Source organism: Miniopterus natalensis, chromosome 9 (assembly GCF_054644295.1).
Source record: "Miniopterus natalensis isolate mMinNat1 chromosome 9, mMinNat1.hap1, whole genome shotgun sequence".
Classification (NCBI taxonomy): domain Eukaryota; kingdom Metazoa; phylum Chordata; class Mammalia; order Chiroptera; family Miniopteridae; genus Miniopterus; species Miniopterus natalensis.
The window spans coordinates 78,268,520-78,405,627 of NC_142089.1; the positions used below are offsets into that span (position 1 = coordinate 78,268,520).

At 42.2% G+C, this 137,108-nt stretch overlaps 1 protein-coding gene, 1 non-coding gene and 2 pseudogenes across 2 annotated transcripts; 2 read left to right on the top strand and 2 right to left on the bottom strand.

Moving 5' to 3' along the window:
- Nucleotides 1-4,437: 4,437 nt before the first annotated feature.
- LOC148092515 (U6 spliceosomal RNA) lies at nucleotides 4,438-4,541 on the bottom strand. The gene has a single exon (XR_015715141.1). It is a non-coding gene; the product is annotated as a U6 spliceosomal RNA (small nuclear RNA).
- A 28,522-nt stretch (nucleotides 4,542-33,063) lies between these two features.
- EIF2AK3 (eukaryotic translation initiation factor 2 alpha kinase 3) lies at nucleotides 33,064-105,693 on the bottom strand. Its single transcript, XM_087820687.1, has 17 exons — nucleotides 105,348-105,693; nucleotides 92,397-92,526; nucleotides 71,709-71,903; nucleotides 69,626-69,756; nucleotides 67,269-67,500; nucleotides 65,926-66,088; nucleotides 64,808-64,948; nucleotides 63,828-63,950; nucleotides 62,307-62,536; nucleotides 61,859-61,971; nucleotides 58,843-58,965; nucleotides 55,800-55,949; nucleotides 48,733-49,510; nucleotides 46,691-46,858; nucleotides 41,856-41,957; nucleotides 35,517-35,579; nucleotides 33,064-34,241 (listed from the first exon to the last, which is right to left on the bottom strand). The coding sequence occupies exons 1-17, from the start codon at nucleotides 105,650-105,652 to the stop codon at nucleotides 34,035-34,037; spliced, it is 3,354 nt and encodes a 1,117-aa protein (XP_087676813.1). The 5' UTR covers nucleotides 105,653-105,693; the 3' UTR covers nucleotides 33,064-34,034.
- A 10,556-nt stretch (nucleotides 105,694-116,249) lies between these two features.
- LOC148092516 (eukaryotic translation initiation factor 4B-like) lies at nucleotides 116,250-123,328 on the top strand (annotated as a pseudogene).
- Nucleotides 123,329-130,748: 7,420 nt separating this feature from the next.
- On the top strand, nucleotides 130,749-132,008 carry LOC107528700 (ethanolaminephosphotransferase 1 pseudogene; annotated as a pseudogene).
- The last annotated feature ends 5,100 nt before the right edge of the window (nucleotides 132,009-137,108 follow it).

Consider the following 137,108-nt stretch of genomic DNA (forward strand, 5'->3'; position numbering starts at 1 on the left):
GGCCATCTCTGGGGGGAAGACTGGCCGCGGGGGCTGGGGAGGGGCAGGCGGGGGTCAGGGTACCACGGAGGGAAATACTCGACTGTTTTGACCAAGCAACATGCCAGAATGTGTGCATTAATTCTGAAAATTTGAACACTGTATCTACCTTCTACTTATATGCGGTACCTAGAGTAGTGAAACCCGGAGACAGGAAGGGGAAGGGCGGCTGCCCAGGGCCGGGAGGAGCGGGACGGCGGTGACGGCTGCCCCACAGTGTGAATTCACTTAGCGCCACTGAACTAGGGACTGAAAACGGTTGAAATAATGCATGTTATGTGTATATCTTACCAATTATATTTATGCACGTGTAGGACATAAACCTAGAAACTGTAAATTTTAAAATGGATACACTGCCTACATAATAATAAAAACTTCTGCATAGGAACCACCACCATAAACAAAATCAAAAGGCAAAGAAGAAACTGGAAAATATTCCCAACACAAACGGCAAAGGCATCTGACTCCCTTACACACCCAGAAGGAAAAGCCCGACAGTGCAGGCAGAGAATTTTAAATTCAGTCCCTGGCTGATTTAGGGCATAATTGTTTAATACGCAGGTGCCAGGCACGAACCTAACTGCTGGGGATACAGCAACAATAAAAACAGCACAAGGAGATTCCATACCAGTCGGGGAAAATAATAGTAAACTAACTAGGAAAGCACACAATCCGGTGGAAAGTAACAGTGACCTGGAGGAAAGTAAAACAGTCTCGGAGGGCAGGAGAGCGGGGACAGGCGTCGACGAAACAGCTTCGTCAGAGCAGGTCCCGCGGAGAAGGTCGCATTTAAGCAAATCCCTGAAGAGGGGAGAGATCTTCTCAAAGGGATGAGTGGGGCCTAATGACCAGGCAAAGCCTTGGGGGATGGGCCTGGGAGGCTGTCAGGGCAGCGGGGTAAAGTCAAGAAGGTCAGGGGGTGGGGGCAGCTGCAGGATGGCCGTGGACTGGCGAGCCTTTGCAAAGCTCCGAGTCTTACTCCAAACCACACGAGACCCATAGAAAAGCAATGAGTCAAGGGATGACATCACCTGATTTCTTTTTTTTAAATCCTCACTGGAGGATATTTTTCCCATTGCTTTTCAAAAAGAGTGAAAGGAAGAGAGAGGAGAGACATCAATGTGAGAGGGACACACAGACTGGTTGCCACCCACACGAGTTCCAATCCTGCAACCAAGGTATGTGCCCTTGGCTGGGATGGGAACCGGGACCGACCCTGCAACCAAGGTACATGCCCTTGGCTGGGATGGGAACCGGGACCCTTCAGTCCGCAGGCTGACGCTCTAACCACTGCGCAAACAGGCCGGGGCCTGCTTTCTATTTTTAAAGAAAGCCTTTGACCACATGGTTAGAGACAGGCCAAGAGGGCACAGGGCAAAGCAGACAAGTGGATGCGGGTGACCTGGTGGGAGTCTGTGGAGCCCTGGCCGAGCTCTGCAGGCCTGGCAGCGGAGCCGGGAGAAGCGCTGGCTTTGGGGTGGGGTTCCCCGCATACGGTGGGGAGCGCGTGGGGAAGACCTGCCGAGGCACCGGTGGCTCGTACATGGGGAAGGCCAGCTGCTCTCCATCCGGCTGGAGTGATGACACTCAGAATGGGTTTGGGGAGGATCGGGTTAGCTTTGCAAACGTTAAGCTGGAGACATGTCTAGGACGGGCATGTGCCGGTGTGTGAAGGCAGCTGGCTGCACGGGGGGTCAGGAGAGAGGCTGGGCCGGGGGGACAGAAACTCGACGGTTAACAGCCTGTGGGTACTATCGAAACCCAGGAGACCTGACCCCATCACCAAGGCGTGGAAGTGGTCCAAGGACAGCCGTCTAGGGCAGGACGAGATTGGGAAGCCAGGGGAACGGATGAGCTGAGGTAAGAGGAAAACCAGGGGAGGTCTGGAAACCAGTTTCAGCCGGAGGGGTCAGGGAGGAGGGCGCCTTCGGGGTGAGCAGGGTCAGACACCCCCCGGCCAGGAAGCACAAAGACTGGGGCTCACCCCTGGAAGCAGCACCTGGTTCCCAGGGACCCGGCAAGGAGCCGGGGGGACCTGGGGGAGGTGAGAGGGCAGGGGAATGAGACAGAAGAAACGAAAACACTGAGTATGAATAACTGTTGATAAGCTTTTCGGTAAAGCAGGCGCATAAAAATGGACAAGGGACCCCCAGCCAGTGTGGCTCCGTTGGCTGAGCGTCATCACAGGCACCAAGAGGTCACGGGTTTGATTCCTGTCCAGGGCACACGCCCAGGTTTCGGGTTTGCTCTCCAGTAGGGGGCGTGCGGGAGGCAGCTGATCGATGTTTCTCTCTCACTGATGTTTCTCTCTCTCTCCCTCTCCTTCTCTAATAATCAGTAAAAACTTTTAAAAAATAATTTTTAAAAAATGGGCAAAAGTGTGGAAAGTTCACAAAAAAGAAATATCTGTGGCTTTTAAACCTGCGGGAAGCCGCTGAGCTTCACAATCAAGTGTGCATTTGGACAGAGGGGCCCAGTTCACATCCTCGGCGAGGGGTATTGGAAGCTGGGACTACGCTGCCCCGAGCGCAGAGACGCCGCCAGCAGCCACCGCCCCCAGCACTTCATTAGTGGAGCCTCTGTCTGTGAAAACGGGGCTGCATTTCCGCCCAGTGACTGTATTCCTGGGCTCTGTCCCACGGGATGCAGGCGGGTACTCAGTGGCCACGTGCAGGCGTCTTCGCCGCATTCTTATGAGTAACAGCAAAGTCCTGGAAGAAGTCCAGTGTCCATCACGGTGCAGCCAAAAGTGGAACAAAGCCACTGTGGGCACAGACGCGGCCTAAGTGTGCAGACTAGTGAGCAACGGAAGCAACGCTCACCCTCTCTCCTCGCTCACTGCGGGAAGGGGCCCCCACGGACCCCCTGGACGGGTCTGGGGTTCCTGGGAGCACACACCAGGGGTGACCTGCTGGGGGACTGAGGGTCAAAAGTGGGAAGCACATTTTGTTTCGTATCCTTTGCACTGTTCAAAATTCTAACCACAAATACATACTGTTAAATTTAAAATAAAAACGTATACGGTGGGGTCACACCATGGAGAGCTGGGGGGGGCTTTCAGGTCATCTGACCCAGGGGTTCCTGCCAGGACTGATGTGCAGGTTTTACCTCTGTGCCCAGTCTGGAGAGTGGACGACAACCCCCAGGCCACTCTGAGAAGGGGCAGGAGGCTGCAGTGGGCACTGCGCATGGCGACCCTCAAGTCCTGGGAGAGACCGAGGGCCTCACAGGTGCCACATGCTGTCCTGGGGCTGTTTTCCCCACAGTGAAGAGACAGCAAGATCTGAGGGGGTTTCCCTGCTGAAAGAAAGGACAGCTGATGAAATGACATAATAGCTCAAATTAACTATTTTATGGAAAATAATGCTCTCAATGACCCTATGAAAACAAGCACATTGCTGTCCCCCTTTTATATGAGAAATAGGCACAGGAAACTCACACAGCTAGTAAGTGGTTGAGCTGGGATTTGAACAACAGCGATCTGTCCCTTAAAACTAGAAATACAATTTTTAAAACAGGATTCAGACTGGCCCGCATGGGAGTGCACCTCTGGTGGTCCTCTTGAGGCCCAGACAGCAGGTGCGAGACTCCTGGCAAGCACAGGCCATCTGATGGAGAAACATACTATTTTATTTAATTATCCTAATAGCTAGACGAGATGGGTTATAATCATTCTCTATGAAGAAACTGAGGTACAGAGAGGTTAAAGCAACCTGCTAAAGGTCACCTTGCTAGTAAGTGATGGAGCCAGGATTTGAATTCGGGCTCGAGAGTCTATGTTTTCAATCACTATACTATGCTACGTCTTTCAAACAAAATAAAAACAAACAAAAAAGTATGTCTGTTTTAAGTCATTTACATCGAGTACATTCTAAAAATTTGTAAATATTTATACTTCTGGAAACAAATTCAGTAAGTTGCTTTCTACCCAGTCTGTTCTTTTTCCCTGAGACAGTAACAAGAATATAAAACATCAGTTATTTATTTATTGATACACTAACATCTTCACATTAGATGTTCAAAAAAGTAAACACGCATTGTTTATTTATTTATTAAATATATCTTTTTATTGATCTCAGAGAGAGGAAAGGAGAGGGAGAGAGAGAGATAGAGACATCAATGATGAGAGAGTCATTGATCAAGCCCGCAACTGGGCATGTGCCCTGACAGGGAATCGAACCCTGATCGCCTGGATCCTAAGTCGATGCTCAACCGCTGAGCCATGCCCGGCCGGGCAACATGCATTGTTTAAAATAATTACAATGTATAGTAAGTACCTTCACCAGACATGTGACGGCCATTTAGAAATATGCACAGAAGAAAAGCATATCACAATAAAAATATGTGCATACCTACCAAGAGATCCTAATTATTATTTTTAAACAAACAAACAAACAAACAGACATGGACTGCTTCAGGAATCTGCGTGTCATCCTTGTGCAGGGGCCACGCTAATCTCTGGATCGCTCCAATTCCAGTCCATGTGCTGCCGAAGTGAGCACACTAATTATATTTTAAAAAAGAAACTGCGGCATTCAACAGCTACAGCAGATGTGACGCACGGTGCCATCAAAGAGCTCTGAGAGTAACTGCACACCTGTTTCCCCTGTCCTGTCAAGTCTCCACCACCGTGCAGCACTGTGTGGGCCGTCTTTAGGTAGGAGCTCCTAATTTACCGATTACTCTTCGTTCTAAGTAGCCATTGAAACGGAATCTATTTAAAAGACAAATTGACAAAAAAAACATTGCTACAGCCCTGGCCCTGGGGCTCAGTCTGCTGGAGCACATCCCTTACACCAAAAGGTTGTGAGTTCAATCCCCAGTCAGGGTGCATAGGAGAGGCAACCGATTGATGTTTCTCTCTCTCTCCCTTCCTCTCTCTCTCAGATCAATAAAAACATAACCTCAGGTAAGGATTAAAAAGAGACAAATGTTGCTATGTTTTAAAGAAATTCTATATCAGTCTTTAAAAGAAAAAAAAAATGTTTTTAATGGATGCTTTTTAAGAAAAATAAAAAGAATGGAAGAAAGATTTTATTTTTTTGCACACACCCTTCCCTGCCCATTCTCCCCACCCACTGCCCCCCTGGAATTGACAAGTGAATGATTTCATAAAAGACTGGTTCCTTTGTTCTGGAGTGACCCGCAACAGACGACCCCCAGAGTTTGTGTTTGGATTTTGGAGCCTTTATTAGCTGGCCAGCGGCTACAGTTGCGGCGTCTCACCCACGTAAGAGCCGAGCTGCAGCCCCGACCCTCAGTTCTTCTCTCACTTTATGCTCAGGAACCACAAAGGCACTGTGGTAAAGGGGTTGCCAATAATTTGTCAGGCTGTCAGCTTTGGGTACAGGAAACAAGGGGGGACCTTTTGCAACACAAAAGGAGCGATTTAAACACAATGTCTTACAATGAGTAATGGGGTGATGCTTGGCCAGAGTGTGACTGGTTTGTTCTTTCTATGGGAACTCGGGGGGGGGGGGGGGGGGGGGGGGGGCATTATTGGGCCGGCTTGTCAGGCCTTGTCCTGTACAGTAGGGGTCTTGCTCTACCTGTACTGTTAGTTCCTTAGGGATATTCTTCTGGCCATGGTGGCCAGAACGCCTTCTGTTTTTATTTTTATTTCTTAAAGGAAACACAATCTAGCTTCCACTTATTTTATTAAATATTTTTATTGATTTTAGAGAGAAGAAGGGAGAGGGGGAGAGAGAGATAGAAACATCAGTGAAGAAAGGGTCACTGATCGGCTGCCTCCTGCACGCCCCCAACTGGGGATCGAGCCCGCAACCCGGGCACGTGCCCTGACTGGGAATTGAACCGCAATCTCTTGGATCCTAGGTCGATGCTCAACCGCTGAGCCACGCCGGCTGGTCTCTTTCAGTTTTTAAATTTCCCCAAAATACACTGCACCCTTTAAAACCCACAGTATACCCAGGCTAACTACCCAAGGCAGAAAGCTGCGTTCTCAACTGCAAATTATGCCCAATCTGTGTGTCTGAGCGATGACGGCACCTCACAAAACACTGCATCTCCTAATTAGGAAGTACCCACCTACTTTAAAACCTTTCCTGTTTGCAACAACCCAGTATCTCTTTTCCATATCTTACCTTACCTTTTTACAGACCTAGATTGCCGGGGTGAGTGGGTCTTGAGCAGTGGCCTGTGCAGACTCTCTAAGGTCCCTTTCCTGGGCCACTGGGTGCAGCGCATGTAAGCAGACGCCTTCCAGTGCAGCGCCGCTCAGCACACACGACTGCTGCGGGGAGAACAGTTTACACTGGACTTCGATGCATCGAGCGTCATTCAATGCTGACGGCTAAGGGCTGGGCCGCTCTGCAGGTCTAGAGAAATAGTATCAGAATCTGAAGCTGGAATAACGGGAAAGCTGGTTAATAATATGAACTATAAACACACACGCGCGCACACACTGCTAGTATTTATAAGAAATTACAACTAGAGAAACAACAATGTTTAATATACTTGCTCCTGGACTTGACACTTTGGGGGCTGGATCGAGGTGACAATTAGACCACCAGTGGTCTTAGGAAGTCAGTATTCTCCACACTAGCGATGAGCAATCTTTAATCTCTAACTCCTCGATCAAGGGATTTCAGGTAGGATATTAAAAAAAAATCAAAACAAAAGGTTTTATCAAACCCAATGGGAAATATGAAGAGTCTGAAACCTGAATAACCATCTTTGCTGAATAGGAGAATGTACACAGGGAACCAGCACTGCCTTTTGCCATTAAAACACTGATGCCTAAGAAACAGCAGCCTGGAGAGTTTCCAGTTAGATTATGTGCAGCTGCCCTCAAGGCCTTGGGTTTCTCACTATTGTCTTATCTCTCATAGTACATGAGTTAATGTTGTACAATAAATATAAAACCTGAATGATTTCAATAGCCAAAGCTCTATAACAGGAATAGCAGTTTTAACACCTATATAAAGAACACATTAAATATATTAAAATCAAGTCTGTGCCTATTGCTCACTTTAATCACTGTCTCGGGGGAAACTTCATCTGGAACCCAAAGCTTAGCTGTCTTTTTTCCTAGAAGCTGAACAAAAATTAAGGACTTGACATTGAATATGAATTCTCACGTTTAATTAACATTCAGGAAATGGATGAAATTGTTGTTTTCTGTAGTGACCTCGATTATATTTTACTACAGTACCTTACGCAGCTCCATTCCTCCAGGCAAACCGGCACATCCCGCCAGCGCCACACAGCGTCTCGCCTCCTCTCCGCAGGCTCTTTCTGGGCAGAAGGAGGACTGACGAATCTCTCACATGCACTCTCATGAACAGCCTGCTTTGAGAATGATTCCATTACTTAAGGTAGCTGACAAAGTCTAGGATAAAAATAAACGGGGCCAAAAAGTGTAGATTTCAAATAAGGGGCAAGGCACAAAAAACCTTGGGCAGGGGAAATAGACAGGTTTGCAGTGGAAGGTAAGTACAGGAAACAGGGTTAATACCTTCCTAAGTCCCAGCAAAGTGGAAACACACACCCCCAGTTACAGGGCTTGAAAACAGGGGTCCCAAAGAAGCCCAGAACCATCAAAGTCTTCTGAAAAACGCAAAATATACAGTAAAAAATTCACAGAGCTAGGGGGCCTACAATTCCACGCAAGCACCAAAAGAAAACCTGCCAGAAAAGTTGTGTGTTTTTAGCACAATCACAGAACACTCCTGAAGTGATAACCTGCAGCTACCGAGAGATGTAAATTCACAGTGGCAACCAGGAAGCTAAATCAAGGTGACAAAAGAGCTGAACCCAGTGTTGGAAGGCTGGAGACCCCATTTTTACCCCCAGCAACATGTGTGAGTTCCAGAGGCCGCCCAGGAAACAGAAATAAAATCACATTCAGGGGATGCCCTGGCAACAGGACAGGTTCCTCCAACACCCAGAAGGCGGGCTCCCCAAGGCACGGGGCTGGGGCCTCCGGAGCTGCAGAGGCCGCTCCTCAGCGGGACGAGCCCCCGAGTGTGAGAAACGAGAGGGGTCAGAACAGAAACATTCTGCTGCAGCTTCCCAACGGAGGTGCCACACGGTCCCGAAAGCTTCCAGGGGCAACCCGCCGCAAGGGGATTAAGAATCAGATCAACTTCAGGTTTCTCAGCTGCAAGACTAGATTTAAAGAACAAACAGCACAGCGTTGTAACTTTCCTGCAGTCAGGCGACTTAAAACACAGAATTCAGGTGTTCGAGAATGAGGGGGAGGGAATATTACCTTAAATAAGACCAACAGACTGTCAGAAGGGTTCAAAAATAATAAAATAAAACCCAACAGATGCAACCAAACCCATGACAGAAAATTTTAAAATACTGGATCGGAAAATATATCCCTCAGGATAAAAAGCCTTCAATAGGATATGAATTTAAACGAAATGTTGATGTAAGCAGGATCTCCATGTACTGTTGTAAAAATCTTACGCCCCAATAAAATATAAAACCAGTGAACATTTATACAGCTAGAATAATATCAAAATAAACCAGAACAAAAATAGTTTTTGCAAAAAGATAAGAAAGCTCCTCATCGCATCAAAAGGCTGTTGCTGTTCTGTTAACAGCTTTAAAATTATGGAATAGTTCAGAACATACAGAGGAACAAACAGCGACTGTGTCTCCCTCAGAAATGTCAGCGTTTGCTGTATTAACTTGAGATTTTAAAAACAGGAAATAAATCGCGGAGCCGGTTGGAACGCCCCGCACGGCCTCTCCCGCCTCGGGGGCGCCCCCCCCCCCCCGTGGGCATCGCGGTCGCGCCCCCGCCTCTGCCAACGCGGCTCTGCCCGTAATGCACGTGACGTTTGGTCCTGCGTCTCGAAATTTCACGGAAATGGTCTCGTTTGCACTCAGCGAGGTCGAACTCATTTTGTTTCTATTTTCTGCTCATTTTCTTTGCTGCTCTCCCCGCCTCCTCTCCCGCTCAGCGGGCTCCTTGCCTGGTCTCCCCGGGCCCCGCCGCGGCTTTGGGGTTCGCACCCCTCCCCGCTGTCCCCGGGCCCCGCCGCGGCTTTGGGGTTCGCACCCCTCCCCGCTGTCCCCGGGCCCCGCCGCGGGATTGGGGTTCGCACCCCTCCCCGCTGTCCCAGCTCCGCTCCTCTCCGGGGCTCCGCCGCGAAGCTGGGGCTCGGGGCCCTTCCTCCCGTTGCCGGTTACCGTCACTTCGTCACCGGCTCTCCTCTGCCCGACCAGCTAGCCAGGTCTTACCCTTCACTCTCACACCCTGTCCGCTCCGCGCTGCTTGTCTCACGACGTCCTCGGGGGAGTTTTCCCACGGAGACGGTCGTGAAGCGAGTCTTTCCAGCCACAGTCGCCCGGGGGCGCTTCGGGCTCCGGGGAAATCCTCCGGCCAGGCGGGGGGGCGGGTGCGAATCAGTTTATCCTGGGGGGCACCCTGCTTGGAGCCTCCCGATGCCCCCCCCAGCCCCAGCGCTGCAGCCGCCCCGCCCCCCCGCGGGAGGACAGTTACCCTCCCCGCGCCCCGCGGGTCCCCCTCCCAGCCCGCGGGAGGGCCCGTCTCCCTCCCCCACCCCGCGGGTACCCCACCCCGCCCCGCCCGCGGGAGCACCCGTCTCCCTCCCCGCGCCCCGCGGTCACCCGTCCTGCCCCGTCCCGCCCGCGGGAGCACCCATCTCCCTCCCCCACCCCGCGGTCACCCGTCCTGCCCCGCCCGCGGGAGCACCCGTCTCCCTCCCCCGCCCCGCGGTCACCCGTCCTGCCCCGTCCTGTGCGCGCCGAGCCCGGGCCCCGCGCGCCGCCTCCCCGCGCCCCTCCGGCACCTCCCTGCGCGGCGGCGTCCTTGGGCTGCGTTACCCGCGCAGCGCTGAGGGAATGAAGGTCCGTGTTGGCCGAAAGCTTTACTTTTCCTACAGAAGGTGTTTGAACCCACTTGTTTTCTCGGCTTTTTATTTGCTTTTTCGCGGTGCCTGCGGGACTGCGCGCGCCGTTCTCCGAAGGGAGGGGGGGCGCGTGAAAAGCTGGTGGGAAAGCCCCCGGGGACCGCCGGCCCCGACCTGGCTCTGGGGGTGGGACGCGCTGAGCCTGGGAAAACCTTTCATTCCGGCGCTTCGTCTTCGCTGTCAGACTCCGCAGACGCGCGGGTCCCGAGTCCTGGACACGCCCGCGTTCTCGCCTCGCCCCTTTGCGCGCGGGGCGGTGTCCCGCGGCCGCGCCGTAACCTGCGGGCTCGTGGCCGCGTGGGGCGGGGCCCCCGGCTGCAGAACTAACCCCCGCGGGCGCCTCTGTGGGCTGGCGCTTTGTTTCCTTCGCGGCGACTTGCGAGCGAAGGCGCAGCGCGCGGGGTTTGAGTCCCTAAGACACGACTCAGCTCTGCGCGCTCCTTGTGCGGCTCCCGGGCGCCGGCAGGTTCTCGAGTCCAGTTGCTGAGCGTCTTCGCCGGCGTTTCGCGTTGTCAGTCTTATTTTAGCCATTCTCGGGCCTGTGGTTTTAACTGGCCTTCTCCTGATGGCGAATGAGACTGAGCATCATTCTGTGCGCCTCTTGTTACATTATTTTCTTTTATGAAGTGTGTTTAAGTTTTAAACTCATTTTTTAAAATTTTTATTTTTTGTTGATTTGTAGTAGTGCTGTATGTATACTGGATCTTTTATAAAGTAAAAATTTAAGCATTTTTAATGGAACTTTAAAGCAAAGTTTATTATTAGCTAAATAATAGAGAAATGATTTCTTATAACTACCTAAAATATACTTCAGATGTGATTTTTAATTCTGACAGTTATTTTGAATGTTTTTGTTGACAAAAATGTCCAAACCTGTAGAGAATTGTTAGTTTACCTGAGCCAAACATATGCCAGGCAGCAAGATCTCAAGTGCTCAAGAGAATAACACTTTTGCAGTTTCTTTTATGCAAAGAAATTTCCTTAAAATTAAGGAGGAATACATGGAGGTGGGAGAAAGCAACTCAGGGATTGGATTACAGGCTAGTTAACAAGATTATGTGTTATCTTGGGGGTTAATACCCGCCCAGGGGTATTACTTATGTATTTCCAAGGTGTGTTAACCTAGCGGGGCAAGAAGAATGGCCAGGGCTGGCTTTAAACCTGTCACCGAGGAAGTTACAGGCCTGGGCGTGACTACCCACCTGACCTGCCCAGCTAGGAATTTATGATCACCTCGCGCTGTGGGGTTACTTTCCGTAGAACGTTTTGGTCCACATTTTGCTTTACCAAGACAGTCAAGTCATCCCTAGGGACTGATTCCAGGACAGCCCCACCCCCACCCCGTGGACATCAAAATCTGAGGCTGTTCAAGATCCTTATTATAAAATAGTGTTGTATCTACGTATAATTATATATGCCAATCCTCTCATATACTTTAAATCATCTACTATGTAAATTCTATGTAAGTGGTTTTAGAAATAAGGACCGGAAAAAACAACGTGCCTGCTCAGCACAGAAGCAACCATTGTAGGCTAATTACAAAGGATACGTCAGCAACAAGGCAGGTTTTTTTTCAAATATATATAATGATTTTTTATTGATTTCAAGGAAAGAGAGTCATTGATCGGCTGCCTCCTGCATGTCCCCCACTGGGGATCGAGCCCAACACCCAAGCAGGTGCCCCGACCGGAAGTCGAACCCTGACCTCCTGGTTCAAATATATATATATTTTATTGTTGACACTGTTACAGATGTCCCTGTTTTCCAGCCCTTCGCCCACCTCCACCAGCCCCCACCCCGCCACCCTTCCCCTGGCTTCACGGCACCGTCGCCTGGGTCGCAGGCTGTGCGTCTATGCTCTTTGGCTAATCTCTTCACCTTTTGACTGGTGGCTGGTTGAACGCCCAGATGCACTCGTGTATATGGAGGGCCCACCATATATAATTCATTTTCCGTGAAACATGTTATTTTGTATAATTTCCCAGTGTTCGGACTCTGGGCATATTTTAATTTTTGTAGTTGGCTGAAAGCTCTGAAAAATCTAGGACCTAACCTCTCTTTATGCAAATTTTCAACCACCCCTCAGGTGTTTTTGGTTGCAGTCTTCAGCCCGCCTTGCTGGGAGCTTGGTGCCTTGCATTTCCAAATGCTGTCAGGGTTCTTCTACCCTGGAAGCGAGCTTGTTTATAGTTGTTCTCCTCTTTTAAATTTCATCTTTTCCCTCTTTCCTCTGGCATTTACCAGTCATCCATCTGTCAAAATTTTGTTGAAAATCTCTTTTGCTATAATCTCTTCTCTTGCTACTTGTCCCATTTAAAAGACATTCTCTCAGGGTCTCAAGAGTGAGCTGAGAGAGGGGCAAGATCGCTGCAGACTAGCTGGAGGCTGCAAGCTCTTGCTCCCAGCCAGGGACCCGATTTGCAGCTAAATTACAGTGCGATCAACTTGAAAAACCGAATGAAGTGCAGCTGATCTGAAATATTCTATTTAGGGAGCACTGAAGAAGCCACGCGGAGACTGGTCGGAGGAGTGGAGTCACAGAAAGGGAGCAGGTGAGGCGGTGAGGGGCTGGAGTGATATGGGCTGCAGAGCTCCCTCCCTCTGGGAGTGAGGGGTCTCAACCGCATGCAGGAATCCCAAACCCAGAGCAGCATACACTAAAAGAAGATCCCCCACAGCATTGGGCAGGGGGAACCAGGAGATTCTGTTTGCCTGGGAGACTCGGACCACAACCTCCCCGTGAAGGAGCTCTCCTGTTGTTAGCAGCCCCAGCTGAGAAGTTCACTCTGGGCTCCGACTGCTGGAGAGGCTGCACTGTCTTGTTTGGGTCTAGGGGAGGGGTCTGGGGAATGCACCCAGCAGTGACTTTGTGGGACCCTTTACTTTTCTGAAAGGCACTGGGCAGAGCCCCAGTCAGTGACTAAACTGTTTGGCTTGGGAAAAGGGGGAAGGTTTCTCCCACATTGAGCACATGGTTGGAAGCCCGCCCCCACCTGTGGAGCCCCTGGCCTGCTTGTCCTGCTGGGTTGGTGGCATGGAGGAGTGGAGCAGTTCTGAGATTTTTGTCCCTCACTGCAGAGTTCAGAACCAAAGCAGACCTGGGAATTTCAATCCCCATGCTGCCAAGACCAGATGCTCAGAAAAATTGGAGTCCTGAGTGAGGTTGATTTTATTCCCAATCCTGCTTGGTTTGGTGGCACGAGGGTGCTGATGTGACACTGAGCTGGGATTTTTTTACTGTATCCCCCAGGGAGGCTTCTGTCGAGACAGACAGGCAAGTGCTGAGCTCTGTGACTGCATTGTGGGGAGGCTGATCCAAGCTTTCTGCAAGTTCCACTAGGCAGCCCGAGAAGGAGAGGTAGAGCCCTTCCCCACCTACTGCAGGCTGTGAACACCACCCCTAACAAGAGACAGTTTGGTCCAGCTCTATTAAGTTCTGGATACCACTGCTAGGTGCAGTTCTGTAGGGGATGGCAGAACAGCTCAGAGCAGGACATTCAAAGTGTGAGACACTCAGAGGCTATTGTTTGGGACCAAGAAGAAGTGCTTAGCCCCCTCCCGCAGACTGGGCCAGCAATATTCTCATCCAGAGACTCTTTTGATCAATACCACTAAGCCCAGGCCAGCTGAAACTGCTCCAGCAGAGGAGACAGCAGGCTGTACCCAACTTGAACCTGCAGCAGGCCCCCTTAGGGGGAACAAGAGTTGAAGTCTCTGGTAGAGACTGAGGAGTTTGTCTTTGAAGCAGAGACTAATTTCCCCTCTTTGAGTGTCTGACTACATAATCTCTAAGCTGAGGGCCCACTAGCATTAGCTTGGCTGGTCTGGGTTCACCCTACAGACTCTCTTCAGAAGGCTCTGGAGGAAGATGATACAACCTTGGGGTGAAGTGGGGTAGAGTAACTGATAGGTGGAGGCTGACCTCAGGGAGCCTCAGTCTGATCGCAGATCTGCTCTAAGCTGAAAGAAGCCAACCCATTTATACAGATTAGTCCTGCCCATGTGCATACAGGTCTAATAAACGCAGACACAAACAGTGAACAGAGTGGTAACTACACACAGGTAGCCCAAGACCAGTTACACACAATATCCAACAGTGACCTGCATCTGAAACCCACCCAAAAGGACCCAGAACCAACACAACTAGTGGTGGGCCTCAGACCACACCAGAACTCGACCCAACTAGACACACAAATGGCATACTCAAAGGTGGGATCCCAGCAAGCTTCAGATCCTGCTGGGAACAACCCCGCCTTGGGGGGCAGCCCTTACACAGCATCTCATCCATGGTCATAAAAGTTTACCTCTATAGACATGCAGCCTAAAGAGTTAATGATTGTGCCACTGTGCCCATCAAGTCACCTTGAGACTGTACCTGCACAGCAGTCTGCATGCCATGGTTGGGGTTGAGCCTCATAGGCAGCCTAAGAGTGAATCTCACTCACAAACCAGCCATCAGCAATCAAGGCCCAATTACAACAGGAAGGCCCAAAAACCTTACACAATCACCAAGCTCAAGAGATCTAGGAAACTGCACCACTCGGTCCCACAGGACAACTATAACAGAAGGCCACCTGACCAAGACTGGGAGTTATAGTAGTCCCATCTAATACATAGAAACAAACATGAAGAGACAGCCAAAATGGGGAGACAAAGAAACAGACCTCAAATGAAAGAACAGGAGGAATCTTTAGAAAAAGAGCTAAATGAAATGGAGGCAAGCAATTTATCAGATAGTGAGTTCAAAGTAATAGTTACAAGGATGCCGAAGGAACTTAGAACAATAGCATGAAGAAGGATACAGAAACCATGAAAAAGAATCAGTCAGAAATGAAGAATGCCATGTCGAAATGCAGAATATACTGTAAGGAATAGACAGTAAGCTGGACAAAGCTGAAAAGTCAGTGAATTAGAAGACAGGGTAGAAAAAAATTAATTAGGGCAGCAAAAAGAAAAAATAATTAAAAAGCAGGATAGCCATAGCCAGTTTGGCTTAGTGGTTAGAGTGTCAGCCCATGCAGATGGAAGGGTCCTGGCTTTGATTCTGGCAAAGGGCATGTACCATGGTTGCAGGCTTGATCCTGGGCCCCAGTGAGGGTATGTGCAGGAGGCAACCAGTCAATGTGTATCTCTCACATTGATGTTTCTCTTCCTCTATCTCTCTCTCTCTCTCCCTCCCTCTCTCCCTCCCTCCTCCCTTCCACTTTCTCCGAGAAGCAATGGGAAAAATATCCTTGGGTGAGGATTTGAGAAAAAAAAAGCAGGAAGATCATTTAAGGGAACTTTTGGAACAACATGAAATGTAACAACATCCACATCATAGGGGTACGGCAAGGAGAAGAACACAAGCAAGGGACGGAGAACCTGTTTGAAGAAAGAATGAGAGAAAACTTCCCTAACCTGGTGAAGGAAAATGCCACACAAGTTCAGGAAGCACAGAGAGTCCCAAACAAGATACACAGAAAGAGACCCATGCCAAGACACGTCATCATTAAAGTGGCCAAGATTAAAGGCAAAAAGAAAATCTTTTTTTTTTTAAGCCTCATCCCAGGATATTTTTTTACATTGCTTTTCAGAGAGAGTGGGAGGGGTGGGAGGGGAGAGAGGGGGGAAGGAACTTTGACGTAAGGGAGACCCATCAATTGGTTGCCTTCTGTGCTTGCCCCCACTGGGGCCAGGGATTGAGCTTGCAACAGAGGCATGTTCCCTTGGCTGAAATTGAACCTGGGACCCTTCAGTACTTGGGCTGGTGCTCTAACCACTGAGCAAAACCGGCCAGAGCAACAAAGAGAAAATCTTAAAGGCAGCAAGAGAAAAAAAAGTCAGCTGATCTCGCTCAATCCAGCAAGGCTGTCATTTAAAATCAAAGGCAAAATACAGAGCTTCCCAGACAAAAAAAGACTACAGGAGTTCATTATCACCAAGCCAGTATTACAAGAAATGTTGAAGGAACTGCTTTAAGAAGAGAAAATAGAGGACGAGAGGAACACAGGCATAAAGAAAAAAACAAGTACCTATCAATAATAACCTTAAATGTAAATGGGTAGCCTAATGGATTCAATGTTCCAATCAAAAGGCATAGGGTAGCCGAATGGATTAAAAAGCATGATCCATATATATGCTGTCTATAAAGGACCTACCTCAGAACAAAAGATACACACAGGCTGAAAGTGAAGGGATAGAAAAAATATTCCATGCAAATGGAGATGGAAAAAAAGCTGGGGTAGCAATACTTATATCTGACAAAATAGACTCCAAAACAAAGGCCATAAAAGAGACAAAGAAGGTCACTACATAACACTAAAGGGGTCCGTGCAACAAGAGGATATAACCCTCATAAACATATATGCACTCAATATAGGAGCGCCTAAATATATGTTTTTTAAAAGTTCTTGCTGGACTTTAAGGGAGAGATTAACAAAGGTACAGTCATAGTAGGAGACTTTAACACCCTACTGTCATCAGTGGATAAATCTTTCAGACAAAAAAATCAACAAAAAACAGCAACCTGAAATGACACACTAGATCAGATGGATTTAGTTGACATTTACAGAACATTTCAGCCCAAAGCAGCAGAATATACATTCTTCTCAAGTGCACATGCAACATTCTCAAAGATAGACCACATGTTAAGACACAAAAGAAGTCTTAAAAACTTCAAGAAGATTGAAATCATATCAAGCATTTTCTCAGATCACAATGACATGAAACTAGAAATCAACCGTTATAAAAGTGCTCAAAAATATTCAAACACATGGAGGCTAAATAGCATGTTATTGAACAATGATGGGTTACCAATGCGCTCAAAGAAGAAATAAAAAATTACCTCAAAACAAACAAAAATGAACACACAACAACCCAAAATCTATGGAGCACAGCAAAAGCAATCTTGAGAGGGAAGTTCATGGTGTTACAGGCCTAACTCAAGAATCAAAAAAAAATCTCTAGTAAACAATGTAACCCTACACCTAAAAGAATTAGAAAGAGAACAAGACCAAAGTAAGTAGAAAGAAGGAAATTATAAAAATCAGAGCAGAAATTAATGACATCAAGTCTCAAAAAACAATACAAAAGACCAGTTAACACAAGAGTCGGTTCTTTGAAAAGATAAACAATATTGATAAACCTTTAGCAAGAAACAGAGAGAGGACCCATATAAACAAAACCAGAAATGAAAGGGGAGAAGTAACAACTGACATCACAGAAATACAAAGGATTATAAGGACATACAATGAACAATTATATGCCAACCCATTAGACAACCTGGGCGAAATGGACAAATTCCTAGAAACATGCAATCTTCCAAAACTGAATCAGGAGGAGCAGAGCACCTGAATAGACCAATAACAACTAATGAAATTGAAGCAGTAATCAAAAACACCCCAGCAAACACAAGTCCTGGGCCAGATGGCTTCACAGGTGAATTTTACCAAACATTCAAAGAATAACTAAAGCCTATCCTCCTCAAACTATTCCAGAAAATTCAAGAGGAAGGAAGACTGCCAAGCTTTTTTTTGAGGCCAGCATCATCCTGGATTTACAGAATCAGATAAAGACACTACAAAGAAAGAAAATTACAGGCCAACATCTCTGATGAACATAGATGCTAAAATCCTCAAGAAAATATTAGCAAATTGGATCCAGCAACACATTAAAAAGATCATATACCACAATCAAGTAGGATTTATTCCAAGGATACAAGGTTGGTACAATATTCACGAATCAATAAAAATAAGATAAAAATCACATGATCATATCAATAGATGAAGAAAAAGCATTCAATAAAATCCAGCACCTATTTTTGATAAAAACTCTCAGCAAAGTGGGAATAGAGGGAACATACCTGAATATAACAAAGGCCATATATGAGAAACCTACAGCCAACATCATACTCAACGGGCAAAATAAAAGTGTTTCTCTTAAGATCAGGAGCAAGACAGGGGTGTTTGCTTTCATCATTCTTATTCAGCATAGTACTGGAAGTCCTAGCCATAGTAATCAGACAAGAAGAAATAAATTGGAAAGGAGGAAGTAAAACTGTCATTATTAGCAGATGGCATGGTATTATACCTAGAAAAACCTTAAAGATGCCACCAAAAGAATACTAGATCTAATAAATGAATTTAGCAAAAAAGCAGGATACAAAAATTAATATTCAGAAATCAGTAGTATTTTTATACACCAGCAATGTACTATGAGAAAGAGAAACTAAGAAAACAATCCCACTTACTACTGCAACAACAAAAAATAAGGTACCTAGGAATAAATTTAACCAAGGAGGTAAAAAAACTGTACTTGGAAAACTATAGGACATTGAAGAAAGAAACTGAGAAACATACAAAGAAGTGGAAGCATATAATGTGTTCATGGATTGGAAGAATTAACATCATTAAAATGTCCATACCACACAAAACAATCTAGAGATTCAACACAATTCCTATTAAAATATCAATGGCATATTTCAGAGATCCTAGAACAAATACTCCAAAAATTTATATGGAACCAAAAAAGACCCCGAATAGCCTCAGCAATCTTGAGAAAGAAGAACAAAGTTGGAGGGATCACAATACTGGATATCAAACTATATTACAGAGCCATTGTGATGAAAACAGCCTGGTACTGGCATAAGAACAGGCATATGGATCAATGGAACAGAACAGAGAGCCAGGAATCAACCCACTGCTCTGTGGTCAACTAACATTTGAAGAAAGAGGCAACAGCAGACAATGGAGCAAAGACGGTCTCCTCAATAAATGGCGTTGGGAGAACTGGACAGATACGTGCAAAAAAATGAAACTAGATCGCCAACTTACTCCATATACAAGAATAAGCTCAAAAATGGATAAAAGACTTACATGTAAGTTGTGAAACCATAAAAATTCTAGAAGAAACCATAGGCAGCAAAATCTCAGACATTTCTTTTAGCACTAGTTTTGCTGATACATCTCCTAGGGCAAGGGTAACAAAGGAAAAAAATAAACAAATGGGACTACATCAAACTAAAAAGCTTCTGCAAAGCAAAAGAGACCATCAACAAAATGAAAGGAGAACCCACTGTTTGGAAGAACATATGCGCCAATGATGCATCTGATAAGGGGTTAATTTCTAAAATACATAAAGAATTTATACAGCTCAAAGCCAAGAAAACAAACAATCCAATTATAAAAGTGGGCAAAGGACCTGAGTAGATACTTCTCCAAAGAGGACACACAGATGACCAGTAGACATATGAAAAATGCTAAAGGTCACTAACCTTCAGAGAGATGCAAATTAAAACCACAATGAGGTATCACCTCACACCTGTCAGGATGGCTACCATCAATAAATCAACAAAAAACAACTGTTGGCAAGGATTTGGAGAAAGGGGAACCCTTGCACACTGCTGGTGGGAATGCAGACTGGGGCAGCCACTATGGAAAACAGTAGGGAGTTTCCTCAAAAAATTAAAAATGGCCCGGCCGGACGTGGCTCAGCAGTTAAGCGTCGACCTAGGATCCAGGCGATCAGGGTTCGATTCCAGGTCAGGGCACATGCCCGGGTTGCGGGCTGCAGCCGATCAATGACTCTCTCATCATTGATGTTTCTATCTCTCTCTCTCTCCCTCTCCTTTCCTCTCCCTGAAATCAATAAAGATATCTAAAAAAAAAAAAAAAATTAAAAATGGAGCTGCCTTTTGACCCAGCAATTCCACTTCTGGGAATATATTCTAAGAATCTCAAAACACCAATTAGAAAGAATATATGCGCCCCTATGTTTATAGCAGCATTATTTATAATAGCCATGATCTGGAAACAGCCCAAGTGCCCATCAGTAGATGAGTGGATAAAAAAACTGAGGTAAATTTACACAATGGAATACTAGGCAGCTATAAAAAGGAAGGAACTCTTACCTTTTGTGACAGCCTGGATCGACCTAGAGATTATAATGCTAAGTGTAATAAGCCAGACAGAGAAAGACAAATATCACATGATCTCACTTATGTGTCAAATCTAATGTACAAAATAAACTGACAAATAAAATAGAACCAGAGTGTGGATACGTGGAACAGACTGACAGAGGTCAGAGGGGAGGGGGATGGGCTGGACTGTATGAAAAAAGGTGAAGAAATTAGCCAAAACCATATGCATAGCCCATGGACACAGACAACAGTGTGTTGATGGCCAGATGGAAGGGTGTGGGGGCACTGGGTGGAGATGGGGAACTGGGGGGAAAATGGGGAACACCTGTAATAGTATCAAAAATAAATTAAAAAATAATAGGGACTGCTGTAATAAGAAGTAGAAATATAGAGAGAAACAGGCGTAAAGAATTAAAATGGCAATAGATAAGTACCTATCAATAATAACCTTAAATGTAAATGGATTAAATGCTCCAATTAAAAGACATAGGGTAGCTGAATAGGTAAGAAAACAAGACCCCAATATATGCTGCCTACAAGAGGCCCATCTCAGAACAAAAGACTCACACAGGCTGGAAAAACAACAAAAAAACTTCTGGAGGACTTTAAGGGGAGAGATGGCCAGCAATACAGTCATAGTAGGGGATTTTAACACCCCACTGACTTTACTGGATAGATCTTCTAGATAAAAAATTAACAAGGAAACAGTGACTTTAAATGACACACTAGATCAGATGGATTTAATTAACTTTTACAGAGCATTTCACCCCATAGCTGCAGAAGAGGCCTTCTCCTCAAGTGCACATGGGACATTCTCAAAGATAGACCACATGTTAGGACACAAAACCAGTCTCTACAAGTTCAAGAAGATTGAAATCATATCAAGCATCTTCTCAGACATTTGCACAATGGAATACTATGCAGCTGTAAAAAAGAAGGATCTCTTACCCTTTGCACAGCATGGATGGAACTGGAGAGTATTATGCTAAGTGAAACAAGCCAGTCAGAGAAAGACAAGTATCACATGATCTCACTCACATGTGGAATCTAATGAATAAAATAAACTGATGAACAAAATAGACCCAGAGACATTGAAGCATGGAACAGACTGACGAACCTCAGAGGGAAGGCGGGAGTGCATGGATAGGGTGGAAAGATTAACCTAAAAACTTATATGCATATATGCATAACCCATGGACGCAGACAATAGTGTGGGGAAGCCAGGGTGGGGGTGGGGGGGCAGATAAATGAATAAATAAATAAATGAATAAATAAATAAATAAATAAAAATTTCAGTTTGTATATCACCTGACTGTGACATATTGGAAAATACATTATTTTTATTTTTATGTCTGTAACTCCTTTTTGTAAAACGTGAGATGAGTTTTTTTAATAAAACTTTTTACTAAAATGTTTCAACTGGTTGAAAAAATAAAGTACTTATAAAATACGTACAGCATACTAATTTATTAGTTATCAGTAGTATTTTTCAGAGGTACATTAGAATCTAGAATAGATAATACTTCTGGTATATTCAGTACCCTTTGGGGACTTTTATCGGGGGTGGGGTGCACAGGGTGTAGCTCTTTGCCCAGGACCCTCCGCACAGTAGGGAGACCCTACTTTGGATATCTGTTAGTCACTTCGGGCTCCTCTTGTATCAATTTTCATTTAGAGAAGCGGTTCTGTGCTTTGAAAAACAAAATAAAGCAGAACAAAAAACTAACACCCTCATCAACCCAAGAAACCATCTGAATCAGACTGAAATTCATTCATTAAATAACAAAATCCCATGCCTCCTCTGTTCAAGGCAACGCCAGTCTGGTACGAGCAAAGCACATTCCCTGTTTGCCAGCAGCCTGCCTCCGAGTGGAATAAAAGCTCTGACCAGAGTACATGAGAGTCCCACAGAATTAGTGAGCACGGCGTCGGACAGCTGAGAGAGGATTTCTCTACCGGGTAGTGTCTGCTCTAAGACAGAGTGGCTAAGATTTTGTTTCGACAGAGAAGGGGAGTATTATGGGCATGAAGATTAATATATTCCAAGCTAACCGGATAGAAGAGAACAGGCTATTTAAACTACCGTATAGAGGGGATAGGTGTGTTCAGTGCCATCCTAAAAACACCTGGGCTCAGACTGTGCAAAGCCCTTACGACCTAACTGCAGAGCTTTTGCTTTACTCTTGGGGCCCGTGGAGAGCCAGGGGCTGGTGATGGCCGGGAGAGCAGAAGAGACGGGCTGCCGAGGCATTGCCCGCTGGTCGTGGATGGCAAGGAAAGAGCATATTTGAGAAAGGCTTTAGAAGAACAATCTGAAAACTAGGTCATCTTGCTGAAAATGGGAATAAAGACCAGGAAGAGTCAGCGGAATGAGAGCTCAGGTCCAAGCGACACAGAGACTAGGAACAGCTTGAAAAGTGAAGGCAGCTGCCTTTTGAAGAGGTGAGGAGGCGTGTGCTTCACATTTGGGCAAGACCGACACTGTGTGAAACATCAAGGCCTTGGGTTGAGCCGAAACCGTGACTGTGGATTACTTCTCTTAGCAACTGACTGTCGGAAGGGGGAAGATCAGAAGATCATGGACTGAACCTTGTCGTTTTTTGAACAGTAGAAAAATTACAGAAATTTAAGAAAACAGGGTTATTGCAGTATTTGGAAAGTTAAGATGGAAAATGTTTTCAGAAAGAATGCATACTGTGAACAAAGAAAGAGACGGAGGAGTAAAAGAGGTCTTTGCTTTAACAGCCCGTAGGTCACAGCGATATGGACGGCGTATCACACATAAGGAACAGTAACCAGAGGCAGCTGCTGGTGCTTATAATGTGCCGGGGACAGCTCTAAATCTTCTACATGTTCTCGCTCATTTACTTCTTAACTTTATTAGACAAGAAATATTATTACCCCCATTTTGCAGATAAGGAGCAGTGAGTTAAGCAGATTTGAGTAACACTCCCGCTGCCCGAAGTGGTGAGCGGCCTTTGGACCGGGGGGGCTGGCTCCAGGCCGCCCGGTTAACCAGCCGCCGTAAACGGGCTCCCAGAGCTCCCCGCTCATCCGCCAACGCTCAGTCAGTGTCCAGTCCACCCACCTCTTCCCAACCTTTGCGGTCCTTGCCAGTTCATAGGTAAATAGGTACTCTTTCAAAACAAAATGTACTACTAATAAAGTCAAAATTTTACCCCTATATTTCTTGGTTGCATTAAAAATTTTTTTTTTCCTATGAGAGTCTTGGATGAATTGTTTTCTTATTAATTATAAGAATATTTTATAAAATAAGGCTATTAACCCAGTTTGGTTGATTTTAAAATTTGTGTTTGACATTAATAAATATTAAATTACATAAGTACATCTATCACTTGTCTTCCTTTGATATCCTTCTGTCTTTGGTATCACATTAGGTGGTTGTGTTTTTGACATTAAATCTTTAATTGGTCTGGACTTCATTTTAGTGTAGGGGAAGGTAGAGAGCCATCCTTTTACATATGAAAGCTGCTTGTATTAACTTCATTTATTGAAAAATTGGATTTCTTCCCATTTGATTTGAAATGTTTCCCTGTTATGGCATAAATTTTTATATGATTTGGACTCTTACTGCATTTTCACTTTGTTTTTTTGTGTGTTTTGAGGTTATTATGATACATTTTTATGTCATTGACAAAGTTCTTTCATGTCTCCTGCCCGGAAATTTATTGGCTGGCTGTTCCCAAACATTAATTTATTTTTCCAGATGAGCCATAAAATGGGTCTATTGAATCTTATCCCACATGACATTTTGTTCCCGAGATATTTATAGATTTAGTGAAAAAGTCATTTGCATAAATTGTGTGTCTATTTTATAAAAGTACTTGTCTTGATTTACTCAAATGTGTATGCTCCCTTCATATAATTTTAGAATTTATATACAGAGTCTATGCATTTAAAACTTTTAATGCTTACTTATCTTATATATTTGACTTGTCATTTGTAAGTAGATCCCCCCCTTTTTTAAAAAATTATATCTTTATTGATTTCAGAGAGAGGAAAGGAGAGGGAGAGAGAGAAACATCAGTGATGAGTCACTGATCGGCTGCCTCCTGCATGTCCCCTATTAGGGATCGAGCCCACAACCGGGCATGTGCCCTGACGGGGAATCGAACCTCAGTCTCCTGGATCATAGACTGATGCTCAACAGCTGAGCCACGCCGGCAGCACTCTCCTTTTTTTTAGGTGACTTTGGCTGATATAGAAAAGCACTATTGATTATTTATTGTTTGGTTGGTGTCATATCACTGAACTCTTAGTATCTTTCATAGTGTTTCAGTTGATTCTCTTTTGTTTTCCAGGTCAATGCTTTTCTTCACATGTTTTTTTTATGTCTGGCTTTTGTTCTTGGGTCATTAACGCAACGGTACCTCTTCAGGAAAAACGTCCTCTGATCTTGGCCTTCCTTCTAGTCCTTATTGTTCCTTGATTCTCTTTTTAATGAATTTGTTTTTTATTTTTGGCCTTTTCTCACTAGATCGAGAGCTTCATGCTCTCAGTCGTGGAAGAAAATAATGAGTTGCATTATGGATATGTGATGTTCATTCTTGTGGTACATCTAGGCAAAAACAAAACCCAAAACAAAAAGATGAAAACACCTCGGGGCTGCTGAAAATATGGGAAGAGCATTCAGGCAAAAGAGTTTTAGTTGGAGCTGTGAGGACTGATTGATCGGGGAAAATGGGCAGAAAGGGAGATCAGACATCCTCGAACATATCTACTATGAAGGAGGTCGTAAGTTTCAGAGGACCCTGCGAGGGACAAATACACTTGAGTCTTAGTTTGACCTTAAACTTTGAGTAAATAATTTTTTTGGTAGAAACAAAGATCCTGCCTGGCCAGCATGGCTTAGCCCTTGAGCATCGACCTATGAGCCAGGAGATCGAGGTTGAATTTCTGGGAGGGGGACATGTCTGGGTCGCTGGCTCGATCCCCGGCCGGGGGCGTGCAGGAAGCAGCCGATCAATGACTCACTCTCATCATTGATGTTTCTCTCTCTCTCCCTCTCCCTTCCTCTCTCTCTGAAATCAATAAAAATATGTTAAAAACAAAACAAAACAAAACCAAAAAACCTCCAAAGATCTTCTAAACATACTAGGGGACATTGAATAATTGCATTTTTTTTGTATTTTGATGCATACTTGTCTCTAACCTAGTGTTTATTTGCTTATTGTATAAAGAACAAATGCCTATCTGTGTGAATGATTATTTTAGATAATTGACAATGCATTTACACATGTTTATTATAAAATAACATAAGCTTGCTTTTAGAAGAAAATTTTAAAACGTTGTGTTTCCCTTTGGGTCTGTTCTAATGTTCTAGTCTGTTACCTAGGTATTTTTATACCTTTCAACAGTAGGTCTGTGTATGTCTGGCTCTTACAACACTGCCTGACGCACAGGAATATTTGGTAAATGGTTTGAAAGTGTTTAATGTTGACATTTATCCTTTATTCCATTATACATTGTTCTACTTCCTGGGGCAGTAATGAATTTTGGATAATTAGAAAACATCTATCATGCTCGTGTTTGGCATAGGTCTTCCATGGAAAATATAAAAATAAAAATAGAGATAGCCTTAATAAACAGCAAATCAAAATAATATTTTTACATTTGAATGGACAAAAGAAAATACTGCTTTGAAAAGAAGGATCTCAAAATATTTTAGTTTTTTTTTTTGCAATAATGTTTGGGAAACCAAGTTTGTATATGGCTTGGGTATGGGCTATATAAAAAGTATTCAGGATTATTTTTCTTAGACATTGCTAGTAAAGAGCAGTTAAAAATGACTTTTTTGGTCATACTTTAGTGCCCTTGATAAGCAAGTGGCCGAATCAATGGCTGGAACAGCAGATGGCGAGGGTGCTCCAGCTGATCCAGCCGTCAGGGCCGGTCTTGCCCCGTGTATGGTGAATGTGCCTCAGTGTCTAAGGAGATGACTGCTAAACACACATGATTTATATTTTTTATTCTTGAGATTTGCTTCTTATGTTTATAGAACCTAAAGTAAAATTTCCTCAGTCACTTTAGGTAAAGTAGAAATTGCATATTCTAACATGTAAGCTATATATTTTCAGTTTTAAATAGTATACTATAGTCTAGTATTAGTTGTATTAAAATCATGAATTATAATTTGAAGGTTTCATTAGTGAGTATAAAAGGTGCTAGCTTTATCACAGAAGGAGACAAGTTCTTCCTAAAACTCTATTTTTATCTTTAATTTTATTAGCTAATATACTATTGCCTTATGCTGATTACAAAAATATCGGTTAATTCTTGACAACTTAGAAAATATAAAATCATATAGAACAAAATGTCCATAAGCCTATCATGCATACACATTAGTTTCTTTTATTTCCTTTTAATTTTTTTAAAAAGCACATTTTATATAGTTGAGATCAGACTGAATATACAATTTTATATCTTGACTAATTTTTCTTATTAAATTATAAACATTTTCCTCGGTGTTTTTTAAGACTTTTTAAGAATGTCAGGAAGCAGATCTGTTTGGGCTCTGGTTCAGTGGAGAACGCTTGGTGCAAGTTAAAGGGCCTTCACTCCTCATCGGTGAAGGTGACAGTCGAGCTTATCTCACCGAGGACTAAAATCAGGTACAGAAACGTTTTAGTTCAGTGTCTGGTTCATAGTAAAAGTAATAAAACCTATTTTTTGAAATGGTGATTGGTTTACTTTTGGAGCGTCATAGTGTCTCCAACTATTTCCCTATTGCAGGATGTTTAGATATTTTTAATTTTATTCTTATCACTACAAAGATAAATACATCTAAGATCCCTTGCTAATTTTTTTTAATACTAGAAGGGCATTATTAGGTCAACAAGAAAGACCATTTTCAAAATTCCATGATTGATCGATTGATATAGTCAAATTCCTTCACAGAGAAAGCTGTACCCAAATGTAACTCCATCAACGGTGTATGAAGGAGCCTATCTCTTGTCTTCATAAGCATGCAATATTATAAAATCCTAAGAGATTTTCTAATCTAATAAAGCAAAAGTAACCTTTTAATCGGCATAATTATCACTAGTGAATGACGTCTTCCGTATGATCATCATTAGTGTTTTCCCTACGGTGAATTTATTATTTTTAACTTTTGTTTATTTTCTATTGATATCTCAATCTCTTGGCTTTTTAAACTGATTTAAGTGAGATTTTTAAACTCCCCTTGCTGTTTTATGGGACACTGCGCCTCCCCTCCGCTGGCACCCTGGCTGGCACCCTGGGGCGGGGATCCTGAAGGCCGGGCGGTTGGGCCCCCAGGCGGGGTGACCGAGCATTTAAAGGCAGAATCCCTTTACCTGCCTTTCCCACCGAGGTTAATACTCTGTGTGACTACTTCTGTGGAACTGATTCCAAAAGGGGAGCTGTTGTGCCCAGAGGAACCCGCTTTCAAGTTTACACCGACACAGGCGCAAAAGGCCGTCGCAGTGCGTCCGGGTGGCGCTCCTCCCGGTGCCCAAGGGCGTCGGGCACGTTCCCTCCCGGCCGACCTTCCTCCCTCCTCCTTCCCTCCCCCTCCCCTCTCCCCTTCCCTCCCCCTCCCCTCTCCCCTTCCCCCCTCTTCCCTCCCTCCCCTCCTCCCTTCCCTTCCCCTCCCCCCTCTTCCCTCCCTCCCCTCCTCCCTTCCCTTCCCCTCCCTCCCCCCTCCCCCCTCCTTTCCCTTCCCCCTCCCTCCCCTCTCCCCCACCCTCCCCTCCCCCTCCCTCCCCCTCCTTCCCTCCCCCTCCCCTCCCTCCCCTTCCCCTCCCTCCCCTCCCCCTCCTTCCCGTCCCCCTCCCCCTCCCCCCTCCCTCCCCCCTCCCCTCTCCTCTCCCCTTCCCCCTCCCCTCTCCTCTCCCCTTCCCCCTCCCTCCCCCTCCTTCCCTCCCCCTCCCCCTCCTTCCCGTCCCCCTCCCCTCCCCCTCCCCCCTCCTTCCCTCCCCCCTCCCTCCCTCCCCTCTCCCCTTCCCCTTCTCCCCCTCCCTCCCTCCCCTCTCCCCTCCCCCTTCTCCCCCTCCCCCTCCTTCCCTCCCCCTCCCCCTCCTTCCCTCCCCCTCCCCCCTCCTTCCCTCCCCCCTCCCCTCCCCCTCCTCCCCTCCCCCCCTCCCTCCCCTCTCCCCTCCCCCTTCTCCCCCTCCCTCCCTTCCCTCCCCGAGAGGTGCTGCGCTGTCCCCCTGGGAACCCCCGCAGCCCCCCTTCCCCTATCACCGGGCGAGCACCGGGTGAGATGCTCAGCCCAGGCCTCGGGGCGGGCGGCCCGCGGGCGTCCGCCTCCCACCCGCGGAGCCCCGACCCCGCGGCCGGGGGGTAGCTGACGCCCGGCCGCCCGCTCCTCCTGGGGTGCAGCGCCCGGCCCAGCGCCACTCCTCCGGGACCCAGGGCGGCGCCGCCCCGCAAAGCCCGGCACCCGCCTCCCCCCGGTGTGCTGTCGCCCCCCGCGGCCGGTCTAAGCTCTTCCCCCCGCGGGCCTGCGATTCGCGGCGCCGCCCAGCGGCCGGAGGCGGAGCAGCAGCCCGGGAACCCCGCCGCCGCCGCTCAGCTTCCATCCGGAGCCCTCCGAGCCCTCAGGCCACGCGGCGCCGACACCCCGCCGAGTGCAAGGGGGGCCACCCCGGGCTACCTGCTGCCTGCGGCTTAGGGCTAAAGCCCCGGGGGAGGGAGGAGTTCCCGGCGGGCGCCCCTCTCCCGAGCTCACACCCCGCGGCACGCCCGGGCCGTCGGGGTCACTGGACGTTTCCACGCGCGTCCAGGGCCGGCTGTGCGTGCGCGGCCCCCGTCTGCACTTCTGCAGAAACGCGCGGCTTTAGAAGCGTCGCGTATTTGTATCGCATATACTCGCACATCTTACTAGGAGGTCGTTTTCCTTTCCTCCAACCCTAGTTTTCTTTCTTTCCATTTCTTGGGCGCCCAGCAGTAACGGGGGGGGGGGTCTCTCTGCGTCTCCCCGTCGTGTAATCATGGATTTGCGTATGTGCACAGATTTGCGTATCTTTAAACCACAGCTATGCCGTTGCATCCTCGCGATAACAACTGTGCCTAACTTAGAGTTGAGGGAACCGAGGTTCTGACCATTTTAAACCTGTTTACTGAGTACTTACTGCTGAACAGCTTTTTTTAAAAAACATATCTTTATTGATTTCAGAGAGAGGAAAGGAGAGGGGGAGAGAGAGAGATAGAAACATCAATGATGAGTCATTGATCGGCTGCGCCCTGACCAGGGATCGAACCCTGATCGCCTGGATCCCAGGTCGACGCTCAACCGCTGAGCCATGCCCGGCAGGGCCTGAACAGCTTTTATGCTGAAAACATCCCGGGTCTTATCCACCGATCTCGCCCGAGCTATCTAGCGAAGGAAACAGATCACAGGGCTCAAGAAAGCTGTGAACAGCGAGCAGGAGGCAGCTTCGCTGCAGAGCCGGGTGCGCCGGTGGCCGGTGGCTCCTTCCTCTAACCGCCTCTGGACGGGAGGGATTCGAAGAAGTGAGAATTGTTATGCAAAGAGGGCGGTGGAACTAAGTGGATTATTACAAGTGTCCTGCGACGCTACAGTAGTTACTTTAAGAATTGTGGCGTTTCCTCACATACCAAACAGCAGTGAAAATACCGGAACTGCAAAGGTCCTAGGAGAAGCAAGCGAGGCCACGTTAAGTCCCTCTCAACTATAAAGCAGGGTACAAAGAGGAGATCAATTAAAATCCTGCAAATTCGGTTTATTGGCTTCCGTTTTCGTTTTATTAATATAGTATTATTAATCCCCAAAGTAGTGCCTGTGTTGGAAGAAGTTAAACAATGACCGAGATGCTTGTCGAAGTTAACTGTTGTCTTCCTCAAGCCCCGGCCCCAAACCCACTCCCAAGGCAACCAGGATGGGTTTGGTGTGGCTGCTTCTAAAGGGCCTGGGCCCATGCAAATACGTCATTTACCCAGGGAGAGAAGCTGTCCTCTTTGGCTGCAACTTGCAGATTTGTCATTTAGCTGCTTCACAGAAACGAATCTTTCTACTTACACTGCCAGCTCGTCCGCATAATGCCCGTTGTACAAATGCCCGTCATTTACTCAGCCATTACCCTGAGTTTTTCTTCAAACTAACACTCTTTCCCCCTTCATTACTTCTCAGCATCAAACCCTCTCTAACCTTCTCTGGGCAGCTTTGTGACCTTTCTGGGGCGTGAGCATCCTGCCGGCCCCTCCCAGGGCGCCCGCGCTGTGGGCAGCACGCTGGGCACGGTTTCCGACCCTCTTGCCACCCAGTTCCCCCCGCCCTGCTTCCGACCGTGTCTCTGGGTGCTCTAAAAGCTCACATCGCTTCAGAGGGCAGCGTGTGGGCCGCCGCGCACTGCAGCAGCCCTTGAAGGAGTCCTTCAAAAGCCCACCCAGCCCTGGCCGGGCAGCTCAGGGGTTAGAGCATCCTCTGGATTCGCCAAGGTTGGGAGTTCGATCCCTGATCAGGGCACATACAAGAATCAGCCAATGGAAGCATAAACAAGCGGAACAACAAACCGATGGTTCTCTCACACGATAATAATAATAATAATAATAATAAAAAAATAAAATTAAAAACCCAAAAAACTCCACAGTAAGGGCAATGACAGAAGGTGGCTTCCAGGCCATTGGGAACCAGCATATCTTTAGTGGCGGGTCAGCAGATCTCTGGGCTCCCACTGATGCGGCCCAGGCCCTCTGACCTCTCACTGGATAGAGGCCTCTGCCTGGTTCTCTGCCCCGGCTCCTCTCTCCAGTGCACCGTCTTCCTCCCTCGCCACGGGGATCTTAACATCTCATGTCCCTCCTCAGCTCACAAACTCCCAGCGGCTGCCCTTTCTGTTTGGAGTAAAGCCGCCACCTTTTCACCACAGGTCTGTGAAACGCACCATTCTCCAAAGAGAACAGGTCCTTACACACACGCTCCTTCTGGGTTCTGTCCAGGTTCCAGCACCCGAAACCAGGAGGCACCTTCCCCCTTTCCGCGTACTCAGTTAACGCGTGTCCCGGCCTCTCCCCTCGAAAGGGTTCCTCAGCCTGCTCTAGCCGCCCGTGCTCGCAGTAGAGGCGGCCTTTTCTCACTGCTCTCCTCCCCGCCAGCCTCCCGCGTCCCTTCCCCAATCTGTCCCCAGCGCCAGAGCAGGCGGAGGCCCGAGAAGGGAGCTGCTCTGCTGCTCCCCAGGGATTAGGGGCACACGACTCCTATGTTTATTGTTTTAAGTCACTGTCCACTTGAGGAATTTAAAGGCAGTTCATGGCAAAAACATTCGGGACTGGGTCTGGCTGAATTTTCCCATATCTGGAATGCTCGGGGCGGTCACCTGTAGACACGCTCGTCACGCTGTCCTCACTTTCGGAGGAGGGGGACACCTGGGCAGGCGGGGGAGTTTTTTACTTCAGCCCTCAGCTATTTAATTCCGTGGGCAAGGAAAAGTGGGCCCCTAGCGGCAGCTGCTGTCGTTGAAGGGGGTAGGGCCCCGGAGGGAAAGCCTCAAGCGAAGCCTCTCCAGTCCAGTTGTGGAAAGGGCGGTGGCCCCAGGGGTGGGCCCCGAAGACCCCCCTCCCCACCCCGAGTTCCTGCTCAGCCCTGGGCTCCTCCAGGAGGAAGGATGAGCCACTCTCCTGCCTGCTCCGGGAGCTCGTTCTCTCTCTGCTTCCTTGGAGAAATACAATAGCTTTCGGTGTAAACGCACCCAAAGTAAATACACCCTCCAGTGGAAGAGGGACGGAGCTATGTGGGTGCTAAGTGTCCCAGCCATTTCTTCTCTCATTTAAATTAAACCATAAGGTTTCCTTCCTTTAGAAAACTTTCAGGATTTGAGACTTTTACCTGTGTTTAGCATCAAAACTGTTCAACCACCTTTCCCCCTTACCCTCTGCCGAGTGTTTATTGCAGTGACGGGCCCGTTCCCCAGCTGGCTGTCTACTGCACCCGTGTCAGTTGTTATGTTCTCCAAATGTAAACCTACAGCTCTGTAACCCAGGACCGGGCTTTATGCTGGGCATCGCTGGGATTACAAGCTGTGCCCCTACCCCTAGGACCTCAGCTGTTAAAGAAGCTCACTTACATCAGAGTTACTGTGGCCTGACAATGGCAGGTGTTATTAGGTACAAAGTGGGCAAAGGAGAGGCAAGTGTGGAGGGAGGGGCTCAGAAAGATGCCAGAAAAGCAACAATTCGACTCGAGGGGGGAGTAAATCTGGAGTCAGAAGAAAGGGCTCTGGGTGAGAACAGAGACTATTCTTGTAACCGCTGGACTTACTAGGTCCTGCTGGCCCAGCCCTGAACCTCCTGTGCCTACTTTCCTCCTGTGACCAGCGAAGGCACAAGCAGGATGAAAACGAAGGCCTGACTATCAAGCAAAAGTTTTGCAAATCCTTAGATAGCTTGGTGCAAGGGCGCAGGCAAACCCCGGACTGGGAGTCAGAACACCTGGGGTTTGGTCCCAGTTCTGCTCCGCTGGCTTTGTGGTCTGGGGCAAATCCCAGCACCTTTCTGGAGCTGTGCCTCCCCACAGGTGAGCGGCTGTCCTAACACAGCTCTCAGGGTGCCTGTCAGGGTCACGGGCCTGCAGCTGGGACTGGCGGGGTGAAGAGGAAAGGAGGCAGGGGGGCAGCAACTGAAGCAGGCTGACCGAGAGAAGAGGTGGCGACGGGCTGGCCAGGAGCACACGGAGCCCGGGGAGAGAAAGGACGGTCAAGCTGCATGGAGGAGCCGGGGCAGGGTAGAGGGCATCGTGTCCGTGACGTGACTGTCCAGCTTACAGACTGCTCATAACTGTGAGACAGGCATTACCTGCCTGTGAGATGGAAGTAATTGTGCACTTTGACCTGAAAGCTTGTGTCTGGCTTGTTTGTACTAGTCACCCAGCATGCCTCGGGCCCCAGGTGACACACATCACACCTGCTGTGGTATTAGCTCCACCAGCGTGGCCACTCCTGGTCTCCCTTCGGGGGGGGGGGGGGGTCCTCTTCACGTCCCCAGTCCAGGCACAGAGTAGGCCTAAGCAAATGTCTCTAGACTAGGAGCCCAGGGAATTTTGAAAAGGACTTGATCCTGGTCAAGTCTCTGGAAAATAACAGCGAAGACACTTGTTTGGAATAGGTTAGGAGTGAGTTTGAGGGTGGGGTTATGACCCTCCTTAGACGTATGATTGTATTTTGAAATTTTGAAAACTACCATTTGGTGGCTAATTCCCCCAAATAAGAGTCAACCATAAATAATTAATAAAAGTTTTATTAAATCATTTAGACTTGAAAGAAGTCACAATAGTTAACACACGTAAGTGCGTTCTATATACCACCAACCCAAATGGATTGAGTTCAGAATTTTTATAAATAAAAAACACACATATTTACAGTGAAAAATAAAAATGTTACCACGTTACATGATTAAACTATTATCTATAATCAGTTTTGGGAAAGTACCACCCTACAGAATTACACATAAGATGCTTGGATTTTATTCGGTTTGAAGCCTGTAATCGAAGAAGTTAACTGCACGTGTGACTCATTTCTTACTACAGTTGCTTTCTCACCCCGAAGCCAGAACTTTTGACCAATTTACATAAAAAGCTTCTTTGGAGGTAAAGTACAAAAAGCTCTTATGCTTCCTAGAGCCATCTGAGAAATATAGCTATTTAATGTTACAAATGCCACTATAAAACTAGCTATGGACATAAACCGCTGTGCAATTTGTGCTACTTGTCCTCCAAAATAGTGTAGATTCCCCATTTACCCACCAGGGACGACAAAAACGGAGCCAGCCTTTTGGAAATCAGTTTCAAAACCAGCAGTCTCTCTAGAAAGCGTATTTCTAGAACAACATAGATACTGTATGTAGGAATGTTTATGATTCTGTACTATAAAAATATCTCTCTCTTAATCTGGGAGATTGCCTGACCTCCCTAGGCAACAGGCGAGGGCCACAGAGCGTGGCCAGCCAGTCTCAGGAGACCCACAGAGAAAAAGGACCCCTCGTGAATTAGCGAAAGCTCTCTCCTTGAAGCCAGCAAAAATCAAGAGTTGGCTCAATTAGGTTATGTCCCAAAATTCAGCTTAAGTTTGATTTAGAAAAAGTAGTTCAAAATGAAGCTGAGCAAAGAACCAGCTCTCCAGTCCACAGTTCTGGAAGGTCACGTTCCTGAGCAGGGACCACTCCGAGCCATCTGTTAGGGGCACAGGCACAACTTAAGGCGAACTGCTTGGCAAAGGGCTATGAGAGTCGCTGGACTGTCTCGAATGTTTTGTTCCAGATGAGCTCAAGGATCGGGACCTCTGCCTGAGCACTGTTTTTCCTGGGATCTCCAAGTCCTCAAATACAGCGTTTTCAATGATGTCTGTAGCCTCAGGCCGTGCCGTGGGGGAGGGAGAGAGCATGTCGTGAACCATCATATACTGAAATATAAACATTGTTTTGTGATAAAAGGGCCAGGTTTAGACCACTAACCAGCCCCCTAACTCAGGAGTCAGCAACATTTTTCTGTAAGCACACTGTTTGCAAGCCAGTTTCTGATGCAACTTCTCAACTCTGCCACTGCAGGACAAAGTGCAGCCCAGACATGTAAACCAACGGGCATGGCCATTCCCAAAACTTCATTGCAAACGGGTAGCAGGCTGCTCTTGGCCTGTGGCTCAGTCTGCCAGCTCCTGCTCCACATAAACATGGCCCATTGTGGGTAATTGTTTGCTATCTAACATATAATACTGGCTCTTAAACCATATCCTTGAAACACAGACATAATCTGACTTTAAAAACAAATGCATCTTACAACTGCATGTAAATGTACAATCATTTCAATAAAAATTTCAATTAAAATATAACCACGCCAGAGATCAACACCTGACACCTTTAAAAACTTTTGAACCTTATTAATGTAACATATTCTTATGAGCCACCTTGGGAATTGATTCACTAAATTTGCAAAATATATAACAAAATAATTTTTAGTAAAATATATTTCATTTAGGTTAGTGTATCTCTCTATTACAGAATTCATTCTACTGCAATCCTTCATTATACTTATAACACTGAAAGATAAACAGACTTCAATTTGTGGTAAGTCTAATTTATTTCAACTTAATTATTTAAGAAAATTCAAGATTCATCAATGTATACATTTATGAATGTTTGTTGACTAAATATTTTATGGAAAAAAAAATAAAAGCTGAAAAAAGAAACTTCAAAGGTTCATTACACAGAACTTTTCCCATTCAAGACCAGCTAAATGTCCCTCCCCGCACTCTTGACCATGTGCTGCATCATTCTGAGGGGTAACTCTAGCATAAAATCAGCACAAACTAGGGCCCCCAACCCCCAAAGCAGCCAGTTTTTAAGATCACTCCCAAATTCACTAAGATAAAGCAATTAATAGCATAATAACAGGGCTCTATCCCTGCAGGGGAGGTAAGTGTCTGACTATCCCTGTGAGGGTCCAACACTCTATCCCTGCAGGGATCCAGCAGCTTCGGAGCACAGACCAGGCCCAAGGCTGGGCTGAGCTCCAGTCTCTGATGTTAAAAAGCTGTGTGTTCCTGGGATCAGGTTCCTTTCCTCTCTAGACCTTTGGCTTCCTCATCAGTAAAACAGGGCAACTGATGAACTGACCGCTAAGGACCCTTTAAGTTCTAAATATGATTCTAAAGAAAATAAAAGATGAGAATTATACAAACCTCACGAGGATATTTCTGAGTAAACAGTGGTGGAAATCTGAGATCTCTTACATCAGTTAAGATCTAAAAAGAAAGAACAGAAAAAGAAAGAAAAGTGTTACTTATCTTTAAATCTATTTTGATACATAGATCTATTTAAACATAAAAGTATTTTTGATATTTTAAAGGACAGCCTAGGAGAAAGGGTGACTCTGAAGAGATGGAGAGCTCATCAGCAGCCTTCCTGATGTGACCACACCGGCGCTTCCTGGGCCCAGGAGCACGTGCCGGCCAAGGACCAAATCCGGGAGGCGGCTCAGGTGCAATTACGCCTGAGCTGCGCAGACACCGCTCCCGGCCACGGCCGAACGCAGGCCACTGCACCAAAGGCACCCCAGCCCCTGACGAAGCCACCGTGTCCTTCAGTGAGGAACCTTTCCCATCAGCTTCTAATATCTTTGCACTTGATAAAAGGAGAATCTTTTCTTCTTTTTTTGAGTGAAGAAAACCAAATCAATTACACTAAATACTGAGTATAAAATTAAGCTTTTAAAAGCTCTCTGGGAAATTTTCATATCAATTACTATTCTTTATATTCCAGTTTCCTTATCTACAAAACAAACACAATAGGGCCCACCCTGTACGGCTGTTTGAGAATTAAATGAGGTAATTTAGTGCCTCACTTAGCACAGTACCTCATATTTCTGTAATGATGACAAAAACCAGTTTTTAGAAATGAAACAAAGCAAATAAGCCTTAGATTTCTTAAGAAATAAACTGGAAAAGGTGGAGGGAGGTAGAATAGGGTAAAAGGGGGATAAATGGTGGTGGAAGGTGATGTAAGTTGGGGTGGTGAGCACACAATACAATATACAGGTGATGTATTATATAGAATTGTTTACCTGAAACCTACATAATTTTTTCAACCAATGTCACTCGAATAAATTCAATAAAAATAAAAAAATTAAAATAAAAAAAAGAGAAATAAGCTGGAGTGTACTTAAAAAAAAGTGAGAACTAGGTTGTCATTTGTTACTTCCCACTAAAAGAAAACAGAAACTTAACTAGCCGAATCTACGCTGCAGGCCCTAGGAGGGAGGGTTTCATTTGCTAACAGGCAGGTCATACCAAACTGAGTGCAGATAAATGCTTGAGCCTGGACTCACTGAATTAATTTTAATTATATAACATTTTATTATTTATTTATAATCCTCATCTGAGGATACTTTTTCCATTGCTTTTCAGAGAGAGTGGAATGGAGAGAGAAAGAGAGAGAGAGAAACATCAATGTGAAAGAGATACATCAACTGGCAGCCTCCCACAAATGCCCCAATGGGGCTGGGGATCGAGCCTGCAACTGAGGCGCATACCCTTGGCTGGAATCGAACCCAGGACCCTTTCAGTCCACAGGCCCATGCTCTAACCACTGAGCAAAACTGGCTAGGGCTATATAACATTTTAAAACAAAGATTTTTATTCTAAAACTTAGAATTGAAAAAGGACCTTGACCATAATTCAATGGAGAAAATGGAGAGTCATTTCAACAAAAAGCATAGCATAAAAGACTGATAAACTGAACTTCAAATTATCTGGCAAAGGACTTGAAAGGATGGTTGAAGTCACTAGCCATCAGAGAAATGGAAACTCACACCACATGAAGGTTCCAGGATGGCCAACACTGTGAAGACTGAAGGTAGTGTTGGCAAGGATGTGGAAGAACCAGAGCTCTCCTGCACTGGCGTGGGAATGTAAAACGGCACCTCCTTATAAAGTTAAACCCCTTACCACAGAGCTTATCAATCCTACCTTGGTAAGTGCCCAAGACAAATGAAAAAATGTCTACAGAAAGACTTGTTCACAAATATCCACAGTGTCTTTATTCATAAACGTTTCTCAATAGGTGAATGGGTACAGAACTGTGGTATACACACAATGGAATATTACTGATAAAAATGAATGACCTACTGATACAATGAGTAACACGAATGAGTCTCAAAAACTTTTTGGTGAGTCAAAACAGGCAGACGCAAAAGAGATTGTCTTGAAAGATTCCATTTATATGAGGCCTTAGAAAAGGCAGAAAGTCAATGAGCAGTTGCCTGATGGTGGCAGGGGCCTGACTGGGAAAGGGCAAAGGAAACTTTCCCAGGAGATAGAAATGTACTATGTTTTGAATGTAGTGGTGATTACACGGGTATATAAACTCTTCAAAACTCATCCAACTCTACACTTAAAGTGCTTTATTGTATGTAAATTGTACCTCAATAAAAATGAGTTTAAAAAGGACCTTGCTCAAATCACTGAATGGTCTGCTTTACATTCACTAGAGAACTTCAGAGAAATTGTGGCTAATCATGGCAGATTTTCTACTACATTTTCAGTAAACATTTGCACTAAAACAAGTGCAGAGAATGTAAAATGTATGTCTATAAAGATGAGTGCACTGGAAGAAAAGTCAAATTTCTGGGAGACATAAAGAGGATAGAAGCATAGCAACTACTTTAGCAGAAGAGAGGAAGGGAAGCCACGCGGCCGATGAACACGGGGCAGACGATCTGAAAGCGTGTACGTGGAGGGATACATCTGCATATAAACAGGCGAGGTTTATTTTCTGTAGAAAGTAAACCAAGAAAAGTCCAGACTCAGGGTCGCTCAGTAGAGGAAAGGTGTGTGCTGTAGGCAGGAACAGCAGGAGGAGGCGGAGAGCGGCCCCCACCGCCCACTCTTCTCAGATACAGCGAAGCCACCTCTCTGGAGAGCATGTTCTGGAGGAAAGGTCTGCAGATGCTGACATGTGGGGGGTTCCCCACCACACCCCAACGTAGGAACTGAATCGCAGCCCTCACAGTGAAGTCCGTCCCAGGCTCCATTTCAGAGCCCTATTCTTAAGTGTGAATGAATGGCTCAGGATTACCAACGTGAGAAAAAACCATTGAAAACCCCGAGTTAGCGAGTTAGCGATCTGGGCACGGAGGGAAGTGTGACTACAAAGGGTAGCAGGAGGGAATTTCTATGGTGATGGAACAGTCCTGTCCTGTGTGCACACTGCAGTGGCACTCACACAAATCTATACCTGAGGTAAAAGAACATGGAGCTACACACACACTGTACCCACATCAACTCCTGGTGTTGACACTGCCCTGTAACTATGTAAGATGTAACCATTACGAGAAACTGGTGAGGGGCACACTGACTCTCTCTGTATTACATTTGCAGCTTCCTGTGGCTCTATATTAATTTAAAAAAAATTAAAAACCCAGAGGAAAGAGACAATACAGGGATAAGAAAATTTAATACACACCCACATAACTGAGATGCTCAGAGATAAATAAAGATGCTAAATCCATGTAAAAAGAGTAAAGTGCTATTAAAAAGGAACAATCTTGGACAATAAAAATTGGATGGTCAAAATGAAAAAGTAATTAGAAAAGTTGGAATAACAAGTTAAGGAACTCTTGCAAAGGACAGTATAAAAAGACAGGAAGATGAAAATAGGAGAAAAAAAATAATAGGTGTTTATAAGATTAAGTCAGGGGTTCCAAGAAAAGGAAACAGAAAAACTGGAGAAGAACTTATCAAAAAATACAAGACATTTATTAGAACCGAAGGATTCATATCTTTTAACTGAAAGAATCCACCAAGTATTGAACACAGTAATGAAAGGACTAAGTTTCCTAACAGTACTGATAAAGGTAAAGTCTAAAAGCTTCCAGAAAGAAAAATAATACAGGTCAAACAAATCCATATAAACAAGTCAGGCATCAGATCGGTCGGTATAGCTTTGCGACAGTAGCGCTGTAGCTACATGAGTCGATGCCCTCAGCATTCTGAGGGGAATTATTTCCAATCTAGAACTGGAACCTGGCCAACTTCAATTATGTGTGAGGATGGGGGGAAAAACACATTTTCACATATTTGAGAACTCTAAAAATGTATCTCTCACATATTCCTTCTGAGGAACTTATTGCAGAATGTGCTCCAGCAAAATAAGAGAGTAATGCAAGAAAAAGGGGGAAACATGGAATCCAGCAAATAAAGGGTCCTGGCCAGGAGGGTAGGAAGTGCGTCCTTGGCTGACAATTTACAGAAGGTCCAGGGAGGATCAGAACAGACTGAAAGGCAAAGGCTTTCAGAAGAAGACTCCAGAAAAAAAAAATGAACATATCTATCATCTACCTATCAATCTATTATCTATCTGTCTGTCTGTCTGTCTGTCTGTCTATCTATCTATCTATCTATCTATCTATCTATCTATCTATCTATCTGCCTGCTTACTACCCACTTTCCCTAGTGATAGGTAGATAAATAAGCTATATTGAAGTACTGAGAAAATATTGTTTGATATGTGACAGATTTTGAACATTAGTTAAAAATTACAACCAAGGTCGATAGAAAACTAAGCAATCGAGAAAAGGCAATTCTGAGAAAAGAATTGCATCAGAAAGAAAAAGTCAGAGTACATTTGATCTAGCATAGAACAATATCTGCACGGTCAAGAGAAATATTGACTTCATTTAACCAAAACTTTCTTACACAACAATATGCGTTGTTGTTTTTTACATTTCTAATTGAAATAAAATTCACATAAATAAAATTCACCATCTCAACCATTTAAAGTATATAACTCAGTGGTTTCTATTCTATTCATATGTTGTACAACCACCACCACTATCTAATTCCAGAACATTTCCATCACCCAGAAAGAAACCTCAGACCCATTACGCAGTCACTCCATCTCCTTCTACCCGCCCAGCCCCTGGGAACTACTAATCTATTTTCTCTCTATGGATTTGCCTATTCTGGATATTTCATATAAATGAAATCATAAAATACTGGTCTCTTGTGTCTGTTTTTTTCACTTAGCACAACGTTTTCAAGGTTCATCTGTGTTGTAGCACAGATCAGTACTTCATTCCTTTTTATTTATTTTCATCTCTAAGCATTTTATTTTTCCTCTCTCTCTTTTTTTTATTGTTCAAAATATTACAGATGTCCCCTTTCCCCCCACTGACCCCTTCCGCCCCACACCCACTGCTTTCCTTTTTATGGCTGAATAACATTCCACTGAATGGGTCCCGCACACTTTGTTTTGCCATTCATCAGCTCATTGGGTTGTTTCCACTTTCTGGCTATTATGAAAATGCTACTATGAACATCTGTGTACACATTTTTTGTGAACATGTTTTCATTTCTCCTGGGTATATACCTAGGGGTGAAACTGCTGAGTCACATGTAAGTCTACGTTTAACTTTTTGAGTAACTATCAAATTGTTTTCCACAGCAGCTGTGCCATTTTAAATTCCCACCAGCAATGTACGAGGGTGCCCCTTTCTCCACATCCTTGCCAACACTTACTATACCCGTCCTATTTGGTGTGAATTAGTGTCCCATTGTGGCTTTGATTTGTATTTCCCTAACGAATAGTAATACGCTTACTGCCCATTTGTAAACCTTCTTTGGAGAAATGTCTATTTAAGTCCTTTGCTCATTTTTTAATTTAGTTGTCTTTCTATTGTCAAATTGTACTAGTTCTTTATATATGCTGGATATAGGACTTTATCAGGTACATGATTCACAAATATTTTCTCCCATCCTGTAGACTGTATTTTTACATTCTTAATAGGGCCCTTTGGTGCCATGATTCCTGACCCTTTACATCTACTGGGCCTGCTTAATATCCCTGCCTGGAAGCTTTCGGGGTGTTCTGAAATCGACTCATCTCGGCAGGTCCTCATGGCTAGAAGATACCGTCCTCTGGCCGTATGTAAGACCTACACCCTCTTCTCCTGCGGCCAGGAGTCAACAGATGAGATCTAACACCAACGAAGAAATGCTGATGATGGCCTAAGTTTAGGGACTATGGAAGCAAGTGCCAGGGACAGCAGCCAGGAAAGCTGAGGGTGACCACTAACGAAGGGTGGGGGAGAACAGGCCGAGGCGTACCTGCAAAAGACTTCAGTGCTGTCTTTCTAAAAGCCACAGTTTGAGAGGAAAAAATTAATTACGCTTACTTTGCCAGCTTTTAAGTGTATGTGTGTGTGGCCTCTTGTCTTCCGGAATATTCTCCTGTGACCAACCAGTGCTGCCACCCACCACCTCCGTGTGGTTCCCCTTGCTTTGCACTTAATACAGTTACTCAGTACGAGGTTTTAGTAACAACAAGGAACCAAAAAAATTCAACTGAACAATTTCTGAAGACTGAGCTTTAAATGGAAGTGAATTGCCTGCAAATTCTCCCTGTACAGCTCCGTCACTTGTAGTTAATTAATCTGCTGGTATTAAGAATAACTTCCTGTTTAAATTCTTTTGTAAATTAAGAATATTTCCTTTTTCCCCCTTTTCTGAGGTGGGAGAACTTACCCTGACTCTCTCCATCTGTGTGCCAAATGGGTACAACAGCTCAAACAGAATGAGGCCTAACGAGAAGATGTCCACTTTATGAGAGTAGCTGTTTCCGTGAATCTGAAATCACACATAAAGAAGAAATATTAGAAAACGATTAACAGAGAAAGTACACTTGATAATATGGCACTGGTGAATCCCAGAGCTGACGTAGTCACTTGTTTAGGTATAGACTGTCAGCAAAGGGTTAATAACCTCACAAGCCTCTTTTCTTCAACTCTCGGCAGCGGGAGTAATTAACTTAGTCAGCATCACAGAAGGGACCCGGCCTGAGATATGCATCAGCCAGGCAGGCCCGGCAGCTAGAGAGGTTTGTGGGAGCAGTAAAAGCTGCTCCACTACCCTGAGGTGAGGTTTTTCAAAGTGAACACTATCTACAGCAGATCTCTCATTTCTAACCATCTTAGTGCTCACCCATTTTTATGAGAAAATCTTCATTACTCCAAACCACTAATCAACTGCGTCACCCTCATTAGGGCACTTAATTATGGACTACCCTGCATTCCTAGTTGCATGTTTCATGTGCATATTTCCTATTCACAGCCAGAGATGAAGTCCTGCAGGGAAGGAGCCTATTTCTTTTGTATTCCCACCATCCAGCCCTGGGCTAAGTATAGAGAAGGCCCTCAATAAATACTTATTTGTTAAAATGAACACAAGAATTACAACCCAAACACTCTGAAGCAAAGCCTCATTCAAATTTAGGTGACCTTGGGGGACTCAGCAGAAGCCTTGTATTTGTGAAATTTGCTTCAGGCCTGTAACTTGACATTTGGCAAAATAAAGAAGGGTGTTACTCTGGGAACGGCACCACACCAGCATTTCCTCACTGCAGGAGGGAGTCACAGGTAGGAGCCTGGATGACAAACCCTCCACAACCTCCTCTCCAACAGCACTTGCTACCTGTCTCCAGGTTATTCTCACAAGCGGCCTGCCCCTGTGCTCACAGAACACAGAACATCAGACTCAAAGTCAGCACCAGCTGTGTCACCTTCCTCTCACCACTTACCTCTTACCCCTGGGGCTTGGAAAACAGGCAAAGAAAATAGATTCAACAGAGCTTACCAGGTACAGAGAAAAAGACATCCCCGTATGATATGTGGAGAACATAAACTAACACGCCTTCATGAAAAGCCACTGGCAGTAAGTGTTCACTCCCAGTTGATGGCCCTAACTGATTCCACCCACCCTAGGAGAGATGGAAATGTGGACAGAGGTTTGTGCATGGGGGAGTTATCTCAGAGGTAGAAGAAATGGGCTCAAGAAACAAGTTATAGAGGCAGAGAAAGGGCCCTTGGAGCTTAGGAGTGAGGAAGGTAAAAGTAACATGCCTGGGGGGGGGGTGTTCATTTTTAATTTCTAAATTTACTTGAGGTTTCTCCTTTTTAAGTAGATTGGCTAGAAAGGATTATCTTTTTTATTTAAAACTTAAAATCTACCATAATGCTGTTGTTTCACCAGTATGAGTTCCCATTCCTGTTTAACATCCTGCAGCTCCTCCTACCGAGCAGAATGCTAAGTCACTTAGGCAGCAGTGTGTTTATATAATGAAGACTTTAAAATAAATATATCTCCAAATAGAATGTTGATAACTTCCTGTGAACTTCAATACTTTTTCATTTCTTTCACTTTTTTCTTAATACTTTGCATGAGCATTTTTATTCACCCAATAGTTACTTAGGAAGGTGTTTTAAATTTCCAGCTAGCCAAAACAGAAACACAAACGTAAATCAAAACAAACCACTATCATCTTTTTTCACTGCACAGTGATTACAGCAAAACATTCACAAGTTTTGTGTTCAAACACATTTATGGTCTAGAAATCTGAAATTAAAGTGATTCCATTGTAATTAAACTAATTATTAATAATAGGGAAAGAGCAAAGGAGGGGGGCAGTTGTTACAGGCCTGTCATTTGGGCAGCTTCACCAAGAAGCTAAAGCTGTGCACTCCCCAGGGAGCCACTGGTCTATTCCCTGCAGATCGCTGCGGGAAGGGATCGGACAGGGAGGGGACCAGACCCATGCCCAGTACAGCTGAGGTGCTGTCGGGAAGGTACTTGCTTGTCAGTCACACCTGGGAACAGGTCATTGTCCAGAATGGGCGTGGCCACTGCAAAGGCTTGAGATTTGGGATATTTAATACCCTAAATAAAGGAGTTCGCTCTCTCACTCTCTTGGTTGCTCTTGGCATGTTGTGCTTCACACCTGGCTTGTAGGGCTCTCTCACCCTTGCTCCCCTGCATTTACCCACAAGGGCCATGGCCATGTGAACACCCCCCTCCCCCCACAATGGACAAATGGACTCTAACTAGCCTGATGCTGAACCAGACCTGCCTGCAACACGGAACAGAAACTCTGAACACTGGCTTCGCTTCTAGCTCTACTGAAGCCCCAGCTACACTTCTTCTATAATTGGACTAAGGGAAATGGGAGTTCAGAAATACAAATAAGTAATTCCTTGCAAAATAAAAACCACTCATCCTCCCATGTGAATCTCAGAAAATTCTTTCTCTTAAGATATCATAAGGACCCCACCCCCAGCACCCACTGGGGAAGACGGTACCCCAATTTCCGCAATAACAAAAGTATATCTTATTTTAATTTATTAATAAATGTTCAAATACCAACTACCAACTATAAATGAGGCCTAGTATATTTTTCATCTAGCTTCCATGCATGGGTAAAGGATCCATTCAAAATGCAAAGTGAGCCCTGACTGGTGTGGCTCAGCTGGTTGGAGCATTACCCCGTGCACGGAGGGTCATGGGATCGATTCCTGGTCAGGGTACATACCTAGGTAGCAGTTTCGATCCCCAGTCAGGGCTCGTGCGGGAGGGAACTGATCAATGTTTCTCTCTCACATTGATGCTTCTCTCTCTCTCTCTCTCCTTCTCCCTTCCCCTCTCTCTAAATCCTCAGGTGAGTATTAAAAAAATGCAAAACGAACTAAGGGTATTTAACAGAGTAGAAAATGTTCAATGATACGTATGGTTTTGGATTCCACAGGGCAAATGACCTTTAAGGAACTACCACTTATTGAGTTCTGATGCACCATCAAAGAGGAATACCCACAATTACCTGAAAATGCTATTAAAACATTCCTCCCTTTCCAACTACATAATTGTATGAGGTCACATGTCTTCATTCACTTCACACAAAATAACACATTGCAACAAATTGAATGCAAAAACAGACAGGAGAATCCAGCTCTTTTAAGTCAGGTACTAAAGAGATTTGTTAAAATGTAAACCAATATCGCTCTTCTCACCAATGCTTTTTTGTTTGGGGAAATATTTATCACAAAAATATCTTTAGGGAAAGATAGATTTAATATTGCTATTAACTAAATAAAATTTTATAAAATTTCCGTTTTATCTCTAATAAGCAAATAGTGATAAATAAAATCTTGTAAGGAAAACTCTTGGGTTCTCGATCATATTCACATGTATAAACAGGTACTCGTGTTGCCGTTATTAGCTAGCTATTGAGAGGAAGAGAGCAAGGGAAGTTGGACATTGTTATGCTTCCCAGGAAGCTACAGCCTCATGCCCCAAGGAATCGGCATTTCCCTCCAAGGGGATTCATACTCCTCCTCCCTTCCCTTCTCCAGGACTGGATGGTGTGTGGGAGGGAGAGCAGGGGAGATAAGCACGTGCCCAGTAAAGTCAAAATCACGCAGGGGGAGGGCTTGACCCTAGAGGCCTGTCAGTCTAACCTAGGAAATGGATCACTGTACCCATCAGAAGCCCACAGAACCTCGGGAAGTTCATTGGTTATTTTGAAAAAGCTCCTTGTTAAAACCTCAGGAGAACAAAGCGCTCTCTCTCTCTCTCTCTCTGTGACCCGCATTTACCCCCTTTGTCCATGTTCTCTCCTGCCCAGGAGCATGCAACTACGCAACCACACAGGTCTAGTGGCCACCTGGGGCCCTCGGCAGACTGCGTGGGCTCCAAAGGACTATGAAGCAGAAACTCTAGGCACTGGGTTTTATTTTGGCCCTGCTGAAGAAAGGTGAGACTTTTTCCATGGTGGGAAGGAGGGAGGTGGGACATGGGGAAGCCAGGAAGGGAAATTCTTTGATTTTGTCACAAATAAACCATGCCGCACCACAATCTCCCCTTCATGGATCCTTGAAATGCTTTTCTCAAGACCCAGTGGAAGAGCTTGTTCCCCTCCCACAACACTGAAAACAAAAAGTCAGAATGGCTGACCTAAGCATAAATAAGCCTGTGCATGCCAATAGCCTGATGGTGGCTGGGCAGGCTATTCTGAAGCTCTCCAGGCAGCCTGCTCCCACTGCTCTCCCAGTCTCTGCGCTGTTCTGGTGGAGACTCAGCATCCCACAGGCAAGATTTTCCAGCCTATCTACCTTTATCTCCTGCCACAGTACATTCTGGAAGTTGCCCGTGAATTACGATAGAGGGCAGCTCAGTATAGTACCTCTGGCTCTAGCTTCTTTGAAAACAGTTCCTAGTTTACACAAGGTGAACTGGGGTTAAGTTTGGGAGGGGTTCAAAGTCTCTTTATAAATTTCTGGTTGCTGTCGGGTTCTGGTTCAGAGGGTGAGCATGTTTTATGCATTGAGTGTGTGTTTTTAATCCATCCTCAATTCAAGTTATAGAAACTGCCCCCTAGCTGTGCAACACTACAACCAGTCTTCATATGTTTCATTTTTTATTTTATTGGGTATTTTAAGTAGAACATAGATGGGGACTCATGGGGCATTATCTAGCTTGCGGTCATGCGAGCTAAAAATCTGTTTTTAATGAAGAAAGAAAGGAAAACCCCTCACCTGTTCTGGGCTCATATACAGTTTGGTCCCGACTTGTCCTGTGTGCCGGGGGTATGCTGGCATTGGGGTCAGAACCACCTGCTCCTCCTCATCCTGGTCCATTGCCGTCACTAATCCAAAGTCTCCAACCTTGATCACGTCATCCATTGTAAAGAATATGTTGGAAGGCTGGAAAAAATAAAACAGACAAAAGCACAATGGATGTGTACAGAAAAGGAGAGAAAGCGAAGGGAATTATTACAATGACAACAGAATACAAAGAACTAGATATTCTCAAGCATGTTTCCTTTAAAATGAGCTAATCTGAAAACAACACAATCCTTCCATGCTGACAATTACTGTGAGTAAAGAGAAGGGGAGATTAGTCGAGGGAGTCAACATTTACATGTAGTCATTTAGCTCTATTTAAACAGCATCTATTTAAACATTTAGATATTCCCATTACCTAGGGCCCAGGGTATTTACATTTGTAACCGAAGCCATGACTACAATAATAGTAACAATAAAAGCAAATGCATATATAGCATTTAAAATATGCCAGGAGCCACTCTAAGTTGTTTCCTACTATTAACTCATGTAATACTCACAAGCCTATTAGTTCTATTAGTCCTTCATTTTACAGATGTGAAAACTGAGGCTCAGAAGGCCCTGAGGAGTTAGGTAAACTGCCCAGTGTTACCAAGGTGCAGCAGGGACTCAAACTCAGGCTGTCTGGCTCCATGAGAAGAGGCTGGCTGCTTCACTACCAGAGGTCCAGCACTCAGTACAGCTTGTGCCTTACGGTGGCTAATCACTACTGTTTGATGAATGAATGAAACAGAATGATGTTCGGGCTGACGTCTGAGAGGGAAAAGTAGGCTATCAAGGAGAGTAAAGCTCTTAAGTGCAGCCTGTGCTGCCGCTTCTAACACCCACATGCTCCCATGTATTCCAAGACCTCTGGTCCAGGGTATAAACTCTCACACGCAACTGTTTAAAAGCTACAGCTAACCGAATTTCTCCTGCTCCTTAAACTCCAAGCCCCCTACATGAAATACGTGATCTCCTTCGAACCAAAACCAACCATCTTTATCTTCTCACTCATTGCAGAATGATTCCTGGCAATGAGTTCTGGCCACATCAAAATCACTGGAGCACAGTGATTAGATACAATTCAACAACAATTACTTTGGAAAACAGGAATTATTTCTAACTTGCATTCCTGTTATTCTAAACTCTTAAAGTATATTTGAGGATTAAAAAGCCTGCTGTTGACTTTAAGAAGAAAATTACTCATCCAAATAGCTACTTTGGTGCCTGAAACAAATTTGTGGTTACATAAAACAAAACTGAAAATACTTAAAATGGGTCTAAATCTCACAAGAATTTAAGCAACTTCCATCAGAAAAATACTTACGTATTCATTACACATCTTTTTACAATGAGGACAGTATGAGCACATGGAATATGGCAGAAATCAGTCACATAAAAGTTCCAGGTGCTGATTTCAGAAGCACATACTGAAGACACACTGCATGTTCTAGTAGGAACCTGCTATAATTCAGCATAGTGCATTGCTACAATATTCAATACTGTATACACTGCAGATAGAATCGGTGCTTATCATCCAGCTTCTCACCTCCTTCCCCAAACCTGAACAGTTCAGGAACAGGGGCAAAAAGAATGGCAACTGGCCCGAGTTCAGAGCTGGCAAATGTCTCTCCTTCCGCTTGGGTCCCTTTCAGTGTGCTATTTAGGACCCTACGGGAACCTGTGCCAGGGTTACTCAAAGCCACAGAAAATGGTATTGGATTTTACATGATTTTTTTTTTCTTCTAGAGCTTGGGAATGCTTTTCACTGTAAAATGGACATAAACCCATTATAGAGGAGAATTCACGATTTGCCTGAGGTCTCTAAATCATGTGATTCCTTATTTTTGCAGCAGGCCCTTCAGGCTACATTCCCAGATCTCTGTTCCTGATGCCTTCACTCTCCTCCACTCTCAGGGGTACTGCCCAAAATGCCAGCTCGCAGCCCATGGGTGACGCCGCATAGTACCGACCTTGAGGTCCCTGTGCATGAGCCCCTTGCTATGCAGGAACTCCACCGCCTCTGCGATCTGCAGGAAGATGTGCAGGCATGTGCCCAGCCCCCTCTCCTCCATGCTGCACCTGCTGTTCATCCAGTCCTTGAGGTTCTCTTTTCTGCACAGCTGCATCTGAATGTAAAGATACACCTTCGGGGAGCTGGGCTGCAGCTTTTCTGCAGTGTTTTTAGTGAGATCAAGACTTAAAGTGGTTGGTCTTGGAAGAGAAATAGACAGAGTAGGGTCTGAAGATTTGCTACTGGAATGTTTGGTGGGAGGCAGTTTATTAGTACAATGGTTGCCAATGTGCAGCCGGTTAGTTTTGGGCTCTTCTTTACTGGACGCATTATCACAGCCTGAATCTTCAAACACTATGGAAGAGGAGGTTCTCTCCCTGGACCTCACAGAAGGAGAAGCTCCAGAAGAACAGAGTTCGAAGGAGTGCCCCTCCTCGCTGCCTTCCACAGTGCCATCATCCACATCACAGTCTGTGAGGCAGCTGTCCTGGAGGTTGCACACGGCACCCACTGACTCACTGGTGTCTCCCCAGTCCAGTCCAGAAAATTCCACTGGAGAGAAGTGGCTCTCCGATGAACTTGTCTGGCCACAGGAAATCCCTACTGAAAAAGACCTGCTTCTTTGTGACGAAGGAGCTATGATTTCAATATGTTCCTTTGTGGAGAAAGGATCCATTCTGCGTATTTTAACTGATGGTGCATCCATTGGACTAGGAGAACTGAGTGGCCAGTCTGTGCTAAAAGTCGGAGAGATACACAAGGATAAGAGTAAACAGGTGTTGACTAAATTATGTGAAATACACCCTTTGTTTTAAAAGCTTCAACTACAATAAAGCCAGTTACTAAAACACAAAGGGCAAATAGATTAAAACCAAAACATGCTATGAGACAAAGAACATCACATTCCTTCTAAAAAACACAATTTAAGACATTAATTTATACTTGGAGCTATTATCCGGGATTGCAACGCAGGGGCAGTCAAGGCCTTCATGTACAACCCAAAGCACTGAAGGAAAACCAAGGACAAGAGCCCTTGGTGGCTGTGACTCTGAAGCCCTGACCCATTGGGGCAGAAGCTCACAGGGCTTGGAGACAAGAGGCCACTTCACTGGATCCTTCCATGGTCTGGCTATCGGCCTAGTCTATAACATGTGTCACTGAAGAAGGGCTGTGTTTGGTTCTTTAAGGCAGGAATTTTACTCCAGCCAATAGGTAAATAGTCTGTTTGCAACTTGTTCCTCTTTGTTCTCCGTCAGTAGTTTTTGAAAGGGCCTTCCCTCCTGCAGAGCATATTTAATATAGGAATTATCTTCCGGTTGCACAAGGTTATGTTAGATCCTTCAGTGAATTACAATTCACAGAGCCCTGTCTACTAAAAATTTTAAATTCCCAATCTGGCTCAGTGACATCAGTAGCATCATACGTAGGAGGGCCTCCAGGTTTCTCTCCCCTGAATTTACATCAAGATAGACAGTTATAATCAACAAATGACCGATTCTCTGCTCAACACACGAACATGTCTGAGAGATCCACAAAGAGACATCTGACCATGGTGGATATATCAGGTGAACAGGGGAGATAGGACACGAAGGACATAGACAGGAGTTGCAGATCCAATCAGGCACATGCCACGGCCCAGCTGACACAATACCAATGAAGGGTGGGAAGCAAATGGGGGGGCTCTCACTGGGCACTCTGGAAAGGCAGACACAGCATTGGGGCTAGACTGGCACACACTGAGGCTGAGCCCAGAGTCAAGGCAGAAAAGTGGTGCAAAGGGTGGCAGCATGCCAAACCCACCATCATCTGACAGAGGATTTCAGATGCAGGAACCTGCCCACATGTCCCCCTCTGGCCTGCCCGGCAGTAAAATCCTTCCTCAGAAGATCACAAAGGGTCAGGAAAAACTTTCCAGCTAAAGTGGTCTGTACTCACTGCAGCTAAACCCACTAAAAGGAAAAAAGCCACAGACAACCAAACTCGTTCCCTCCTCTCCAGCCCGTCATCCACACATCCAGGGGACCCTGGTGTCAACTCAGATAGATCAGCTCTGCCTGCAACTTCTGGCTACAGGAACGGAAGTGGGAACACACAGGCCAAGAGACCCATAGAGACCCATCACATCCCACCACAGGGGTGGTGGCCGGAGACCCAGGCAACCAGTCACAAGGGCAATGCGCACTTCCTAGGGTAACCTAGGCATTCTGTACCCCACAGATATTCCAGAAGACAGGTAAGAAAAAAATAAAACTTGTGCTTCAGCACCACCTACTGGAAAACAAAAGAAAGACATCTACCTATCAACCTGCTAACCAATAGAGTAAAATACTTAAAAGATAGTAAGATTTCACTTCCACAAATTCCCAGGCGGAAAAATAATCTATCAAGCATAATAAACAACCAAGGTTACAAGAAGGCTCAGAAAGAAAATGAAAAATCTCTGGAAAACAAACTATAAAAAAAAAACAACCCAGAAATTTTGGAGCTGAAGAACTTAATAAAAATCTAGAACTGAGACACATAACAAAAAAAGAGGAAATAGGATAAAATCATAGTATACCAACAAACTCAAACAACAGATAGGAACACAAAGATAAAAAACAATGGAGACACAGACCTACCAGAAAACAAAAGATAAAATGGAGATGGGAAATCCTCATACATCCATAGTTGCCCTAAATGAAAATGGACTGAATTCACCAATTAAAAGGCACAGGGTCTTGGGATAGGTTTAAAAAACAAAAACAAAAAACAAACAAACAAAACCCAATTATATTCTGCTTTTAGGAGACACATCTCAACTACAAAGACAAACAAAGATTCAAAGAGAAGGGGTGCAAGATAATACTCCAAGCAAATGGCATCCAGAGGAAAGCAAGTGTAGCCATAATTAAATCAGACAAAATAGATTTCAAGATAAAAAAGGTAACAGGAGACAAAGACAGACATTTTATAATGATGAAGGGGACAATACATCAGGAAGACATAACACTTAATAATAAATATGCACTCAACCTGGGAACACCAAAATATATAAAGCAACTACCAACAGAACTAAAGGGAGAAACTGACAAATACAATATAATAGGAGACCTAAATATCCCACTGACAGCAATAGATAGATATCCAAACAGAAAATCAGTAAGAAAATATCGGCTTTACATAACACATTAAACCAAATGAGCATAATCGCTATTTACAGAGCTCGTCATCTGAGAACACCAGCATATACACTCTTCTCTAGTGCACATGGAACATTCTCAGGGACAGACTATACATTGGGGCACAAAACTAGTCTCAACAAATTTAAGAAGACTGAAGTTATACCAAGCATATTCTCTGACCGCAATGATTTGAAACTGGAAACCAACTGCAAAAAGAAAGATGGAAAAACCACAAAGGCGGAAGTTAAAGAACATGCTACTAAACAACTACTGGGTAAAAGAATAAATAAAAGGAGAGATCGAAAGATACACAGAGACAAATGAGAATGACAGTCCGAAATGTCAAAATTTGGGGGATGGAGCAAAAGCAGTAATAAGAGGGAAGGTTACAGCATTATAGGCCTACCACAAGAAATAAGAAAAATCTCAAATAAACAACCTAACATTTCACCTTAAAGAAACAGAAAAAGAACAAGTGAAGCCGAAGTAAAAATTAGAGGAGAATTAAATGAAATAGAAAACAAAAATACAATAGAAAAAAATAATGCAACAAAGAGCTGGTTCTTTGAAAGAATTAATAAAATCGACAAACCTCTGGCTTGACTCACTAAGGAAAAAAGAGAAAAGACTCAAACAAAATCATAAATGACAGAGAAGTTAGAACGGACACCACAGAAATACAAAGGCCTACACAAGACTACTACTGCCCTGGCTGGTTGGCTCCGTGGTTAGAGCGTCAGCCCTGAGACTGAAGGGTCCCGGTGGGATTCCGGCCAGTGGCACGTACCTCAGTTGCAGGCCCATGAGGGAGGCACCCAATCACTGTGTCTCTCTCACATTGATGTTTCTCTCTCTCTTTCCCTCTCTCCCTTCCACACTCTGAAAAGCAATGGGAAAAATATTCTCAGGTGAAGCTTAAAAAAAGAAAAGAAAAAAAGAATACTATGAAAGGCTGTAAGCCACCAAATTCAATAACCTAGAATAAATGGACAATTTCTTAAAAATATATAACCTTCCTAGACTGAATCATGAAGAACTGAAAAATCTAAACAGACTGATCAACAGCCAGGAAATTGAAACAACCACCAAAAACTGCCCAAAAATAAAAGCTGAGGACCAGATGGCTTCACTAGTAAACTCTACCAAATATTCAAAGATTTAATACTTATCCTTTTCAAACTCTTCCAAAAAACTGAAGAAGCAGCAATAATTCCTAACTCATCCTATGAAGCCAACATTACCTTGATATCAAAACCTGGCAAGGGTAACACACACAAATTACAGACCAATCTCTCTGATGGTTATAGATGCAAAAATCCTAAGCAACACACTAGCAAACGGAATAGAACAATACATTAAAAGCATCATACATCACGATCGAGTGGGTTCATTCCAGTGGCGCAAGGATGGTTTAACATATGCAAGTCGATCAATGTTAATATACCACATTAACAAAATAAAGGATAAAAATCATATGTCAATAAATAGAGAAAAAGCATTTATGATTAAAATTGTCAATAAAATGGGTATAGAAGAAAAGTACCTCAACATAATAAAGGCCATATATGACAAATCCTCAGCTAATATCACACTCAATGGTGAAAAACTGAAAGTTTTTCCTCTAGATCAGGAACAAGACAAGGATGCCCACTATGCCACATGTATTCAGCACAGGACTAAAAGTGTTGGCCAGAGCAATCAGGCAGGAGAAAGAAGTAAAAGGCATCCAAATTGGGACTGAAGAAGGAAAGCTGCAACCTTTGCAGATGACATGATTCTGTACATAGAAAATCCTAAAGACTCCACCAAAAAACTATTAGAAACAATAACAAATGCAATGAAGTGGCAGAATACAAAATGCACAAAATCTGTTGCATTCCTTTTTCTAACAATAAAATATTCGAAAAAGAAACGAACAAAACAATTTCATTTCCAATCACAACAAAAATAATAAAATAGCTAGGAATAAACTCAGCAAAAGATGTGAAGGACCTATACACTGAAAAGTACAGGACACTGGAAATAGATGGAAGAAGACAAAGAAATAGAAAGATATTCCCTGTCATGGACAGGAAGAACCAACATAGTTAAAATGGCCATATCACCTAAAGCAATATACAGATTTAATGCAATCGCTGTCAAAATCCCAACAGCATTTTTTGTTTTTTAAATTGAACAAAAAACAGATACACAAGCCAATGGAACAGAATTGAGAGCCCAGAAGTAAATCCACATGTATATCGGCAAGTAATTTTCAACAAAGGAGCCAAAAACATACAATGGAGAAAAGAGAGTCTCTTCAATAAATGGTGTTGGGAAAATTACAAAGCTACATGCAAAAGAATGAAACTAGGCTGCTACTTAACACCATATATAAATATTAACCGAAAATGGATTAAAGACTTAAGAAAACATACATACTAAATTTATAGATCTTGGTCTCAGAGAGGATTTTATGAACAAAGGCAAAAGAAGTAAAATAAAAAATAAATGAACGGGGCTGCATCAAACTAAAAAGCTTCTGCACAGCAAAAGGAACTATAAACAAAACAAACAGGCATCCAACTGAATGGGAGAAGATATTTGCAAACAATACCTCTGATAAGGGGCTAATATCCAAAATATATTAAACGACTCATACAACTCAACAAGCAAACAAATAATCCAATTAAAAAATGAGCAGAGGACCTGAACAGATACTTTCCCCAAGAAGACATACAAACGGCCAACACATAAAAGATGCTCAACTTCACTAGGTATAAGGGAGAGTCAAATCAAAACCCCAATGAGATACCACCTTATACTTTTAGGATGGCTATTATCAATAAGACAAGAAATAAAAAGTGTTGGAGAGGGTGTGGAGAAAAAGAAACCTTCATACACGGCTGGTGGGAATGTAAACTGGTGCAGCCACCATGGCAAACAGTATGTAGGTTTCTCAAAAAACTAAGAACAGACATGGTTGTCTATCATGCTCTATATCTAAAACTAATACAGAATAATATTGACTATAAACTGTAATTAAATTTTTTTTTTAATTTAAAAATAGAGCTATCATATGACCCAGTAATCCCTCTTCTGGGTATCTACCTGAAAATTTGGAAAACATTTATTTGTAAAGATACACGTACCCTTCTGTTCACTGCAGCATTATACCTGGTGGCCAAAACATGGAAACAACCTAAGTGTCCTTTGATAGATGATTGGATAAAGAAGATGTGGTACATATATACCATGGAATACTACTCAGTCATAAGAAAGGATGGAATACTACCATTTGAGATAACATGGATGGATCTTGAGAGTATCACACTAAGCAAAATAAATCAGATGGAAAATGACCACATGATTTCACTCATATGTGGGATTATAAAACAGAAAGCTATACACACATAAAGCAAACATATTAACTCAGAGACACAGACAACAGAAGGGTGATTATCAGAGGGAAAGGGGGCTGGGGGTAGGAGGAAGAGAGTAAAGGGGGTCAAGTACATGGTGATGGAGGGAGGCTAGACTTTGGGTGGTGAGCACACAATGCACTATAGAGATTATGTATTATAGACTTGTACACTTGAAAGTTATATGTTATTAACCCATGCCACCCAATAAATTTAATAAAAAATTCATGTTCTGGATAAAAAAGGAAAAAAAAAATCATGTTTAAATATTAAATGAACTTTCACTTAACAAGTGACTGGAGAATGTTCCAAAACATGGTGAGAGAGAATAGTAATCTGCTGTTATTTTTCTTTTTAAAAAAGTCATCTACAAAATTATAGAAATAATATTTTGTTTGCATAAGCAAAAAACTAACCTGAAAGAAAATGCTAGTTTTTAAGTCTATGTCTAACAATGTTACCTTTCATCTTTCAGCCAAATTTCATCCATTTTTTCTTGCCACTCCTCTGGTGGAGCTTCCAACCAAGCATTGAAGTATCTGACGATTCCTGGGTGCTCAAGCTTGGCTAAGGCTTTAACTTCTCGCATTACCTTTTCCCGAGCCAATTCCCTAAAACAGAGAAGAAAGACACTGCTGTGATCTGAAGAAGTAATCATATCCAATAGTTCGAAATAAAATTCTCCCTAGGATCTAAAATTAGAAACAGATGAATTAGCCTAGTGGCATAATTCTGAAAAGTCAATATTAAGTCCTATACTTAAAAAAAATACATTTAGTGTTTTTTTGTTTTTTTTTTGTTCTAGAAATTAGTGCTACAAGCACATCTATTGCTTCATTTTTTTAAAAAAAGCTTTCTTGACTCATTAAAAATGGGTAACTAACAGACCTTTAAAGGTAATTGCTTAATGTTTTCTAATGAACAGGAACAAAGTGAAGTATTTGGAAAACAGAGCTCAGTGTCGCAGCTCAGGAAGATGGAGAGAGATCACCCAACAGGGAACTTATTGCAATCCAAAGAGCCTGTCCTAGCATGTTTGCTTGAAGCAAGCCTCAACTCCTGAATGTCAGGCAATGAAACTGAACTCAAAAGCGTTTGACCTTTTACTGGGATAGCTTTGAGGATGGCTCTACTCTCATATTTCTAGGGATCTCGCTATCACCTGAACAACGTAAGTACAAGTTATACCCAGGAGGTGGTCAGCTATTCCCACTTTCCCCCTGTGCTTCGTTGTTACTGTCCGCTCTCTGAGAATCCTGGAATGTTCCTGAATTCGTCGACTCCCAGGTGCTCACATTCAGTTAGTTACCAAATCCGATCAGCTCCTCCTTTTCAATTCTTTACACTCATTCCTTTCTCATCTGTCCCCACTGCGGCTGTACTAATGTTCTGTATCTTAAGACTAAACTTTTGTAACAGTACATCTCCTGACTAACATTTTTGTCTCTGACCTGCTCCTCACATCAGCCATCTCCACACCACCTCCAGGGCACCTCCACTTTGATCACTGTTGGCATTCTTCTGTTGAGAGGCATGACTGTCTACAAAATGAAATCTGAACTTCTTTGCTTGACATTTAAGGTGCTGGAACCCATCTTTTCCATCTTCTCTTCCATATCCACCTTACCCTTTGCTCCACCCTTGCCAGAACACGCAAGGTCCTCTTTACTACCTGAGTGCCTGCCTAAAGCCTCTGCTCAGGCCTCTTCAAGTACCTGGCCATCCCTCCCCTGCACATCTGGCTTCTGAGGGGCAGGCTACTCTTGAACACTCAGAGCAGATGTCTCTACCCCCATAAATCTTGCCTTCCTTGACTGCCTTTCAGGGACATCTGCTTTCTTCATGAGAAACTATTTACTTAGCTAAGTCATGGGTCACACTCTCCCTTGCACTGTAATTATCTGAGTATGTATATGAAAGCCTCAAATAGTTACAGGTTCTTGAGCACAGACGCCTTCCTATGCGGTGCCTTGCATGTGTAAATATTTAAACTACTGCCTGGCCGGGCGTGGCTCAGCGGTTGAGTGTCGACCTAGGATCCAGGCAATCGGGGTTGGATTCCCGGTCAGGGCACATGCCCGGGTTGCGGGCTCGATCAATGACTCTCTCATCATTGATGTTTCTATCTCTCTCTCTCCCTCTCCTTTCCTCTCTCTGAAATCGATAAAGACATATTTAAAAATAAATGAATATTTAAACTACTCAACAATTATATATCAAAGAAAAGAATTAGTCCCATAGCACTCAAACCATCCCATCTGTGTCCCTATCTGTTGGATAGAACATCTGACTACCAGTTAGAACAGCCCAGCAATTAGTGCACATTTATTCAAGAATCCACGATTCTTGAGTGAAATCGTGTGTGGAATCTAAAGAACAAAATAAGCTAACAAACAAAATAGAAACAGACTCATAGAGAACATACTGACAGCTGTTATAGGGCAAGGGGGTTGGGGGGCTGGGAGAAAAAGGTGAAGGGACTAAACAAACAAACCAACAAATAAGAAAAACAACAACTCAGATACAGACAACAGCCTGGTGATGACCAGAGGGAAAGGGGACGAACGGTGATGGCGGGGGACTTCATGCGGGGTGGTGAGCACACAATGCAATACAGAGATGATGTGTTACAGAACTGTACACCTGAAACCTATATAATGTTATTAACCAATGTCACCCCAATAAATTCAATAAAAATTTTAAAAAGAAAAAGAAAGAGAAAGGAATCTACAGGAGCCTTCTATACTATGTGGAAAGGAAGGCTCCACTGAAAGCTCATCATCTTAAGTATCAACTGTTCTGAGCCAGAAATTTTACTTCTAGGAATCTATCCCAAGGAAACAGCTGTGACCAAATACTTATATAAAAGATGAACACTGCAAAGTTATTTTTAATTCCAACAAATTGGGAACTTAAAGGTTGAACAGTAACAAATGGTTAAACATTATATGAAACATGTATTAACTGGGCTATCACCCAGCTATAAAATACATTTAACATATTTTAAAATTTTAATAAAATACTCTTATTAACTTGGAAAATGTTGAGGACACAATGAAGAAAGCAAGAGACGAAACTGTACTGAATTGATAATTAGGTAAGCTTATGACCAGAAAAAAAATCAAAAGGAAATACTCTAAAATGCTAATAGTGGTTATTACTGGGTAGGAAAAAATAGAAAATTTTTGTTTTAATACTTTTCCTTATTTTCCACAATAAATACATATTGTTTTTTGACATTATGTATTAAAATCTATAGTTATTAAAATTCACTACGGGAAAGTTCTGAGTTGTTAAAAATAAAAAACAAGGGCACACTTTAAAAAGTAGGTTTAAAGCAACCGAAGTTGATCACATCTTTTAGACAGCTGGTTACCTGGTAGCACTGAGAACATAGGATTCAGAAGTTTAGGAACTCTCTCTGGAGTGCAAGAAGGAGGACACATCCCTTTGACTAGATTGTACAGTGCTAACTCCAAGTTTTCAAAAAGTACCGCCCATTACCTGTTGGGGAGGCGAATTCTCTTGATAGCATAATTGCAGTCGTCCACTTTGTTTCTAGCTTCAAAGACAACTCCAAACCCACCACGACCCATGCACTGAATTGGCTCAAAATCTGTTAGATATCTAAAAAAAAATTTAATAATAATTAATTAAGTAGTTTTAAATTTTGTAGTGTGGTTAATAAGCAGTTCAATCTTATATTATGATATATAAATATATAAATTCAGTAAGTCACACAGAACTTATTTTAATAAAGAGTATAAGTTCTACTCATTGCATTCTTTGTTCTTCTGTTTGCATAAGCTAAGCAAACACATTCTAACTTTTTCCTTAGGAAATTTATAAAAAAATATAAAAGCTTCTGCTTCACTGGGAATCACTTGTTAATCACTTGTTCTTAAAGTAACTGTACTACTGTTCTGTCCTATCCAATACCTTCCATCATCTACCAAAATATTCTATCTTTACTTCTCTAACCTTTTAACTCCTGTGGTATTCTGTATTCAATACAAAAAATGTGTTTCAATTTTATGTCAGTGCCTGTAAGTTTTATGGAACAAATCCAATCAATCCTATTATAATTAAGTACTTTTCAAGCCAGAAATCCCTCTAGGAACCAAAGCTATCTGTAACGAGCTGGGCTGCCTCATGAGTCAGTATGCTCTTATTCAGACAGAAGCTGATTTGCCATCGGTCACTTACAGATGGCCCTCCATGCTGTAGTCTATTTCCCCTTTAGTGCCTGACCTCATTTATCTGCACTGTATTTTCCAACCAACCTGTACCAGGCTCTCTCACAACTTGAGAACTTTTGCTTCTGCTATTTGCTCTAATGGGATGGCCTACTTCTTTGTACCTAATGAAACTATTCTTACTTCATTCTGCTCATCTCACTACCTCTGTAAGCCCTTCCAACACCCCTGTGTCAATGTTCTCATAGCACTTTGCACATAATACTTTGAACTATTTAAACTTAATCTCAATATTTTGCAGTTATTTGTATGCAGCTCACTCCCCCCATGACCATTGGGTTGTGGGGGCCCTGAAAAACAGGAATGCATTCTCATGTCCCTTTGCATTTTCAGAGCCTGGGTTTACCTGGCAAGTAGAAGGTCTAGCAAATATCTACTAAATAATGCATGAGTTAATAAGTGAATGAGTGAATGCACACAGTGGAAGTTATCCTTCCAGCCCTATGGGGAAGAGTTGAATTAGATTATATTTGAAATCCCTTATAAAGCGAAATTTACTACTTATGATTTGCACTCATGTTAATTTAGTAGTTGGCTTGGCTGGTTAGAGCATGGAGTTAGGGAGTAGAGGCAATAGATCCCAACCCTCCATGGACCTCCACAGAGAATGAAGAGTAGAAATCTGAACCCCTAAAAACTGCAAGACAAGGCACTTCAGTACAAATCTATCTCCCCAACTGCAAAAGCCCATGAAATTCATGTTCTACTCCTGGAGGGCCAACTGAATTATCTTCCTATGTTAAAGAAAACATTCATATGAAAATGGATCTATCTTCTGAAAGAGAAACATCTTATATATGCTTATAGACTCTATACGTATCAGCTTGTTGAAGGTCCCAACTGATAAACAAAAAGTTGGGACCAGGACTCAGTACTGAATCCAGAGCTCATTCTCTTAATAATGCCTAGACCATACTAGGCACGGAACATACACTAAGTATTAGTGCAGAGCTACTGTCTTTTAAAAATAGCTCTACCCTTCATAATAAAGAAAGTTAAAGGGAAATAAGGCCACTTGATTCTCTTCATGACAGCTGAGATGTATCTATTCATCGTCCCTCACTCCTCCCTCTGTCTCTACCTACCTACCTCTTACTCACACATGAATTAGGGTTCAATTAAAACGTGATCTCATTTATGATGCCCTCTTGAGTCATCACAACCAGAGTTAGTTACTTAGTTCATGGCTTTTTCTAATATCTTTATGTTTCTTACCCAGTATTATCTCCCCCCCTAGACTTTAAGGCCCTCCAGGAGAGGCCCAGTCCTTCTTTCTCCCTCAGCCTGAAATACTGTCCCCCAGTGTTCAGAGTAAATGCTGAATAAATGATGAATGCCTCTGTAGATCACCCACCAGGAGCTGCCGGGTACCTTATTCTCCACCCACTCACCGCCTGCTGGTATTGCTGGCCACCCACACATAGTCAGCATCTTTATTGGCAAGGATCGGAAAGCCCCTACCATTTGTTGGGCACCTAGTAAATACTGCTTTAAGAAATGAGCAGTTAAAACAAATTGATCACACATTTTAGCTATAATTTTCAATCTTTTCTGTCATAAAACCATTACACTACTTATTAAGCAGGAAGTTTCCATATCTTTTCCTTGTCCTAATTTACTAAAGTACTAAGTATAATACCAATACAAAGGGGAAGAGCAGCGATAACCATGTAACATGAAAAGTGAACCTCAGCACCACTTCCTGTCTCATGCGCACCAATATCTGCACACGTGACACACTGCTCAGAGGCTCTACTTTTATTTCACTTTCAATTACTCAAACTGACTACTTGTTAGGCAACTCACTTACCTCTTCTGCTTTTAAAAATGTTCTATTCTATTGGTATATTTCACCCACCCTCCTACTTCTAACTCTAGACAGAATAAAGATGAAATAACTGAAGATTAAGTAACATATGGAGATTTATATCATAGTCTAATAACACAGTGATTATTATTTAGTGTTCTTAATGCCAAGCTCAGTATATGGTAGACCCTCAACAATTAATTTATCTGATAAAAACTTAATTTGGTGGCTGAAATGCTAAACTTCTGTAACACTCCATTTGTATCCATTTTAGGGTACATACCACTTTGAATAAGTTTAAGTTACCTGAGGGTTAAATCTATGTTTTATTTTCCTAGATATTCACACATTTAAAAACAGTTAAACAAGATCTCACTTTGGAGGCCATCTCTTCGCTGATCCAAACAGTTGCCACCAGAAGCTGTAGCACATGCATGTGTTATGACCAGACTCTTACCGTGATATATATCCAGAGTTTTTCATGTCGTTCCAGCTGCTGTCATTAGTTTCTCCACTCAGAGAATCATACTTATTTTCAGTCTGACACTGAGTCTCAGATTCCTTCCTTTGCTGATAAGGTAGGGGGAAAATCACTATCAGTACAAAGCTGAATGAAAGTCAGCTAACTACCTTAGGCTATAAAATAACATTGAAAAAAGAATAATAATATTGAGAAAAAGAAAAGCTTTATAAGACAAAAAATACGGCATGTCCCTTGTGAAATGGAGGGGCATGGCAGGGTGGGGGCGACTGCAGTGGTTGATGAGTAATGCAAAGAAGTGGAAACGGCATGCAGGCAACAGGATTTTATGGTAAAACTTAAGTAAATGCACCCTCTCCCCCCATACTTAGTTTTTAAAATTCTCATCACTTTGAAATAAATTAGATTCCAAAATATGTCTTACTCTGTGAGGGTGAGGATGAAAAATTCTGCGCACAATAAAAGTTGTTGCTATGATACAAAACAGAATAGTTCCAGCTATTTCTTTCCACCAGTGTAAGAGGAGAACAGGGTCCTTTTTGCGGACATTCTTGCTGTAATTTGGGTTCTCCAGAAATCTGACTGTGATGTGTGTGTTCCTTGTGCTCCGTTTGCTCCTTTCCCTCTGGTAGTATGGTAGATAATAACCATTATCTTCAAAAACAAACATTAAAAAGTTGTTTTAATTTCTAAAAAGATAAACCAAAGTAGATTCATCTTTAATTATTAAAAATTATCAATTTTCCTATGACTTATACATTAATTCCTTTTGTAAAAGTTTCATCTCTTTAACACATTCCATAGCCACATTCATGTGACTTTTTCATTATGCAAATATATTTTCCTTTATTCCATAAGCATCGTAAATTTTCTTTACACTAAATAATAAGAGTAGAAAAAATGTCCACGGTATCCCACTGATTACCTCAATAATTAAATCCTTTAAATGCAAGAAAGTACTCAACTTTCTTGAAGGGTTTTAAACTTTACTTTCATTTAGCATCAATCACATGCCAGATTTTACCATGAATCATTCCTGATGGGCTGAAAGGAAAACATCTCCATCACACCCCTTGGTTCATTTCACGCTGAGTTTGCCCTAGAAAGTGGCCTTTTTGTCTCCTCTATTGCACTATATGGGCAGATTACACAGCTCTCTCTTACCTGGAATTCTGATCAAGTCAGATAAAGGCTGCTGTTTCTAGTTCAGAGCGCTTTGTTTTCTATCAATTTAAGTTCTACAATAATTTCCCAGTCCTAGCATCTCAGGTAACTGATGAGGACGCTATGTTTTTGTCTAATGCAGATGTTAGGGCTTTTTTATATCTAACCGTTCAAAAGACTTTCGTATTATAAATATACCCTAACTTTAAATACATAGGAATGTATTTTGTGCCAAAGTTCACCTATTCTTGACGTTTGCAATAATTTTCCTTGTCTCAGAACAAAATGAAAACCACTTCATTTTATAGCATTTTCACATAGCTCTATGGAGACACCTGTTTTCTTCATTATACTGACTGATTTTATATCAACTATACTATATAGGCTGAAAATTAAATAAGAACTAGTAAGAAGAACTAGTGCTTACTGAACCCTTATTGCCAGGCACGGTGTGAAGGCTGTACATGCATTATCTCACTTGGACCTCACAATACCCAATAAACAGACATGAGGATCGCCATCCTTGGTTTATGGATGGAGGAACTGAGACAGTCAAGTTAGGTGCCCAGCCCAGTATGTGGCAAAACAGAGCTGAACCCTGGCAATCTGACTTTGGAGTTTGTACCTTGGCCGCCATTCACAATATTGCCTTCCATGGTATTTTACTTTCTACCTCCCAATTGACTACTTTTCATTTGAATTCTATTAATTAATTTCAAATTAATACAGAAATAAATTAGAAGCAACACAGCATTTTCAATCCAAGAGTAATCACACTTACCATATGGATACTGCAAGACTGAAAGCGCGCCATTACTGTACTCTTCATGAGAAAACTTATCATTACTAAGACATTTGTCAAACTCATCAGGCCCCACCAAGACAGGAGTCCTGGAAGGAGAATCTAAAAGAAAACGTAAAAGCTTAGCTGCTATGACTTTCACAAAAACCCGTGTACCCCATTCATTCAAAAAACAGATATTCAACCACAGTTCAGTTCAAGCGTGTAAGTCAAACAAACGGCCCCAGGCTCTCTCCCCTGAAAAGCATCTTGTAGAGACAATGAATGAATCCTTCAAACAAGTAATTAAAAGCGTGTGATAAAAAATGTACACAAAGTACAAAAAGATAACTGAAGAAAGTAGGTGGCCTAGTATTTGATTTCAATTTATTAAGTGTTTCAAAGAATATGATGTGACAACCAGATTATTTTTTCATAAATATTCTTGACATAAGTAGGTTAAGAGCTAACTGATATTTCAGCATAGCCAGTGAATGGTTTAAAGTTTTTCTAAGTTGTACAGAGAAATATTTTATTAACACTGAGTTCTAGCGAAGCAATTGCTGTTTCAAGTTTTCAATTGCTGTTCTAAATGCTAATTAAAATTCATTCACATCTGCCTGGCCAGAGTGGCTCAGTTGGTTGAGCGTTGTACTGTGCACTGAAAGGTTGCAGATTCAATTCCTGGTCAGGGCAAATACCTGGGTTGCAGGTTTGATCCCCAGTTGGGGCGCCTATGGAGGGCAACTGATCAATGTTTCTCTCTCTCTCCCTCCCCACCCCCTTCTTCTCTCTAAGCATGTCTTCGATGAAGATTAAAAATAAAATTCATTAGCATCTGAAATACCTTCCTAGTCAATCAGAAAATATAGAGAATATAAAGTTGTGATCTCTGTGACACTCAATGCTAGGGCAAAGACACTCATGATTAGGCCTCTGAACGTGTTAATAAACTTTAAAAAAGTTTACAATTCACTTACGAATTAAGGGTTTCCATTTGATTGTTGGTAAAGGAATAATTGCATTTTCATTATCAACAGATTCCAAGGCCTTGGGATTTGTAGGAAACTTTTCTGAAATTCTGACTGATGACTGCAGATACAGCTGGCCTCTGTACATTCCTGAATCAACCAGAACACTGTCAATTATGTTTAGAATCAAGCACTAATAATTTTTCAAAAAGGTTCATTTTGATTTAATAATATTAGATTAATTCCAGTTATCTTTCATATGTTATACAGCTCTTTTCAAAGAAGAATTATGCCTGATGCACTCAAATGACCCAAAGACTATTCAACAAAAATATAGGAGGAAAGTTACACACAAGGTCCATACAATGTTTCTCACTGAATAACAACTTTTAGTCAATACTGAAGAACTCATTCAGTAGGAAAATTCAAAGAAAAGAAGTCAGTGTACTTTTATGAGACTAACAACTTAGATGAAGTAACATCTCCTTAAAGAAACCTAAACACCTATAATTCCAGAGACACTGCTAACACTTCAGTCAAATATCATCATAACACATGTGTGACATGTTAATCTTGTAAATTTTTGCATTTCATTGAGAATGGGGGTTCGCACACTAATAGAGCTTAAAGAAGTTTGTGAGTATCTGACCACCAAAACTAGTTCAAATACTTAGATTCAAGGTTTTTCAAAAGTTATTATATTAAAGGCTTTCAATTGCCCAGAAACACTCCAAAATTTTATTTTTATGTTTCAGATAAATTGTACAGATACACAGAAAAAAACCATAATCTTTAAGGGAGGAGCAAATTGCAAGTACAAATACAAATGTAGAAAGTTTTAGACTCTGAGGATATATCAGTAATTTGAAATCATGCTATATATATATGTATAATGGCAACATTTTTAAGCCTTCCTAATATATAAGTCTCGGTGAGAAAAAAAAGCTATAGTAATTAAGTTTTGGAATTGGATAACTGAAACAAAATAGCACGAATGGAAATCCAAGTATAGATCTCAGGGCAACCTAAGGCAGAGAATGTATTTAGGAATTAAAACTACTATAGGCACAATGTAGGAATCAAATCTAGATGTCAATTTGTACTATCACTAGGTAAGAGACACTCACCCAAGTAAACGCTGTTTTCTGTGGCTCCTCGGGCAGCTTCTACAATGTCTTCTTCATCTTTTAAAACATCATCATTAGACGCATAACTTGTATCATCAAAAAGACTGATGGGAATGACTTTGCCGTCCTTGACCAACCAAGCAGATGCAATGGGAGTACAAAACTAAAGTGGAAAAAATTTTAAAAATAATTTCAAGCATTATTTATGTACTCCAAAATTTGATTTTAAAAGAAATCAAATTTAAAATTTTTGTTTTACTAGAGTTATTGAGGTATAATTGACAAATAAAAATGTATATATTTACAGGGCAAAATGTGATATTTTGATATATACATACATTGTGAAATGATTAGCACATATCAATAATCAAGCTAATTAAAAGACCCATCATCTCACATAGTTATTTTGTGTGTGTTGTGAGAACATTTATCTACTCTCTTCATTTCACAATGTATGTGTATATCAAATCATTACAATGTACAAACCAGATAGATACAGTTTTTATTTGGCAATTATATTCAATAAAGCTAGAAAGTAGTTTTTTAAAAAAAGATCTATACTCTTGCCAAATTTCAAGTATACAATATAGAATTATTAAGTACACTTGTCACCATGCTATCCATCACATCTCTAGACGGCAGTCATCCTGCATAACTGAAACTCTGTACCCTTGACTAGCATCTCCCATTTCTCCTTCCCCCCAGCTCCTGGCAATCACCATTCTAATCTCTGCTTCTATGGATTCAACTTTTTGATTCCACATATAGGTGAGATGAAATGAGATAGGTGTCTGGCTCATTTCACTCAGCATAATGTCCCTCGGGTCCATCAACGCTGCAAATGACAGGAGTCCCCTTTTTAAGGCCGAGTACTATTCCACTGGTATATACACGCCCACATTTTCCTTACCCGCTCCTCCCTGATGGACACTCAGGCTGATTCCCTACCTGGGCTATTGTGAATAATGCTATACTGACCATGGGAGTGTAGGTATTTCTTTGAGACACTGATTTCACTTCCTTTGGTAATGTGCCCAGAAGGGGGATTGCTGGATCATATGGCAGGTCTATTTTTAATATTTTGAGGAAATTTCATACTGTTTTTCAGTGGCTATGCCAATTTATATTCCCACCAGCAGTGTACAAAGATACACTATTGTACACTATTCACCAACACCTCTCTTTTGTCTTTTTCATAATAGCCATTCTAACAGGTATAAAAACACAAATTTCTTAAAGAACAAGTTAAAAATCCAAGATGGTAGTTATTTCCTGCTACCCAATGTGTTTGGTCAAACTGATAAAGGAAGAGACAGTTCATAAATTCTCAGTGGTTCAGGTACCTGATACTCCCATTCCAGATGTCCTCCCTTCTTGCTAAAGGCCATGACCTTCCAATCAGTAACAGAGACTTTTATCACTGTATCCACTGTGGCAGCTTCCTGTTCTTCCACATCTGAGATAATTTCAGACTCTTTGTTCAGAGTGGGATTCAAGGTGCTTTCAATAAATCCGGCTCTAGTTTCCATGTCTGGAATATACCGAAGTTCAAAGTGGCCAACACTGAAATTCCACCTTAAATTTACAAATGCAGGTTTTAGAAATTTACACTTAAAAAAAGGGGGCCAAATAAAGAACTTGTCTAGACGAAGACAGCAGACATTAAAATTTGGTGATAAGAACAACTCTACACCATTTTCTGGAAAGAAGCGCTGTTAATTTATGCCACAAGAGGGCATAACTTTGTCCTGACCCTTTAGAAACAAGGGCTTGGAAAGTTGTGAGCTGACATCAGTTATGGAACAGATTTTCTCTCAAAAATTAACAAATGTTCACATTTCAAAACCAGAATGATTTTTTCAAAACACATTAAAGTCATCTTAAAGTGAGGTAGCATGAAGTCAGCCTTACTTCTTAATGAAAGCCTGGGCACTTTTCATTCAAGTGCAGAGAAATTACTATCTCCCAGGAAAGCAATGTAAAAGGCAAGGTGACTACACCAATTTTAAATTTATGTGAAAACATGTCCCAAAGAGCAATGTGACCTGTACACCACACCTAAAGGTCACACACCTTACCTCCAATCTGTACTGACTGAGAGCTGGTAAGTCACTGAACCTTTCCTGAGTTTTGGTGCCCTTATCTATAGTGATAACGATAACGTTCCTCCATAATTATTTACAGAAAAATCACTTAACTATTAACAGTATAAAATCTTGTCACTTAGATGTAAAATGGCCTGGAAATTACATCATCTAGTAAAAATATATATACTTAAGGAACATGGGTCTAAGAACCCAGATTCTTCCTATACTGGTGACTCAAAATTCTAATTAGTTTGAATACCACCTGCTCCTATGGTAGCTGAGCATCCAGGAAGCACTTGAACACTGGAAAAAACAAGACCCTCTCAAGGAAGAAAAAAGGTTAGGCTGCCAGCAGATACAAAGCCCTACTCACAGTCCAGTGAACATAAAAAAAGAACCTTTAAAAAAATTTTTTTGAAAAATATATCTTTATTGATTTCAGAGAGAGGAAAGGAGAGGGAGAGAGAGAAACATCAATGATGAGAGAGTCATTCATCTGCTGCCTCCTGCACACCCCTGACTGGGAATCAAGCCCACAACCCGGGCATGTGCCCTGACTGGGAATCGAACCCGGATCGCCTGGATCCTAGGTCGACGCTCAACCGCTGAGCCACGCCCAGCCGGGCAAAAAAGCATTCTTAACTGAGTTAGAGAAAACAACTTTCAGGAAAGGAAAATGAATTCTATTGTATCATATTAAACTAAATTTAAAAGCTTGGTTCACTTTTCAAAGAAAAAGATGGGATCTAAAATTATTTTTACTACAAAGGCAATTTAACATCTAATTTGTATGTGATTTAAGAACAGCATATCTTATCCAATTATCTTATTGTTAATCACATATTTAAATATAAAAATTACATAAGAAATTCATTATTTGAAGAAAAGAAAAAAGAAAGAAATTTGACCAAATAAATTATACTTTCATACTTTAAGAAGAAAATAGACTAAAATATTATTTTTAAAATGGGGTAATCAGAAAAACTATGAAACTACTACATACCAGAGAGAATTCAGAGTCAAAAAGGTCCAAGCTGAAATAAAGCACATTAGCTTTCTCTTGAGAGCTTTTTGCACTGAAAAAACTTTGATCAGTAAGCTTGCTATGAAAAATAGCATTAACTTAGACTAAACTCATGCCCGGCCAGGTGTGGCTCAGCGGCTGAGCATCGATCTAGGATCCAGGAGATTGCAGTTCGATTCCTGGTCAGGGCACATGCCCGGTTTGTGGGCTCGATCCTCAGTCAGGGCCTACAGGAGGCAACCGATCAATGATGACTCTCTCATTGTTGATGTTTCAACTCTCTCTCTCCCTCTCCCTTCCTATCTCTGAAATCAATAAAGATATACTAAAAAAACCCAAAAAAAAAACCTAAACTCATATGTTGTCATTATTTAAGATTCCTTCTAGTTACCATATCCTAAAGCATATGGCGAGAACTTGTTAATAATCATGAGGCCATTTTTAATTCAGGGCTTACATTTTTCTTAAAAGAATAGTAAGCTTCTAGGGAACAAAAATAGTTCAGAAAATATGCAAAGAGAAATCTGATGAACTTTGGTCTTGGTGTGGTTCTGAATAATACCAGCAGCAGTCTGATCTGAATACGCACTTCTCATTGCCACTGCGAGGCCCGACAGCTCTAACAGTTTTCTGGGTGCGTTGCAGAAGCAGGATGTCTTCTTGTTCCATTTCATCACTGTCCCATTGGCGACAACCCAAAGCTGAACAGATGTACCTCACCTGAAAAAAGATTTAAAATTAGTAACAAAACAACAACAACAAAAATACAAGTTACAGGAGACCAGAGCCATTAAAAGAATCTCTAATTTATATTTTAAAAAATGAAAAATGTGTAAGAGGTACCCAACTATTAAGAAGCATCAGTTAGATTACCAATTCCTGAAATGAGTTATTTAGAACCATAAAAGTAGCAATGAATATTCCAGGGGATGATTTTAAGGATTTAGATAATTTTAGTTGTACTTTGAGCATCTCCATGGAATATACAAAGAGAAATGGGTAACCAGTTTTGATCTTATCAGTATCATTAATACAATTTCAGATGGGGTAAAAAAATCAACCTCAGAATTTCTACATAACATATATATGCAGTTGGTTTTTGAAAATGTGAACCTTTTTTAATAGCTGCAGTACTTCAAAGTACCTTATTTATTTATTTATTTATTTATTTATTTTTAAAAATCCTCCCCGGAGGATATTTTTTTCATTGCCTTTCCGAGAGAGTTTTGGAAGGGAATGAGAGAGAGAAACACTGATATGAGAGAGACACATCTATTGGCTGCCTCCCACATGCTCCCTGACTGGGGCAGAGGATTGAACCTGCAACCGAGGTACACGTCCTTGGCTGGAATCAAACCCGGGACCCTTTAGTCTGTGGGCCGATGCTCTAACCATTGAGCAAAACCAGCTAGGGCTCAAAGTACCTCCTTTAAATCTTCATTAAAAGAAAAAGGAGCCCGGCCGGGCATGGCTCAGCGGTTGAGCGTCGACCTGGGATCCAGGCGATCGGGGTTCGATTCCCGGTCAGGGCACATGCCTGGGTTGCGGGCTCGATCAATGACTCTCTCATCATTGATGTTTTTGTCTCTCTCTCTCCCTCTCCTGTCCTCTCTCTGAAATCAATAAAGATATATTTAAAAAAAGAAAAAAAAAGAAAAAGGAAGATTCTGAGTATGACCCAAACTAAAATCCTCACAGAAAGAAGCACACCTGCTAGACTACCAGAATTTTGCAGAAGGACGTCAAATCAGAGAAGCGAGGGTCCGGCTCACTGCAGTGTTTACAGGTGAGAGCCCTGAAGCATACGGAGGACGCGAGGCCTCTCAATGCACTGCAGTAGGGAGTGGAGCAGAAAGGCATCTGTAGTAACAACTGCTACAGGCCTAACACTCAGGCAGGGAAATCACTCAAGTTTGGAAAACTCAAGGGTCAAAAGATAATTTTTCTATTCTTCCCTGTTTTAGTCTCAAGTCTACATATAAAATAATCACACATATCAAGGTGCTAAGGAGTTAAAAAAAGATTTTTACCATTCTGAAAAAGATGTTTTTAATTGGTTATTCCTAATAGTGGATTTTTACTGCAAGATCCAATCTTAGAAGCAGATTATGATCACACCCTAGGAGCTAATGATGGACAAAGTCCAGGTCTTGACAGCATGACTTTGTTGTCACACAGATCAAGTCAAATCTGACCTTGGAAGTTTCTGAACCTTTTAAAGTCTCGGTTTTCTTGTCTTTGATATGAGTACAAATTTTCTTCTTATATCCTCTTATTATAGAATCAAACTAGATAAAGAAATAAGTGGTATGATTATTCTTAGAATTGTTATTAATCTTTGGAGGGCTCATCTGTCCAAATGGAAAGAAAAATATGGAGCCCTTAGGAATACGGTGAGGACCTCAAAAGAATGTACAGTAAATGCACCTGACACAGCAGAACATGGTGTCTTCCTCCTGCTATCCCGGCTCTGCTGTTTACTCTGTTATCTTGGCTAAATTTAGTTTCTCCTAATAACATTTCTCCCTTTCTACTTTATAGATCTTTTATTAAACCAAATGATATCTTTGGGGAAATTTTTAATAAACCTCAACCAGTAATAGTATGGTTTAAGGAATTACTTCTATCCCCATTTATTATGATTTCTCCCCAAATTCAAAAATTTCACTCACCTTTCCACTATATGCACCGAGTCCATATGTAGTGAGAGACTTTCCTCCAACCAAAACAACATCATCTCCAAATTTATAAGACGATTCAAGAAGTGATTCGACCGTAAAAGGAACTGTTTCCATGCTCTCTCGGTCTCGGTCCCACTGGAAGAGGTCTCCGCCCAGGGAAGGAATGATCATCTTATTCCCGAAAACCTAAAACAGAAACCACAGTTTAAAAGGACCTTCGCTGTAAGAGGTGTAACCGTGAGCTGGAGTCATGAGCCTCTTCCTCAGCAGTGCAGCTCAACCAGAAGTTTAGAAGAACTGCCATCTCTCCAGGGGCCTCCATGAAGTTCTCCAGTATGGCTTTTCTAAAACTGTTTGCCAGGAGTGTCTCATATGACACATGAGTTACCAAAAGAGGGTTCTGTGATCACGAGAGTTCAAGAAGAGGTTACCGCCGGGGTTTTCACAGTGATTCGCGTGCTAACGTAGAAAATGATTTTCTAGTGAGGGGACAGCTTATGCAGTACTCTCCAGCCTATTTTACCCAGGCCAATTATGGCCATAAGCTCAGATCCAAGAACATGGTTGATTCACGCAGTGTCTCATCCTTTCTTGTACTTACTTTCTCAAGTCTGCTATGTGCTAGAAGCCTGGCAACTGAACTTAATGATTTTAGGCTCTCAGTTGTCCTTCCTCCTTAACAATGTTTACCAAGGGCCTACTATGTGCCAGGTACTGTTCTGTTGTTTAGGATAGACCAGTGAGCAAAATAAATAATAAAAATAATCTGTCATTCTGGAGCTCAAACTCTGGTGTCAGCAGACAAACGAGATAATGAATAACTACAGGGTAAGTTAGGTGATAAATGCCAGAGGGAAAGAATAGAACAAGATAAAGGGGACCGGCCTTGGCTGGTTTGGCTCAGTGGTTAGAGCGTTGGCCCGAGGACCAAAGGGTCCCGGGTTCAATTCCTGGTCAAGGGCACATACCTCAGGTGCATGTCGGATCCCAGTCGGGCGCGTGTGGGAGGTGGCCAATCGATGTGTCTCTCTTACATCGATGTTTCTCGCTCTCTCTCCCCTCCTCCTTCCTCCCCTTCACTCTCTCTCTAAAAAAAAAAATCAATGGAAAAAATATCCTTCGGTGAGGATTAAAAATAAAAAAGATAAAGGGGACCGGAAAATGTGCATGTAGGGGGCGAAGGGACAGTCAGCAAGGAGTTAAGGGTAGATGCCACTGAGAATGTAATATCTGAGCAAAACCTAAACATGAAGAGTTAATCATGCTTATTTCTGGGGCACACCCTTCACCAAGAAGGACTTACGGTGCAAGTGTGCCCATGACAAGGACAGCGAACAGAGGCAAGGGTGGAGGCAGAGAGAGAAAAGAGAAGGCACGAGATGAAGAGGAAGGTTGATGGCAGTGAAGGTGTTGAAGGCGGTCAGATCTGGGCTCTAACTGAAGGAAAGGCCAACAGGATTTTATAGCGGATTCCTGTATGGAATGAGCAAAAGAAGAGCTCAGCAAGAGTTTAGTAAAGGTTCTGGCCAAGAATAGCTTTTCCTTGAGAAAGCGTATCACTGCCTGGCTTGGTGACACTGAGCCTTCGGTATTTCAAATGCAACGCAATCTGATTCACTTTTCTAATGACAAAACGATTTCCCTGATCACCCAGGCTCAAACTTTGGAAAAGGGGAATAGGAAAGAATGAATTAAAAATAATAATAAATAAGGCTCCAAACAAATGTTGGTCTTAACATTTTTTAAAACATTTCACTATGCAATCTGTAATACTTTAAACAAAAATAAAAATTAAATTAAAAAAGAAAGAAAAAAAAAAAGATCAAACCTCAAAAAACAAAAGCCAAAAAACATTTCACTATGCACTTCCTTGTTCCTTACTCAGAATCCTTCCTTCAAAGCAAGGACGGGGAACCTTTTTTCTGCCAAGGGCCATTTGGATGTTTATATTATCATTTGAGGGCCATACAAAATTATCAACTTAAAAATTAGCCTGCTGTATTTGGTCAAACATTTAATAAACTCACCCCTAATGTGGTGGCTGGAACTGCTTCCCTTTGGTGGGGCCTTGGCAGGGCCAGACCACGATTTCTAGGGCCTCAGCCAGCCCAGGGGTGCAACGTTCCCACCCCTGCTTTAAAGCGATACTTCCTTGAAAACTCCCACACAGAAGATAAGAGTTGTAAGTTGGTGCCCAGCCCACATCCCCTCCCCTTCCCCGGCTTGCCCCACCCGCTGGGGTTCTGGGGGACAGGTTGGAAACCACTATTCTAATCCACTTCTATCTTTCATTTTCTACTTCCAAGCTTTCTACCTCTTGTTTGAACTACTGTAAGAGCCTCCTTATGCCTCTTACCTGGAAATTTCCTCTCTCACCTCTCATTACTTACAGATTACTCTCCGGAGTCAGAGTTAAGCTTGTTATGACACTATTCAAAAATTCAAAGTTCTCTATTTTCTTATTAAAGACCCCAAATCCTAAGTCTGGCATTCAGAAGTCCTCTAAACATGACCTCGAACAACTTACTCCTCCTTGTCTTCACCTTTCCCCACATGGGCGAAATCAGGCATCACTGCTTAAGCATGATATTTATTGTCGCTTTTATTGCTCAGTTTTTGACAAACTGTCAATGCCATTTCTTCTCCCCGGTACGCCTTCCTGTACCAACACTCACTGAAGTTCTATTTGGACATCAAGCTAGCATCACTTATGTTTGCTCTGAAATCCAAGAAAATGTTGCAGTGCCAACGTGATGACAAAACTCTTCCCATTCCTTAATACTGTATCTAACTTACTGCTGTAATTATAAACTGAGACACTACTGCATCCTCAAAAATTGCTTGTTTGTACCTCTAAGAAATATTTACCAGGTATGCTAAAGATTTTACAGTTGTTTATATAGTGGCTATAAAAGTAATGCACTCAAATCTAATGCCCAGATTTTATTACCTAATTCTGTTCCCCACCAAAGGAACCCAAGGCTTCTCAGAGAAATGGCTGATCCCAGGGCTGGGGCAGGGTAGGTACAAGATCACCCTTTAACATCTTATTTTCTAGAAAGCAAGGATGTAATTAAAAAAAAAAAAAAAAAAAAAGATGGGACCACATCTGGAAGAGTTTAAGTACCAAAATAATTAAGTACTGAATTATAAAGCATTGAAAAAAGGAATTCATGAATCCACACTGACAACAAATAGATAAAATAAATAACATATGGGGAGAAAGGGTGGGCTCCTTTGCAATAAAATGTCAAGTTTCTACTGGTAAATATGAAGGGAGGGCTGAAACTGGGAAAATTAGCATTTTGTAACCATCACAGTAAAGCCTAAATAGGCAAAAATCAGCAATGGTGTTAAATCTAGGCGAAAATTTTTATGAGAAGCAGGATATTTGAATGGTGTTAAAGTATTCCCCAGAGACTGTTTATTAGTTACAAGAATTTTTTAAAAAACAGTAATTATATAGGGAAGAATTCAGACAATACCTTGACTAGTGACCAAAATTAATAACATCCCTGAATGATAAACTGATGCCCTAAGGGGGGGACAATATCACCTATGCAGCAGCCTCGCCAAGAGCACAGCTGCATCTAATCACAAGAAACACCAGACAAGCACAGGAGGAGGAAATTCTAATTCTTAAAGGGCCGAGAGACTGTATTCTTCAAAAATGTCAATGTCATGAAAGACAAAGTCTGTGGAAAATCCAGATTAGAAGAGGCTGACATGACAAGATGCTGTACTGGGACAAAGGATGCTACACAAGGCGTCATTAGTTCCACTGATTAAATTGAAACATGAATGGTAGATTAAAGTATCCATATACATTTATGAGGTTGACAGCTGTACTGTGATTACGTAAGACAATATCTCTATTAGGAAGTATTTAGGAGTAAAGGGCCATGATGGATATTTATTTTCAAATGTTTCAGGAAAAAAGTATGTACAAGGGGTTGGGGGAGGGGGGGAGAGAAAGAGAGGCACTCAGATGATAAAGCAACAGGAAGTTTGGGTAGATAAATCTGGGTATATAGGGGTTGGGGGGTATCACTTTTATTTGGGCAATTTTTTGCAGTTTGAAGTTATTTCCAAATAGGAGGTTAAAAAGAAACGAAACATACGAGTCTTGCAGGAACTCTGTAATTAAAGCCAGACAGCTATGCCATTGAATCAAAGCTCATCAAAATGCTGGTTATTTAAAGATCTGCAATTATTACTTATTTGCCTATTTATATTTACTTATTTATAGTTCTTGATAATAATAAACAGATTTTATTTTCAAAAAATTTAAACTTCTCTTTTTATGTTTTGTAGAATGTCCAACTTGAAGTTGCCACTAAGAAGAGATATGGGGGAGCAGAGATTAACCAAAGAAGTTACATGCATATATGCATAACCCATGGACACAGACAACAGTGCTGTGAAGGCCTGGGGGAGGCGGGGCGGGGTGAGAGGGTCAATGGGGAAAAAAAGGGACATCTGTAATACTTTCAACAATAAAGATAATTGTTTAAAAAAAGAACAGGTAGAGGTCAAAGTATGTATACCCTATGATAGCAATCCATAGTATTTAGCCAATATGACCTCCCACTTTGAGTTACATATGTTAGAAAATCAAGTATTTCGTGTTCTCTACCTTCCATATTGTGTTACGTATTCTATATACCGTATTTACCAGCACAGTAAATGCAAATTATGATGACGTTAAAAGACTAAGCATTTCAGGCCGTGCAGCCCCGTGGACAGTGGCGTTAGTTGAGCACACACAGGAAAAGCAGGCGAGCATCACTAAAGGGAGAGGAGTGAATGGGTCTGCAGCACAAAGATCACATTTGTTTTGACTTCTTTCTTCTTCCATTAACAACCTCTTTTCCCTTAAAGCAGTAGCAGGTCCTTAGGGAACACAATGGCCCCTAATTAACACACACACACACACACACACACACACACACACACACACACAAAATCCCAAAACTAGCAAGCTAATAATATGGAATAAAATTCATCATTGCTTTAAAGATGATCTCTATTCCTTGTACGCAAAAGAAAACAGCCAAGATTTTATATGACAGACCATAGTGTGAAAAACTGGCTTACTTGAAACACTCAATCTTCAACAGCATTAATTCAATGAGAAAGGTAGAAAACCCAAACCCACAACAGAAAAGCATTATGATTCAATGGTGATTCATCATGTATTTCTGGGTTATGATTTTAAAAGTTCACCCTTACATCGCTCTTCTTCCCTGATTGGCCGCTTATGAGTCATACAGGTCGCTGCTAACCTTTGCACCAATCTTTGTGAGTCCTGCAGGCTGCATATGTGAGAGCAGATGGTGCTTTTCCTTGAGAGCCACAGGAAGCAGTCTAGGCATTCAGTTCAGGTACAGAGATGACATCACCCCTCACAAGAGCATTACCTCACCTCCCAGCATAGGAATGAGTCACCCAGATAGTCAGCTGCAAATCTCTTGGTGGAACAAATGTAGGTTACCCTGATGCGTTTTCACATTCCACCGATTGGCCTCTGTAAGTAGCAATCTGTTCTGATTCACTGCTCTGCATCTCAAACTAACTGTGCAACTTGCTTCCCCCCTTCAGTCACTTTTCAGAATACAAATTCTTGTTTTTTTGTGAGTTTCCCCCCTCTATTTGTTTTTTCTGTTCATAATTTTAAAGTAAGAGGTTTGTCACATTGGCTAGCAAACTAGTACCAAAGGCCCAACAAGGTCTTCATCCATGCAGTCACAAAGCACTTTGTTAAAGAAACTGAATTTCTGTTTCTGAACAAAATTTAAATGGCATAATGAATCTCCGTGGGACATGCAATCAGGGACTGCTATTTGAAATCAGAATGTGAAAATAAGAACTCTTATTTTCAAGTGGCAGAAGGAATTTCAACTGAGAAAATGCAGAAAGTACTAGTACTAAAACGACTACAACCAGCAATAAAAACAAACATTCCTCTAACTATATGAAAAAATATTTTTTTCAGTTGGTTCTCCCCTCCTTTCTATGCAACCACCTCCTCCCAACCCATATACCATCCACATATACACTTTTCTGGGTATATGCAACTTTATGTTAACTTACAAAAATTTTGAAACATACAAAAATAAAATATAATAAAACTTTTATTTATTTATTTTTAATCCTTACCTGAGGACACTTTTTCATTGACTTTTAGAGAGAGAAGACAGGAGGGAGGAATTTGAGAGAGGGAGAGAAGGAGAAGGGGGAGGGGAGAGAGAGAGAAGCATGGATATGAGAGAGAAACATCGAGGCTGCCTCCCGAAAGCACCTGGACTGGGGCCAGGAATTGAACCCGAGACCTTTGGTGTACAGGACTACACTCCTACCAACTGAGCCACACCGGCCAGGGCATAATAAATATCTTAATAAAAATAAAAATATAATAAACCCCCATGTATCTATCACCCAGTTTCAACATTATCAACATTTTGCTAATTGTTTCAACTCCTCTCCCCCTACCGATATACTTGTTTACTAGAGTATTTTATTTAAAGTAAATCCCAAACATCATGTTGTTTCCCCTATAAATACTTCATTGCTGAGAAATAACTATATGCCAACATTACATATAACAGAGTTGACAGTAATTTTCCCCTCTTAAGAACCCTTTCCACTCCCTTTCCGTGCGCCGATTTACCTGAGAAACCAGATTTAGTTCTCTTTAGAATGTCCCGAAGTCTAGATTTTGCATGTCATTTAACTGGTTCCTTTATCCACAGTATTTGCTGAAAAGTGTCATCGGCCCTGGAACTTTGAAATGACGCAGGTTCGATTTTTTTGACAAGACTACTTCATAGAAGGTGCTGTAAACTTCCTATCATGTTAGAGGTCAACAAACTATAGCCCATGTGTTCCGGTAAATAAAGTTTCACTGGAACACAGTCACACTCACTCATTTACGTGTTGTCTATGACTGCTTTCCCACTACACCTACAGAGATCCTGTGGCCCACAAAGCCCAAGATGCTTACTACCTAGCCCTTTACAGAAACGTCTGCCAATCCCTGTGTCATGTCAGACATGTCACTATTAGTGAGTGCATTCAGGGAGTCGGCGTGATCCCTGTTTTAAAGTGTTCCACCAACTTTTCATCATTTTAGCATCAATTGATGATTACTAGTTCAAGAAAGGGGATAAAGTATTGATTTCTATCATTCTTTCTACATTTATTAGCTAGACTTTTTCGGTAAAGAACTTTCCCTCATTCGACTCTGGAAGCTGGATTTGTATTTTCTCAAGTAGTGACTCAGACATGAAATACTTTCAAATCCAAAAGGCTATACCCAGTGTATTCCTACCAAGAGAGAGGAAAGGCACACACTGACCCTGGTGGGTAAGAGGCCAAGTCCTGAGTACAAGCCAGGAAGCAGTGGGAGTTAAAAGGTTTTGCAAACCGAGATGGGTACGGCAATAGCAGGCACCCAACAGATGGAATGGAGGCGTGTCCACAGCAAGATGACCACACCCCATCCCACCCCACCCCTGGGTCCCTGACTCCACCAGCCACTCGCTATGTAACCTGGAGTAAAACTAACATTTACTGTTTTACAAAATTCCTCACATTAACTTATTGTACTTGATCTTCAAAATCACTCCATACCTTCTTTAAAAGGTGTGTCTTTTGGTCCCCAAACTACTGACTTCTGTCACTTTGGTGATACGTTGGCCTGCTGCTTTTTCCCACTCCTTTCCCTGTCCCCAGTTCCTCTCCAGTCAGACAGACAGGATTTATGACATCCTCTGCTGTGAGACTTTCAGTGAGATGGATGAATGAATGAATCAAAGGGTGATTTCAGTGAGGCATTTGCATTATAAGTCAGTTATATCTAAATGTGGAAGTATTTATATTTATAAGCATTTATAAAGTATTCACACACCAACATGCTATCTACATGATATGTATTTGAGAAATTATTCTTGATAAAGTACATTAAGAATTATAATTATTAGTACAGAAAACACAAATACATTGGTAAGTATTGAGATATTTAAAAATAAAATAAATAAAATAATAAAATATTGGAAAGCAAGAAATAAGTCCAAAGATCTAGGATTCAATCTCACCTTTACTACATCAGACAAATTTCTGAACCATGAGTCCAAATTTTCTCATCTGAAAAATGGGGGTTAATAGGATATTTACTTTATAAGGCTATGTTAAGAATTAAATAAGAATGGGTTTGCCATAGCTCGGCAAACTATAAAGCGTTGTTATGCTGATGTAATAACCCAAGACTGCTATTTTGAACCTCTAATGTAATTCATGTGTGTGTATACCATATATGTGTATATGTATGTATATGGTATATATATGCTTACTTAAGAAAAAGTGTTAAAAACAAAAATATATAAATTCATCATAAGACTTCTTTTATTTTCTATAAGAAAACTTCAGAAAATAACTACAGTTTATTAACACCAAATTTCAAAAATTTCAAAAGCAGCTTGTAGAATTCAAATAGCTGCTCCAAAAGTAAATTCAAGAAGTGAATAGAAAGCTTAACTATGCCACAGTGATTATTTCTTTCCCAACCCTGGATCCACAACATCCATTTAAAAACAAATCCTCAAAACTAAACAAAGATGAATTCAACATAAGAATTAAATATATCAGGTCCTGGCCGGGTAGCTCAGTTAGTAAGAGCATCGTCCTGATATGCCAAAGTTGCAGGTTCAATTCCCCGTCAGGGCACACACAAGAATTAACCAATGAATGCATAAATAAGTGGGATTACAAATCGATGTTTCTAATCGACGTTTCTTCCTTTGTTTCCCTCTCTGTCAAAAAAAAAGTTAAGTATATTACCAGTCTTTATTTACCAGTAATCTCTATCAGCCCTAAAATTCTCCTTTGATTATAATACAGATGTTCTGCTGGATTGTAAAGAACTTACTTATCATAAAAATAAGCAACATCAAGGACAATTAACAGGCATATTTTTGTATATTTCAATTCTTCAAAAATGATGCACAATGTATACAACATAAAATGGTAACTCTTAAAAAATCAAAATGAGCAACTGACCAGACTCCTAGATGCCAGAACTACTTGTGAGTTTAAAAAAAGTTCCAACATTGTTGTGTTGAGAAAATACTTTATTTCCCTGAAAGCATGTAAACTACCATGATGGGGAGAGTAAAGCAGGCTTATCTGCTAAAAGAACCTGTTCCTGGGAAATCACATCTCAAAGACTAAGGAAGATTATCTAATGTAAGGGTTATGAGAGCTTTCAGTAGATCTAAACATTAGTGGAAGAAGTCACCTTGTGTGACATGCGTAAAAGGAAATGTAGATTTGAAATAAAAATAAATGCAGAAGAAAAAAACAAACCATCAAGTTATTTAGTATTTATTATCTCCAAAAAGTTAATTAATGCCTAAAAGCAGCGAGATACCAAATAGATAATAATTGTTTCATTCCTTCCTTAACTTACAGTTAACCTACAAAACAAAATACTTCAAGGAAAATTACCAGACTAACTTTTTAAGCATGCTTTTCACATTCACGATGAAAAACACAGATTTTAGAAACTATCTCTGCCTTTACTTAGACTAATATACATTCATAAAGTACATAAACAATGTGCATGAGAAATCAGTTTCTCAGAAAATAGGGTAAAATCAATTTCTCACTTGGTAACACACAAGCTGGAATAAATTGATTTGGTTCACAGCATTGCTTTCAGCCATGCTAAGGGATTAATAAAAGTGAATCAAAGCACTGCTTCATTTCTATAATTAAAAGAAAAGCAATTAACCGAAGCAATTATTTAAATATTGGCTGGCTACATGACTGACAGTGACTTTTCACAATAAACCGCCATCTTAAATGACAGAGCCAGGCTGAACGTGTGCTAATTAATGTACAAATGAAAAACTGCAAAATGACCCAACATCTTTCAGTATATGTTTGAGAATCATTCTTTCTAAAGATTTCTTATTGATTTTTAGAGAGAGAGGAACGGAGAGGGAGAGAGAGAGAATAACACTGATATGAGATGAGAACATGGATCAGCTGCCTCCTACCAGGGATCGAGCCCGCAACCCAGGCATGTGTGCTGACCAGGAATCGAACCAGCAATCTTTCAGTGCATGGGGTGATGCCAACCAACTGAGCCACACTGGCCAAGGCATAAGTTTGAGAATCTTTAAAAACCATTACAGATCTTCTTTTAATCAAGCAATACTCAAAAGGGTCTACTAATGGACTCTTTGGGAACCATGAATCGGTAACCATGAAAAGTGTACTCTTCCCAGAGGCTCCCCAAGCCCTGAAGGCCCTTCTTAATGAATGCAGCCTGATGGGGTGGGGAAGACGTTGGAGAGCTCCAGCTTCATGGTTGTCTGTTTCTGCACCTGTCTGAAACAGAAAGGCAGTGTCCCTTGGAGAGGAACAAGCCTAAAATAGAACAAAACCCCAAACTCTAACTATAGACTTATAACAGTTGTTTTTCTTTTTAAGAGGGAAAAAAAGGGCATTTTAACAGAAAACCGAAACAAAAAACAAATAGATCTCTAAATAACAGAAAGATAAAGATATCTGTCTAAGGACAAACTAGTTATATATACACAATTATAATATGAATTCTAAATAAATATAAGAAAGGTCTTTGTATTTATGAATGTGTTCCAAGATATAGAGAAGTAAACAGTTCAAGGATATTGTATCTACTTAGATAGATTTGGTAAAGTGTGGTCCAAATGCTACCCAGAGACCTGAAAGAAAAACTACTTTAAATAAAATTTAAGACAATGAGTAACCACAGCCAAATCTCCTAAATGCTTTTTCAAGCTTGAATCTGCATATAAATTACCAGAGGAAAGCAAATCAGGTTTTATCTCAGGTGGTCCTTCTGAAAATTAAAAACAAAATTCTTAGCTACTAACAAAAGTACTGTGCTTAAAAACTGGGGCACATCTGTTAAAGTTAACAGAGTACACCTTAGGTCAGCAATTTTCAACAATTTTCATCTCATGGCACACATAAACAATTACTAAAATTCTGCAACACACCAAAAATATATTTTTTGCCAATCTGACAGAAAAATTGGTATAATTTTTTTTTTTTTTTAAATATATCTTTATTGATTTCAGAGAGAGGAAAGAAGAGGGAGGGAGAGAGAGAGATAGAAACATCCATGGTGAGAGAGTCATTGATTGAGCCCACAACCCGGGAATGTGCCCTGACCGGAAATCGAACCCTGATCACCTGGATCCTAGGTCAACCCTCAACTGCTGAGCCACGCCAGGATGGGCAAAATTGGTATAATTTTGATTCATTCACACCAGACAGCTATTGTTCTGTTGGCTGCTGTCATTTTTCTATTTGACAATCTCAGGGAAAAGAGATCACTGCCCCTGACTAAATAGTCAGGTATTGCATGTTTTAAAATTCTTGTGGCACATGGGTTGAAAATCGCTGCCTTAGGTTTATCATTTATTCTAAAACACACACACACACACACACACACACACACACACACACACACACACACACACAGAGTTTTAGCTTGGTTTATACCTGTATCCTTTTGAGGAAGTTTGCAAATACCAACTTAAGAGGAAAAAATGGCAAATCAGATCTATGTCCCAAGGCAACTCGACCTTCCTGCAATATACAATCCATTCTAAATATAATGTAAAACACTTGTGCTTAATAGAACCATCAATCTCTGTCATCCTCTGGAAACTTTTAATAAAAACTTATCTTTATTGTTGAAAGTATTACAGATATCCCCCCCCCCCAATGATCCCCTCCACCCGGCATCTGCCCAACCCCCCAAGGCCTTCACCACACTATTGTCTGTGTCCATGGGTTATGCACATATGCATATAAGGGAACTTATCTTTTTATTGACATAATCAAAACACCATTAAAGCAACATGCTACACTGTTTTGGATGCCTTTTGGATCAGAAAAGGTTATGAACAACATCAGAGCAGGCAACAAGGCAATGAGATATGCACCTAATGACAATTTCTAATGAATTTCTACTTTACTTTTTAAAGAATCCTTAAATGTAGTAAAAAGGGAAGTTCCAAAATCCCTCTAGATAACTTATTTGGGTGTTCATGTATTTGATGGTACCTGATTCCTAAAGTTAAAACAATCTTTAGAGAATTAGCCCAACCATATAATTTTACAGAGAAGGAAATTAAAGATGAACAGCCAGGTCATAAGCCAGTTACTGGCTGCTGTCATTGGAACTCAAGCTCCTGAGCCCTAGTTCCTCCTAAAAAGTTCCTGCATTGCTTTGTTATTCTGCAAACATGCATGCAATCCCTAACCAATCCCTCTATCACTGAGAACTGGAAGTTATGATACAGGCTATACATCCCTTTACCCTTCGGCTTCCCATTAGATTAGTAACTGCTGCAGAGAGAATATATTTTCTCTGGCCTCTGGATTTTTAAAAAAAAAAAAAATCTTTATTGATTTCAGAGAGAGGAAAGGAGAGGGAGAGAGAGAGAGAGAGAGAGAAACATCAGTGATGAGAGAGTCATTGATCGGCTGCCTCCTGCAAGCCCCCGACTGGGGATCGAGCCCGAAACCCAGGCATGTGCCCTGACCAGGAATAGAAACCCGATTGCCTGGATCCTAGGTCGATGCTCAACCGCTGAGCCACGCCCGGCCGGGCTGGCCTCTGGATTTGGTGGGTTTCAGCTTCATCCCACTCTTGATGAAAGCATGGAGGAACTGACATTCTAATACAGGAGTCCCCACATGACGCCATGGGTCTACTTCTTGTCACCTGGGTGGCAACTGCTGCATCTCCACACCGGTTCCTCTGCCTGCTGCACCCAGCCCTCCTCCTCACACTACCCTTTGCACCAAAGGCTGGCCTTCAGACAGACAAAGTCAACCCTTTAACCGTTTCTCACAAAAAGTTAGAGACCTTCCTAAAATATTGTATCAGATGCATTCAGAAAGTTAATACTCTATGCATCCACTTCAGAGCATTCCAGATAGTTTCTGATCCTCTTTTTGTGGGATTTTGTCCAACTTCTGAACACAACTTCTAGATGCTGAGCAACACACACCTTGCGAATAACAGATGACTCAAGCTCACAGTATATTCCTCTCCTTGTTAACATGTTTATAACCGTACAAATCTTTTTACCATTTCTATTACATACCACTCAGCAATTGTCAGTGTGGTCTGCTTTCAGAGACGCCGAAGGCCAAGTAGTTTTCACTACGGTGTCCTCTGCCTTTTTCCTGAGGGGACATCTGTACAGTGCAAAAGCAACGGGGACGAAACTGCTGTCGCCTTGGCGCAAATCAAGCCCAAACTAGTGGTCCTCGAGTTCTCCACGGCCACATGCGCGGCAGGAAGGAAGACAAAGCCAGGGTCACTCAGAAGGCCCTGGCAAAGCGGTAACAATGCGCAGCTGCATCAAACTGTGACCCGGACACTGCACTATTCTGCCAACTGCTTCGGAGTCCGCACTGCACTGGGCCACGCCCCCAGCGCCGGCCACGCCCCCAGCGCGGACCTTGAGGAAAAAGCACGTGCTCCACTGAGCCTGGAGCTGAATCGGCAGTTCTGTTCACCGAGCTCCATTTTCACTTGAAGATTTGAGAGGAAAACTATGGTTATGAGATTTTGATTTTTCATACACATTTTCTCAAACTGAATCACTTCAAAGAAAACATTTGTGATAAAATTGAAATTTTAACAAAAACTATTATTTTGGAAAACCTGTTTCTACCAGTGTGAGCTTGACAGTTTCCCAGTACTTAAAGATTTTTCTAATGAGATCAACGGTGAGAGTGACAAATCTGATTTTAAAAATATTCTGTAAGGAAATATCTCAATATTTGAAAGATCTTTGTAACTCAGCAAAATCAGTATTTTCCAAAGGATGGTAGAAAACCGTGCAAGACACACTAATGGATGTTAACGCAACAGAGTACAAAATGTTCATTAATATGGCCTGAGATTCCATAGTGCAACTAACCTTTAAGAAACCTTCACTTATTTGATACAGTATTAAAAAAAATGACCAAAATCAGCTGAAAAGGGTGCTAAAATACTCCTCCCTTTTCCAACTATATATGTATGTGTCTGGATTTTCTTCTTCATAAAGTTCAAGCAAAACAACAATGCAACATATTAAATGCAGAAGCAGATCCAAAAATCCAATAATCTTCTACAAAACCAGAAACTGAACCGATTTGCAAACATGTAAAACAATGCCACTTTTTTCATTAATTTTTTTTGTATTGGAAAATATAGTTATTCTTTATAAAAATATGTTGTTTATGTTATCATACAATGGGCCCATTGGTCTTTTTAATGAATTAATAAGTCTTTTTAAAATTTATGTTTTAATTTTTAATGTGGTTTAAGTATAGACAGATATACTCTGGGGGATAAGAAGCTCTTTGGAGTCCTGAATAATTTTTAAGAATGCAAAGGGAGACCATAATGTTTGAGACCACTGTATACAAGGAGAACAGCATGGACAAGATGGGGGAAGGTCTCCAGAGCAGGTGGGATGGGTGCAGTCAGGCAAGCCTGAGCTCAATCCCAGCTTTATCACCTAGTCTGTTTGCGACTCCAAGCAATTAATTTCTCTGAGCTTCCATTTCCCCTTCTACAAAATGAGACCAACACATCAACCTCAGGAGAATCAGTGAGGATTACACGACTGTACATGTCAAGTACATCACATGTGTATTACAATGCTGGGAACAATGCTGTTGTCACTAACGTATCTACAAGGTAAACACAGTCTCAAGAAATGCTCCAACAAACCCAGGGCAGCAGTAAAATGTAGTAAACTTATCATGCTATCACAAATGGTGCAATAAGTTTAGATTCTTTTTTTCCTATAAAGTAGAAAATTTAAATCTAGATAATGCAAAGAGGTCTCAGTATTCTTCTCCTGCAAGGAAGAGAGCCAATGAGCTTTTCATTTATTGTGCAAAGGTGCCACAGTGAAACTTTGAACATGCGCGCACTTCAGCATTTCAAAGCATTCTATACACAGGATCTAGGGTTAGGGGTAGATAGGAAGGATATTTAAAACAAGAGAACCCTAATAAACCACAGAAAATGTAAGGAATACTGATGATGAGAAAGCTTAACTGTAGTTTAAAAATCAGCTAATATGGAAGTGTGTCCAAATGCTGGCATAGGAAGATATTGAGTTCACCTTCTCCCAAGAGCACATCAAATGTACACCTATGTTTAGAGCAATTCTTAAGACAACTGAGAGCCAACTGAACAGCTTCTGCACAACAAACAGGACAGACTGCATAGAGAAGGCTAGGAAACCGCGAGAGCTCTACAGGAGCAGAAGACACTCTCCAGGCCAGGAGAAACTGGTGAGCACCACTGTTAATGTTTCCTCTGCACATGGATAGTAGGTGAGAACTCTATCCACAGTCTCTTGCCAACCTGCAGGGCCACTGTAGTACCTCCTCAGCCAACCTTCCCAGGGGTAGATCCAGCACGAACAGGAGGTAACCATAGTGCATATACAAGGGGCTCCTCCACCTAGAGATTGATCCAGTGGTACAGGAGGGCACTGCAGCACATACTCACTGGGCTGCAAGCACAGAGGTATCCCTGGCCTACAGAGGGCAGAGAACTAGCAAAGAGCAACAGAGCATGCACACAGGGCTGTCCCATCCAGAGAAAGTGCGGAGCTAGTAGGGTAGTGAGGTGTACACACTCAGAGTAGTCCCGCTCTGACCCAGCACAGGCAACAGACAAAGCAATAGGGCATGCTGAGCACATCGCGCAGACCCGCCTGGGCAATCAAGTGTGCACACACCAGGCTACCCCAACCAGAACCCATACCTTCAGACCAGGTGACACACCAGGCACCACACATGCCCACCCCAACTACATCTGGCCTGCCAAAAACACACAGAGGCCACTTTTTCAAAATTGGGAGAGAGAGCTATCTCATCTAATTTATAGTAATGAACAGAGAAAGTCAAACAAAATGGGAAGACAGAAGAATAAGCCCCAAACAAAGGAATAAGAAAAAAAAGAAAAACAATAATAAGACAAAGATAAGTAATCTACCTAATAAAGAATTCAAGAAACAGTCACAGGGATGCTCAACAATGGAGTAGAGTGGAGGAACTCAGAGGGCACTTCAATGAAGAGGTAGAAAATGTAAGAAAGAACCAATCAGAGATGAGGAATACAATAACTGAATAAATAATACATCAGTACAAACCGACAGTATATTGGTTAATATAGAAGGGATTAGCTGCCTGGATGACAGGATAGTGGAAATCACCAAATCAGAAGAACAAAGTGAAAAAATAATTTTAAGAAATCAGGATAGTATAAGGGACCTTTGGGATAATATCAAGCATTCAAACATTCACGGATTCCAGAAGAAGAGAGAAACGGGCAGAAAGTATGCTTGAACAAACAATGGATGACAACTTTCCTTATCTAGGGAAGGAAACAGAAATCCAGGTCCAGAGTTCCAAACAAAACGAACCCAAAGGTGCCCACACCAAGATACACTGTAATTAAAATGGCAAATGTTAAGGACATAGAGACAATTCTGAGGCAGCAAGAAAAAAAAGTCACATACAAGTGAAATACCATAAGGCTATGGACTGATTTCTCAGAAGAAACTTTACAGGTCAGAAGGGAGTGGCAGGAAATAATTAAAGATTTGAAAGAAAAAAACCTACAATCTAGAATACAATATCCGACAAGGTTATTATTCAAAATTGAAGGAGAGATAGTTTCCCAGACAAGCAAAAACTAAAAGAGCTTACCACCATTAAACCAGCTTTACAAGAACTATCAAAGGGTCTTATTTGTGCAGAAAAGACAAGACCAGAAATAAGAAAACAGAGGAAAGAAAAAGTTGAACTGGTAAAGGCAAATACACAGCACAATGAAGCAACCACTTAAAAAGCTAAAATGAAAGTTAAAAAACAAAAGTAGCAAAGTTAACTATAACTATAAAAAATAGGTACACGAAACAAAATGTAGTGCAAATTAGAATGTCTTTCAACTTAAATGCCTATCAGCTAAAAACAGACTGCTATAGATATAAATAGATATATGGACCTCATGGTAACCATAAACCAAACACACTAAGAAAAATACACAAAAAAGAAAAAGAAAGAAACCCAATCAAAACATTAAAGAAAACCAGCAAATCAAAAGGAAAGAGATCAAATGAAGAAGAAAGTAACAGAGAGAACAACAAAAACAACCAAAAAATATTTAACAAAATGGCAATAAGCACATACCTATCTATAGTTACTTTAAATGTAAATGGTCTAAACGCTCCAATCAAAAGAGAGAGGGTGACAGAATTTATATTGTTAAAATAACCATACTACCAAAAGCAAGATACAGACCCAATGCAATCCCATCAAAATACCAATGACATTCTTCTCAGAACTGGACCATTCTCTTATACCATATACAAAAATAAACTCAAAATGGATTAAAGACTTAAATATAAGCCCTAAAATCACAAAATACCTACAATAAAACATAGGTACTAAACTACTTGAAATCAGGGAAACAAATGCAAAAATAAACAAATAGGACTTCATCAAACTAAAAAGTTTCTGCAAAGCAAAGAAAATGATCCATATAACAAAAAGACAACCTGCTGAATGGGAGAATACATGTGCAAATGATACAGGGTGCCCCCCAAAATGTACACAGACTTTAATAGCTGTTAGCTCAATTTTGAAAATGAAATGTATTTTAATAAACACTGCCTTTATAATTCTTCAGAATGCATGTATACATTTTTGGGGACACACTATATATCTGATAATGGGATATCCAAAATATATTAAGAAACTCATACAACTCAATTAAAAAAATACACAATTCAATTAAAAACTGGGTAGAAGACATGAAGAGACATTTCTACAAAGAAGATATACAACAGACATATGAAAAGATGGCCAATGTCACTAATCATCAGGAAATGCAAATCAAAGTCACAATGAGATATCACCTCACACCTGTTAGATTGGTTATCATCAAAAAGTCAACAAATTACATGTATTAATGAGGATGTGGAGAAAATTTGCAATGTTGGGGGAATGCAAATTGGTACAGCCACTGTGGAATACAGTATGGATATTCCTCAAAACCCTAAAAATAGATCTACCATATGACCCAGCAATTCTACTTCTGGATGTACACCCAAAGAAAATAAAAATACTAATTTGAAAAGATATATGCACCCTTATGTTTATTACAGCATTATTTACAACAGCCAACAGATAGAAGTAACCTAGGTGTCCATCGCTAGATGACTGGATAAAGAAGATGTGGTGCAATTATACAATATACAAATATACAATACTACATAGCAATAAAAGAAGATGAAACCTTTCCATTTGCAACAACATGGATAGACCTAGAGGGTATCATGCTACGTGAAATAAATAAGTGAGCCAGAGAATGACAAATACAGTATGGTTTCACTTACATGTGGAATCTAAAACACAACAACACAAAACAAAACAAACAAGCAAGTACAACAACATCAAAACAGGCTCATACAAACAGAGGTCAAAGGATGGTTACCAGAGGGGGAGAGGTGGGAAATGGGTGAGAAAGGTGAAGCAGAATATTGTGATAAATTTTGCACAGTGACAGGTGATTACTAGAATTAGAGGGGTGATCACATTGTAAGGTATAAAAATGTTGAATCACTATATTGTATACCTGAAATTAATATAATATTATATACCAACTATAGTTAAAATTTTTTAAAATTTAATTAAAAAACCCAGCTAATATAAATGGTATTTGTAAACAATCCTTCAAGTACGATTAGCTGCTTATAATTTAAATAAACTACAGCATTCAGGCTAGTACAACTATTTGTACTCTATTTTGTCATACCATGCAATGTATCTTTCGTGCACGTATATTTTACTTTGCAAACACATGCTTTGCACCACTGCAGCACACTGTAATATTACCTCAGATGTAAACAGCTTATAATCTTCTGACTTTGCTGATCCTTTCTGGTCTAGTTTAAAAATAAAGCAAAACGTGCATACCCAAGCATAATCCCAGCAGAACACAAACAAATAAATGTTTAGCTTGAGTAGAAATCATTTGAATATTATACCTGATTCAAAATCTTTAATGTAGTTTTTAATCAAATTACTACTTGTACTAATAATTCACAATACAACAGAGGTTCACTATTCTGAACAGATAGTTTCATCATACTGTCCAATAAATAGTAGGCACTCGGAAAGTCTAGTCAGGGCTTAGCACACAGCAAATGTGGAGGTCAGACACTGCCCTCTCCCTAAATACTTGCCTGGGTGCCCCAGGAAAAGTCCAGGCTTGGTTTACTGGAGAGCAGGTGGGTCACTCAGCAGCAGTTTTCCCATCAGAAAATTCCTTCACCACTAATCAGTCATTCTCAAGTCTCTCATGTTAGGTTCTGGGTTTTTCAAACTTCATACCAGCTAAGAAACCTTTTGAAAGGGAAAGACTGATGATGACAGAAAAATAGAGTGCCCCGGGGAGTGTCCCAAAGGAACAACTTGGTAAGGTAGGAGGCTGAGGGTACTCTGGCAAACAAATGTGACTGCTTTCATGTCAGCAGTCACAACTCGAAAGATGGACTAATTTAAATGATTTAAAAGAGAATAAAGCTCCAAGAAAGGACAGAGATTTAATCCATCAGACCCAACACTAAAGATGAGGAAAACATCTCATTTACTCACTCCCTAACCTCATAAAGGCAGGCAGTGTCCTTCCTTCCTTGACGACGACACTAAAGCTTGGAGGGACTAAGCCACCCACCCACATCTCAGAGTCCTGTGGCAGAGTAGTTTTGGAAGCAAGGTCTCTTTTTTTACAAATAATCAAATTTGTCTAAAATTACATTCCAAAAAAATGTCAGATGAATTATGCTTACAATAAGGATGTACACTTGAGGGAAAATGTAGAGAAAGAATCACTTATGAGGTTTTGCAGTATGTACAGGGTAGGGCAAAGGTAGGTTTACAGTTGTTCATATGGAAAAGAATGCAATAATTAATAAATAACACAAGCATAAACTCTGGCACTGGCTGGTGTTGCTCAGTGGTTACAGTGTCAGCCTGCCCACTGAAAGGTGGAGGGTTCGATTCCTGGTCAAGGGCACATGCCTGGGTTGCAGGAGGCAACCAATCAATGTGTCTCTCTTACATCAATGTTCCAAAAAAAAGAGTAAACTGTATTTCCAGTACTCACAATTAAACCTACTTTGCCCCCACACTGTATTTCTAACTATTAAAGCACAGTTAAGTTACTTATATTTGTTTTATTATTTAGGGACTACACAATAATAACTAATGATCATGTTATAGCTCAGACAATGAGCTATAATGATATAGCAGATAGTATCCTTAGTTACTCATTTATATGATTAATTTATTTAATGTCCAAAACAACCCTAAGAAGTAGGTGAGTAACATCACCTACCTCATTACAAGAGGAGAACTGAGAACAGAAACATTAAGTAATTGCCCCAAGGAGACACAGTTAGCAAGAGGCAGACAGGCCCCACACCCAGGCAATGGGGCCCTGAGCCCCAGCTCTAAAAGCAAATACACAGTATTAATATCAGCAACTGCTCATTACAACTGAGTTTTTCTGTTAAATGTCAACATTCTTACCTCTGGTTTGCTAAGGCTGGATGAAACCAAGGAGCCGGATCCCACGTCCAAATCCCACTGCTTTTTACCACGATTCTCTGGATCCAAGGCAGCGATTCGCCCATCTAAAGTGCTGATAATCACGAGTGATCTGTAAATTTAAAAATTAGTAGAAAAAAGTTTAAAAGCTATCTAAGATTGAGCACCTACTCCACACACTCGAAAGAAAACCAGCCCCTCCCAGGCCTCTACCAGTAGAAGCGGGACCCACCTCCTCACAACACTCACTGTCTTGCCACCACGGTCTGCCTTTAACCCTCCAGGACAATTGCACTATGTCCTTCATTTGTTTACATGACTTATGAAAAGTCCCAGACTCCTAGGTCACCCCTCATTCCCACACTCTAATCCTCATATGGAACTCAACATTCTCTGCTCTGTGCTCCTCTCCTACCTTTCCCCAAATCCTGAAGTCTTCCCTGAATGTTCACTTTCCTTCTTGCTCTAACGAAATCTGGCTTTCCCTGAGAGCACTGCTTTGGGAGCAGTAATTGTTTTCTCCATACCCTTGATCACTGGGCCTAGTGGTGGGTAGGTGTATTCCTTGTACCTCGTCACTGTTTCCAGACTACTTCCTTTCTCTCCTCTCTAAAAGTCCTCAGGATCAGATTGTTCCATCTGCCCTAGCAATTGTTTACTGACCCTTGGGTCACTAGCCCCATTCCTTGAGGATTTTAGCTCCTGGTTTACTGTCACTAATAAATTCTTTGTGTTTCCATGATTTGTCTACCTTGACTCAGCCACTCCCATGGTCAGACCCTAGTCTTTGTCATTACCAATCCCAACTTCCCTGTCTCACTGAAATTTCAAGCCTCCCACCCTCAGCCAGCAAACCCCTTTCCAGCTCACTCCCTCTACTTTCCTGACTCCAACAAACAGCTGACCCCATCAGAACCTACAAGCCATTGATCCTATTACCTACCTTCACTACCATTATGCTTTTGCTTCTTTATCCAGTTGAAATTCCAAGTCCTTCATTTTAAGCACTTCCTTTCTTACAGCCTCAACCCCTATCCCTCTCTCGCATGTCACACTTGACTGGCAGAACTCCAACCCTCGTTAAATTTAACTTTCTGCCTTTTTTCATTCTTGCATCTGTGCAGTAGAATGTGGCTGGAGAAAAACATAACCATGCTGACTGATCTCACTTTAATTATGACCACTAACCTCAGAAGGGCTATTACTGACGCTCAACAACCATATGACACTTCCCTAGTCTATCCACTTGCCCACTGTCCCAGGTTAACTATTCAATTTCTCATTTTTCCTCAAATTTCTGACACCAGCTCATGCATCGCAGGGACTGTGCTACCTATTTCTCGGAGGAAAACAGAAATAATGCAACAAGATTGATTCCCACCATCACATCTATCCATCTATCGGCACCAGGACCCATGTATTCTCCCTTCCCTCCTGTTACTGCCGGTGAACATTCCCTACTCCCACCCACCAGCACCATTTCCACTTAGGCAAGAGATCTCTCCCTCATGCATACGTGAGGACTCACCTCTACAAATCTATCCTCTTGCACTCACACCAATTATTCCCCTCTCTACCAGACCATTCCTCTCAGTACCCCAATCTGCTGTGATTTTTTCCAATGTAAAAACCAACCCAGATTACACAGCAACCACCATGCTCCCGCTCAAGCTTCCAATTCATTCCTTGCTCACTTTGGAGCAAATATCTTGAAAGAGTTGTTACATACTCTATGTGTTCAAACCTCCCTCCCCTTGTCTTCAACTATTTCTAATCAAGTTTTTGCCTCTACCACTCCACGGAAAAGGTTCTTGCTGGAGTCACCAATCACCTTCACATTGAAAAACCCCGTGGTCAGGTCTCGGTTCACTTGACCACCTAGTAGCACCTGATCAGCGACTTCTCCTGCCCGCCTGAAACACACTCTTCACGCAGTTTCCAGGACACCATACTCTCCTGGTATTTGTTTCTTATTTCTATCCGACTCTTTCATAGTTTCATTTTCCAGTTTTTCCTCATCTCTCTCCTTTCTTTTTGTTTAATGTTCAAAGTATTACAGATGTCCCTTTTTCTCCCCAGTGACCTCTTCCACCCTGCCCCCACCCCCATCTCCAGTCCCTCCCCACACTATTGTCTGTGTCCTTGGGCTGTGCATATATGCATATAAATTCTTTTATTAATCTCTCCCCCCTCCCTCACCCTCACCTTCCCTCTGAGATTGGTCAGTCTGATCCATGCTTCCATGTCATCGAATCTATTTTGTTCATCAGTTTATTAAGTTCTTTAGACTCCACATACAAGTGAGATCATGTGATATTTGTCTTTCTCTGACTGGCTTATTTCACTTAGCATAATACTCTCCAGGTCCTTCCATACTGTCCCAAATGGTACGAGATTCTTCTTCTTTACATCTGCCTAGTATTCCATGGTGTAAATGTGCCACAGCTTTTTATCCACTCATCTACTGATGGGCACTTGGGCTGTTTCCAGATCTTAGCTCTTGTAAATTGTGCTGCTATGAACATAGGGGTGCATATATTCTTTCTGATTTGTGTTTCAGGATTTTTAGAATATATTCCTAGAAGTGGGGTCACTTGGTTAAACAGCAGTTCCATTTTTAATTTTTTGAGGAAGCTCCATACTGTTTTCCATAGTGGCTGCCCCAGTCTGCATTCCCACCAGCAGTGTACTAGGGTTCCCCTTTCTCCACACCCTCATCAGCAAGAGTTGTTTGTTGACTTATTGATGGTAACCATTCTGACAGGTGTGAAGTGATGCCTCATTGTGGTTTTAATTTGCATCTCTCTGATGATTAGCCACGTTGCTCATTTTTTCCTGTCTCTTGGCCATCTGTATGTCCTCTTTGGAGAAGTGTCTATTCAGGTCCTTTCCCCATTTTTTAATTGGATTGCTTGTCTTCCTCTTGTTGAGTTGTATGAGTTTTTAGTACACTTTGGAAATCAGCCCCTTATCAGATACATACTTGGCAAATATGTTTTCCCATACCATGGGTTTCCTTTGTATTTTGAGGCTGATTTCTTTTGCTGTGCAGAAGCTTTTTAGTTTGATGTAGTCCCATTTGTTTATTTTTTCTTTAGTTTTCTTTAGTTTAGCCCTAGGAGTTGTGTCGGTGAAAATTCCACTACATGACATGTCTGTGACTTTACTGCCTATGTTTTCTTCCAGGATTTTTATGGTTTCACGACTTACATTTACGTATTTTATCCCTTTTGAATTTATTCTTGTGTATGGAGTAAGTTGGTGATCTAGTGTCATTTTTTTGCATGTAGCTGTCCAATTTTCCCAGCACCATTTACTGAAGAGACTGCCCTTAATCCATTGTATGCTCTTGCCTCCTTTGTCAAATATTAACTGACCATAATGGTGTGGGTCTATTTCTGGGGTCTCTGTTCTGTTAAATTGATCTATATGTCTGTTGTACCAATACCAGGCTGTTTTGATCACAGTGGCTTTGTAGTACAGTTTGCTATCTGGTAAAGTGATCCCTCCCACTCTGTTCTTCTTTCTCAAGATGGCTGTGGCTATTTGGGGTCTTTTTTGGTTCCATATAAATTTTCAAAATGTTTGTTCTAAACCTGTGAAATATGCTGTTGGCATTTTAATAGGAATTGCATTGAATCTATAAATTGCTTTGGGTAGTGTGGACATTTTAAAGATACTAATTTTTCCAATCCGTGAACATGGTCTATTCTTCCACTTGTTTTATCTTCCTCTATTACTTTTTTCAGTGTCCTATAGTTTTCTGAGTGCAAGTCTTTTACATCCTTGGTTAAGTTTATTCCTAGGTATCTTATTTTTTTAGTTGCAATGGTAAATGGTAATGCTCTTTTAGTTTTTCTTTCTGAGAGTTCATTGTTGGTGTATAAGAATGCCCTCCATTTCTGAATGTTAATTTTGTATCCAGCTACCTTGCTGAATTCATTTATCAAATCTAGTAGTACCTTGGTGGAGTCTTTAGGATTTTCTATGTACAATATCATGTCATCTGCAAATAATGATAGTTTTACTTCCTCCTTTCCAGTTTGGATACCTTTTGTTTTCTTCCTGTCTGATGGCTGCTGCAAGGATTCCATTACTATGTTGAATAAGAGTGGTGAAAGTGGACACCCCTGTCTTGTTCCTGTTTTTAAGGGAAATGGTTTTTGTTTTTGACCACTGAGTATGATGCTGGCTATAGGTTTGTCATATATGGCCTTTATTATGTTGAGGTATGATCCCTCTATTCCCACTTTGCTGAGAGTTTTTATCAGAAATGGGTGCTGGATTTTACTGAATGCTTTTTCTTCATCTATTGATATGATCATGTGATTTTTATCTTATTTTGTTTATGTGATGTATCACATTTATTGATTTGTGGATGTTATACCAGCCTTGCATCCCCAGAATAAATCCCACTTGGTAGTGGTGTATGATCTTTTTAGTGTATTGCTGGATCTGATTTGCTAATATTTTCTTGAGGATTTTAGCATTTATGTTCATCAGGGATATTGGCCTGTAATTTTCTTTCTTTGTAGTGTCTTTATCTGGTTTTGGGATTAGGATGATGCTGGCCTCATAAAAAGAGTTTGGGAGTTTTCCTCCTCTTGAATTTTCTGGAATAGTTTGAGGAGGATAGGTGTTAATTCTTCTTTGAATGTTTGGTAAAACTCGCCTGTAAATCCATCTGGTCCCAGACTTTTGTCTGCTGGGAGTTTTCTGATTACTGTTTCAATTTCAGTAGTTGTTATCAGACTACTCAGGTTTTCTGACTCTTGCTAATTCAGCTTGGGAAGACTATGCTTCTAGGAATTTGTCCATTTCACCCATGTTGTCCACTTTGTTGGCATGTAGTTGCTCTTAGTATTTTCTTACGATCCTTTGTATTTCTGTTGGGTCAGTTGTTATAGCACCTCTTTCATTTCTGATTTATTTGGGTCCTCTCTCTTTGTTTCTTGGTGAGTCTGGCTAAAGTTGCATCAATCTTATTTACCTTTTCAAAGAAACAGCTCTTGGTTTCATTGATTTGTTTGTATTTTTTTTTAGTCTCTATGTCATTAATTTTTCTCTAATCTTTATTATTTCCTTTCTTCTACTTCCTCTGGGCTTTTCTTGCTGTTCTCTTTCTAGTTCTTTTAGCTGTTGTGTTAGATGGTTTAGTAGAGCTTTTTCATGTTTCTTGAGATAGGCCTGTACTGCTATGAACTTTCCTCTGAGGACTGCTTTTGCTGTGTCCCACAGATTTTGGGTTGTTGTCTGTTCATTTTCATTTTTTTCCAGGAAGTTCTCCTATCTTTTAAAATATTCTTACCTAAATGTACTTTTTTTTTCTTTCGTGTTCTCATCCAGTCTCATAGCTTAAAATACTATCTATATGTTGTCAACTCCCAAATTTTTATTTCTCATTCCAGGGCACTCCCTAAACTCTGGACTCACATATCTAAATGCTTACCAGATTTAGATTGACTGAGAGACTTCTCAAAGTTCACATATCCAAAACCAATACCCCTAGACTGACTCCTCTAATTTCTCAGACACATTATGCACAGCCTTCCCGTAGGGTGTTTACAGCTACTATTCCTTCTGCATGGGACATACATCCCCATATACCTAACAGGTTCTCAGTAAATACTTACTGAATGAAAGAATGTATTGTACAGTTGTTCTAGGAATTTGTTAGGTATATTTGTCTGTTTCAAAGACCATGCAAATTCCAAATACATATAACTTTTACCTTTAGGATAAATACAGGATAAATATATTTATCCTATAAATATAACTTATACCTTTTCTATCTCACTTGATGTATAGTGTACACAAATTAAAAGTAAAGCTAGAAGTTGACCAAGGCAAAACAATTCAAGTAAACTCATTTGAAACCTTTTAAATAACTTGTTTACCAAATGAATAAATAAAATTGTTAATTTAGTTCCCAAACTATATAACAATTCCCACTTTGAATTTTTCAAGTGGTAACTGTTAGTCTCCCCTTTCCATACATTATCCTGTTTTCTAAATAAATCTACTGGAAGTTGGGGGAGGAGGATACTTAAAGTAAGAAAATTATTTTATAATAAAGGTTATAAAAATTCCTATCTTAAATGTGACAGTTTGCAAATAAAAACAATAGAATATAATTAACTTAGAGATCCAGTATTCAGAACCAAGTGAACCCTTTCCTAGTCCCATTGTACAAATGCCCAGTTTTTATGTTGAATAATCATTAACCACAAATAAATAGTTGAAAAAAAATAACTCTAATTGAAATAAAACTTAGTATAAGCAACCAGTGTTAACCCATGAAAAATTAAGGAGATCATTGGAACACTTCAGAAACTTTTTTTAAAACTCAGAACATTGTTCGTTTATTATTCTAGGTAGGCATTCTATGTATAACAACAATACCATCAACCAAAAGCTGTAATTTTTCTAAATATGTTGCTATTAATTCTAGAGGTACATAGAGAAGAATGATAAAATTCTAGCTTTCACCTTCAAAATAAAAAAAATCCAGCAATTATGCGTGTGTGTATATAAGAACACATTTAAGTAACTTGGAGTTGAATACCTCAGAATTCTTTCACTGAAAAAGTATCATATGGGGTGCATTTAACTGAGTCAAAAATCCTGCCTTTTAAAGTAAATAAGATATTTTCAGATTATGAACTACATTTAGAAAGTATGTGTAACTTTGAGCAATAATTAAACGAAATACAAACATGTGGGGAGGAACATCACTCTCCTACCTGCTAATGCTGCTTAAGAATCTCTGGTCCTTACGTTTCAGTGGGGTCCCCTTCATTATTTTAACCCCTCTTAATAACAAAAAATCCCCTAATAGACTCTGTCAGGTGTCAGTTTTCCTTTATCCTTTTCCCTAACCTAGTGAAAGAAAGAGACACACAAGTCCAAGAAGTGCAGAGAGTCCCAAACAAGAGAATCCAAAGAGGCCCACACCAAGATACCTCGTAATTAAAATACAAAAGGTTAAAGACAGAGAGAGAATCTTAAAAGCAGCAAGAGAAAAGCAATTAGTTACCCACAAGGGAGCTACCATAAGACTGTCAGGTGATTTCTCAACAGAAACTTTGCAGGCCAGAAGGGACTAGCATGAAATATTCAAAATCATGAAAAGCAAGAACTTACAACCAAGATTACTCTACCCAACAAAGCTATCATTTAGAATCCAAGGACAGAAAAGAGCTTCCCAAACATGAAAAAGCTAAAGGAGATCATCACCACCAAATCAGTATTACATGAAATGTTAAAGGGTCTTTTTTAAAAAAAAGAAGAAGGGAAAAGATAAATATATGAACAATAAAATGGCAATAAATACATACCTATCAACAACTGAATCTAAAAGAACAAAATAAATGAACAGGCAGAACAGAAACAGACACAGATAGAGAACATTTTGGTGGTTGGGAGCTGAGTGAAAAAACTGAAGGGGTCAAGAAGTACAAATTGGTTGTTACACAGCTGTCATGGGGATGTAAAGTACAACATAGGGAATACAGTCAATAATATTCTAATAACTATGTATGGTGTTAAATGGGTATGAGATTTATCGGGATGATCACTTAGTAAGTTGTATAATGTCTAATCACTGGGCTGTACACCTGAAACTAATATAATACTGTATGTCAACTATAATTGAAAAATAAAAAATGATTTTAAAAAAAACACATGTTCTCATTCAAAAACAAACTAGTACTCACTGGACTTTACTTCTTAGTCCCCACCTACTAAGTAAATCTTCAAATCAAACCTCCTTTATTTAAACATATCACAAGACTATCCCTGCCCCAAATGAAAACAAATATAATGTTAAAAGTTGCCAACTATACTTTAAAACTTTGACAGGTCCACTAGACCTTAAAGAAACACTGTCTAAGTTATCAGTATTATAGACACCATGCAAGTGACAGGTGTCCTTTCCCTACTAGATTAAAACATTTTTGGAAGCACTTTTTTTTAGTTTATGAAACATTTTTAATCAAAATGGTTATTTACAAATAGAACAGGGTGAAAAAAATAACAAATAAAAGTAATCTTACCCTCTCATATTTAGTCTTCTAACCTACAAGTTCTTCTCTTTGTATTTTAAAACATTTTGTAATAAAAATATAAAGCAGCTCTTCTCTTACAGAAAAGGGAAAAACAAAACAGCTGGAGCTCCTAGGCAGTAGAAAATGAAGGGCTATGTCCAAACTACAGCTCACAGCAGCTGATAAAGACAAGACCCCCTGTGCAAAATGCCTCAGAGTGTAAAGGCTGCTGAGTTCAAATGAAGTAGAGTCCCCTTAATGATGGCAAATATAATATTTAGAGTCCAGGTGTCAATTAAACTAAAAAGACAATTGTAGACAGGAAGGCTTGTCCACTGCTTGCCTAAAGGTATGCTTATTTTGGCTTACAGCTTGCCTTGAAAGTTATACATAAAATCTTCTTTAAATGTGCATTTCAGTCAACTTTAAAAGTATAGAGTCAATTTTTTTTAAATGTTTTTGTTGATTCTAGAGAGAGAGGAAGGGAGAGGGAGAGACAGAAACATCGATGAGAAACATTGATCAGCCACTTTTCACATGCGGCAACCCCCCCCCCCCCCCCCCCCCCCCCCCCCCCCCCCCCATCGAGCCTGAAACCCAGGCATGTGCCTCAACCAGGAATCGGCGACCTCTTGGTTCACGGGTCAACACTCAACCACTATGCCACACTGACTCAGTCAAAAAAGTTCCCTTTCAACATTGTATTATGAGATTCCCTTATTCCATGGTCGTATATATTTTTAAAAACCATGATTATGAATCTGAAAATCTGAAGAAGACCAGACTTCTGTACCACTGATTCACATCAGATCAGTGAAAGGTCAGAGAGAAGAGAGGAACAAAGTCATCTTACATTTGCAGAGTATTTCCATTAAATTAAAAAAAAACACACAACAGTTTAAAGATGCACAAATTGAAGAAGCACCATAGATTATCATATTTCGTAATACTTTTGTTACAGGGAAATTAGAGCAAAAAAAAAAGAAACACTTTACAAATTAGAGTGATTAAGAAAAAATACTTCTTGACAACTTCTGAGTTTGTGAGATGTCCTCAACATGAAGATGCCAGCCCATCCCAAGAACCACCAGTAACACTTTGTAAATTGCTATTTCTGTTGGAGCCAGAAAACTGGTAACCCAAATTATGCCAACTTGCATAAAATGTAATAATGAGGTGAGATTGTGACTTTCTTCCCAGCTCTCTGAAGTGGCCATGCCATTTAAATTTCAACTAAATGTAATGTTTAACAAAAGCAGCACTGACAAGACTGCTATCAGAAAACTATGTTTATTTTAGCTACTTTTTAAAGAAAAAATAGTTTAGTAATTCATTCACATGCTTGAGATGCAGACTAAGCATTTAGAATGAAGCCAATGAAAATGCCATCATGAGAAAAAATTCCTGGGCCAGTAGCTCAGTTAGTTAGAGCATCATCTGGATACACCAAGGTTGCGGGTTTGATCCCCAGTCAGGGCACATACAAGAATCAACCAATGAATGCGTAAGTAAGTGAAACAACAAATCGATGTTTCTTTCTCTCTCTAATCAATGAAGGAAAGAAAGAGAGAGAAAGGGAGAGAGAGAGGGAAAGAAGGAATTATCGAGCTTTATACTGCTTCTTGGGCATCAAAACAACGTGCAGCCCTGCCTGGCATGGCCCAGTGGTTAGAGCGTCAGCCTGAGCACCAGAGGGTCTTGGGTTCGATTTCTGGTTGAGGGCACGTACCAGGGCTACAGGTCCCATCCCTGCAACCCTGTGGGGTTGCCTCCCACAGTCAGGCATCTGTGGGAGGCAACCAATCCTTATGTCTCTCTCAATGTTTCTTTGTCTCTCTATCCCCCCTTCCACTCTCTCTAAAAATCAATGGAAAAAAATATCCTCACTCCTTGGGTGAGGTTTAAAATAAATAAACAAATAAAAAAAAAAGACAGCATGCAAAAATGGTGATCTTAATTCCCCACCTCCCTCTTTTTACAAGTTTTGTAAAGACATAATTCTTTACAGCTGTCTGTAATAAATGCTTGGTTAATTCAAATCTCTCCCCTAATCCTCCTTCTTGAAACAAACAGAATATTGGCCTATTATTATGAACTTATATTCTCTTTTTTTTAAGAGCATTTAGAAAAGTTTTATAAACACTGCATGCCCACCTCCTGTTGACTCTGTCAATTTACCTACCTGAGGTTTCTCAAATTTTCCACATTATCATAAGCTACCAGGCAGACCCCTGCATCCGGGCTTGTGTCTTCCTAGAACAATTGTTTGCCAACGATCACTTACACTCTGCCAGGCCAAATTCCTCTATTTTCACCTTGTTCTGGGGAAAGAAGTGATCCTCCTGCTTGCCAAGTAGATCCTCCCCAACTACCTTCCCCTCGTCCTCCACTCCTCTTTCAACCTGTGCAAACAGGCTCTCTCCTCTGCATGTATAAATAAGATCAGAGGTCCCGGTTCCTAAAACGTGCCTCCCATCAGGTTTAACAGTGAGGTAAGGAGGCGCTGGGGTTGAAAAGGAAGAATCCTTAAGCTCTCTCTTGCTGAGTACTCTCTAAGAGTTGCTTTACATAATCTCTTAAGTGTGCACATCACCAAATCCCTCATTCTTCTGTCCCCACTCTACATCGCCAACCTAGCCAGCTGCAGTGGTCTCCTTTGCTGGCCCATCTTCTCTAAAATATAAGGCATTTCCTGAGGACTTATCATGGACCTCCTTATCTCACAGTTTCGACTATTTATCCTGAATGCCCTCCAGTCACAAACTTCAGTCACTCCTTTCCACCTGCCTACCAACTATCTCCCCCTAGATGTCCTGTCTGGAACTCCAAGTCACCATGACCGTCACCAAGACCCTTCTCTATTCTTCCCTGTTCCCCTAATTCTCTCACTTTCTGGCCACCCAGTCTCAGTCTTTGGATGGGAGTGCCAACGGAGGGGGGAATTGATTAATCTTCTAGGAACCAAGATTCTACCTGAAACATATCCCCTCTGTTCACTTATCAGTAAACCTCTCATCTGAACTGCTACAACACTGTCCTTGTGGTATCCTTACCTCAAGCTTTTGGTACATGGTATTCCTAGAGAAATACTTCTTAAGCACTAACTGTAATCAGGGCTGGCATCTGAGATACTCCACACATCATTCTCAAACTGTAATGTGCATGTGAAACGCAGATATTTACTCAGCAGGTCTGAGCAGTGCCTGATTCTGGACTTTTAACACGCTCCCCAGTGGCAGCCATGCTCTAGTGTGAAGCTAGATCTATACAATATGGCCCCAGCTACTTCTCCAGTCTCATCTTTACTCCTCCCTTCCCAGCACTCCCATATGTATGTCTGTATCTCTCACATACAGAGAACTCACGCACACAGAATACAACATGCCCTAACCATACTTCCCAGCTTCTGTGCCTCTTGCTGTTTCCTCAAGGCCCACGTCTGCCCATCACAATTCTAACCACTTTTCAGGAAGCAGCTCATTCTGCAACAGCCTTGGCTTATCTTCTCACCTACCTCACCTCTCTTACCCCACCCACTGAAGACCACAGAAACCTCAAGACACTGGTGGCACTTAATATGCACTGCTTCTGCTCTGTAATGTCATGGGTCGCCTCACGTAATCCTCAGGGCTAGGCTGCACACTCCCCCAGGAGGGCAGGGATTATCTGCTCCCCCTCTGCAACCCCAGGGCATGGTGTGGGCCTCTGTAAGTGCCCATAAGTAGCTGCTGCAGTGTATTTGTAATCTAAGAAAAATGAAACATCTTAATTCATGTAACTTACTTTGAGCAGGCACTCCAGAAGTTTCAAGATAAAACAGTCTTCCAGGAAAGTTAATTCATTACCAAACCTATGAAAACTGTCAAGCATTTGCTACTTAAAAAAAAAATAAAAATCTCTATATAAACATAGTGGTGAGAGAATTTTATTATTTATCCTATCTATAGTAGATCAAGGTTCCCATATTTAACTAAAAATTAAATTTATTTGTTATGATCTAGTAATTACTACGTTACAAACTCACAATGCTTTGTAATCCGCATTGTAGCCCTCCTTGGTTTAATTTACCTAATGTTCCTTTTATCATTCCATTTGTTAAATGGGAAGTCACTTCCTCCCCAGCTGTGCTACGACAGCCGTTTGCAAAATACCTTACCATTAAAATGCCTTACATTTGTGTCCAGACTTTGAAAAGTGCTTTAAAACATGTATCTTGAAGTACCATTTTTAAGGTTAACCAACTCAACCAAGGCAGCCCAATACCGAATGTTTATGTGGAAACTTCTCTACATATCAAAACTGCCAGGACTCAAGAACCCACAGCTCTTACACTTTCTCTAGTGTGTTCACGAACTGTCTGGTTTGCCCGCTGTATTTGCGGGTTCCAGGTCCTTCCCCAGAGCGAGTCTGATTCAGCGGCTCCGGGGTGAGGAAGGCAACCAGTTAACCAGCACCCGGGTGGTTCCGATGCCGGTGTCCCGCAGATCGCAGAGCTAGGCCGACGTTACCCCTGCTCGGGGCACGACAGGGCTGTTTTCAAAAGGAAATGTAGAAATCTTTTTGTAAAGGCCTCTCCCAAAACAGCTGTCACATCAGCACTGCTAACTGGTGATTCACGAAATAAAAAACGGCGGGGCGGGGGGGTGAGGGGGTTCTGCAAGTTCCTTGGAGTAGGAGAAAAGCCCACAACAATCGGAGGAAAAGTGGCCCTTCCCTCCCACCTCGGCGTTCCGCTCGGAGCGCATCCCCAAGACACCCGCCGGGAGCACGGGAGGCGCTCGGCGCCCGCCCCCGGCCGCAGCGGAGCGGGGACCCCGGCCCCTCGGTCCCCCGGCGCGCGCACCGGCGGCTCCCCGGTCGGCGGCCCCGGCCCCGCCGCGCCCCTCACCTGCCGTGCGGCCGCAGCTCGGGCTCTCCGTCGGGCTCGGGCCCCGGCGGCTCCTGCTCGCCAGCGCCCGCCGGCAGCGCCTCGGCGTCCTCCACCGTCACCTCCGCCGCAGTCACGACCCCGGCAGTCCGCACCCGCGCGGCCGAGGTGGGAGCCGCCGCGGCGCCGAGGCCGAAAGCCGCCTCCGCCGCGGGTGCGGGTGGGTCGCGGGCGCGCCCCGCAGCTGCCGTCCGCGCCACAAACCCCAACAGCAGCTGCAGCAGCAGCGCCCGAGCGAGCGGCCCCAGGCGGGCGGCGCGCTCCATCAGCGGCCGGCCCCGCGCGCGGGCATGGAGGTGAGGCCGCCCGCGCCCGCCTCTCCCGCCGGGCCGAGCCCCTGGGCAACCGAGGAAGCGCTGGGAATCCCGCCGCCCTTACGACCTGGACAGCCAGCCCCGACTCTCCCGCCACGTCTCAGCTCGGCCTCCGCCACCGCTACCTGAGTGACAGTCCCCCTCGGACATCACCCATTGAGCAAACTTTCGGTGCGTCCGCCCTCCAATTGGCTGCGGCCACTGCCACTCCGGGCACCCTGACCAGTCGGGTTGGAGAAGGTGGGCTTTCCCCAGTTGTCAACATCACGCCTGCCAATCAAATAGTATTGTCCCCGCCCGAGGCCCAGCCCTGTTCCGGAAGCGGGTACCCGGGAGAAACGCCCCGCCCTCCCCTTCTTACCTGATTGGTGGCTCTTCAGAGCAAGGCGCTAGGGAAGACTCGAAGTTCATTGGTGGAAGCGAATGCCCCTCAAAGCTCTGAGATAACTTCTTCCTGATTGGTTGGAAGCGGCGCTTACTACGTGGCCAATTCTGACTGTGGAGGGGACCGGCGCTGCGTAAGGAAGGGACGGAGGCGAGTCCCGCGGGGTCGGGAGCGGCCGACCTTACAGGAGTTGCCGCTGTGGCGCTTCCCAAGTCTGGAGTGTTTGCAAAGGCGAGAGCGAAGCAGGAAACCTGAGCGGCTGGGCGAGCCGTGCGGTTCGCAGCGGAAGGGCTGAGGCGGGCCCGGAGAGCACGCCGCGTGCGCCCCCGGGGGGCTGGGAAGCGGGGCTCCTGGATGCCGGGGCCCAGCAGGTGCCCCGTCTGCCCCGCGCCTTCCTCGCGGGCACCTCCGGAATTGGTGCATCGCCACAGAGCTGGTTATTTGCAGAGCCGTGACTGGAACCCAAGCCTCCTGACCCTGACGCGCATGCTTTGTACCTGGCCATCGGGCTTTAGAGAAGATAAAGCTGCAAAAGGCAACACGGGACGAGATTTCAGCGTCCAGCCAAGGAAGTGGGCCCTCGTGCAGCAGTTAAGAACACCCTGAAGGCTTCTGAGCAGAGGAGTGAAAGGATGAGAGTTGTAGTTTTGGAAGATGAGTCCGTCAGCAGTGTATTCAAAAGAATACCCTCGAAGATGAGAGTAATCGGGCGGCTACTGTCCCATCAAAACTCTATGAAGATTTTTTACAGATACTGGTATAAATGTGCTGTAATTTCTTAAATCCGAAAGCAAAACCGGAAAAAAACCCACTTCCCCCTCCGTCTTCCACATTTTCTTGCTCCTACGAGTACCGCAGGACGTCTTCAGTTCCCCTCAAACGCACTGGTCGGGCTTTCGGGCCGGCAGCTCCACCCACCTGCTCTTGCTCAGGCCACCGCTGCCAATTCAAAGGACAATTCTGTCTTCATCTTATCAACTGTGTTTAACCCAGTAATTCAGTCTTTCCTGCATAAAACATTTTCACTGGTTGTCTTGCTTCCCAAAGACCAGGTCAACACTTTCTGGGTTTCATTTTGATTTAATCACCTTTGCAAAGGCCTTATCTCCAGTATGGTTATATTCTGAAGTAGGGGTGGGGGGTAAGGACTCATGTGAATTTGAAAGTAAGGAGACACAATCCGCACGTAACATCCAGATAGATACCCACAAGGCTTGTCCCCTCGGTTCCTTCAAGGCTCTGTTATCTTCCAAGTGAAGCCTATCCTGACCACCTTTTTTATTTTTCAATTACAGTTTATGTTCAATAGTATTTTGTATTAGTGTTAGGTGTTGAGCATATTGTTTGGACAGTCATATACTTTACAAAGTGTTCCCCCCAATATTTTTAGTTCCCAGCTGGCACCATACATAGTTATTACAATATTGTTCACTGTATTTCCTATGTTGTACTTTGCATCCCAATGACTGCTTTGTAACTGCCAACCTGTACTTCTCAATCCCTTCACCTTTTCCACCCAGTCTCCCAACCCCTCTCTCCACTGGCAACCATCAGTTTGCGCTCTGTATCTATGTCTATTTCTGTTTTGTTTGTTTATATTGTTCTTTAGATTCCACATATAAGTGAAATCATCTGGTATTTATCATCCTCTGACTGACTGACTTCACTTAGCATAATACTCTCCATCCTAAGCACCCTTTTTAAAATTGAAACCTTCCCCCATCTCCCTCTTTAAACTCCTGCCCTGCTTAATTTCTCTCCTTAGACCTTAAATACTATAATTTATGTTTGTTTTCTTTGTTGTTTGTATCCCTCCACTCCTATATAAATTCAATGAGGATTTGCTCATTAATCCAGGATGTCCCAAGAACATATATAAACACTTTAACAGTTGGTAGTTCAATTGATATTTCTTTTCAACCAAACAAAGATTTTTTTTTTTTAATCATTATTGTTGAAAGTATTACAGGTATCCCATTTTTCCCCCCAATTGACCCCCTCCACCTTGCTCCAACCCAGGGCCTTCACCCTATTGTCTGTGTCCATGGGTTATGCATATATGCATATAACTTCTTTGGTTAATCTCTTCCCACCCTCCACCCCCTTCCCTCTTTCCTGTGAAATATGATCATCTGTTACATGCATCAATGTCTCTGAATCTATTTAGTTCATCAAATTCTTTTGTTCACTAGCTTCTTCTTTTAGAAGACCCTTCAACATTTCCTGTAGTGCTGATCTTGGGGTGATGAACTCCTTTAGCTTTTTTTTTTTTTTTTTTTTTTTAATCTGTGAAGCCCTTTATCTGACCTTCAGTTCTAAATGATAGCATTGCTGGGTAGAGCAATCTTGGTTGTAGTTCCTTGTTTTTCTTCACTTTGAATATTTCTTGCCACTCCCATCTGGCCTGCAAAGTTTCTGTTGAGAAATCAGCTGACAGTCGTATGGGTGCTCCCTTGTAGGTAACTAATTGCTTTTCTCTTGCTGCTTTTAAGATTCTCTCTTTGTCTTTAACCTTTGGCATTTAATTATGATGTGTCTTGCTGTGGGCCTCTTTGGGTTCCTCTTCTTTGGGAGCCTCTGTGCTTCCTGGACTTGTAAGTCTATTTCTTTCCCCAGGTAGGGGAAGTTTTCTGTAATTATTTTTTCAAATAGGTTTTCAATTCCTTGGTCTCTTTCTTCCCCTTCTGGCACCCCAATAATAAGAATGTTGGGCCTCTTGAAGTTGTCCCGGAGGCTCCTTATACTATCTTCATATTTCTGGATTCTTTTTCCTTTTCCTCTTCTGTTTGGGTGTTTTTTGTTTCCTCATGTTCCAAATTGCTAATTTGATTCTCAGCATCCTCTACTGTACTGTTGATTCCCTGTAAATTATTCTTCATTTCAGTTCGTGTAGCCTTCATTTCAAATTGGTACTTTATGATGTTATCGATGGTCTCAGTTGTTTTCGTAATACCCTTACTTATATGATTGAGCATCCTTATAAACAAAATTCTGAACTCTGTATCTGTTAGCTTGCTTGGATCTATTTCATTTAGTTTGCTTGGATCTATTTCATTTAGTTCCTCTTCTAGAGATTTCTTCTGTTCTTTCCTTTGTGACATCTTTCTTTGCCTCAATATTTTGGCTGCTTCAAGGTGTTTCTTTCTGTGTATTAGGTAGAGCTGCTATGTCTCCTGGAATTTGTAGAGTGGCTTTGTGTAGTGGGTGTCCTGTAGGGTCCAGTGGCTCAGGCTCCCCAGTCACCTGACCTTGGCCTTGTAGGTGCTCCCCTGTGTAGGCTGTGTGCTCTGACCTGTTGTTGAGCCTTGGTTGCTATTAGTGTCACTGGGAGGAATTGACCCCCAGACCAATCAGCTGTGAGGACCAGCTGCAACTACTGTCAAAGAGCTACTGTGTTGGAGACACCCCTATGGAGCAGGATTTACTTCAGTGGAGCTTTGGTGTTCAGCAAGTGCTCCCCTTGAGTGTATCACTCATGGATGTGGTAGGATTGTAATACAGTGTGGTCGAGGCTGACCACCAGATGCACTGTCTCTGAGGCCTCCCAGGAGGTGCAAAGTCAGCCTGTGCCAGTGCTTTGCCCAGGGCCACGCAGCATGAGCTACACAGCAAACCATAGTTGGCAGCTACTTGTGCTGGGCTTTGAGGTGTCCAAGGGAGGCCAAGCTATGAATTAATGCAGGCTGCCACTAGTGCCAGGCCTGCGGCCATTTATCAAGCCATATGGGGCATGCTGCTGCTTATTTGAGATTTTAGGAAAGTCCTAAGCATAAGGCTCGAGAGGCCACTTGCACAGAAAAGCCACTGGAAATAGCCTGGATGAGCTGCAGGTGGGGAGGAGCAGGGCCTCCAGGAATCACAGGGCGGGGTGAAAGGTGTATGTCAGGTCCTAGAGATTCAAACATGGCGCCTGCCTGCCAGCTCTGTGGGGGAGGACTTGCCAAAGGAGCCATGGCCTCTGCCAGCTCTTCTGCCTGGAAGGAAGCCGCCCTTCCACCTCTCACCCTAATTTCAGGCAGGTTAGTTGCTCCCTGAGTGTCCCAGGTCCTTTCACGCTGCTGCCTGGTGCTGGAGCTCAGAGGGAGCGTCGGAGTGAGTCCATGCTGGGCCCTTTAAGAGGAAAGACTGGGGCTCCCGCAGCCTCCGCAACCCTCAGCGACAGTCCCTGCTGTTTTTCACAGCCCGAAGGTGTGGGGACTTCTCTTCTTGCACTGGAGCCCTGGGCTGGGGGCCTGATTTGGATTAGGACCCCTCACTCCTCCAGGAAACCTCCACCACCCAGATGTCCTCCCAAATTTAACCTGCAGCACCAGGGGTGGGCCTGCGGCCACGTCTCTGGGACTCAGCCCTGTCCCGCTCGCGTCTCCGCCCCTCCTCCTGCTCTCGGTGCTTCTTCAGCTGCCTGTTTGTGGGGCTTCTGTTCAGCTTAGATCTCAGGAGGGTCTAAGTGATGGTGGTTCTGTACTTTAGTTGTGATTTTGACGTGGTTGCTGGAGGCGGCGGGTGCAGCTGTTACCTACGCCGCCATCTTGTTTTCTCCCTTTGAACAAAGTTTGAAAACACAGTTGAAGTACAAACACTGCCTTTATAATTATTCAAAGTGTGTATACAATTTGGGGGACACAGGCATCCCCAAAATGTATATGCACTTTTAACAGCTGGTAACTCACTTAATTTTCACTTCTTTTCAGGTTTAATTGATTTGAAATAATGGATGAAACCAGACTAAGCTTTAAACAAAGAAAATTTATCCACTAGACTTTTTTATGGGGACACATAAAGGATAAAGTTTATGGTACAAAACCGGCAACAGTTGATGAATTGAGGGCGCACAAATACAAGACAAAATGATGATGATGATGATGATTTTTTAAGAGAGAGAGAGAGGAAGGGAGAGGGATAGAGAATTAGAAACATCAATGGGAGAGAAACACCATCGACTGGCCGCCTCCTGCACACCCCTCACTGGGGATAGGGCCCTCAACCCAGGCATGTGCCCTGACCAGGAATCTAGCCAGTGACCGCTTGGTTCCTGGGTCAATGCTCAACCACTGAGTCAGTGATTCTTGATGTTTGCGATTCCATTTCTTTGCATTATCTGCAGTGCCTGGACCAGAACAGTCATCAGTTTGAAAACAGGTGCTAATAAAAAATAATAATAATTATTCATTTCTGTAGATTCTTTTAAATTTTGAAAATGAACTGTATGTTAATAAACACTGACTTTATAATTATTTAAAGTGTGTATACATTTTTGGAGGGTGGGGGACACCCTATATATGGCAAGAGCCTAAAACAGTGCAAGGTGTTTAGTAAGCATTTAATAAATATGTGTTGAATTAATAAAAAACTTTATTCAATAAGACAGAAGGGGGTAAGAGACAGGTGGAAAGGAAGAGATTGTAGTTGCTCTAGGTGTAGGGCGATTAAGGAAGCAAGATCCCAGGGTATCTGGAGGAAACTGGGACATGCCTTCCATACTGAAAGTAGAGCGTAGAAGTGCCCCTAGAGAATAAGTTACTTTGAATTGAAGAGGAAATAGATGAAAGAGCTCAAACTATTAGATCATTATTTACTCAACAAAAGAAGAGATTAGCCCTCTTGCCTAGGTGAGTTTAATAACTAATACAAGAAAGGTGTCAGAAAATTAACATGAGATGAAGAATGATTGTTGACTACTTGTAAATGTCCCTTTGAAATTAGATATTTTCGTGAACCTAGTCATGGCTTTGTAACTTTTTCAAAAAAATGACAATGGCATGAACAGTAATCTGAGCTAATAAATTAGGAGTATGCTTGCTACCTTGAAAAGATGTGGAAGTTTTGTTCACCCATTTACTTATTACTATTCAGGGAATATCACATGGCCACCCGCAGGTAATGGGAATAAAGATGTGAACCAGCCTGGATGGCATGGCTCAACAGTTGAGCAATGACCTATGATCCAGGAGATTGAGGTTCGACTCTGGGTCAGGGCACATGCCCAGGTTTTGGGCTCGATCCCCAGCAGGAGGCATGCTGGAGGCAACCGATCAATGACTCTCTCTCATCATTGATGTTTCTATCTCTCTCTCCCTCTCTCTTCCTCTCTCTGAAATCAATAAAGACATATTTTTAAAAAATATATGTGAACCAAGCAGGCATGGTTCCTGCCCTTCTGAAGCTTAACATCTCTCTAGTTAGGGAGACAGACCCTACTTTAATATTCGTATACATATTTACATTATGTACACAAACATTAGTGCTATGATGAAAAAGGCATACACAGGAGAGCACAGTGGTGGAAAATGCAAGTAAAAAGAGTCACGCTTAATACTCAGAGAAAAAATGCAAATATTTCCATTATAGAAAAAGAAGAAAAGTCCTAAGTCATGGTTAGCTGACTGAGAAAATAACTTGAAGGAGGGAAAAGAGAGTCTGAGAGTTTTTACACAGCATGGAGAGGCAATGGTGACTACATGGGAACACTGGAAATAGTCTGAGTATTGCAAGGAAGTGTAAGGAGCATTGGGACTGCCCTGATAGCTGATCCATAAAAAGAAGTTGGTGGTAGGTGCCTGAGCCAGGGCTGACCAGGGCAATTAAGATTCTAAAACTGAGCATGGTCCAGGAGATCAGGAAAACAGACTGGAGATTTAGAATCATAGGTTCAGTTCATTAATAGAGAAAGTCTGCATCTGTTGAAATTATATTTGGTTGTAAATAATAAATGTCCAATAAGCCAAACAGTGTTCCAAAGTGGTTCTACTTTATACCCCACTAGCAGTGTAAGAGAGTCCCAGATATCCCGTATGCTCATTAATTTGATATAATCAGCCTTTTGACTTTTGCTATTCTAGTGGGTATGCAACTGTGGATATTTAATTATGGTTTTGGTTTGCATTTCCCCAATGATTAATGATTTGGGGCATCTTTTAATGCTCTTATGGAGCATTTATATATATCTTCTTTTGTGAAATCTCTATCTGAGCATTTATAAAGGGAAGAATTTATATGGGAAGCACCCAACAGAGTTTGTTACACAGTGAAATAAGCTGTATCAGTTGACTATTGCCATAATGATGCTGTGTAAGAAACCAGCCCAAAATGCAGTGGCTTAAAGCAACAAAAATATACTCTCACACACTTTACCTTGGGGTTGACTGATCTAGCCAGCACACATTTTCCTCATGACAACGGGAGGAACACAAAAAGGATGAGTGGAAACTTACAGGGCCCCTTAAGGCTAGAGTCAGAATGGGGTACTATTCATTCCATCTACATTCCATTGGCTAAGGCAAGGTATATGATAAGGCCCAACATCAGTGGGGCAGGAAAATATGCCCTGCTTCTAGTGAGAAAAACTGCAAAGTCACATGACAAAAGACATGAGTACATTTGGGAGAAAAATATAATCTCTTACAAGAGCTATGAGAGTAATTGATTGTATCTGGGCCTGAATCTAGCATGAGCAACTACTTCAGAGCAATGCACACAATGAGATGCCACTTCACATCTATCATAAACGCTCTTTTTTAAGAATGAAAAGACGATATGGGAGATCCAAGATGGTGGTGGATTGAGTGGAAGCTACACTGACAGTCTCCAAGGACCAAACTGGAATTACAACTAAAATATAGAAAAACCATCCTGAATAATCAACTGCAACTGAACACTAGTTGTAGAGCACCCTCATAACCAAGGAGGAAAAGTGGAGACTGCATAGAGACTGGTAGGAAGTGCAGAGGAGCCAGAGGGCTGGCCCAGCTCCCACAAGCAGCAGCTGAAGGTCCGGAGGGATATCTCAATTATGGAAGGTTCCCACTCAGAACTCTGGGGTCTAAACCCCAAGCTGGGCACCAGAACTGATAAAGGTGCCCACATAACATCTGGATGAGAAAAGCATCAGGGTTTCTGTCTGCCAGGGAGAGATGGCTGGAAATGCAGGCACCCTCTTTGAGGGCCAACGCACAAAATTTTGGGTGCAGCCACTCACCTTGGGCTCCAGCAGAGGTAAGGCAGAGTGGACTAGAGCAGTGTGAGGAGAATCCAAGGATGCTGGCTGGGAAAATAGATATCAGAGGGCAGCCATCTGGATCCTGGTGCTGTCATTCCCTCATACAGCAGAGGACATCTTTCTCAGGCAGACATTTACCTTCCAAGCAGCTTTTTGCCTGGGGGGAAGCAACTGCCCCAAGCTTCCGGAAAACCTCTGGCTCCATCCCCATGGAGTTTCTACCACCTGAGTATCCTTAAGAGACTGATAACAATCAGCTGCCCCACCTTGTGGAGTTTCTACAGCCTGAGGCTCATTAAGAGACTGAATAACAACATCTGGGTGCTTTGAGTCTTTGCCTGATTTGCTTCTGGACCCAGGGCTTGGAAAAGCAGACCTTGGTGCACATCTTGGTCCTTTCCAAAGGCACCTATCCCCAGCAGAGGAAACTAGAAGCTGTGGAGTGTGGAAAACGTCAAACAGGGTACTCAGGGCCAGTCACAAACAGCATCTGACACTGGCCTGCACCAGAGACCATCCAAAAGCCTGGGAGTTCTAGCAGATCTACCTAATACATAGAACCAAATCCAAACAGGCAGCCAAATTGAGGAGGCAAAAAAAACCCCCCCAAAAACAAGCCCAAAGTGAAAGAACAAAAGAACTCTACAGAAGAAGAGTTAAGTGAAATGGAGATAAGCAATCTATCAGATATAGACTTCAGAATGCTGATCTTAAGGATGCTCAGCAACTTGAGAAAATAAATATAAACTATGAAGGAAATTAAGAATGTTATGGTAGAAATGAAAACAAAACAAAACACAACATTGGAAGGAATGAACAGCAGATTAAGGGAAGCTGAGAATTGGATCAGTGAATTAGAAGACAGGGTAGGAAAAATTACTCAATTAGAGAACCAAAATGAAAAAACAATTAAAGAACAGGAGGACAGTTTAAGAGAGCTGTGGGACAACATGAAAAGTAACAATATTTGCATCATAGGAATGCCAGAAGAGGTCAAAAGTAAGCAAGGGTTAGAGAATCTGTTTGAAGACATAATGGCAGAAAACTTCCCTAGCCTGGTGAAGGAAAAAGTCACACAAGTTCAGGAAGCACAGAGAGTCCCAAGCAAGAAGAACCCAAAGAGGCCCACACCCAGACACATCATAATTAAAATGCCAAAAATCCAAGACAAAGAGAGAATCTCCATGGCAGCAAGAGAAAAGCAACCTGTTACCTACAAAGGAGCTCCCATAAGGCTGTCAGCTGACTTCTCAGAAACTCTACAGGCCAGAAGGGAATGGTGTGAAGTGTCAAGGTAATGAAAAACAAGGATCTGAAACCAAGACTACTCTATCCAGCAAGGCTATCATTCAAAATAGATGGTGAAATAAAGAGCTTCCCAGACAAAAAAAGGCTACAGGAGTTTATCACCACCAAACCAGCATTGCAAGAAATGTTAAAGGGACTGCTGTAATAAGAAGCTGAAATAGAGAGAAAGAGAAACATAGTAATAAAGAAAGAAGATGGCAATAGATAAGTACCTATCAATAATAAGCTTAAATATAAATGGATTAAATATTCCAATCAAAAGACATAGGGTAGTGGAATGGTTAAAAAAACAAGACCGAAATATATGCTGCCTACAAGAGACCCACCTCAGAACAAAAGACTCACACAGTCTGGGGAAAAACAATCAAACAAACTTCTGGAGGACCTTAAAGGAGAGATTGACAGCAATACAATCACAGTAGGGGACCTTAACACCCCACTGACTTTACTGGATAGGTCCTCAGACAAAAAAATCAACAAGGAAAGAGTGACTCTAAGTGACACACTAGATCAGATGGATTTAATTGACGTTTGCAGCATATTCCACTCCAAAGCTGCAGAATAGGCATTCTCCTCAAGTGCACATGGGACATTCTCAAAGACAGACCTTATGTTAGGACACAAAACAAGTCTCTACAAGTTCAAAAAGACTGAAATCATATCAATCATCTTCTGGGATATTTACACCATGGAATACTATGCAGCTGTAAAAAGGAGGGATCCCTTACTCTTTGAGACAACATGGTGGGACCTGGAGAGTATCGTGCTAAGTGAAATAAGCCAGTCAGAGAAAGACAAGTGTCACATGATCTGATTCATGTGGAATCCAATGAACAAAATAGATCCAGAGACATAGAAGCATGGAACAGGCTGACGAATCTCAGAGGGAAGGCGGGGTGGGTGGGTGGGGAGAAATTAATGTAAGAATTTATATGCATATATGCATAATCCATGGACACAGTGGTGGGGTGAAGGCCTGGGGATAGGGGTACAAGGTGGAGGGGATCAATGGAGGAGAATGGGGGACATTTGTAATACTTTCAACAATAAAGATAAATTATAAAAATTTTTAAAAAAGAAAGAAAACAGGCCCAGCCAGTGTGCTCAGTGGTTGAACATTGACCTATGACCCAAGAGATTGTGATTTGACTCTCAGTCAGGGCACATGCCCGGGTTTCGGGCCTGATTCCCAGTGGGTACGTGCAGGAGGCAGCTGATCAATGACTCTCTCATCATTGATGTTTCTATCTCTCTTTCCCTCTCCCTTCCTCTCTCTGAAATCAATCAATAAAGACATATTTTAAAAAATAAACAAACAAGTACATAAAATAAAAGACAATATAAATGCTGGTTAGGATGGGGAACAATTGGAAGTCCCATACGTTCCTGGTGAACACAAAATACTAAAACGATTTTGGAACATTTGGCAGTTTTTTATACAATTAGACATACATTTACCATATGACCTAACAATCCCTGTGCTGGGTTTTTACCCAGGAGAAATGAAAACACATGCCCACACAAAGACCGGTATGCAAATGTTTATAGCAGCTTTACTCATAATTTGCCAAAGTGGAAACACTGAAAATGTCTATCTACTAGTGAATGGAGAAATTGTGGTCCATCCACGTGACTGAATTCTACTCAGGAATAACAAGCAATAAGCTGCTGATACATGAATGACATGGATGCATTTCAGATACATTGTACTAAGTGAAAAAAGTGAGATACAGAGAACTAGGTACTGTGTGATTCCACCTGTGTGATAGTCAGGAAAAGGCAAAACTATAGTGACAACAGGGATAAGACTGACTACAGAGAGGCACAAGGAACCTCTTTAGGGTGATGGAAATAGTCCAAATCTTGTTTGTGGTGGTAGTTCGGCAAGTATATAAGTTTGTCAAAACTCAGAGAGCTATACGTGTAAAAAGAGTGAATTGTAGTATATATAAACCTCACCTTAAAACAAAACAAACAAACAAATATATAAACCTTTTCTCTTTCACGCTGCTCTGAAAAGGGCAGGAGGAGGTAAAAACTGAGATTTTATTTGTTTGAAAGCTGAAATTTCACAGATTCTTAGCTGGTTAAGTGACAAGACAAGATTAAACGTGGCTTGGTTTGCTGTAACACACGCCACGTAGATAAGAAGCCTGGGGAGGCATCTTCCTAAGCATTAGAAGTTGCTCGTTGTAGGCTAGGTAGGAAGGGTGGGGGGAGCACTTCCCGAGGCTCTGGTCAGGATGCAGAGCATACAACAAGCCTGGCCTTCTGGTTCCAACCTACAGAAGGGTGGTCACACTTGTGGCCTCTGTGAGAAGGTCTCGGGAGTCCCAGAGGACCCAGATTTGTTTGTTTGTTTGTTTTTAAATATATTTTTATTGTCTTCAGAGAGAGGGAGAGGGAGAGAGAGAGATCGAAACATCAATGATGAGAGAGTCATTGACCGGCTGCCTCCTGTGCGCCCCCTGCTGGGGATCGAGCCCGCAACCTGGGCATGCGCCCTGACCAGGAATCGAACCACGATCTTCTGGGTCCTAGGTCGATGCTCAGCCGCTGAGCCACATCAGCTGACCAAGGACTCAGTTTGTTAAATATTTTCTAAGTGTGGTCCTGATGGATTTAATCAGATAATAATGGGGCGAAGAATTTCCATTTTAACCCCCCCTAGATATTCTTATGTACAATAAAATTATATTTAGAGTTAATGTTTGTTAACTTGTGGATTCTGTGAAACTGAGAATTCTTCAGTACACCAACAATTTATTTACATGCACATAGTTTATAGCAGAGATTCTTTCCTCCGCTCCACTCCTACCCACCCCTCAGCTCAGAGGCCTTAAACTTCACTGTTATGGTGGACTAGAAAATTCCACTTGGCCACTGCAAGTTCATCCCAGCTGCTCGAAGTCAGACTGTGGGTCACAGCCACCTCAGTGTAGTTACTGCCTGGAACTCCTGGGCACAGCTGTGCACAGCAGCCTGCCCTATGGTCCCACAGGTTCCGGCTCCAACTCTATTCTCTATATTCACCATGGAAGACTGTATGTGCAGATCAAACTTTACCAAAAGGTTGGAGTAATTAAAGAGGAAAGAACACCCAAAGTTAAACCCACCCTAATGGTCACTTGCATGCACACCTCTTCATAACTCTGCTCTCCTGCCCTCATCTGCCTCTCTTGGCTATTCCTACTTTCTCTTGTTTTCCCCTCCTATCCACAGGAATTGCTCTTAGCGCAAGACTCACTGCCTCCCTATTGTGTTGGTCAGCTATTGGCCCATAACCCTGCATTATAAACCACCCTAAAACACAGGGGCGCAACAATCTTCTCTTATTTTCCCTCCTGCATCTCCATGCCAGCTGGGGCTTAGCTCCAAACTGAGGTGGGCCAGGCCTCCTCCGCTGGTGTCTCCTCCTCGGGGAAGAATGGGCTACTCAGGCAGTTCTCACAGCAATAACGAAAATGCAGAGGGCAAGCCCCACCACACGTGCGTATTTCAAACCTCTGTTGTTGTATGTCTGCTAACATTCTTGTAGCCAAAGCTGCCAAGTCCAGAGTGGCAGGGCAGGGAAACACACTGCACACGCCGCAAGGCCATGGCTAGTGTGTAGGTGTGCGTGACTACCACCAGGGAGAGAAGACAGGGACCCGCTATTCAGTTTACACACCCATCATGAGTGTTGAGCTTAGAGAAATGCCTGAGGCCTCCCCAGGACAGTAACTGATAGTGTCCAACTCCTGAATCTACACCGGCCAGGTATCGATGGTCCATTCTGATCCTCTTGAAGATCTTTCCAAAAGCGGGATTTTCAGGGGTGCATGCACAAACATGGAAGCAAATCCTGCACACACACACACACACACACACACACACACATGCAAATTCGCATGTGCATGTGTGCATGTGTGCAGGTCCAGTTACATAGGACTTTCTCCAAAAAAGGTTAGTCTAAAGACTTTCAGAGGCTAAACTCCTCCGTAGGAAAAAGATTTTTCTAACTGCTTTATAAATGACAAGAATCTTATTTCCTAATGACATCAGGACTTCCTATTATGCTGAGAAATAGCAGTGCCTTCTCTTCAGCCTCGTGTCTTCATAAGCAAATGACCTGCCAAAAATAAAGCAGCCAGGAGCCAGGCCCCAGTGTATCTCGGTATGTTCGTCTACACGCCGCACCCCCTCAACTGCACAGACTTTTGCATGGAATATTCTTACTCCAGGGCTTCCATGCTCCCATTTTCTGTCTGGGTAGTTTTATCCCCCCAGTTGTATGTGGTTCAAATAAAGAAAAGCGGTCGGGAGAATCAGACCCTCACACAGCATGTGATCGTACACGTGGGCCAAACTGAAGACTGTACCTTAGCGGTCAAAATCTGGGCAACTGCTTCCAGCTCTGACACAAGGTCTGGTTTTATACCAAATGTCTCACTGTAAAGTTAGATAGAAAACAAACACATTTTGATGGTATCAGAAAGCAGCCGAGGCATCTGGGACTTGAGGGGCTAAAAATGGGACAGGAAAAAAATGCAATAGGATCAGGGTAACACTCTCCATGATTTCTTGCCTTAAGACAGTTGCTAAATTCTAAATAAAAAGGGCAGAACCTGGAGGCCAAGCATAAAGAAGCAGCTTAGAGACTCGCAGTGGTATCAAAACAAAATCTGGGGTTCATGGCTACCAAAAAAGCCAGGATTGGAAGGGCTCAGATCCTGGAGAAAAGAGAATTATTGAAAAGTGAGCTGATATTCCTCCCCATTTTCCCCATCAAGGCATTTGCTGATTCCTAAGCCATGAAGGTAAGAGATCAAAAGCCCAAGCAGATAAATTCTTTGGTTACTCTCTCCCCCTCCACCCACCTGCCCTCCTCTATCCCTCTGACATTCGTCAGTCTCATCCATGCTTCCATGTCATTGAACCTATTCTGTTCATCAGTTTATTAAGCTCTTTAGATTCCACGTATAAGTGAGATCATGTGATGTTTGTCTTTCTCTGACTGGCTTATTTCTCTTAGCATAATATTCTCCAGGTCCATCCATAGGGTCCCAAAGGGTACGAGGTTCTTCTTCTTTACAGCTGCATAGTATTCCATGGTGTAAATGTCCCACAGCTTTTTTATCCACTCATCTACTGACGGGCACGTGGGCTGTTTCCAGATCTTAGCTATTGTAAACTGTGCTGCTATGAACATCGGGGCACATATATTCTTCCTGATTAATGTTTTAGGATTCTTAGGATACCATGTATGCACAACCCAAGGACACGGACAATGGTGAAGAGAAGGACTGGGGAGGGGGAAGGGACGGGGTGGAATGGGTCATTGGGGAGAAAAAGGGACATCTGTAATATTTTAAACAAAAAAAAAATTAAAAAAAAAAAATCTGGAGACAAAAAAAAGCCCAAGCAGAGCCTGGCTGGGCGTGGCTCAGCAGTTGAGTGTCAACCTAGGATCCAGGAGATTGCTGTTCGGTTCCCCATCAGGGCGCATGCTCAGGTTGCAGGCTTGATCCCCAGTCAGGAACACGCAGGAGGCAGCTAATCAATGACTTTCTCATCATTGATGTCTCTCTCTCTCTCACTGTCCCTTCCTCTCTCTGAAATCAGTATATTAAAAAAAGAAAAAAAAAAGCCCAAGCAGCAAAAGGCAGATTGGGGCCAAAAAGTGAAATAGTCTCATTGTGCTGAGGAGTCCAAAACTGGAAGTCAGGGCCCAGCAGGGAATCAGGGCTCTGAAAAATACCTCCAGGCTTTCAGTCGAGACTCCAGGGGACTGCAGATAGGATTAAGGACAAAGCAGAAATATATTAGCCTCATAAAACCTAAAACCCAGCCTCAAAATACCACATTCCCTGATTGGATCCTAGTGATCTGCCCCTACTATTTCTGCCAGAAGAAAATTAAATTATCTCTGGAGCAGGAAAACATCGTGTAGAACTCCTACAATTGTTCGCACACGTTGTCTAAAACTCAATAAAAAATCTACAACTGATGTCAATAAATAGAACCAAGTGACAGAAAATCAGAAGAAAATAGTAGGTTAGATTCACAGGGGATTGAGATCCTGGAGCTCTCAGACCCAGGCTATCAATATGATTAATATCCTAAGTGCATTAGTCTCCTTCATATCCTTTGATGGTTTGATAACTAGCTCATGTCCTTTTAGCACTGAAAAATATTCCATTGTCTGGATGCAGCACAGTCTGTTTATTTACTTTCTGCAGGACATCTTGTTTGATTCCAAGTTTTGACATTTAGAAATAATACTATTATAAACCTCCACGAACAGGTTTTTGCATAGAAATAAGTTCTCAACTGCTTTAGATAAGTATCAAGGCGCATAATTGCTGGACCTTATGGTAAACATATGTTGTGTTTTGTAAGAAACCAGCAAATTGTCTTCCAAAGCGGCTGTGCCATTTCACATTCCGCCAGCAATGAATGAGAGTTTGCTGCTGCTCCACATCCTTGTCATTTTTGGTGCTGTCAGTGTTTTGGGGGTTTAGCTGTCCTAGTAGGTGTGCAGTGGCATCTCACTGTTGGTTTAATTCACATTTCTCTCTTGATATAGGATGTGGAAAGTCTCTAGGTAATGTCTCTAGGTAACAGGAGAATTTGGGGTGAACATTACTGATCGAAGACAGGAATGATTGTCCTTTTGGTTGAGATAGAAATCCGGATTCTGACGAAACAGATACGGACTGGAGGGCCCCTTCTGCTGCAGACAGCTTTTAGGACTACCCGCCCGAAGAAGTGATGATAGCTTTGGAGACAAGTTTCGAGATCGCTGTGATCCAGATCCATCTCATGGTGGGTGCTGCCATGAGGACTGTGATGGCCCACACAGGGGTACGGGTTGGCACGGGGCAGGGGTCACTATGATCACCGAGGCAGCAGACACTAGGACAGAGGCTCTGATTCCAGGACAGACAGTGGCAGAAGAGCATTTGGTAGTGGGGACTGTAGGGATGATGACCACAGAGGAGGGGGACACACTGTGAAGACAGATATGACAAACGAGATGATGGGACATGGTGTTCCAGAGATGATTATAGATGTGATAGAGGTTCATCCCACAGACCCAAACTGACTCCAAGCCCCAGAGTATCCCCAAGGAAGATGATTCCTCTGCCAGCAGCTCACAGTCCACCATTCAGTCTCTCCGTGGAGGGGCAAAGCCTGTTGACACAGCTACTAGAGAAGGAGAAACAGGGGAGCAGCTACGGAAGGAACAGGAGACACTGCAGCGTCAGCTGAACTGAAACTAGAGGGTCAGCCTGGGAGAGATGGCCGAGCTGGGGAAGTGGGGGAGCTCAGCACCCGGCTGGTGGGCAGGAAGGGAGTCAGCGCGGGCTGGCACCTGGGCTCTACCTGCCAGAGGTGCAGGAAGGAGAGTGGGAAGTCTCAGGAAAGCGAAACGCTCAGGGGGGAGACAGTCACTCTCCAACTTCAAAGACCCCAAACCCGAGTGGCCTCCAAAGGTAATGGCAGCCCCTCCACCAAAGGAGGATGTGGGGGTGCAGCGGAGCTCTCACCAACCTGCCTCAGCCCAGCGCTCAGACGGCAGCAACCCCTGCGAGGGGTGGGGTCGGGCAGGGGGCGTAGTTCCCACCGGCCCACCCTGGAAGGACCAGCAAGGAGAGATGACAACCGAGTGCATGCGATGGCTGCCTCTCAAGGCCAGGGTGGAAACTCCAGGCGTGTCCAGGAGACGGAGGGAGCAAAGACCACTGGAGGGAGTCAGGCAGAGAAGATGGCAAAAGGGAGCAAGACTTCACCTGCGCCTGAGCCAAAGAAGCCCAGAGAGAACCCAGCCTCGCGTTCCAGCTCGGCGGGCAGGCCGCGGCCCCTCCGTCACGGCCAAGACGGAAAAGAGATTCCACCGAAGGGACCTCTGCACCCGCTGCCTCCTCTTAGTCTCTCTCTACCCTGGAACATTTGAGAGCAAATCAAACCTCTATCGAGACAAGACAAAATACAACTCACCATCTCCTGGGGAAAAAACAAAGCAATAAGAAATGGGTCAGCCCACCAGCATGATTTAACAATCCTGGGAGTGAAAGACTTTCTGGGACTTGGGACTTCCTCTGTTAAAACAGGGCAAGTCCCGGGCAAACTGAGCTATGCTGGACACCTTTTGGGGTGCAACAGACCAGAGATCCTGTGTGTCACAAATAAGCCCTAGGCTTCCTTGCGATCTCTGATCTGCGGTGTTTCCCACCCTGACTCCAACACAGCCCCAGTCCGCTCGCTGCCTGCACGCCATCCTGTGAGCACATGGGCTTGCACAGCTGCTCTCCTGGGGGTAGGCTCAGTCCCTCTCTAAGCTCCGGCCCCTAATGCTTCTAGAGCTCTGCCCTAGGACTTCATAGTAAAAGACAGTGAAGGAAAAAATAGATTTCTATATCTATATCCATACCTATATAGTATTTATATTGCGCCAGAAGAATAAAACAGACCACAGGGTTGCCTCTGGGAAAACAGATGAGAAGATAGAAGGAAGACTTTTCCTTTTTTAGCAGCCTCATTGAGAAATAATTTAGATACCACACAATCCACCTATTTAAAGTGTACACTTCAATCGTTCTTAATATGTTGACAGAGATGTGCAACCAGGAGACAGACTTTTAAATGTCATCTTTTGTGTCTTTTGAATTAGAAATCTTGATAGTACAACTACTACAATTTAAATTAATTAATTAATTAAAAAAATTAACAACAACAAAAAAGCTGCTATGCTCTTGTGGTCTATCATACAATTGGGTAGGATGCTTGTAAACTGACTCAGTGTTGCCCAGCGGGTGTGGCTCAGCCGTTCAGCATCGACCTAAGCTGAAGTGAGTCATCACAGACGGGGACCTTGGCCCTATCTGGCAGAGACGCAGGAAGGAGAGTGAGAAGTTCAGCAGTTCAGCATCGACCTATGCAGCATCTCCTGTCCAGGAGATGGAGGTTCGATTCCCGGTCAGGGCACATGCCTGGGTTTCGGGCTCAATCCCTAGCAGGGGGCGTGCACGAGGCAGTCGGTCAATGACTCATCATTGATGTTTCTCTCTCTCCCTCTCCCTTCCTCTCTCTGAAATCAATAAAAATTTATTTTAAAAAAAACCCACCTGACTCAGTGTTTTCCACTTGTATCATACATTTATTCAATTCTTCAACAAATATTTTATTTTATTATTATCTTTTATTAATTCTCACCCAAGGACATACTTATTGATTTTAGAGAGAGGAGAAGGGAAAGAGAGAGAAACATTGATGTGAGAGAGAAACATTGATCAGTTGCCGCCCATATGTGCCCAACTGGGGATCGAAACCACAACCTTTCGGTATACTGGACCATGCTCCAACCAAATGAGTCACACTGGCCAGGGCCAATTCCTCCACAAATATTTTAAATGCCTCAGCAGTAGCTGACCTGCTTGGCACTGAGATTTCATACTCAGAAATTATTGTCTTCGGGAACATATGGTGTTCATTTTATATGTTTCTATCAAAATTGGAGGATCACCTGATCTATTTCCCTTTTTGCATTCTGCACCCCTCAGGTAGGTGGGGACACACATTTAGTACTTATGGGATGGATGCAAATGAAAATAGGGCTCAAGGCACAAAACTCCTCCTGGTTTTCACTGGGTGAGTAACTTTTGTTACCAACTATCAGAGGATGGAGGGGGCTCCTCTAAAACCATGGCCTGGGATCTGGGTCTTCCCCCTCTTGCCTTCCGGGGACCCTCTTTGCAGAGCACTGATTTCAGTGCACACCCAGGTCAGCGATCTCAGGCTCTTGTCCCAAGCACCGTGTGCAAGGGAGTGATCAAACATTTGGTCTCATAAGTCCCTCCAACTTGGCACAAGTTAAAAGACTTTTTAAAAGGTGTTTATGTTTATCTTCAGTGTCCTTTCTCAATTCTCTCTAATTTTCTACAATGAGCCTATGTTACCCATGTATTTTTTTTAAGTTAAAAATAAATCACATTCCTGATGGTGCCTCCTACAAGAAGCCTTTTTTGACTCCTCCCTCACATTCTCTAGGTACTTTTGGTTCCCTTCTTTTAGTTTCCATAAAACCCATGCTTTTACCATAAGGTATTTTAATCACCTGTTTAATTACCTGCTTCCCCCTTAGACTGTGATTTCCTTAGAGCAGGTGCTTTTCCTTTCACAACGGCTCCCTAGGGCCTCACATAGGGCCTGGTGCACAGAAGGATCTTACATCTTTCCAGCTCCCCTAAGTGCCCTGCCTTTTAACTTAGTCAACAACTGACTCCACACTTATTCTCAGAGAATCCAAAGAAGACTTCTTACTAAGTGACATGTCTTACTAAGCCCTGAGTACCCAACACTATTCAATGAATATGAGAAAATGAGGATTCTAGAGGGACTTGATCTGCACACCCATCTCAGAAAATCTGGAAACCAAGGCAGGTTCTCAGGCATATGATTTAGGGAATGGCCATATTCCTCTGGAATGAAAGGTAAGGGGGAGGCGGTGGGGAGTTAGGGGCTTAAACTAGATCTTAAGACACAATGTAAATTGGGAAGTGGAAAGGCATGAGTCTCTGCTTTGGAAGACAAATTGATGGAGGGATAGAGCATCATATAAACACTGAAATTACACAAGTCCAGTTAGACATACAATACTTGGCAGAAAGGAAGGAGAAAGAGGGAAAGATACAAAAGTGGGAAGGGGTGGAGAAAGAAGACACCAGAGAACTAACCATTTAAATAATACAGGTTGTCAAATTTTATTAATGTACAGGTAATGCTACCTAACATTCACTCAATGTTGCTCCTGAAGAACAGCATTTTAGACACTGTAAGGAATGCTACATCGGTGCACAAATATCTCCCTGAGACCCTACTTCCAGTTCTTTTGTGTATATACTCAAAAGTAGAATTGCCAGGTCATACGGTAGTTCTATTTTTAATTTTTGAGGAAGCCCCATACTGTTTTACATTCCCATTGACACTGCACAGGGTTCCAGCTTCTCCTCAGCCTCTCTAGCACCTGTCATTTGCCTTTACAGTAGCCAGTCTAATGGGTGTGAGGTGCTATCTCATCTTTGTTGGATTTACAGTTCCCTAATGTTTAGTGACGTTGAGCATCGTTTCATGTGCTTGTTGGCCATTCATTTATCTTCTTTGGAGAAATATCTATTCAAGTTCTTTGGTCACTTATGAATTGGGTTGTTTGATTTTTGTTTGGTAAGTTTTAGAAAATCTCTGTACACTCAGGATATTAGTCTCTTATCAGATATTACACATATTATCAGAGTTACACATATTTTCTTTCATTCTGTGTATTGCCTTTTTATTCTATTAATAGTGTTTTTGATCCATAAAATTTAAATTTTTATGAAGTCTAATTTGTCTATTTTTCCTTTTGTTGCCTGCATCTTTGGTGTCATATCCAATAAATCATTGCTAAAGCTAAGGTCTTGAAGCTTTTGCCTTATGTTTTCTTCTAAGAGTTTTATAGTCTTAGGTCTTTGTTTCATTTTTAGTTAATCTTTGTATATGGTGCCAAATAAGATTCACCTTTGTTTAATTTAGTTTTCCTAGCACCATTTGTTGAAAAGACTATCCTTTCTGCATTGAATAGTCTTGGCACCCTTGTCAGAAACCACTTGACCATACATGTGAGATTATTTCTGGGCTCTCTATTCTATTACATTGGTCTGTGTGACTGTCTTTATTCTAGTACCACATTGTTTTGATTACCATAACTTTATGGTAAGTATTGAAATCAAGAAGAGTGAGCCCTCCAGTGTCATATTTTTTTTTTCAAGATTGTTTTGGCTATTTGGGGTCATTTCGGATTCCATAAGAATTTTAGGGGGAGTTTTTCTATTTTTGCAGGCAAAAATAAATAAATAAATAAATAAATAAAATAAATTAAAAAATCACTGGGATTTTGATTGGAATTGCATTGACTATGTAGATCACATTGAATAGTATCACTATCTTTCAACCCATGAACATGGAGGCATTCTCATTTTTTATGTCTTCTTTACTTTCTTTCAGCAAGTTTTGTAGTTTTCATTGTATAAGTCTCTTACATCATCAGTTAATTCCTAAATGTTTTATTTCTTTCGGTGCTATTGCAAATGGAATTGATTTCTTAATTTCCATTTCAGATTTCATTGTCATTGTAGAGAAATGCAACTGATTTTTGTGTGTTGTTTTCTATCCTATTACATTGATGAATTCGTTTATTCTAACAGGTTTTTTTTTTGTGTGTATGAAATCATTAGGGTTGATCAAAACTGGCTGACAAGAGCCAAGATGGCACAGACTGAGTGGAAGGTACACTGACACTCTCCCAGGACCAAAATGGAATTACTACTAAAATATAGAAAAACTACCCAGAATAATCATCTGCAACTGAAGATGAGTTGCAGAGCACCCTCAGAACTTTTCCTCCCTCAGGAGGAAAAGTGGAGACCACATAGAGACTGGTATGAAGTGCAGAGGTGCAAGAGGGCTGGCTGGGCCCCCACAGGCAGCAGCTGAAGGTCAGGAGGGAGATCTCAGCTGTGGGGGGTTCCCACTGAGCACTTTGGGCCTAAACCCCAGGCTGGGCTTCCCAGCCAAGAGGACCAGAACTGAGAAAGTTACCCACATACCATCTGGCTGTGAAAAGCAGATGGGGTTTTGTCTGCCAGAGAGAGATGGCTGGAAATGCAGGCACCCTCTTAAAGGGCCAATGCACAAAGTTTCGTGTGCAGCCACTCACCTTGGGCTCCAGCAGAAGCAGAGTGGACCAGAGCTGTGTGAGGAGGATCCAGGGGGGCTGGCTGGGAGAATAGATCTCAAAGGGCACCCATCTGGACCCTGGTGCTGAGTCATTCCCTCATAGGGCAGAGGACATCTTTCTCAGGCAGACATTTACCTTCCAAGCACCTTTTGCCTGGGGGGAAGCAATTGCCCCAACCAGCTGGAAAATCTCTAGCCCCATTCCATGGCTCATTAAGAGACTGAATAACAGCCTCTGGGTGCTTTGAGTCTTTGTCTGATTTGCTTCTGGACCCAGGGCTTGGAAAAACAGACCTTGGTGCACATCTTGGTCCTTTCCAAAGGCACCCATCCCCAGCAGAGGAAACTAGAAGCTATGGAGTGTGGAAAACTTCAAATGGCACTCAGGGCCAGTCACATACAGCATCTGACATTGGCTTGCACCAGAGATCATCCAAAAAGACTGGGAGTCCTCGCAGATCTACCTAATACATAGAACCAAATCCAAACAGGCAGCCAGAATGGGAAGATAAAAACAAGCTCCAAATGAACGAACAAAAGAACTCTCCAGAAGAAGAGCTAAATGAAATGGAGATAAGCAATCTATCAGATAGTTCAGAATAATGATTATAAAGATGCTCAACAGCATGAAAAGAGATATAGAAACTATAAAGGAAATTAAGAATGAAGAGTAGAAATAAAAAAAAAAATACATTGGAAAGAATAAACAGCAGATTAGGGGAAGCTGAGGATTGGATCAGCGAATTAGAAGACAGGGGAGAAAAAAATCACTCAATCAGAGAACCACAATGTAAAAACAATTAAAAAACAGGAGGACAGTTTAAGGGAGCTGTGGGACAACATGAAAGGTAACAATATTTGCATCATAGGAATGCCAGAAGAGGTCAAAAGTAAGCAAGGGTTAGAGAATCTGTTTGAAGACATAATGGCAGAAAACTTCCCTAGCCTGGTGAAGGAAAAAGTCACACAAGTTCAGGAGGCACAGAGAGTCCCAAGCAAGAAGAACCCAAAGAGGCCCACACCCAGACACATCATAATTAAAATGCCAAAAATCCAAGACAAAGAGAGAATCTTCAAGGCAGCAAGAGAAAAGCAACCTGTTACCTACAAAGGAGCTCCCATAAAGCTGTCAGCTGACTTCTCAGAAACTCTACAGGCCAGAAGGGAATGTCGTGAAGTATTCAAGGTAATGCAAAACAAGGATCTGAAACCAAGACTACTCTATCCAGCAAGGCTATCATTCAAAATAGATGGTGAAATCAAGAGTTTCCCAGACCAAAAATGGCTAAAGGAGTTTATCATCACCAAACTAGCATTGCAGGAAATGTTAAAGGGACTGCTGTAATAAGAAGCTGAAATAGAAAGAGAAACATAGTAATAAAGAAAGAAGATGGCAATAGATAAGTACCTATCAATAATAAGCTTAAATATAAATGGATTAAATTTTCCAATCAAAAGGCATAGGGTAGTGGAATGGGTAAAAAACAAGACCCAAATATATGCTGTCTATAAGAGACCCACCTCAGAACAAAAGACTCACACAGTCTGGGGAAAAACAAACAAACAAACAAACAAACAAACAAACAAACTTCTGGAGGACCTTAAAGGAGAGATTGACAGCAATACAATCACAGTAGGGGACCTTAACACCCCACTGACTTTACTGGATAGGTCCTCAGACAAAAAATCAACAAGGAAAGAGTGACTCTAAGTGACACACTAGATCAGATGGATTTAATTGACGTTTATAGCCTATTCCATTCCAAAGCTGAAGAACAGGCATTCTCCTCAAGTGCACATGGGACATTCTCAAAGACAGGCCTCATGTTAGGACACAAAACAAGTCTCTACAAGTTCAAGAAGATTGAAATCATATCAATCATTTTCTGGGATATTTACACAATGGAATACTATAGCTGTAAAAAGGAGGGATCCCTTACTCTTTGAGACAACATGGTGGGACCTGGAGAGTATCATGCTAAGTGAAATAAGCCAGTCGGAGAAAGACAAGTGTCACATGATCTGATTCATGTGGAATCCAATGAACAAAATAGATCCAGAGACATAGAAGCATGGAACAGGCTGACGAATCTTAGAGGGAAGGCAGGGTGGGTGGGTGGGGAGAGATTAACCCAAGAATTTATATGCATATATGCATAATCCATGGACACAGAGAGTAGTTGGGTGAAGGCCTGGGGGGAGGGGTACAGAGTGGAGTGGCTCAATGGGGGAAAAAGAGGACATTTTTAATAATTTCAACAATAAAGATAAATTTGAAAAAATCATTAGGATTTTCTACGTACAAGATCATGCAATCTGCAAAACAGAGATAATTTTACTTCTTCCTCAAGTGATTTTATTGCACAGTTGTGGAGCCAGGGTTGAGAGTCTCTTCAGTTGATCTTAATGCCTAATCAGTGCTTCTAGTGTTACTTCATGCTATCCTGAGTGTGACTCTGGTGTTTAACAATAAATATTTGTTGCTTTGCCAGATCTTCCCATCCTTGCCCAGTGGGTGTGGTGCTTGTCTTTCTGTAGCTTGTCTGGAAGAGCTGCTGCCAAGTGGGCCCTCCGTGTTTAGGCTAATTACATGGCTAGTGTGACTAACCGTGGCTAGTTACAAACACACAGGCTAGGAGCCGCTGGCCAGCTTGGACAAGTGCAAGTGCGGTGCTATGGATACCAACCCACTCTCTCTGTTTATCATGCATCCATTTGAAACACTATAGTAAAGGTATTTCCTACTTGGCTGAATCTAAATCTGATAAGCTTATCTGGCTTTCTGCTCATTATATTTAATTTCTTATCTATGGCATACTTTGATCCTGACTTTTATGCTTCAGCACCAGGTCACAAGCATGGGTTTGGACTGTAGTAGCAATCTGAGTTCATAACCTACACTCCAGATGGCGTGGATAGAAAGCAATCCTGCAAAACCAATTCCATCCTTCCCTAGGGGAGCATTCGACCATGGCCTGAGAGCTGGCCATGTGTGTACTTGTTGTGACTATGCGTTCCATCTTTGGACAAGGCTCATCTGCAGTTCGTGTTTTGTTCTTTATCTGCCGCTATGAGTAGTTTTGTTTTTGTTCATCTTGTCCCACTGGGAAAAGTATAACACAGGAAATCTTTTCCTGCCATGGGGATGTTACATTAGCCAGGAGGCAATTTCTTTTATCTGTAGAGTGACTGAGATCTGTGTGAGTCGAGATCTGTTAAAATCATTAATAGTTTTCTTTGCTGTTTAATTTCTTTCTTTTTTAAAAAATATGTCTTTATTGATTTCAGAGAGGAAGGGAGAAGAAGAGAGAGAGACAGAAACATCAATGATGAGAGAGTCATGAATTTGCTGCCTCCCGCATGACCCCTGGTGGGGGTCCAGCCCGAAACCCAGGCATGTGCCCTGACTGGGAATTGAACCTCCATCTCCTGGATCCTAGGTCGATGCTCAGCCGCTGAGCCACGTTGGCTGGTCTGCTGTTTAATTTCTTATGTAGAGACCTATCAACTGTAATGATTATTGGTTGTGCATTATGTGTGGCTCTTCCAATGAGTTATTAAACTGTCTCAGAATCTATAAAAATAACACCTTGAAATATGGTTCAATTTATGAAGCTATGGTTCCTTTCATTTCTCCCTGTTTGCTATTCATGTTGCCTCCAGCATGGATCCTCCGGTCACCTGCAGATATTTTAGAGATATAATCCAGAGTATTCTACTTTATGGTTGGCAAACAGGCTTTGCCAACAGCTCGTGTCAGCTGATTGTGACAAATTAGCAGAACTCAGTGCCCACCTTTGACTTTGTTGCTGGTTCCTCTCTTCTTGGTTATGGTGACAAACTTAGGCGTAGCCTCTCCATGAGGGGCATGCTCCTGTGTATATAAGCAGCTGCTCTCAGGCTGGCTCATGTCCACTGAGAGCACACGTGGTAAAGCCACAGAGCAGCCATGTTCGGATTTCCCCTTCTAACTGGGAAAATCAAACTCAGATTGACTAGGAATGGAAGAAAGCCTATTGCCTTGCAATCTACAGAAAGTAGGACTATAGATGAGATGCTTGCAAATATTTTATCCTTCACCGTTGAACCAAACTGGTCTGTGTAACAGACATGGGGACTCGGTGTCCCCATGGAAGGATATACATGATGTGAACTTGTGAAATTTTGGACCTACTATTTCCCAGCTTATTTTATTTTTATAAAACTATGTGGCATTTTAGTTAAGCATAATGCGCATTAGACCAGCAAAATATTCCTAGTGATTTTAGCTCCATGAGTCGGTAATGTTTTGGTTCATACAGAGTTAAAGATGCTTTGTTTTCATTTTTAAAACCTCAAAATTGATTTAGGAACACTGATAACATTCAGAAAACCACAGTATGTTTCTATATTTGGTACTTAGTAGTAGGTCTTCAGCCCAAATCTAATAGCGGGAAAAGATAAGAACAAGTCTCTTCCAGCAGGAGATGACAAATGATTACAGAACAATATACAGTTGCCAACTATTGGCTTCTCCTCCCTGTGGAAATGCCTATGCCCTCACGTGTAAGAGAGCTCATATATTTAGATTCTCTACTATTCTGGCTTTATGGAACAGATCTTGGTAAATGGTTTTTAATTTCCTTTTAAAAAATATTCTATTGAGACTTGATAGATTATAAATGCAGCTCACCCACTGGCATGATTCACTGTTTAAATGTGGCATTTCCCCCCCTTCAGCTGCAAGTTGCAGAGATTTGGTGCCAGTGAGCTATGATTATATGAATGTATGTGACAATCCCAGTCTTATGACGATCAACTTCTTTATCAGAGAATTTTACTTTGGAATTGAGACTCTCATGAATCTCACTATGAAATTACTACTGTGAACCTCACAGCAAAACTAGCTTCCTGATTCCATTTGTCCTCTCTTTCTTCCTTCCCCTCTATCTCTTTCTGTGGAGGGGAAAGAGCTGTGTTTTTTTAATTTCACATGGGATAGAGAAATAGAGAGAAAGTCTTTGACCCCCCACTTGCCCTCCTCCCCATTTGAAGAATGTTTTGATATACACACCTTACTGAGCACACACTCCCTGTAACATGACTCTTGGTAATTTTGGAGGTTTACTGACAAATATAAAAATCCCTTTGACTTTAACATGGTTGTTTTATAGATCACACCTTTTCATAAATGTGGATATTTTCTTCTATTTTTTTTTCACTTTGTCTCTATTTAGTTTGGTGGCGCTGGTGACATTTACTTGCTGAGTTTTTTGTTGTTTTTTGTATTTTCCACTGAATAAAGTTTGTGCTCAAATAAAGAGTGTGTCTTAAACATTGTTTATGGGATGGATTACACTTGGATAAAATAGGCATCTCTGTGTTGATATCTAATTAAATTCATAACCATTATTTATGAATGTAATCATTGTAAAATTTAATTATAGTGTATTCCTTTGTTGAATTTCAGTCTCCTGCTTTGTAAAAATAGCTATGTAATGCTATGTAATTGACATTTAAGTTTTTTAATTTGTAAATTCTAATAATTGTCATTCAGGTTATTAGAAATGAGGAGTCAGGAGTAAACTTTTGGTTCTGTAGAAACTTTAAAAGTTGTACAGATCGAGGTATATTCGATGATTTTCTCTCAGACAAAAATAAACAGTGAAAATAGGTAAGAAATTGATGCAGAAAAATGTGGGTAGTGATTCCATGTTTGTTAATAAGTTGCCACCATACAGGTCAGAGAATGAACTAATGAAGTGAAGGTAACACTATATCTATCTATCTATCTATCTATCTATCTATCTATCTATCTATCTATCATCTATCTATCTATCTATCTATCTATCTATCTATCTATCTATCTATCTATCTATCATCTATCTATATTTTGTATACCTTGTTCTGTGTCATCTGTAAAATTGAACTGGATAAAGTATTAATTTGGGTCCAGCTGGTGTGGCTCAGTGAATGAGGATTGACCTATGATCCAGGAGGTCATGGTTCAATTCCCAGTCAGGGCACATGCTCGGGTTGCAGATTCGATCCCCAGTAGGTGGTGTGCAGGAGGCAGCCAATCAGTGACTCTCTCATCATTGATGTTTCTACCTCTCTCTCCCTCTCCTTTCCTCTCTCTGAAATCAATAAAGACATATCAAAAAAATTTTTTAAAAAATTTAAGTATTAATTTGGGCTGGGGACACAGTTTTGTTTTAAAGTTTCTTAGCTAATCCTTTTGCTGCTTTATTGTCCTGTACACAAGAATGAAATTAAACTGATGTAAGAAAATAACTAATAATTATATACAAAATGACAAATTTGGACCATAGGCTTTCTTCACCTTATACAGTACAGTAAAAAAAATATTCTGGAAAAATATAAAGGTAAGTATTTGTCACTTAAAATAAGCCCCAAACTCAAGCCTATAATTCCATCTGTTTTCATCAGAGAGAAAACAATCTGTTCCAATGTTGACTATGTTTGACTTAAGAGTTTATACGTCAGATTCCAAGATGATGGTGGGCTGAGTGGAAGCTACACTGACACTCTCCCAGGACCAAAATGGAATTACAACTAAAATAGAGAAAAACCATCCTGAATAATCAACTGCAACTGAAGACTGGCTGGAAAGCACCCTCATAACCAAGGAGGAAAAGTGGAGACCACATAGAGACTGGTAGGAACTGCAGAGGCATAAGAGGGCTGGCTGGGCTCCCACAGGCAGCAGCTGAAGGTCAGGAGGGAGATCTCAGCTGTGGGGGTTCCCACTGAGGACTCTGGGGCCTAAACCCCAGGCAGGGCTTCCCAGCTAAGAGCACCAGAACTGAGAAAGGTGCCCACATAACATCTGGCTGAGAAAAGCAGCAGGGTTTCTGTCTGCCAGGGAGAGACAGCTAGAAATGCAGACACCCTCTTAAAGGGCCAATGCACAAAGTTTTGTGTGCAGTCACTCACCTTGGGCTCCGGGCAGAAGGAGGGCAGAGTGGGCTAGAGTGGTGTGAGAAGACTCTGGGGTTTCAGGCTCTGCAGATGGCCATCTGGATTCCTGTGCTGAGTCATTCCCCCATACAGCAGAGGACATCTTTCTCAGGCAGACCTTTGCTAGACAGGTAGCTTTTGCCTTGCAGAGAACAATTGCCCTACTCACTGGAAAACCACTCACACCACCCTGTAGAGTTTATGCCTTCCTGTAGTCAGCAGCCTGAGGCTCATTAAGAGACTATGATCAATCAACCTGCAGGCAGAGGTGGACCTCTGGGAGCTTTCAGTCTTTGTCTGATCTGCTTCTGGACCCCAACCTTGGAAATGCAGACTTTGTTGTGCATCTTGGTCCCATCCAAATGCACCCAGCCGCAGCAGAGGAAACAATAAGTCAGCCAGCAGAGGGACCCACAAGCCGTAGGTTGTTGATAATTCCAAACAGGGTACTCAAAGCCAGTCACAAAGAGCGTCTGACATTGGCCTGCACCACAGACCCTCCGAAAAGACTTAGACTCCTAGAAGACTTACCTAATACATAGAAACAACCCAAATAGGCAGCCAAAATGGGGAGACAAAAAAAAAAACAAGCCCCAAATGAAAGAACAAGAGAAGTCTCCAGAAAAAGAGCTAAATGAAAAGGAGATAAGCAATCTATCAGATATAGAGTTCAGAATACTGAAAGTAAGGATGCTCAACAGCTTGAGAAAAGATATAGAAACTAAACAATGACCAGTCGGAAATGAAGAATGGCATAGCAGAAATAAAGAATACACTGGAAGGAATAAACAGCAGATTAGAAGAAGCTGAGGATCAGATCAGTGAATTATAAGGCAAGGTAGAAACAATCACTCAATCAGAGAACCAAAAAGAAAAAAACAATTAAAAAACAGGAGGACAGTTTAAGGGTGCTGTGGGACAACATGAAAGGTAACAATATTTGCATCATAGGAATTCCAGAAGGGGAAGAGAATAAGCAAGGGTTAGAGAATTTTGAAGAAATAGTGGAAGAAAACGTTCTTAACCTGGTCAAGGAAAAAGCCACACAAGATCAGGAGGCACAGAGAGTCCCAAGCAAGAAGAACCCAAAGAGGCCTACACCCAGACACATCATAATTAAAATGCCAAAAATTCAAGACAAAGAGGGGATCTTAAAGGGAGCAAGAGAAAAGCAACCTGTTACCTACAAAGGAGCTGCCACAAGGCTGTCAGCTGACTTCTCATCAGAAACTCTACAGGCCAGAAGGGAATGGCATGAAGTATTCAAGGTAATGCAAAACAAGGATCTGAAACCAAGACTACTCTATCCAGCAAGGCTATCATTCAAAATAGATGGTGAAATAAAGAGCTTCCTAGACAAAATGGCTAAAGGAGTTTATCACCACCAAACCAGCACTGCAAGAAACGTTAAAGGGACTGCTGTAATAATAAGAAGAAATATAGAGAGAAACACAGGCATAAAGAATTAAAATGGCAATAAATAAGAACCTATCAATAATAACCTTAAGGACGTTAAGGGAGAGATCAACAGCAATACAGTCATCATTGTGGACTTTAACACTCCACTGACTTCACTGAACACTCCACTGACTTCACTGGATAGATCTTCCGGACAAAAAGTCAACACTGTGACTCTAAATGGCACACTAGAGCAGATGGATTTAACTGATATTTACAGAACATTTCACCCCAAAGCTGCAGAATATACATTCCTCTCAACTGCAAATGGGTCATTCTCAAAGATAGACCACATGTTAGGACACAAAACAAGTCTCTACGAATTCAAGAAGATTGAAATCATATCAAGCATCTCAGATCACAAGGGCATGAAATTAGAAATCAACTACAGTAAAAACACTCAAAAAAATTCAAACACATGGAGGCTAAATAGCATGTTATTAAACAATGAGCGGGTTACCAATAAGATCAAGACAGAAATCAAAAACTTCCTGGAAACAAATGAAAATGAACACACAACAACCTCAGATCTATGGGACACAGTG

What these genes read in the sequence shown, in the direction of transcription:
- EIF2AK3 (XM_087820687.1), bottom strand. Translation starts at nt 105,652, where the DNA reads ATGGAGCGCGCCGCCCGCCTGGGGCCGCTCGCTCGGGCGCTGCTGCTG. An exon ending in TCGGTGCATATAGTGGAAAG is followed by an intron (nt 69,757 to 71,708) that starts GTGAGTGAAATT and finishes ATCTTTTTTCAG; the next exon opens with GTGAGGTACATCTGTTCAGC. An exon ending in CACAGATGGAGAGAGTCAGG is followed by an intron (nt 35,580 to 41,855) that starts GTAAGTTCTCCC and finishes CTTTCTTTTTAG; the next exon opens with ATCTTAACTGATGTAAGAGA.